A 128078-nucleotide genomic window follows, 5' to 3' on the forward strand; every position below is an offset into this window, starting at 1 on the left:
TCTTCCTCATTGCAGATCAGCGATGTGCAATGACCATTCAGCGTCAATCAAACTTGGAAGAAATATGTGATTTCATTTTTAATTTTTCATAAAAGAACAAATCACTAAATTCGAATTTCATGAAGAATATTACGCAAATTAGATTAAACCTGGTTTTACTACAGGGCTGGAGCGGTGGGCATGATAACCGGAGAGAAAAGAGATGTAATACACATGGAAGGCGCCTTAGCTTAGTAGTATAGCGCTTGTCTTGTAAACAAGAGGTCGTGGGTTCAATTCCCACAGGTGCCAAGCTTACTTTTTGCACTTTTTCTCCTTTTGCATTGGTTCCATTTATGTAATTGATTTTGTATAGTGCATATAAATAAGGAGTGTGCAAATTTTAAATTATTCCCACATAATTAGGTGAAAAGTTGACAAAATTTTAGTTTTCAGTGCATAGTTGCGTGTTATTTTGCATGTAAATTCTGCCTCTACATAGTCGGAAACACTCAAGTGTCAATGACATATAGCTGTATTACTTTTGTAAATTTCAACTTAGCAATTTTTGATTAATTTTACCGAAAAGCCAGATAAATTTCAATTCAAAAACAATTTTTAGTGTTAAAAATTTCCTCCTCCTGCGTCAATGCCACGCTAACGACGAGGCGGCCACTCCTCGATGGAATTAAGCACCGATTCCAGGGACATTTTGTGGCATTCCGGGGTCAGAAATTTTTTCCAAGCCTCGGCACTTCTACGGGGCTTAGAACACACCTTTGCCCCTAACTTTGACCATTTTTCATATTCCGGTGGTTCAAATCCATCAAGGATGATGACCAATTCTGATTGGAGATAAAGACAGGAATTTCTTTTTTTTAGCTACGCTTGGGTCATTTTTTGCACTATAAATTCGTGCTGAGTCCTGGTAAGAGGTCCCATCGATTCCACTGAATTGGATCTCACTTAGGGGATGTACCACGGATTCAAAAACATATTTTAAGAAATTTTATTCCCCCACCTCCCCCCAATTTTCAGCAAAATGTAGAGAAATTACCCCAATTATCTCCCACCTGCCAAAATCATCAAAAAACCTGGAAAATGTGACTTTCTGACCTTTTGTCTATATCGGGGGATGTCTTTGACCAATTTTGCGTAGATTAGGACAACTCGCTTGTTAAAAGATTTTTCCGATGTGAAAATCTCCTCATTCGTAAAAATAATCCTGCTCCCTTTTTTGGAGCGTACCGCTTGAGGTGACTCCTGCATTCATTTAATCTGGCTTTCCTTTGGGGTACGATCAGGATGTGGCAAGTACCACATTTCAAAGCCTTAAGCCTAAGCTTCAATTTGAGCACTCATTGGATAATTTTCATCGACACTGTCAGCAGTGAGCCCGGTTTCGGTTAGAATTTCGTGAATTTCTTTGGATTCCAGGCTTGAGAGGCTAAACGATGAGTGTGGTCCTTGGAGGCTTTCAAAAAATTCTTCTTCGACTGTTCTTAGTCAGTCTGGTCCTCATGAACGTTTCTATAGTCCGTTGGGCTAAATTAAAGTGCAACTTTGACTTTTTCAGCACATGTCAAATTCACTGTTTTTCTTCGATTTTTTTTTGTGAAAAACTATCGCCGCCCGCTTCTCTTCAATTTCCTATATATTTATCCAGATGTTCAAAAATTACAAAGTCTATAGTGAATCATAATGTAAATCGCATGGCGAATCTAATGCACTTATCAGATTTTTATTTTGCAGCGTAGTTTTTTAGCAATCAGCTGTTTACACGTTGAGTGTTGCACGGCGCTCATCTGAAATTGCAGTTTAGTAGTGTTCATTTACAAAAAATCCGAAATTTATAGTGGATTTTATTCGACTATTTAAAACTCCATCTTCTTGTCAATTACCATGTCAGGCCTTTATCCTAGACTCTACAATGCCTGGAAGTTGGCAAATCCACTTTCGTCAGGTTCGTGACAAATTAATAATCATACGCTCAGCACTTACTAAAAAAATTGTAAAATTGTTTCAGGAGCAAAAGTTCAGTCAGAGGTCAACGCGTATTGGAAGGAAAACAAAACCAATCCTGCTGAAGTTGAAAAAACCATCCTAAAGTTGAAAGAAAGATCTCTCAGGAAACAGCCCACCATAACTTCAGCGCTGGCAAATCTTCCAATTAAAAAAGTTGATGAAGCGAGCTCTAACTTATTAGGTATTTTAAATAAAACACGCGTAAAAAATTGAAACTAGAAACCTAACGTTCCGTTTATACTTCACTTACTTGTACATACGTGTGCCAATGTTATATTTGAACTATAACCCAAGCTACAAACGGTGAAGTATAAACCTGATCCCTGTTTTTGCTATAAATAGTGTTATAATGATTTTAGTATATTTCAACTTTCATGATTTAGGGAACGAATGTAACACAATTTCTCATGCTACAAGTCAGCCAGTAATCGACAATAATCCCGTTCCTGAGGACGCGGATGTACAAACTGGACAACATCGGGTAGCCCCAACTCAAGAAAAAATATTAGAAATAATTACAAGTAATTCTGCGAAGATAGTTGCACTTCAGCAGATAAAGGACACAGGCCTTGCAACATCGGATCAACTGGATGAAGTCTCTGAAGGTAATCACAGTCAACCAGCAGAAAAAATTGGATCAGCTTAAACGACATGCTCAATCCTCTCAAAAATCCCGAGATGGCAAGAAGAATAAGATCGACTGTTTGATGGAGAAGCACCCAGAATTAATGGAAGAATTGTCAACTCTAATACCTAAACCAATTGGTAGACCTAGTCTAGAAGCTGAGCAGCCACTTCTTCTCAAAACAATAGTTGACATAATATGTCCACACGCGTCAGCAGAAGCACGCCGGCGATCAGAATTACTCCGCAGCTGTGTGACACTTAATGACTTGCATAATGAATTGAAAAATGAAGGTCACCTAAAATAGTAATTAAATTACCTTTATCGATACTTAAAAACTAAATTGATAATTAAATTTCCAGGGTACAACTTGTCAAGATCTGGACTGTACCTAAGATTGCTCCCAAAAAATTCTACAACAATCGAAGGAAGACGCCACGTAACAACTGTGCCTGTTAGACTTATCCGTCCTGAAAACAATGAAAGAAAAAATAATCCAGACGGACACTTTGCGTCAGCTACTGTAAAATATGTAAAGGATCTGGCTTCTCTATTTGGTAGCGGCTGTGTTTTTGTTTGCAGTCAAGATGACAAGGCGAGAATTCCACTGGGTCTGCCAGCTGCAAATAAACAAGCCCCAATCTTGATGCATCTAAGCTACAAAGTCAAGCTACCGGACCATGATTGGGTTGTGGCATCCAAACATAAGCTCATTCCATCGGTATATGCAGCTTTATCAATTGATGACAAATTGAAGACGATCACTTACTCCGGACCGACGTACGTGGCAATTCGAAGTGGGAAGCACGACAAGAGTACCGCTGAATCTCATGGAAAGGATTTTCGAAGATTAATGGAACTTGAAAATTATGCAAATTTCGTCAAATCTCCAGGTGCAAATACAATGAAGCCAATTGTATGCATTTTATCCGATGGCGGCCCAGATGAAAATCCACGCTACCCCAAAGTCCTCACCCAAGCAGCTCACAATTTTAAGCTTTTTGATCTCGACTGCATTATTGTAGCAACAAATGCCGCTGGCCTTTCTGCGTTTAATCCAGTGGAGCTCAGGATGGCGCCGCTTTCAAGAGATTTATCGGGACTAATACTTCCACATGATCATTTTGGAACGCATTTAGATGACCAATGTCGAACCAACGACATTAACTTGGAGAAGAAGAACTTTCAAAAAGCTGGCGAAATTTTGTCGGAAGTGTGGAGCGAAAATAAAATTGATGGATACGATGTATTTGCAGAATACATTTCCCCCGCGGATGGAACTGAAGAGGGGTCCAAAGTTTTACCCCTTTCAGAAGAGTGGAAATGCATCCATGTGCGGCAATCTCACTACTTCCTTCAAATTGTGAAATGCGATAATCGGAATTGCTGTAAGGATTGGAGATCAAATTACCCTTTAATCATAAAAAACAGGTTCCTACCTCCCCCACTCCTGTTTCATAAATCAGAGAATGGAATTCGCTTATGTGAACCGACCTGCACTATGGATCATGCGCATTCGTTCCAAGATTTGCCAACTAGATTGATTTTAACATCATTGGAACCATCCTGCCCAAAGTTCCGGATCCTCCCATTTGACGCCTACTGTCCATCACAGATTCCGTATCTTGAAGAACGTGTGTGTCCGACGTGCAACATTTCCTTGGCGACTAAAACTGCGAAAGCTGCACACAAGAAAGTACACGGACGTAAGAAATAATCCTGGCGGAAACTGATTCTGACACACAATCCGATGTGTCGGATATCGAAAATTCAGACCACATTCATGGGGTTGAGGCAATTCAACCAGACACAATGGATGGAGACAGACTTGAAATAATTGAGGACCTGCAAAGTTGGATGGACAATAATTTTGAACAAATTTTCTGATCATATTTTTGGTTCATTATTATTTTAGACAATAAGCATATGCGTTTTCCTGTGAGACGTGAAGCATATAAAAATTAAACAAAACCCATCAAAACGTTTTGATTAAATAGCCTTAATGTCAGTAACGATTGTAAGAACCCTGGAATAATATTATTTTCCGGACACCATGATTTATTAGCATCATTTGGTCTCCTGTCACGTGACCGGAGGGGGGGGGGTTACGAATTTATCACCAACGGTCACCAAGGGGGGGGAGGGGGTCAAAATTCTCCAAAAATCGATCACGTGATTTATGGACGCTCCCAAAATGAAGGTGATTAAATGGACAGACAGACGACTCCCTTAAAGTATCCACACTTGCACAGACTTATCCTTAGCTGCATACTTAGTGTACATATGCCTACACTTATTTACATACATGCTTAATAATTTTAATAAAAAATCAGTGAAATTTAATTTATTCATTCAAGTATAGAGTTGTATTCGCAGAGAATTGAAAGTACAAATATAATGCAGACTATTATCATTTTACATTCATTGATTCGAAAAAGCTAAACGTCCAGCGTAATAATTTTACTTATGTGCATATGTACTTAGGTCCCCCATTTGTAAATACGCATGGTAAGTTCAAGAAAACAAACACAATCTTTGGGTGTTTTTTGCAATCTTATTTACGAAATGCCAACATTTGCTTGACACAAGTAGGATAGATAGATAGATAGATACATACATGCATACAGTGTGTATGTAGATCAAATTCTCTTTCATGACATTTGTATCTGCATATTTACTTAATGGTGTGTTGACACCAAAACCAGAATCAATTATGAATTGAACCAGGAAGCGACAGTCTGAACAAAATTTTCCAGTGAAAGGTTGAAATCTCAATATAAGAAGAACCATTTACAAATTGTCCATAATTTCTCTGTGAATAATTTTAAAAATGAACAATTTAATTGTGACTGTCATCATCCTGACTCTTTTAGGGACTCTCTTTGCACGTCGAATATCTGGTAATTTAAATAATTCAAAAGAATCTACCACCTTATAGGCACCCACATACATAATTGCAAAACTAATGTGTACATAGATATTTACTAGATATACATGTATTTAATAGATTAAAGTACAAATATGTGTATAGGATGCATATATGCAATATGCATCCTTTACAAGAACTTTAGGCGACTATAGTCGCCTAAGGATTTTACTAAAAGATTTCAACTTACAGCATAAATATCCACTGCAATGTCTTATTCAATTCATAACTTGATGAAAAAGGTGTTGATCACTAAACATTTCGAGATTTTTGAAAATTATGCCTAAATTTTGTTGGGGTATGGTATGATAAAATTTAGGAGCCTTGTTTTTTTTCCCGTAAAATTAGTATACTTAATAAATTGGTATTTTTTATTGCTTATAACAATTACTATGGAATTTCATGCAAATTATTGTCTCTTTTAAGGTCCAGAAATTGAGAATGTGGCATGTACAACAGTCTTGAATAGTCAAGGTACATGCGTTGCCAGTCTGGTGAATTGTGTTCCAGGGGTAGCACTTCCATTAGGATGCTCTAACGGCTCGGAACGATTCTGCTGTCCAAATGACAAATTGTTGTAATGCAACCTGTCGCCTCATACATAATGCACAGATATGATCTAATGAAGTTAAATATGTATCATTACATTTGTTTTTATTAAATAAATTTTATTAAATAAATAATTTTGATAAATTAAACCCTGACTGATGCAAATTATCCAAAGATCTACTTCTCCGATGGCATATACTTATTAGTCGTATTTTTGTCAATACATGCATGGAGTATTGATCTTATAATACACATGTCAGACATGTTTCTTACAGATCTTATTCAAACAGCACTAAAATATTAAGGAATTAAACACAAACAACGGTTGGTATGGTACTTGAGCACTTCTGCAGAATTCGCGAAATGGCGAAGGTTGTAAGTTGGCAAAAATGCACATTTTCATCATGCGAAATTATACGGAGTTCACCTCTCGGATTTCCGATTTTCTCCTGCGCTTTACTTCACCAGCTCATCGGTTTTTGTCTTTCGTTCAAAATTGAGTTTATTAATTTCCCAACCAAGTTCTCATCTGATTTTTCATCTGTGGTTCTTAAATAAACCGTCGTAAACGCACATAAGAAAGTAGCTTCAGACCACTTCACCCCAACCACTCCCACGACATCGCGAAAACACGCTATTTCACTCTATTTCACCTATAGATTCAATTTTTGTAAAAATCTCATTTTGCCCCGACCACACCCCCTGGCGACGAGGGGGTGTGGGACAACTCGGGAACACTTAATTTTACTCTATTTCACCTATAGATTAAATTGCACTAAAAATCTCAATTTACCCCGACCACACCCCTTGGCGCCAAGGGGTGTGGTCCGATTGACCCCAAAAGTTGATAGGATCCTCCCCCTGGGGTTTTATGTATGATGGCGAAAACCGATTTCGATTACCTTCATCCGTTCTCCCGTTATCCTGCTGACAGACAGAGAGACAGACGGACAAAGTCTTCGCATAAAGTAGCTGAAGCTACTTAATAGGTTTTTAACCTTTTTTAATATTTTGAATGAATTCAATTAACTTTGTATCAGTGGGAATTTAAAAAAATTGTTGAAAAATATAGAAAAGTGAGAAAGTTAGAGTGAAGGACACCACCTCCTAGAAGATGGCAAAGAAAGGTGTTAAGTCCTACCGTGCTTAGGAAAATTGACCTAGGGACCTTAAAAGACGATCCACCGACCCAAAAGGAAATTTCTCGTAAGGTTGGGGTGTCTAAGCGTTCAGTGGAATTAATATTTTGAAGAAACAACGTCGTCGGAAATCACAAAAGCATATAGAAAGTGCATATATGCTTTTGTATAAGTATTTCAATTCTTTTAATTTCGCCGCGGTCGCTACTTTAGGCCTCGAACCATTTGTGGCGAAAAATTCTTGTGGGTTTCAAAAAAAACCGTAGACGGTCGTACGATAGCTCATTTTCTTCGTAAGGCCTTGTAGTTTCTAATAAAAAATATTAGAAAGTCCAGAAAAATTATCCATGGACTTTTATTTTTGGGCTCTCATTTTGAAGTGTTAAAAAAATTGTGACCTTTGACCTGTAGGTTACCTTACAAATCGTCGACGCGGAAATACTCGCCAATGAGTTGATGCAGCTGTGTGCGGAGTTTCCGTGATCGAAGTGCACAGTATCATATCCAAATTACAAATACGCAAATAACCTATACTTTTATATACCGTGAATTACCGTGTGTATATATGATGAACTAGCGAATACATATGTACATCCTCATTTTTACCATGAAACAGAAAATCCTCGATGCCATTGCATTGTAATGCTATTAGCAATGAGAGTACATAATGGACGACGTTATGAAGTGATCAACGCTTTATATTTAAAAAAACATACATACATATATGTAGAAGTAATAATACATAATGGCTACATATATATGTACATATATGTGCCCCACCAATTGTAAGATCAATTAAATTAATCTATATATACCGTCTGAGTTGATGTTTTTTTGCAGTTAATCTACTCCTTTCGAAAATTTGGTACATAATTTCAACAATTACGCTAATTGCGAGACCCCCCATCCAGACTAAAAATACGTTTTGCATCCCTTCACTTGTTTTCCCACGTGCTATCTGCTGACTTACACCGTTAAGTTCTGTCTTATTTATATCTACGCTCACGTTGTTCTTCCCGACATGATTATATTTCTCAAACCAAAGTAATTCGTTGTAAATTCCAAAATCCAAAAAATTCTTAAAGCCTCGTACAAATGTATGGCTCTGGTCGATCGGGAAATTCCATCCCGTGATTGCAACACGAATACTATCTCGACTAATGTGAAATCTTTTGGCAGTGGGATATTTCTTTTTGAAGTAATCCTTGTATGATTCTGTATCCTGTTTGGTTCCAACGTACACTGATTTTTCACAAAGGAGTAGCTCATCCTCAATCGCGGGCCAAATTTCTTTATGTGGAATTACCACTTTATTAATTACCTCATTATTGAAGGTTTTCTTCAGGAATGGGATAAATTTCTTAGGAAATGGCAGTTGTCTCGGATCAAGTAGGCGTTTTAATAAAGGCAAATCAGAGGATTTGCTTCCCCATGCGGAATAACTGATGCCTGCGAAAAAAAAATAGACAGAATACCTTTCTATGGAGAGGTAGTCCGCACTTGAGATATTGTTTGGAGTTGAAAGTGTGCTGTAGCAGGATGAATTGCTGAGGATAGATCTTCGGTATTCAGTGATGTTCGGGTAAAGATCTTCAAATACTTTCACTTGTTGGAAGTACAGCGGGTGGGAGATATCATAGACTAGAACATACGTATTTACATGAAACACTCATTTAAGAGCTTGTCGGGAAATGGAAATATTCATCTTCAGTTGAACTTCGTGACTTACATATGAGTAGTAATCGATTCAACAGCGAGATCCACTAGTAATTTTAGAATTTGGAATCAAGTATTAAACTCCGAATTTTAAACTTAAAATTCGGGAAAGCCCCAAAAATATCCAAAATTAGAAAATTCTGAACATTTTTTATGTCGATTTTACAAGGGACGGAGGTATTTGAATAAAGATTATAGCAAAAAAAAAAATTGTACTTCCATCCACCCGTTCCGGTGAAATCCGCTTTCCTGTGTACAAATGTTATAAGTCCATAACGCCCCCCAGGCTAATTGACCCGCCAAAAAACTTTGGTTTTATCATCATACACTCTCCATAGCAAGAATTTAAAATACTTGATTCCAAATTTTAAAATTAGTGGTGGATCTCGTTGTTAATCGAATAATTCTTACTCATATATTTACTGGACTCCAACCAGTACACAGTAGGATCGATTTGTGTTTTTTTCTGTGAACGGGGGAAGAAAACTCCAGAAAATTCCCATAAGGACGGTATCAAAAGGGGGTGTGGCCTCAATTTTCTCAGCAACCGCGTTCGCACATTCATACCACAAATTGAACACACGTAGAAATCCAATAATTGGAGTTCTACCAAGAATTGAATAGGTTATTTTTTACCACCGCTGGGAATTACTGCTAAGTGGATGCGTATGGACTCAAACGGTTCGAACCGTTTTTAAAATGGCATCTATTTGATGGCTCGGTTATTCAGCACTAAATATCAGAACCAAGAATTGTGCAGTGGTGTGTGTCTGTGTGTTACCAGTTGAACTTGGCGCTTGATTATGATTAAATTACACACGTGTCTCACATTGTCCAATCTAATGTCACCTAGCGGCAATTTGGGCACAATGTTGCATTTTTTGTTTCTAGAGGGCGTTTTTCGCTAAAGTGCCAAAACGTTTCCAAAACGTTGACGAACACTAGAACAACGAAACACACCCTTTAGATCTCCCGAGACTTGATCAAATGAACGGGCTCACCCCCTAGAGTTGACATAAGTGCCATGCGCACACCCCCTAAAGTTGACATTTGACCTGTGACCTGGGCACACTCACTAGACTTGACATTTGACCTGTGACCTGGGCACACCCACTAGACTAGACATTTGACCTGTGACCTGGGCACACCCACTAGACTGGACATTTGACCTGTGACCTGGGCACATCCACTAGACTGGACATTTGACCTGTGACCTGGGCACACCCACTATACTTGACACTTGACCTGTGACCTGGGCACACCCACTACACGTGACCTGTGACCTGGGCACACCCACTACACTTGACCTATGACCTGGGCACATGTACTATATTCGACACTTGACCTGTGACCTGGACACACCCACTACACTTGACCTATGACCTGGGCACATGTACTATATTCGACACTTGACCTATGACCTGGGTACACGCACTATACTTGACATTTGACCTGTGACCTGGGCACACCCACTATACTTGACACTTGACCTGTGACCTGGGCACACCCACTACACTTGACCTATGACCTGGGCACATGTACTATATTCGACACTTGACCTATGACCTGGGTACACGCACTATACTTGACATTTGACCTGTGACCTGGGCACACCCACTATACTTGACACTTGACCTGTGACCTGGGCACACCCACTACACTTGACCTATGACCTGGGCACAAATACTATATTTGACACTTGACCTGTGACCTAGGTACACGCACTATACTTGACATTTGACCTGTGACCTGGGCACACTCACTAGACTTGACATTTGACCTGTGACCTGGGCACACCCACTAGACAAGACATTTGACCTGTGACCTGGGCACACCCACTATACTTGACACTTGACCTGTGACCTGGGCACATCCACTACACTTGACCTATGACCTGGGCACATATACTATATTTGACACTTGACCTGTGACCTGGTCACACGTACTATACTTGACACTTGACTGTGACCTCTGTGGCACACGGTGTAGTTTACACTTGACCTGTACCTAACTAATTTTAATTACCTGCCAGCGCCACCTATCGTATGTTGGCTATTTTTCAGCGCTAGAGGGCTTTTGACTTTAGTGCCTAAACGTTTTCAAAACGTTAGAACAATGGCACACTTTAGAGTCGTGACCGAACGTTTTTCGTGGTCACACCCTTCAGTGTTGTGACTCAACGTTTTTCGTGGCCAAACCCTTTAGAGTCGTGACTGAACGTGTTTGGTGGACACACCCAGTTAGAGTCGTGACTGAACGTTTTTCTTGGTCACACCCATAGAGTCGTGACTGAACGTTTTTGCGTGGTCACACCCATAGAGTCGTGACTAAACGTTTTTCGTGGTCACACCCTTTAGAGTAGTGACAGAACGTTTTTTGTGGTCACACCCTTTAGATTAGTGACTGAACGTTTTTCGTGGCCACACCCTTTAGAGTTGTGACTGAACGTGTTTGGTGGACACACCCAGTTAGAATCGTGACTGAACGTTTTTCTTGGTCACACCCATAGAGTCGTGACTGAACGTGTTTGGTGGACGCACCCAGTTAGAGTCGTGACTAAACGTTTTTCGTGGTCACACCCTTTAGAGTCGTGACTAAACGTTTTTCGTGGTCACACCCTTTAGCGTCGTGACAGAACGTTTTTCGTGGTCACAAACTTTAGAGTCGTGACTGAACGTTTTTCTTGGTCACATCCTTTAGAATCGTGACTGAACGTTTTCCATGGTCACACAAGTTAGAATCGTGACGTGACGAACTCTATTATTAAACGTCGTGCTGTACAACGTGACAATCAAGTCCTTTACTCTGTGTGAATGTAAACGTGTAACACTTATTCAGCAGATATTTGTATCGCTGACTAAATAAAATCGTTTTGCTTAGAGCCCGCAATGCGGGCTTCAGAGACTAGTTATATCAGAACCAAGAATTGTGCAGTGGTGTGTGTTACCAGTTGAACTTGGCGCTTGATTACACACGTGTCTCACATTGTCCAAGCTAACGTCACCTAGCGGCAGTTTGGGCACTATGTTGCATTTTTCGTTTCTAGAGGGCGTTTTTCGCTAAAGTGTCAAAACGTTTAAAACGTTGACGAACACGATAACAACGAAACACACCCTTTAGATCTGCCGAGACTTGATCAAATGAACGGGAACACCCCCTAAACTTGACACTTTACCTGTGACCTGGGCACACCCACTAGACTTAACATTTGACCTGTTACCTGGGCACACCCACGCTACTTGAACTGTGACCTGGGCACACCAACTACACTTGACCTGTGACCTGGGCACACCCACTATACTTGAACTGTGACCTGGGCACACCCACTACACTTGACCTGTGACCTGGGCACACCCACTACACTTGACCTGTGACCTGGGCACACCCACTACACTTGACCTGTGACCTGGGCAGACCCGCTACACTTGACCTGTGACCTGGGCACAGCGCTAAACTAAATAAAATTGTTTTGTTTAGAGCCCGCATTGTGGGCTTAAGAGACTAGTATGTAAATAATGTAAATATATGTATGGCAATTTGATTTAGCTGGAGGATTTAATTGAAGTTTCCCGCTGTGTAGTTTTACATAAAAAACGTGCTTCAGCTCAGCGTGTGCTGAGTAGTTAACATTTGTGTATATCTTCTAAACATATGTAGATGTTTAGAGGATCAAATGAAAAATTTTTAAATTTGTATTTCGACCACTTTGTTACCACGTAAACTCCAATAAAAATGATTGAATAAACAAGCCCAAAAAGGACCTCTTATCCTTTATTAGGTGAGACTGATCATGAGCAAATACAAGTTTAAAATAAATTTTCCTCTGTCCCAATCCCTTACAAAGCTTGTTAAAAATGAGTGTTTCGAGTAAATATTCTACTATATCTCTGTGTCTCAGGTGGAAAAGTAATAGGGAATGGTGGAAGGGGTCCAGCCTGGCAAGAGATTTCCTACGGTAAAAAATACATATTTATGTTACTCTATCGAAGAGGATATTATAACGAACATTACTGACATATGTACATATTCCAACGAACGTGTATGAGAAATTTACATTCTGAGGATTTTTTGCCCTTCAAGATTATCAAGTTTATCTTCGACAGCGACGAACCCACCCAGCCATGTCAACAACGAAATTTTCAAAAGGCATAATCTGCCAATTTTTAGGTTTGGCAGAGATATTTTCATCTGAAGCAAAGAAGCCCAGAAGTAAACTTATAGTTAGAAGGTGTAAAATTTGTGACCTTCTGAGCGCATTTTCTACATAGGATCCAAATATCTCTGCTAAACCTGAGCATTGGCAGATGCTGCCTTTCGCAAATTTAATATCAATTAAATTTGTGATCGATTGTTATATTACCGATTGTTAATATTGTTATACCAGTTTTATCAAAACCTATCAGCATGCGGAGACCTTCATATACATGGATAAAAGTAAAAGTAATCCTTTGACAATGCATTGTCAAAGGATTACTTTTACTCGAACATTCAATCTCACCTCAAATGTGTCGGGAAAAATGAGTTCCAACGGTGCATTTAAACTCGTGATGACCAAACTTCTATACCCATTCGTGATCACGGTACAGGCCAAGATCCAAACTCCGATGAGGACTCTGATTGCAGAAAAACGATCTATTTTCCCACCCACTGTTTCGATTTGTTCGAATAAAGTGCCAATTACCCAATAGAGTAAGGTAAACGTATGCAGCCTGTTGCAAGATTTTGCCTTCCCGTTCAACTTGGCTTGTTCAAAACTCATCAATTTAAGACTTGCCGTCACCACTATCGCTGATAACCCCACGCCTGCCCAAGTTACCCCATCAAACGGTTTTACATAAAGATTGAAGCTACCTTCCGTCTTTGAGTTGCAGGTCAAGAAGTGGACGTTCTTTGATCCAGTAACCACGATTGAAGAATACCAAATTGACTGTTCCCAATTATGTGTCGTCTGATCTGCCCACACCTCTGATATTTTGCATTCGTACTTATCTTGGTCACTGAAGCAATATTCTTTCAGTGTGATGTTAAGTGATTGGCCCAACGCAATCAGGAGTATGTACATATCCCCCGCCTGGATTTGGTTTAACCGTTTGACACCAAGTGCCTTTTCCCGGCTGTCTGGAGAAAAGCCAGGAAAACTGAAACTTATTTTGAATAAATTTCGTGGTTCGGTCGCTCTCATTCGATTCATTATATGACCGCCTTGTTCTTTCCAACATTGTAGATTGGAATACACCGGTTTAGACATTTCTGGAGAGTGTGTACATATTCTTGCCGGAGACACATCCTTGGGTAGCATGAGGACCCCGAAATGTTGTATTACTGACAAGGTGTAAGAATTTGGAAAACGTCCGAATTTTTTAAGATAAAATGCGTATAATTTATTCTCCTTGGATACATTTTTGGACATATTGGTCACCAAAAGGGCGTAACAGTTTGGGGTTAGAAACGTGTCATAGTATCTTAATGTCATCTTAGTATTCTCGAATGAGTAGAAGAGCAAAATGTGAAAACGCAAGAGATGTCCGAGGCTGTCGGGGTCAAAGGGTGGGTTTGAGTAGAAGAGGAAAAAGTGGCAGAAGGATTGGTGATGAAGGGTGTGGCGGACGTGGTTATGTTTCTTGGTCGTATTTACGAGATGATTGAACTCTTCCGGCCAGGAGAGGGTGGGTGGGGTTGGAACTGTGACGATGGGATGGACAACTTTGGCTTGGTCGTAGTGATGGAAATCCAGGTTGTGATGGACAATGTGGGTGATGCAGGGGTGCGTTTGGGAGATTATGTTGGTGAGATGGGGTTGCCCAAAAGTGCCATAATTCGTGGTGCCCATGGCTTTTGAAAAATGGGAAAGTATAATAAGAAATATTGGAAAATTTCTAAATTTCCGGTTTATTATTGGCGTCATTTTTCCAGTCAATGGGAATGAACTTTGGGTAGAAAGGGAAAGTAAGTGGGTGTGAATTTCACTGGTCGAGGAACTATTTCACAATGCTGACAAAACTACAAACAACAAAATATACACTGGATGATACGGATACTTAAATTGTTCTGGATTGCTCGGAAGGGCTGGGAATAACTGTCTGCGTATTTGAATCGATTCAAATACGCAGACGTATTTCCTATATGAAAGTACAGAGAAGTTTTAGATGTCTGAATCTAGATTAGTAATCTCGATTGTGCAATTTCTATTTGAACTAAATGCGAATTGTGTACATATTTTTTTACAATGTTCATGTAATTGTTTTATCTGATATTGCCAGAAAAAAAAAACTTTTAGAATTAATTTCTACTTACTCCTTAAAATAGTCGTGAAGTATTGATGTATATGCATTGTTACACTCATCAAACTTTTCGTACAATCTTGCTTCCGCCAAAAATACGAAAATAATCTTAGGATAGCGAATTGAATGAATGATTAGGATAGAGAGAGTGAAATATGTAAGATTGTAGAAGATGATATGTATTTAAATACATATTTAGACTTTCAGGTGCATAACCTGTTATATTAAACCATATAACTAGAATTTTATTTTTTATTTTCAATTCGGTACCAAGATTCCATTACGGGTGACCAGACTACGCTGAGAAACGAAATGGAAAAATGACGAGTGTTCCAAGGCAAAAAGATAACCGAAGGTCATAATCCTAACAGAAGGTGAGCTATTTATGTTCATGTTATTGAGCAAGGAAAATATTTACGTTAAATGTGAAAGTTTCATACGACTACGAGTCTTAATGGAATAATTATGTAAAATTATATACATCGTTCGAGCAAAGTGATAAAGTTCATCTGCACTGAAAATGTTAAATTATTCAGGGCACGTGGATTAAATGGCTTGATTGCTTATCCAGTTAGAATACCTACTAATAATACGAGACTGTATGTATATAGATTAATGGTAGTGCATGTATGTACATGTATCTGTATGTAACCAGAATAATATTAAACAACTTACAATTTTCGGGAGAGGAACGATATTCATGTTAGAATTTGATAATAAAGCTATGTAAATGATTATGTGTGATTAAATAAGTACAAATATTGATCAATATTTTTCGGCTTATTATAGAATGGAATGGCACTATGGTTCAACAGGTCATCTCATTGCATAAATCTTATAATGTTAATTTCCAACAATGCATAATAATTAATAAGCCAGTCTCCCATGCGTACATAAGTATGTATTCACTGACATGAAAATAAAATCCTCACTTAAATTTGAGGCAGGCAGGAAAAAAGGCGAAAACAACTTGGTATATGTATGTATACATGACTATGTATGTATGTAAATATTTACATAGACAAACACAAGGGACTGAAAAAATATACTGTATGCATAAAAATGCAAGAAAGCCTGAGAAAAAAAGTAAATTTGAAATTTAGCAATTATTTGGCAAAGATGATGAGAGAATATTGCTTGTACTTTGTTGCCTCTCGCCACACTTTGCACTTTACATAAGCAAACTGTCAACAGTGCGAAACCAATAATTCAAATCCAACCACATGTGAAAATCTTTCAACTGCTGATTTGTCCAAGTCATTGTTTTGTTGCAAATTGCAAATTACAATACATAGTACCTGTTTTGTATACGATAAAGTGAAAGAAATTGACCGGTGTGGTTGTCTTACGTCTTACCACAATACAGATAAAGGTAAATATGCATATCGAACACGGTGCAGGGCGAACGCTGGTGTACTCTTTCAATTAAATATAAAAATCCAATTCTAATAATTCTGTAGTTTAAATTTAGAATTAGTTTCCGTGAAACGAGTTCCTTCTTACATATACGAATAGGAAGAAGGGTACAGTCCCCTTCACAGCTTTTCAATCCCAGCCTGCGTAATCCTTTCCATTGTTGAGTGTCTTGCCCATGTACCATGTTCAATGTTATACATACATCTGTAAAACTGGTCGACTAACTGAAGGGGTATTATTATTTTGTATTTTGTACAGGTTCCCTTTCTTCTCTGATCCCTTAATCCCTTCCTTGCCAAAGGGTCGTGTCAAGTTGTGGTCGCTGGCTAAATATCCACATTCACAATTCTCTTCTCCGACGGACAGAGTAAAATTCACTATCAAGAGTCGTGTTGCTAACTAATCAGGTTTCGTCATGGAGCAATTAGATTTAAGTAAGTTTTGTCAATTGTAATTGCTAATCAAACTCTGACCCAGTTAATAATTAATTTTAAATATTTTCTCCACAAGGCGGGCCCTCATCCGTACAAGTTGGCGAGAATGACGACGAGACGACGACACCAGTTCGTCGTACGAGCGCCCGAATCGCCACGGCTGAAAGTGCGAAGTTCAAAGTTCAAGTTAACCAAGAAGATAAAAAATTCCCCCCAGGAAAACGAAAATCGACGCAACAAGTCAAGGCAAAGGCACGTCTTGATAAACAACCGCCCAAGAAAAAGGTGAAGAAAACTGTAAAACAAAGTTTCAAACCAGTCAAAAAAATGGCAAAGAAAAACAAGGGCACGGCGACGACTGCTGGAGACGTTTTGGAACAAGTAAGTTAACCGGAGATGATTTTAATTCTTTACTCGTGATTTAACTGTTAGGGCGCCCCTCACGATAATAGTGCTGACCAATTAAAGAAAGCCTGCGACCTAGTCCTGGCCGACTTTCCCCTCCAGGATCGCGAATGGTTTGACGAGGCCTCACGGATCTGTAAAATTTGTAGAACAATGTACAAAACGTGTCAACAGGGTGAGCGGAAGAGAAACCTTGTTAAATTTATGAAGGCTACGAACTAAATAATAATTATATGAATTTATTTACATGTCAAGCTTCCCTCTGCGTGACGAATAAACACGGTCAACTTCGGTGCTACTTATGCTTTGACCATCTTCGCAACACGGAAGCCCTCTTTGACCACTACCGAGCCGACCATACACCCTCCGGGAGGGAGAACGTTCTCATTTGCAATTACTGCTCAAACTCCGTGCCATTTAAGAGCGTTTCGAGCCACGTGATTTCGATGCACTTATCTGAAAAGGCGACCGGGCGGAGGGAGCGGGCGGGGGTATATCACGCTCGAACGCAGGCCTTGATGAGATGGGGACGATAATTATCCAATATGAAATTTTCATTGAAATTAAATTTGTCGTGAATTTTTACACGGTAGTTTTTATATAATTCGTTTCGCAATTTATGTATTAAACATTACTAGTAAATATTTATGTAAGGTAAAGTACATATGAAATATTCCAAAATATGGTTAAATTGCGTTAATAAATTGAAATATTGTAAAACAATATTAATAAAGCAGTAAATTCTGATAATCGCTTATCTTTTATGTCGCAAACGGACAGGCTCGCTAGGTTTGGAAGGTTTTTTAAACTTTTTGTCACACTTTGTACATCATATTTTTTAAATTTTGTTCAAATGTCAACGTTACCGTAACCTTTCGTCGTGGCGAAAGATGAACCACACGATTTTGTGTGAAATTTAAGATTCCTACCCAGTCCGTACCATGAATGAGAACCAAGGTTTCTGAAAGAGAAAAATGTGACAAATTTTCGCAAAAACTTGGGGGTCATAAGGTGCATACAATTTTACGCACAGTTTTACGACTTTTGGAAGTTTGGACATTTCATTGAATGACCCTTTATAATAATCCGTGTAACTTTGGCAATTTTGAATGTCCTTTTTTAAGTTTGAGACGTCTTTACTATAATTGTTCTGGCTTATTTTCAAGGTGACATGAAAACCCAAACGTGTGGGTGTGTTTATGTATATCTTTATTGTGTGTTACAGTTTCTTGGACTTGTAATTATTCCTCGCTTTGTCCACTTCTTCTATACCAGCCGGGTTGCGGAGATTGGGCGAATTTTACCCAACCGTTGTGTGATCCTCTTTATTAGTAATAAAGAGGATCATAGTATGATTTGCATAATTAATAAACTCTGTATAATTTTGGAATTGCAGTTAGGTCTTTTTCCCCGTTTTTCTTGTGCACTTAGGTGGATTTAGAATTAACTATTGACTGCACTTCGGTGGATTTAGAATTAACTACTTACTGTACATAGGTGGATTTCGAATTAAGAAGCGAATGCACTTACGTGGTTTTAGAGTTAGTCCGACGATATATGTATATTATTCATATCTTTGTTTCGTAGCAAAGCTCAACATACATGACATACATACATAAGTTTGTTGTTGAGTAAATTGTCCATACGCACGTAACATTGATTGGCCCAACTGCACAGAATATAGATTCTACCAGAAGAATCGATCTTATGTATTCGAGTGACGCTTATGGAAGAACGGGGAGAGCCAACCAAATAACTCGGTGTACATTTGGCCCACCTGGGGGATGGCACCTCCGCATCATCATCGTCACCACATCTCCTGGCATCAAGAAATGATGATGAAAGCACATAGGTGGCGGTGGCACCCCCATTTGTGCACCAGAACACACCCTCGTAGAGCATCAAATTTGTGGAGACGCAGCTCAGAAATTCTGAGCTGAGTCAGAATTGTGTGTTCTGGTGCACAAATCGGGGTGCCACCGCCACCTATGTGCTTTCATCATCATTTTTTGATGCCAGGAGATGTGGTGACGATGATGATGCGGAGGTGCCATCCCCCAGGTGGGCCAAATGTACACCGAGTTATTTGGTTGGCTCTCCCCGTTCTTCCATAAGCCTCACTCGAATACATAAGATCGATTCTTCTGGTAGAATCTATATTCTGTGGCCCAACTGCTACTGCCATCATCTGCGCATGAAAACAGAGGAGCTTTTTGCACACAAGGCTCCACTAAAAATATCTATGTAATTTTGCAGACAACGTTTCCACTCTAAATCCTGTGCTTGCATTACAATTTGTTCACTTTTTCAAAGAGGTTTTAAACTGGCAATCCAGAATTTAATTTCTTAAATTTAGACAAGTATTAGTATATTTATTTATAAAGAAGACAAATGTCAGAATCCAGTGACGAGTACGGTGTGGGATTTATTTCTCCAAGAAAAATTACTTTTGGCCCAAAATTGGGAGAGGGTTCGTTCGGTGAGGTGTTTAAGGGTGAGATTTTCATAATATATTTATTTTACCATACATAATTATTTGTATTTCAGGATGAAATTTTCATCGTTTTCTTATTTATGTATGTAGGAGAATGGAAACGGTATCAAAATGGGGCTCCGTATTATACGGACATCGCCATTAAAATTGTCCGTGATCAAACCCTCATCGACAATGCTTGGGATGAAGCTCACAAAATGAATGAGTTGGACCACCAAAATATTTTGATGATCTATGGCGTTTGTAATCACCGTGAGTGAAAAACTTATATTTTTTCCAAAGTCAATGTAGAAATTACGAGCCTAGATTTAGTTTACTTTTTAAAATTAGTAATTAATTACGTGTCGTAATTTTGATAATTTCAAGTTTCATTTCATATTTACGATGTTGGTTCGATTTTAAGTTGTTAAGTACGTCTTTCAAAATTTCAAAATTACTGAAGAGAGTGCTTTCAAATTTTACAGCCGATGATGCTGCCCCTTGGATGATTATGGAATATATGCCGTGCGGTGATTTGTGGAATTATTTATATAATAGGCCACAAGGTTGCCCTTCCGTAAGTTGTATTAAATTTTATATTTACAATTTTTTAGTATAAAAATCACAATGTAAATGAATTTCCCATTTTTGACAGGACTGGATGTGGTCCATTGCTCAAGGCATTGCCTCCGGGATGGATTATCTTCACAATGATGCTAATCAAATTCATGGCGATCTTGCGGCCCGAAACTGTCTTCTTGGCCATAATGACTCCGTCAAGATTGGGGACTTTGGTAAATTTAATGACAATTATTCCAACGACTATTGTTATGGCGCAGGAGGGGTAAGTCAAATCATGAACGTTGTCAAGCATGCTGAAGGTGACTATTTGCTAATTTGATTTAATTGTTTAGGGGGGAAATTTACCCTTCCCGATGCGCTGGATGCCCCCTGAAAATGTTGCGCCTGCTTTTACATATCCTTACAAACCAAAGTTCAGTAAGGCCGGTGATGTCTGGGCGTATGGCGTCGTGCTCTTTGAGATCTGGACGAGGGCAACCACCCCATACGACGATCTGACGGATGACCAGGTCAATAATTTATTAAATATTTTGGCACTGTCATATTTTTTATTATTAATAGAATAATTACAAATTTAGGTCCGTGCTACGCTCGCTGCGGGGAACAATCCTTACCATTTTACGAATGTGCTGGCCTGCAACTTCATCAGAGGTCTTATGGATCACTGCTGGACACGAAATGTCAACGATCGAACAGATTTTGCAGAAATTGTGGAAAGATTTGGAAATTAGGATTTCGTTATATATATATTTGATCTGCATACATACGTATATGTATGTATGAGAATAAGAGACTAATTTGATATCATTTTTGCATTTGAGTTACTTTTCATTTTTAAGATAATAATTAAAATTCAATTTTTACTGTAAATATGTAAATATGTATTATGTAAAATCTGGTGAATTACTAGCTGTTCAGAGAAATTTATGATTTTGTGACGACGTTGAAAACATTCATAATATTTAAATGTGTATTCTTATGTCATATGTATGTATGTATGTAAGTATGTAAGCTTTAAGAAGAGAGTGGGTACTTATGGCTTCAATCAATGTGTACGAAAAAAAATAATTTGAAACATGTTTCGATCAACATTACTAATTACATTACTAACAAATTTATTAATTAATTAAACAAATCCATTAAAATCTATTATTTCAGTATTAAGAATTAATTAAAGTTTTAGCAACAATCGATAACAATGAAGCATAACATTTTTATCATTTTGTGATTTTCACCCAAAATTTTAAAGTATTCACAACTATTCTAACCAATAAATAATTATGCATCTATCTAACTGAATGGATCTTCGCCAATAAATGCCTCAAAGCTTTCTTCCTCACTGTCGCTACACTCGCCATCCTCTTTTTCTAAATCTTTCACAACGGGTGACAATTTTGGAGGCAATACCACAATTGGTTCATATTTAATTGAAGATGGCGTGCTTGGCTTGTAATCGTAATGAATCTTTGTCTCAGAAATGGGGGCGCATTTGTAGTCCATGTTACTGTTATCATCCCAAGAATATGTTGGCTCTTCTTTCACAGAAGGATATCTTGGATAAGCGTTTGTTGGAGGGTAGGCATTGTAGTTTCTATTACCACCACCGAGAGGTGAATCGTATCCAGAAAATTGGGAGAATTGTTGACCAACGCGATACTGTTTTCGTTCCGGTTTCCTTTGGTAATGCGGAAGTTCATAAAGGTTGACGTCGTTTTGCAGTCGTTCGTCGACTTGGTAGACGGGTTCATATCTGGATTAATTAATCATAATAATATTACAAGCTTATTAAACTGGTTCATTTAATATTTTTGCAATGTTTTCTGCAAATTTGTATGCCTGCTTACTTTTGTGGATAGCGTGGTTCAGGTGGCAAGATCACGTTGTGTTTTGGCATCGCAACAGATTCGTATACCGATTCGTATCTGTAATATTTAATGGAAATGTAATTTTTCCAAAATTTCCTCTCCAGTTATCAAAATCATATTATTTACCTTCCATGCCGTGCTTGATACGATATCGGTTCTGGTTTTGATGGCTCCTCAGTTTCCATATTGTCATCGCGTCTTTAAAAATAAAACCATTGCAATTTCATCAAACGAAAGATACTTTTTTTTTTATTATTTACGAAATTTATGCCATGCAAAAAAAATATCTACCCTTTCGCCTCTGCATCCCAATCTTCTGCCGCTTCGCCCCAACAATTTTCCTGGTTTCCGTTGTCATACATGACGTGCTTATCGCGCCTGGATTTTTTCGAGGGTCGCGTCTCAACCCTTCCGACCACCTGACCGTGACCGTAATCTTTGAACACGGATCGGTTGCTGCCATAAGTGTCATCTCCTTCAGGGGAAAGGTCAACGCGATGCTTGTGGCCATCTTTTTTGTGATGATGGCGACGCTTTTCAACGCCATGGTCCCCCCTTTCACGATCGTGATGTTTGTGTTTTTTACTGTTTTTTTCGCGGCGAGGTTTATATCGGTCGTTATCTTGCTCAACTGATTTGTATTAAAATTAACTTAATTAATGAAGTGAATTGAATTTCGACCGAACCAAAGGTAATAAGTGATAATGAAAGAAATTGTATTTTTGTTGTGAGCGGTTTTGGAATTTTGATAAATTGGTGGGACTTCTTACCTGATGAGTCGCGAGTATTCATCATAATGGCGGATGAGCACTTAATTTGATAACTGTGAAAAGTGGGGGTCTTTCGGAGTAAGTTAAATATTTATAGTGTGTAATTTTACTAATGAGAAAACACTGTTTTTGCGAGAAGTCAGGAGTTAAAATGGAGACTGTGGAGTGGACTTGATTTGATTTACAGGGCAAGCAAGCAAAAATGAATGCTGAACCTCGTTGTGTAGAATTTGAGGAGAAAGGGAGCTGAATGAGCTGAAGAAGGGTCTCATCCTCAGTCACACATGACAAGGGATAGGATCGAATGATGGGTGAAAAACAAGTACCTATTTTGTTTGAAGGCCAATTATTTAGACTGGTGAAGGGATGAATGTGTGCCCTTATGTACAAGGGATACACATATGTATTGAAGACCTTTTTTGAATGCACGCGATGAGGGCATGGAAATCTAGAGTGATGCATGCAGATAATACAAGAAATAGTATGCATTTCTTAAAAACCTACTCCCACAGAATATAGATTCTGCGTATGTAGAATCTATATTCTGTGACCTACTCCAAGCAACTTTGCGGGGCCTTTTAAGATGGCATTAATGTCATCTTGGTAGTTAATGGCAACACATTTGGGTGGAAAAGACCCCCACTGGCCAACTACTTGGTCGATCATGCCCATCTCCGAACTCATCCTTACTTTTTACCCTAAGATCAAGTGTGCAAAATTTCAAGTCGATAGCTTGTGTTTAAAGAGAGTTATCGTGCGCACAGACGGACGCACAGACGGACGGACAGACAGACATCATGGTAAATCTATAAGGCCATCTTAAAAGGCCTAAAACCTGGAGTAATTTTAGAACACATACATATGCACATAGGCAAACCTACAACTTAGTAAACTGGAAGTTCGGCAATTTTTTTTTTGATATTCCGAAAATAAATTGACTTCGCTAGCTAATTCGCCTACTTTTTATGAACACAAAGAACGCATATTTAATTTTTCAGGTATTTTTTCATGAATTTTTAAATCAATCTATTTGTATTTTTCTCATATAAGGCGCAAGCAGTAATCCTGAATCCTGATAACATGAAAGTTCTTGCGATCATGCGGACTTTCATGAACTGCTTGGAAATGAATGATAACTTTTCGTGTGTTCTACTAAAAGATGATTGAGAAATGAGATGAGTTTTGCAAATTGCAATGCGAAATTTTCCATGCAAAATTTGCATTGAAGCATTGATGAATGAACTTTGTTTCGTAGGGATTTTGAGATTTCTCTTTTGGCACGAATTTGAGTCCATATGCTCAACTTTGTAAAAGTGAACAAAACAAACTTCAACTTACAACAGCCGATTGAAAGTTTGGAACTTTAAACTTTAAGGCTAAAACGCAAATATTTAATTGGTGCTCTCAAACGTAGGTATTTTTAATTGAATTATTTATATGTATAAGCTTGGATACATGCATTACATAACGTACAAATTTCAATTAATCATGTTGTACATTTTTCTAAATATCTAGATTTAATCAACATGTCCAACCAACTTTGCCTTTTGTGTTTACAAGTTATCAATAAAGTCACCACAGCAAAATCCTCACAAAAAATCAGAATCGAAACCGTGTGTAAACTTCTAACACAACGTCATCCTAATTACAAATCTTCTCATTTATCCGAATTTAATGAGGACGAAATGTGCGATTTTTGTGAGGATTGTTATCCTCTCTTCGCCACAATGGAAGAAATTAAGAACCAAATTTCTTTGTTGGAGGAACAAATTGGAAAGCAAATTCAACAAATTCGGGACATAATTTTGGATGGTTCTTCTCAATTAGGAAGTAATGGGGATGATGGAAGGGAGAAAATTAGGCAAATTCGTGACATGATTCTCAGCGTGACAGGTTTGACATTTTTTAACTCATTAATTACTGGCTATTTGAAATTATTTATTGTCTGAATAAGGAGACAATGCAGAGCAACAAGATGAAAATTTTGTATCGGACGAGGTTCAAGTCAAAGTGGAACATGATGATGCTAATCCCCTCGGTGATGTGGATGACCAATTCTGTGACGATAACTATAATTCCCACTCCCACCAGCCAAGTGTCGGCAAAACAAACGAGGAAGAGACGGATGATTTACTTCACGACGAGGAGGATGATGACGCGGCTTTTTGTATTACTCCTTCTAACCAAAAGAAGTCAAGGAGAAGATGTAAATCAACGAATAAAAAGCCACCGCTAAGGTATAGAATAATTTTGAGTTTTTTATATGCTCGAAGTACTCGTAGATATGCTCATGTCAATCTATGAGATAATTTGTTAAATTTGTTTAAATTCGTTTTGAAAAAATTCGTAAAACATATCAAGTTTATTATCTTTATGTTTAGGTTACGGTTAATATTAATAATTATCAGGTTACGGCTCTGTTTTACGAATGATTCTTTTTTTACTATTCATTAAAAAATTTATGCATTTTTAAAGGAAACGAAAAATAGAGGATTCTCTCGCAGAAAGTAGCCAAAAATCAAAAATAGTTTCGAAACGGATAAAATCGGAGTCTTCTGTACCAGCCAGCCTGCGAGCGACACGATCCTCCCCCCGCGTCACGAAACAAAGCGTCCCTCCACCCAGCGGTGTCAAAACTCTGGTAGTTTCACTGAAAAGAATTAACTCCGCAAGTAAAAAGTCCACTGCAAGATCTAAACCTACTTCATCGTCAGACAAGGATGGGGTTCCAAAGACTGAAAATGATAGCAAACCCACACCCAAAATTAAAATAAAGCGTAAAAATGATGCCACTCTCTCCCCCACGAATATCCCTTGTCTCATGCCGTCATGCACCGCCACGTTTCGCACCCTTCAGACAAGGGACGCTCACTTAAAACATTCCCACGACGGATTCTCCCCTTATCAATGTCAAATATGCAAGAAAAAGTGTCGTAATCAAAACAGGCTCGCCGCCCATATGGTAATTAAACATGAAAAAGGTGAGAAGAAATTCCCTTGTATCAAATGTGGCAAGAGTTTCTGCCTCGAGGAAAACTTGGAGAGGCATTTGAAATTGCATGAAGTCGAGGAGATCAAACCGATCGTTTGTGACGTGTGCGACTCGCGGTTTGAAAACGAGGAGAAACTGAACGTTCATTCAGAGACACACATTGTCAAGTTTCGATTTCGGTGCCAATATTGCGGAAAGACATGCCAGGAGAGGAAAGAGTTGGAAAGGTGACTGTGACTGGTTAATTTCACCTTTGTCTATTTTAGCAGCTACCTATTTAGCGTTAACTAATTATTTATTATTTTTTTAGGCATGAGCGTTCCCACACCAAAGAGAAACCGGAGAAATGCTCCCACTGCGAAATCAGATTTGCCGACAAGGTCACTCTACAGCGTCACGTGATCCGAGACCATTCATCAGCACCCGCAGCAAATATTTGTCACGTTTGTGGAAAAGGGTTCTATCTTCCCGCCGACCTCAAGATGCACCTTGACCGACACGACGGCAAATATAAGTCCAAGTGCGACAAGTGTGGCGAAACGTTCGTAAACTCCAATTCATGTCAATCTCATCGTGTCAAGGTTCACGGCGAAGACCCTTTCGTTTGTGATGAATGGTAATTTGTTTATTTTTTATTTTTGGAAAGTAACATTGGTAAAATTTTTAACAATTTTGATTTTTGATAAAGTGGTAGCAGTTTTACATCGCTGCCAGGATTAAGATTGCATAAAAAGTGCTCCCATGAAGGAGTTAAAAAGCACAAATGTCAGGTAAGCCCACAAATTCCAAATTATTAAAAACCTCGCGTTTTAACGCTGGTAATTTTTTAGTAGATTTTAATCAGAGATTTCTGACTTTGCTAAACTCTTATTGACATTAATTATTGTACTCATTTTTAGAAATTAATTATAAAACATTTTTTTATTTACGTACAGACTTGTGGTGCCTGCTTTGTCCGGGCGGACGTATTTAAGCGTCACACACAAATACACAAAACAGAGCGACCATACTCCTGTCCCCACTGCCCACAAGCCTTCAAGGTGAAGAGAAGTTTGACCGATCACCTGCAGCGTATCCACACTCCAGGCTATGTCATCCCCACCCCTTACAAATGCCCCCATTGCGACAAAGGATTCCCATTTCCTTTCCATCTGGCGGGTCACATCCGTCAAGCCCACACAGGAGAGCGGCCCTTCAGTTGTGACCAGTGCGGTAAGGGGTTCGCCATAAAGTCAGCGCTAACTCTACATTTGAAAGGAGCCCATGGCGTCGTTTTGGAGGTGAAAGATAGGCTACCAAGGTCGAAAAAAGATGTGTTCCAAGAAGAGGACGCCAACACTTAAATCTTACATAGAAATTGTTAAATAGATTTTTTACAATGTCAAAAGCCTAGGTCATAAAAAGCGTTATTGAAGTATTCAAAAAGTTTATTTCCAAATTACAATTTGTAATGCTTGAATCAGATTAAAAAATGGTAATAAAGTACCATAGCTATGTAAAATAGATAGACACAATTTCTTAAAAAAACACATTTCTTGAAAAATATGCTGCAAAGTGTCCACTTTTAATTCGACTATAAAAACGTCAAGACATAATTTAAAATAACAAGTTATAATTTTTTAAGTCAACATAAGTTTGTCTAAAATTTCAACAAAAAAATTGTTTTTAAATTAGCATGCGGAGCCTCACGGCGTTTTTCGACCAGTTTCAAGCGCTAGCCGGACATCCTATTGTTGGTTATATACATATTTACATGCAATTTGTGTCTCCTCAAACGGACAATTTTTGAGGAAACATAACCAACAAGGTGACAATGTAGGTGCACCCAATACTGAACATTGTCAATGGAGCTTTCCTATCAATGGAATATATCCCCAAAATTTTTACTGCAAAATATTTAATTGACGCCTGCAGCTTGAAATCTTCCCTCGTCCGCCGGCGCGTGCTAAATTTTCGTGACAATATGTATTTTTCTGCGCCAACCTCTATACTGGAGGCGGCAATTCCAATGCCTAACAGCATGTTGGCTCCAAACAGGGCGACGACGGCTGTAAGATAACCAATATTGAGGCATTTCACGCATGATAACATTATAAATTCATAAATTCCTTAAACTTACAAAATTTTACAAATATTTGAAAGGAAAATTAGCTTGCATGTTTGTGAACAAACTCAGATCCAGGGCGTCCTTTTACCGATATTTTGTAAAAGTTTATAAAGCTACAACTACGATGACTACGTATGTAAATTGCCGCAGGTTTAGCAAAATAGCAAAATTACTAAATGAACCGAAATGATCTATCTGATCATTTTATGATTTTTTTGGGGAATTGTGGGACCAATTTTTATTTAGTTTAAATTATAGCCAAACAGATAAGCATACCTAAAGTTCCAAGACACACGGGGGGTCCAACGCCTTCTAGTTTTATTAAACCCGTCATGCATAAAATGTACGAAGCGCCACACGTCACTTTCAAAAATGGGATTAAAGAATTTGCGAAACATTCGTTAAACCGACTGTTCAGAATTTGGAGTTGGAAGTAAATTCTTATCTCGTCACGAATTGATAGCCAACATTTAGGAGTAAGGTCTCTCCTAAAATTTAATATCACAAAAAGATTTAAGTAAGAAATTTCCTACCAAATTATGGAAATTTTGAAATATATATATTTTTGTTTTAATTTTAATTTTTTTACAATTCCTAGTTTGCACCAACCTTAAGAATTTCAAGGAAACTGTGACCGTGTGCACAAATACGATGATGACCCAGACCTGTAGACCAAATGCGGCTAGGTGCACCGCAATTGACCAGTAGTCGTACAGGGCATAGAGAATTGTAGAGATTCCACAATAATTCAGACTTTTTGGTAGAAATCGGTAGTAATACCAAGGCTTATTTTTCAAAAGGAGAAACAGGAATGCCGAAAATCCAGGGATTACTTGCATATAAATTGCGATAAGGATTTCAATCATGTTGCAAAGTTTCCAGCCGCGATCAAATTCATTTTGGCCAAGCTTTTCTGTTGCGATTTTTATCAAAATTTTCTGCCTTGTTTGATTCATAAAAGTTTTTCAACACTAAAAACAATGTGGTAATAAGGTTAGATTGTCACCGATACCATGCATGCGGCTCTGCTAACAAGCGATGTAAATAATTTGGTAGTAAATACTTAACTGTTAGAGATCTGCTACATATATTCAGGTATTGATTTCTGATAAAATTGGTATAGCAAATTTTTATACCGAGCTATTATGTGCTACACGGTATGAGCTATCAATATCACTTTGGTAGAGGTATATGTATATGAATACCGCTTGATATTATTTTCATACCCGATTTCTAAGAGTATAGTAAGGATAATCTTGGCTACCGGGTAAGAAATCGTTACCAACGCGGTTGAGCTGCATACAAGTTCTCAACGCTCGGTAACAATCTTCTTATTACATTACGTACATATTTAAATACGCATAATGTGTTCAGTTCAATTACCTGAAAGCTTTCTGTTCAAGATTAAAGTTTGATTATAAAATGGTGCCAAGTTTGAAGTCGCACACCGTAAATGATGCTGAATTGCGGAACCATTGCCCCACGCAAAGGCCCACATGAAGTGAAACGCGAGGTCGAAAAACGCATCTTTTTCTAGATATGACTTCGCATTGAGGACGAGTGTGGTCCAGATGAAGATGTAATAGAAAACTAAGATTAATTGGATAATTGGAAATATTACTCTCCCAACGACATCTTTTCTATAGTAGAGAAGACCGGGGGGTGACGAATCGGTGAAATTGAACTTAAAGGGGTAGCACCTCCAAAAACTTTCATACCAGGCAAACAATTTGGTGGAAGTTTTTAGAAATTTTAGGTAGTCATGGTTACACGAGGATTGAGACATGATTGAAAGATGTTGAGTCCAGGAAGTGAGAAGAACTAATGTGCTCAATGTGATGGAGTATATAGATTAGGAAAATGTGCATGTATTCAATAAATCATCAATTATCGAGCTATTTATTTAGTTTGGTTCGAAAATATTTAGCAGTAATTTTGGGTCTAATCGTTTCTGAATTTGTGAGACGTGGCCTGTAAATTGTGCGGATATGGCAAATTAAATGCGCATACATATTTCTCAATTTGTTTGCTCTATTATAAGTTCAATGATTTTCAGAATAATTGGCACGAGGATGAATTAACTACTCGAAAGGTAAACAATAACTGTTTATACTTGAAGGCATTCGTAATTGGAAATGACAACGTTCTTTGTAACAAAATAATTTCCGCTAAACGAATAACAAACGGGAGTATTAAAGATAATAACTTGTTCTTGCACAATGGTTTCAAAACGATGATAAATATTTTATTTTAGTACTATCTATTTGTTCACATGCAATAAGACCTACAGTATGTACCCACAAAACGCATGTACATATACACGTATTTACACACACAAGTACAAATGTTAAATGTACAGATCTAATCCTAACTTATTTTTCTATTTCGTATTGAAAATGTCTGAGAGCTAATTTCTAAACATACTGATAAGTACATACCTACTCTAAAGTTTTTGTTAAAGAAATAAATATGTATGTCTGTAAGTTAAGTTAAGTTTGGTAATTATTAATTATATTGATTCGTAAATATTATAGTTTTTTGGGGTAATGCGAAATAAATGAGAATAAAATTGTATAGAATTGATACTGGATGTTGGATGCATATTTATGTATTATAAAAGAGATTATCTTTTATTTTTAAATGAGGTAGAATAAAACGGCTAAGCATATGACTGTCTGCAGTTAATTTGTAAATTGGAGAAATGAAATTTGGGAGAAATCAGATAACATTTTTTGGCAGATAAGCCATCTTTAATAAGGAGAGATCCATTCAATTCATATTTAATAAAGCTTGTTAGTCTCTTATCTAATTAATTCCATTCATTGGTTATGTTTTTGTTCACATTTCCTGTCTCCTCCGTCTGAATAAAATACCATTTATACATATATGTACATACTTCGGTTTCATCCATTTCATGGTTCATTTCGTGGGGGGGGGAATGCAATATTTTGAGCTGCGGAGTTCTTCCCAAAATTTGGTTTTCCAGGAGTGTTACGCCCACAAAAAGACGAAAATCTGCATGCAGAATGCATAAGTCGCACAAAAATACAAGTTTTGTCAAGAAATTATTATTTTATCGTTGTCAAAATACATTGTTATCGCGATTTTTTAAATGAATAAAGTATTTTGATCGAGTTAAATAGTTAATTTCTTCAGAAAACACTTATTTTCGTGTGACTGTTGTCTTCTCCACGCAAATTCTGGTGTTTTGTGGGTGTAACAGCCCTGGAAGTTCAAACCCTGGGAAGAACGGAGCTACGTTATTTTACCCACGTCTGCATTTCTGTGCGTGAATTTAGTCTGAAAACTAACTGGCGACGATGATGATAAGCACAAATCAGTATAAAACATGACGCTTATGTATGGATTTGTATTGTAAATATTTTTAGAATAAGGAGTAGATTGAAGAGATGAAAGGACAGACGAAGAATGTGATAACGATTTGTTGGAGCCAATTCTTAGCCAGTATTCGAGACGGGAAATGCGGATGCACGATTCAAGCGATGAATACGACCTATCAGTCTTGTTGTTACCTGAGAAATAAATTCAATTCATTGCATTGGTTTAGGCTCACATTTCCATCTTCTGCGTCTCAATCTCATGATAAGATTCCCATCTCTGTGGTACATATGTATGTACATACACATGTACATAAGAATCTATTTATGTATATGCTTGCATACAGACGATAGGATTTTATATCATGGTCAATTATTTTCCTTCTTCGGGAATCCAATCCAACTTCCCGTCAACATTGTTCCTCCGAATGGATGAAAATTGTCTCCATAATAAAAGGACGCTAAAGGATAAAAGGACATCTCAACCTTTTCAGCGAGTCAGTCTAATTCTGGACGCGATTGAATCCTTTTCAGAACACTGTGAAGAAGAATTATTCAAAAATCTTTTTCTGAAATTGCTAAAAGTGTGTGAAATTGCTTCTCCCTCATAAAAAATGTAAGTAAATAAAAAATATTTTTCATACTCATGTACCTAGAATTTCGTGTTTTAAATAAGATTTGATGACGCATCACCGAAATCGTCAAAATTACCACATTTTTAATCATTTCTCCTCTTTGGGAATTTATTTTAAAATTCTGAACGACAAATTTATACTTACTGAATTGATTGATAGAACAGCGCGAGTTTTTTCACCAAGATTCGACGAGTTGCAATTTTTCTGAAGGCTTCTTAAACTTGAAATCTCCTCCGCCAAAAAATCTGGATTGTACTTTTTTTTTTAATTGGCAACGACCTGCTGTACAAATTTGTCTTCCAGAATTTTAAAATAGCTTCTCGGAGAAATGTGCTGTCTTACAATTATTAAGCGTCAAGTCTAACATTTAAAAAAAATGTTTTTTTTTTACTCCAGATCATCGAGATGGCCTTAGCAAGTGAGGCGAATCTTCTCTATTTGGAGTTGGAGAAATACCGGCAAATCTTGATTACGTCGCGGACCGCCTCCTGCAGCTTTTCTGACCAGATGAATCGTCTCGCTCATGCCGTAAACTGTTTGTATTGGGAGGCGAGGAACCTGGACGAGGCGATTCGCCAGGTCGGATCGCGCTGCGTCGTGTATAATCAGAGCGCCTGGAGCGTGAGTCACCGAACGAACCAGCTCCGCTACCAGATCCGCTTCGCCAAGAAGCAGTTGGGTATTTGGGTGAATCGTAAGTCGTCAAAGTACTTATTGTAATGTTAAACAGAGGGTGGATATATATTTATTTTCAATTTTTTATTTATTTAATAACAAACTTTGTCCGAGTGTTGCCTAACTCGCATAGATCACAAAAATTTCAAAATGTTTCCACATATTTCTAGGATTTCAGAGATATGTAGTTATAATAATTTCGGATATTGTTTAAAAAATGTGTAAATTTTCTAAATATTTTTTTTCAAAAATAGATATGTTTTATGAATACTTCAAACATACAAGATTTTTTTTGCTCAAAGAAATTCGACTATAAAAAAATAAATATTCAGAAATACAATTTTGCGAAAATTGTTGTTTTTATGATTTTTTTTGCACACATTTCGTAAATATTTTAGCGTTTTTTCTCTCAAATATTAAATACATATTTCAGCGGTGTTTCTTAAATACATATCCGCTCTCTGATGATGATGAATGTGTCCATAAACTTTTTGCCTTTAACTAATTGTCTGGTTATAATTTTTGATTGTTGCAGTGGAAAAAAATCCGCCCAAGTCTACAATTTTCTCCTCCCCGTCCCACAGCGAGTCATCTGGAGGTCATGGCCAATCTGTATATTGGTGGAGTCCTCAGCGAAAGCAGGCGTCGCAGGAGAAAGTGGCTTACAAATAATTTGTATTTAACTTTGCACTCGTAAAAACGAGCTAATATTTTGAATAATTATAGATAAAAATTAGGATTTCCAGTCTCATATGAATTTCATGTTTCATATTGCTTACTTATATAATTTTCTTTTCATATTTCTGATAAAGTGTCAAATTAAATAAATCAATTTCAAGTAAATAAATCGATACCGGGGTGTAACATTTTTGATGATTCATTTTCGATGACCAATTTCACGCTATTTATCTAGTTCTTTTAGCACTAGTTTCATCATCATCATCATCATCATTATTATTAATTATTATGGCAATTATATAAGTAGCAGGATTTATCATCACACACTAATCAATAGTAACAATCATTATAAGATAACCGTCTATAAATATGGCTAAATTAAGTTAGTTCATTTTTTAGTGAACACGACATCATCGGTAGGACGCTCATGTTCACCATTTTATTTTCTTCTCACAAATTTCTAAAAAATAATACGAATGAATTGCACACGGGGTTTGGGTATACATACATATGTAGTTTTTATGAAAACTAAATCGAGGTGCACAACCTTTGTTCAAATGATAACAACACAAATAAGATCTAAATTCTATCTGAGCATAGAAGCATATAGAAATTTCGTAGTAAATTTGAGCAAAGGAAACATCTGGACCTGCAGCATTTTATAGACGCCACGCCGATAAGGCTGCCATTAACGGCAGCATGTGTAATGCCTAATACGTTGGAATGTACGTACATACATATATTTACAAGTCACGCTGAAAAATTTAATATTCACCTTCCTAATTAATTATTTTATTGGTACCAATATGCAATTTTATTTTATGGTTTAATTTTACATATGCCTACTACATTCAACATTCATAAATCAGTACGCATGCAATATAAACATGCATGTACATGAGAATATGCATATATACATGTACGATATGTTGGGTACACTTACATAAATATTTACATATTTACTTACACATGTTTCATTTAACTTATAAGAATTACATATACATATTCCTGATATTCCATATAATTTAAGTATTTAATTTATGCTTAATGCTTATTTCCCATTGTCAGCAAAGCACGGAACGTTCCTTTCACAATTGCTTGAAGGAATATTATCGCTCGTTTTCTCGTAAATATGAAGACCCCTTCCATCCCAATGACCAGCGGTGTCTGGCACTTTCGAAATTTTGAGAAATATTTTTGGTCATATTTATCCCGGTATATTTTCTGTTTCCAAGACTTGATCACCTCTCCGGAAAGCATATGCAATCTCCCACAGACTTCGAGCACCATGGCCCAAAACGTTTGGAAGGATATTGACCACAGTATTAGGAGAACCTGTAGGAATGCAAAATCACAAAAATTTATGGAAATTTAGAAAATTGCTGCTGCTGGTAATAAAATCGTTACCGCTTGTAATAATAAATATTTGCCTACATAAAGCAACGATAATTTGTGAGAGACTCAAAATTGCACCACATCTTTATCGATTACCACTTAACTATCCGGAAGGTATCAAATTTGGGTTGCGCAAAAAATTATTGTTACCATTCGGTGATAGATTTAGTAGAGCCACATATTTGCGGTAATGATTTTTTACCAGCTTATTTTAACTCTAAAATTACAAGTAGCAAACCTTTGTCGATGTGCTTATCGTATCCCACTTTGTAAGAGCGGTATAGTTGCAGTACAAGCTGAGATCGGAGACAATTCCATGCAAAAAGACGAACGTAAGCCCAGTGCATTCCATCGATCCTTGATGAATAATTCGCACCATGGTGAATTCTCGTGAGAGATTGGTCGCATTCCTCAATCTTTTGCTAGTCATGTGTGTGGCCTTTGGCGCCGTGGAAAATTCAGACATCACAATCAAAATGAAAGCTGGAATGAATTAAGGTACACGGTAATAAATAAAGCTGGTCTGGTAATGTCACATCCCAGATAGAAGTCAACGTTATCACAACGTTATTTTCTTGTCTTTAACGTTAGATTTGTGTTAGTGTTGGCTGAATGTTACGAACTCGAAATTTCAAACATTAAACCAACATTTTTTTCAAATGTTATTACAACAGTGTTGAAATTATGTTAAAATAACGCTCTGTAAGTTTTTATTTAGTTCAGAACGTTATGAATATGTTATTGCACCGTTTACGTTTTACATTCTATAAACCAACCGACAACGTTAATCCACTGTTAGAATAACGTTATTTTAGTGTCATCCTTCTCAAAACCTCGCACTGCATGCAGCCATTCTTGTGCTCACTTCCACTCCAAAATTGCATCATTCACTCAGTATCATCAGTTCTGCCCACCACGTTACTTCCCATTCCACTTTCTTTTAATTTTATCGACAAGAATGAATAATTATAATGTCGTCGAGTTCCCTGAAGAAGAAACTGTCGAAGTTGTTCCCAGTTCTTGGATAGATTTTGCCAGCAATACCTGTAAATTTCCGATAGTTTCTGGGCTCGGTGAGCTGGCAAAATTGATTAAAAATTTCGCTCATCCATCAGATATTTGGCCAAGTTTTCCATGTCGCATAATTGGATCGAGTTATGGTAAGTATATCACCTGTCTAGTTTGTGAAATATTATTAAAATGAACGTAAACGAGTTATTAATTTCTACAGAAAATCTTTTAATTGCCCGTGAGAAAGCCAACAGAGCCACCGTGACCTCATCAATTGACTCGGACGTGTCACCAGGTCGTTCATCTGACGGGCGATCACGCAGAAAAAGAAAACAAGACGACACTGTTTTACAAAAAGTTGTTATCACGGAAAAGGATTCTTGGGGCGTGCAAACTCCCGTCAAAAAGGCATCAAAAGTGTATAAAAGTTTCTCTGCACTTATTCCATCTTCGTCGTTGAGTCCAATTGCAGAACATTCATTTCATGATGTATACCCTTTGAATGAAGGTAATAGTTTGTGTTTAGCTTAATTTTAAATTTGCAATAACACTATAATGTTTCTAATCCCATTTTCTTTTTGAATTTAAAAGGTCAGTCTATCAACTCGGAGTAAGAATCTGAAGAAGAGACTCCCATGATTGTTGCTCCTCCAAGTTTTCAGTTGGCCGAAGGAAGTGGGACTCGTATAAGAAATCAAGAAAACAAATTAGTCCCAACTGCTGACAATAACAAATTGGATATTAATGTGTCTACTTTTGAACCAAATGAAGACCAATTCGTAGTTTTAGTTGACAATGCAGACCCGCGTGATTCACCATCAGCTGTCGTAGATGTAAACCTGGCTGAGTTTGCAACAAAAGCAGATTTGAATGGTAAACAAGTTTGATAAATGTTAATTTTATGATTATAATTTTAATGCAATTTAATGAATAACAAGTGAGTTCTTTTCGTTGTTTCAGTTTTCAAAGGGATTATGCTGCGACAATTATTAAAAATACAGAGAAACCAGACAGATATTCTAGACCAGTTGACCAGATTGGGGGCAAATTCGCAACCTACAAATGCAATTGATTACTCGACCCTTCCTACATTCCCATTGAATTCAATTGTCGAAATAAGAGGATTTGAATCTTTTCTTCAACTTGATACCGACTATGCTTTAGCGGTGAACATCTTTTTTACAAATATTTTCATAAACTTACAACCACATCAATCTCACTAATTAAAAATTAATTAAAGGTCTCCTATCTCGCGTTAATTGGTGGATTTACGAAAGAAGAGGTGGTTCGGGGAATACTACGTCGCATTTTCAGCCAACCATTTGCTTGTCAAATCAGTTATTCTGGAAAGGGAAACAATAAGCTTGCTTTTAAAGACTTCCCTCAAATTCACAAATTAGTATTCGGTAAATTGGTTGTTTTACAAATACATAAATTAAATATTTAAATTTGTGCAGTTTAAATGTTTAGTTTAAACGTTTAAACATTTTATTGTAATATTTCAGATTCTGTACGGAGACACAACAAGTTCAGTAGAATTACAGATGCGGAAATAAAGAAAATAGCGCAAGACTTTTTCCGCTTTGCACCAAGTCAGAATAAGCCGAAGGAGCAAAGGGCATCAAGCAATTAGTGTTTAAGATCTCAACAATGTCCTCCGACAGAACGAAAAGGCGGAAGCTGAAGAAAGAGTTGGAAAATCTTTTAAACGAATCAAATGTTGTTAATGGTAATGATAGTTTAAGTAATACTTTAGAAATAAGTAATGATAATTCATATTGTTTCGATGATATTGATGGGTTGGTAGATACCGACGGTTATTTAAGCAATGATCCGTTATCTTCTAGTGATGACGATGAGTTTCTCCCTGAGTTTAACTTAAAATTCTCGTTAGCTGAATGGGCTATTAAAAATAATATTACGTCTGTAGCTGTAGATCAACTGTTAGAAATATTAAGGAAGTCAAATCCAAGTTCAGGGCTCCCTAGTACCTCAAAAACTCTCCTTAAAACCCCTGTAGCTTATCAAATTCAAAGTTTTGTAAATGGCCAATATTATCATTTTGGTATTAAGAGGAAACTTAACGATTTGACCCATAAGTCGTTAGATTCTCAATGCACAAATAATAATACGATAAGTATTAGCTTAGGTATTGATGGTCTTCCAATTTCTCGTAGTTCAAAAAAATCATTTTGGCCAATTTTGGGTAGAATTGAACAAGCCTGTGATAAAACCCCATTTTTAGTTGGTCTGTGGTTCGGAGAAGGGAAACCAGCAAATTGCGATGAGTATTTAACACCGACTGTTAATGAACTTTTAGATTTATTTAAAAAAACGTTAGCATTAATGGAAAGAATTTTTCTGTTGTCGTTAGAAGTATAATCGCCGACGCACCGGCACGAAGTTATGTCAAACGAATAATAGGTCACAATGGTTTTTTTGGTTGTGAGAGATGTACAACTAAGGGAATTTATGACCGAACGGTAACTTTTCCCGAGATTAATGCACCCTAAAGGACAAATGAAAGTTTTAGAAGTAGAGAACAACCAGAGCACCACCAAGGTTTCTCTAAATTGTTAGATTTAGGAATTGGAATGATAACACAATTTCCATTAGATTATCTTCATCTGATTTGTCTTGGTATTACAAAAAAAATCATTCACATTTGGTGTAAAGGTCAAATTCCATATAAAGAAAGTAAGCAGCATGTTGATTACTTTTCTGGAAAATTGTCAAGCTATAATAGTTGTTTCCCTGTGGAGTTTAATAGAAAACCCAGAGGAATTGGTGAGTTAGAGTATTGGAAAGGGACCGAATATCGCACCTTTTTACTGTATAGTGGTCCTGTAGCTTTAAAAAATATTTTAAGTGTAGAAAAGTATAACCACTTTATGTTGTTGTCTGTTGGCGTGCGAATGTTGTTAAACAAAAATAACAGTCAGTGGATTCCATTAGCTAGAAAGTGTCTCGAGGAGTTCGTAGCAGGTGTGACAGAGTTTTATTCTAGCCGTGTTATTACATATAATATGCACTCATTGATTTATCTTGCCGACGATGCAGAAAAATTTGGATCAATTGAATCGGTCAGTGCATTCCCTTTCGAAAACTATATGCAAGATTTAAAACATATGTTAAGGGGACAATCTAATTGTTTAGCTCAGGTAATTAGAAGGGTGTTTGAACGTGAATCTGTAACCACTTTGTTTAATCAGGAGAAAGAGAACGACATTACAAAATGTAAATTTTCCAACAAGAAGGGGGATAATTGTGTTCTATTAAAAAATGGTCAAGTATGTTTAGTAAAAAATCACACGGCTGATATTGCAGAGGTCAGAACTTTTTCATTCAAGCAGCCGTTCTTTCATTATCCAATTGAGAGTCAGACTTTGAACATATTCTTGCTCCGTAATTTAGGCTCTACTATTAGATTTGTCAATATCACTGATATTGTCACAAAATGTGTCTTAATTCTGTCTCATGTAGAAAACCAATTTGTTTCATTACCTTTAATAAACTGGTTATAATTTATAAAATAGGTTAATGTGTTTACGATGTTATTTAGTTAATAATTCTAAATTTTTGTAAGTAATAAATAAAAATATAAAATTGTTATATTTATGTTGTTAGTTTAAATTTGTTACCAATATATAACCCAAAAGCAACCACTACCCAGCATTTCAATTATATTCATTTACATTCATATAACATTAGAGCAACATTAGTTATTGGTAACGTCACTATCGCAAATTACACTTATCCAACACAAAAATAACGTTCAAGCAACGTTAGCGATTTACGTTATTCCAATGCAAAAAAAGCGGCCAAAGTTTACAGTTATCCAACAGGGTTGGATTTGCGTTAAAACTACTGAAAATTTCTAGTTGGGATAGGTATTGATATTTAAATTTGCTACCGTTTGGTATTAAAATTGCACCGGACCATACCTTTAATAACGATCTATTACTACTACATGCTATTACTTACCAATAGCACTGTGGTGGAGTCATAAATGAATACCGCTTGGTATTATTTTAATACCGCATTTCTAATACTAACAATGAAGGTCTCCCAACGTATGCTCACAGATTTGGACCAAATTAGCGTCCATCGATCACGAATATAATTAGTATGAAGTTTGAAAATGGCACTATCTGCCAATGCTCAAGTTTAGCGGAGATATTTGCATTAAAAGATGAGAAAACGTATACCTCCAAGCAGGGTTGCAGAAATCTCATCTCACCTTCACAAATCTCATCTCACTGAGATATAATGAGAAATAGTGAGACATGAGAAATACGAGATATAGTGAGATTTATGAGCCATGCACTAGCGCCACCTAGCGGACGGAGTCATGAACTACAAGTTTATCTCATTATTTCTCATATTTCTCACTCAGCCCCAAGTGAGAAGATTGATATATATCATTAAATCTCACTAAATCTCACTCAGTGATATATATCACTTGTAACCCTGCCTCCAAGGCTGGCAAATTTTTTATTTTCCAAATTTGCTGCCCATTTTTTTCTGCTTTGGATGCAAATATTTTCGCCAAACCTGCGCATTGGCAGATAGTTCCATTTGCAGATTTCATTCTAATTATATTTGTAATCAATTGACGCTAGTTTGGTCCAAATTTGTGAGCATACGTTGGGAGACCTCCATTGTAAGAGTGTATTAACTTGGTTATCTAATTTTGCTATAGGTATGTACTCGCGCTGAAATCGCATATGAATTGTAATTTCGTTTCGTACCGATATAAGTCGTTCCCATGATCCCCAACATTAACATGGCGTACCAACCGACACAGGCGATCCACGTTTCAAACACCACCGACGCCACGATTACCACAAAATTGTCCTTCAGCCAGGAATAGCGATCTGGAATCAGTTGCTTCGGATTGATAGGGACGTCTGGCGTAAGCGCGAAGAACACTGTGTGCGAAATTGGAACGGTCAATGCAAAAATGAGTATCATTAGGATTACGGCATTCAGAGTTTTTGTATATTTCCGAAATTTGCGCCTGTTCTTAGGTAAAATCCATTGTTCTGTAAGTACAGAGTTGCATCGTTGTGAGTGGATAATTTGTAAAAAAACGTAGGAAATTGATGCATGAATTATGAAACGAATAATTTCAGCAAAATGTATCATTAAAATAGTGCAAAAATTCCTTGCAATTTTTTTCGCAAAGGAGGTATTCATTACGAGTTCGTAGTTTCGCTTCAGACATAATTTTTTTTAGTTGCGAATTAAATCCTAGCCTTGGAGATGCGCAGGTTCGCAAATGAATTTTCAAATCAATTTTTTTGCGAACTTGTGAACCTTATTTTTTTCTAACTTTGGTAGCGATGTGAACTCGTAATGAGTATCCCTATTTTACGAATATAAATATATTTATTAACCTGGGAAGCTATGGAAATAATTCATTGCAAGATTCTGAATGTGGATAAATTGGTCATGATGCCAATTGTAGTTAAACATAACTCCAACAACGAGAAGGGTTGCTAAGCAAAATCCGTATGATACGTGAAAATGCCTTTTCTCATTGTCCCCAGGGTACATCCGCAAGATCCAGGTCTGGCGCCAGCAGAAAAGAAGATACGCAGTCATTACTGACATTGCTATTCGGAATCTCTTCTTCGACTTTGGTGTAGCGTAGAGAAGTTTCGTTTTTCGATCGTAATACGCGCTGAATGAGCCAACACTCGTTTCTGCTAGCGTGGATATCTCAATCATTCGGCTTAAAAAGGTGGAATTCATTTTTAACAATATTTTCGTAATTCCAGCAGTCCTCGTGTAATCAGTGATAAGAAAAAGTCGAATGAGACTCAACTATGTAGTATATGTAGATATTTATGTATACAAAAGTAATAAGCGTTCCCTTTCGGTGCCACAAATTAACCTAATTTCATGAGAATACGGTTGTTATTAAATAGTTATTGGATGGTTGCAGACAAGGTTGTGATGACTTGAATGTCAAGGAAGTAAAAAGAAGTAATTAATATTTTAATATTTAGTGGTACATACTTGAGACCAATGACGCTAATCCTAAGACCTGTACGAGTAGAAATATATGTTCATCATAGGTACAAACTGCCCTAATTATTATTTAACTGGTTTGAAAATACCTACATATGTAAATAAGTATTTGCATGTTTTTCGATGGTTTAACGACGTAGGTATATATGTTCTTGAATGCCAAATAAAGGACCTGAGTGATTTGGATGTGGTCAACTTTAATTAAAAGTTATTATTTAGCTTGTCATGGTTTGTTCAAAATTAATAGACTATCGGTCAAAGTTTTTAAGCTTTACTCTACCATCACTACTCATAAAGAGCCAGCGTATTCCCTGCCTGCCTGACTCTGTGATCGAGTCCAAGTTACCCCGTAGAGAAGACAAAGAAGGACGCGGAGTGAATTGCATGCATGAAAATGCTGCTCCCTACTGCATGAGTCTGAACTTCACGTGACTTTCACGTACGTACACTTGCCATCAATCTCAAATTAAATGCCTTTGTATATAAACACAGCGTGCAAGTAAATTGAGTGAGTGAGCAGTATACATAACTCATCAATAGTGGTTATCATGATAAGTGATCTTGATAAACACTATTAATTAATTATTTTAGTTTGAGAAACTCCACCCACAGCGAGTGGCATATCAATTCGAATGTATTTTTGACGCTGAATCCAACGCCGTCAATAGCTTGGCGTTAATTGTAGAAGTTAACGGGGTTTATGGAACTTAACGGGAGCGTGAAGCGTGGGAATTTAAATAGTTAGATATGCAGTTACTCCCACGCGACGGGAAGGTAAGTAATTAGCTATTCAACTACTCCCACAGGGGGAAATCAAATTGCAGTTTGACCAGGTTAATTAAAATGCAGTATGACTTGGGAAAACGCTCACTCTGAATCTGATGCATGTATGTAGTACATACTATGTACTATGACAAAGTCTCCACTGGGAATTATTTAAAGTATAGTATGCCGGATTTTTCGCTTTGGGCACACCCCCCACTGGAACTCTAGAACCCGGCCTTGGCCGGGCTATACGCTAGTTATATATAAATACATAGAATGCAATGTTAACCCCTAATTTATTACTGCGTTAAATTATGGGAAACAAAACTCAAAACTTTGTTCAGTCACTCGAATCTTAGAGGGTGGTGATATGCATACATATGTATGCTCATGTAAAGATCCCACCAAGGATGCGTATATTCTGATCTATAATTCTTGACACTTGTCCAACCGCATATGCAGAATTTGAAATTTTCACGGAAAGCCCAGCCATTTGCTGGGCGTAACATTTGGCAGATCGTTCATTAATTCTGAACAAACCATAACCTGGATGTCCAGATATTCTGCGCTGAGTGACTAACGCTTGCTGCTGCCACTGGTACAGCAAAATCAACTAAATATTTTGTAGGAATATATGTAGACATCATTTTGCTATGGATGGAGGTTATTTTTCAATTTCACTGAATATATAGATAGCTTCTTGTACCTCGTAAGTATAATGCGTCATTACTTGACCCAATTACCTACCTGTTACCTACATGTGATAAAAATTATTGCTAGGATTAGTAAAGGTGGATGTCATGGACACTCTGGGATGGATTGGTTAGCAGCCAAGGATTATTTATGTTTAATGAAGTTTTCATTAGGATGTCGAGGACCTTGAACGAAAAAATCTGGAGGATTTGTGACTTTTATTTAGGTCATAAGTTATAAACAAGAATTAACGAAAACTAATTTTAAAATGACAGAGTAAACAAACCATTTCAGGGCCATAACAGGAAAATATTGGTAATAAATAAATAAGTGTTTTGTTAATGAAATACTGAAAAGCATACCTACATAAATATGTACATACATTCATATATTTTTCTGCTAACGTTGCTATTTCCAACGATGCGAAATCTTCATAAATACTCTCAATTTCATTAGAAGCAGCTTTGCTTTAACTATCGCACGGAGGGAAAGAGATCACGAAAAAATTATCCACCAAATGGGCATGTTTTAATTTCTCAAAGTTATTTCTCAAACTCATCCTTACCATCACCGGCGAGAGAAATTACCACAGTTTGGGAAACACCATCAAAATACATGAGAATACATGATGAAATACATGGGAAACACCATGAAAATACATGATTTGTGAGATTTGCGAAGTCGTATTCCAGTAAAATGACTGGCTTCTACACGTATACATATCCACACGTATACATTTGCAGGTAATAGTTGTATTCATATAATAATGGATAATAATGCAGATATAATAATGCATATAATAATGGATAAGTTTCATATTATGATTTTCGCAATGTCATATAAATATGTTTAACATGCAATAATTTTCATGCATAACGAACGCTACTGTTCATACACATTTGTTGCACAGAGCAGACGAGAACTGAATCTATAAGCATGTATACAGGTGAATGTTATTTTCCAAATAAACTCTAAACCAGGTTAGACCAAAGGAAGTGGTCAATCCCGATTCCAGTTGACCATCGTCTATTAAATGTAACCTGTGTACATACGTATGTCAAATAAGCTATCTGATATTGTGATTAAAAAATAAATTTGTAACTTGCCTACAAATAAGTCCATATTGTAACAAAATTCTAGTTCATTCCTCTTCGTGTCGTTTCCTGTTGGGCATGCAAAATTCGCAAAAGTGGGAACTTCCAGCAACCACGTTTGTGGTACATACAGTCTAGACGTCGACGGAGGGGACCCAGTAGTTTTATGGGCACTCCCATCCCTAAGCAGACGGAAATGCCCATCCCTCGTAGTGAGCGCGCCCATCCCTCGAATCGAGTTACTGCTAAATTGGCAATTCTCCTCCAAGAGGGAAAAGCTAGCACGCGCGCATAGGTGGTCAATTTTAAGTGTTCTCCAAAAAATTAGTCCAGTAATTATGCAGCTAATTGCATGCTAATTACGAACTTATTACAACTTCGATAAATTTTTTGCAATTTGAAATTAACGTTTTTCTGATTTGTAAATCAGAAACATTTAATATCTCCAACTCTGTAGATGCATCGGTATAACAAGGTGCAAAATTACAAAATTTAATATAATATGATGCAAATGTAAGTAAAATATAATATAGATAATGGGAAATATTTAGTCGTTTTATTCCTCGCGGTCATCGCTGTCATCTTCGTTTTCCTCCTCACTTGACTCCTGATTGTTAATGTCGTAAAACCAAAAATAAATATCTTCACGAATGCTTAATATTTTATCTGTGAACAATGTCGAAAAGAATAGGCAAAGACACAATGCGCCACAGCTACAGTCATATTGGTTATAACCTTTCTGCCCAAAAAGTCCTGTTTTGATAGGAATCGAGCGTGCACGCGCTCTTCCCAACTTTTGCACGAAATTTTAAACTTTGTCCTAGAGATGCGAAATTTGGCATGCACATGCACCAACATATGCTACATCATTATATAACATCAATTCCCGTTCCGTTCGCTATAAATTTTTCAGGAAAAATCAAAAACCAAATTGAATACGGGTGACATTTGGTTTTTGATTTTTCCTGAAAAATTTATAGCGAACGGAACGGGAATTGATGTTATATTATGATGTAGCATATGTTGGTGCATGTGCATGCCAAATTTCGCATCTCTAGGACAAAGTTTAAAATTTCGTGCAAAAGTTGGGAAGAGCGCGTGCACGCTCGATTCCTATTAAAACAGGACTTTTTGGGCAGAAAGGTTATAAGCAATATGACTGTAATTTAAATAAAAGCAGGTGAAAGTTCTTTAACAGTTGCCCACAAAGTTAGATCAACAGATACGTCATAATTTTGTTGAATGGTAATGTTAGGGAAAACCTAACCAATTGTATTTGCAAGTAATCCCATTCTTTTTACGCTTGCGGCATATTCAAGACTGGTTTTAAAATGCAAAGTGACGAAGCTTATGCCATTTATAAAGTTCACAACTTTGTGAACAACAATCGGTTCGAGTTCGGACTTGACTAATGCAATATACGCACTACGAAGACCAGTGTGCATATCGTAGATAGTTTTTAGTATAAAAAGCACTTTTAATTGATTTGTCGACGTCACATGTTCCACCAATTTGCACTAAATTCTGACTGTCAATGTCTGGAAATCTTACCACCGCTATGTGGTGAACAACGCTAGAGCAAATTGGTGGGGTCGGGTTTGTGCTTGCCATTATTTTTTATATTTATCCGGCGAACTAAATGATGCTTATCTTATGTATGACCCGTTGGTTTTTGACACGTGTTGGCTATTTGTATTTGCTGGTAGTACTTGAGGGTCTCTCATTGGGGGTACTTAACATAGCAAAATCGTGGAATTTGTTGCAATAAGAGAATGAAATTGTAAATTTACATTAATACGCATGTTTCGTGTTGCTAAAAAATGATTCCAAGAGATTTGAAGGTGACTTCCAATAATGTGTTGAATTTAGCATATATACACATATATATAACCACCCCCTGGTTGGAGGTGACATATTACGCTTAAAGTGCTGCGTTTCACGTAGTTCGTGGGCATGCATGCATTCCCATTCGCGGTGAGGTAGGCGTCAGCAACCAATTATAACAAGATAACTTTTTTTCGCAGCGGGGAATATTTTTTTTAAATTTTTATAAAATTAAGTGTAGAATTATGAATTTTTTGCCCCGGTGCGCTTTTTTAAATTTTGAAATTTCACGAAAAAATCAGCAGAAAACGTACATTTTCAAAAAACCAGGGACGTATATGCCCATTCCTCTCACTGAAAAGGAATGGGTCTTCCCATCCAAGATTTTATTTTATTTATTTTCAAGTGAGGGACGTATATGCCCATTCCCCTCGCTCAAAATGAATGGGCCTTTCCGTCTTTTTAGGGATGGGAGTGCTCATAAAACTACTGGGTCCCCTCCGTCGACGTCTAGACTGACATACGTCCTTCTATTTACAGTGATGCATTGATCAAAACGGAAGGTTTGGCAATTGATTCATCGTCGCGAATTTATCGATTGTAAGGAACGCCATTGGTGGATGATTAGTTGTCTTAAAAAAATGTTTTGTAATTAGTCTGCAGACTACATGGTAGCGAGAAAATCTATAAACTTGTTTCACCGCGATGGTACTCAGATAGTACGATATATCACTAATATCACTGTCAACTGTTAGTTGGTCGATTATATTTACATATTTTCTTAAAAACGACCAGCCCGAAAGACTCTTGTTCTAAGAGGAAAGTAAACTTTCCTCTTAAGTGGTAAAGTAAGTGGTCACACGTCCTTGAATTTGCTAATGCAGGTTTTGCGAATGTCTATTTCTTGTCAATAAGATTCATAGAAAGCTTTTTTATTGGTCTGGGAGTGTGATTTGATGCTGAGAACAATGTGTTTGTCATATTACAAATTACATCGCAGCCATAGAAATAAGGATTGAATTGAACTGAATTATATAAGAGGAAACGAGCTGGTTATTACGTACCTATACAGGTACGTACATATTTAGGATATTACGTATGTACCTATTACGTACATAGTCAGTTTTATAAAAAAGTTTTCTAGTTAGTTTTGTGTATTTATGTGACACATTTGATACGCAGCATATGTAAATTTTTACTTGCTCGTCTCCGAATTAATTGATTTGCATTTTTGAGATGAGGTAGTTGTCAAGGTATATTTACATACGGGATATATTATTGAAATATTGGTTACATTATTTGTAATTTTACTTATCAAGAGATAGATATTTAATTTAATAGTACTTAATATTTTATTTTTTATTTTAGGAATTAAAATTAGACTTATATATCTATTAAATCACGATTGTATTATCAATAATTCATATGATTTTATATGTATCTAATCTAGTGTAAAAGAATCACTACGATGAGTCGTCTTTCATTTGGTGACAAATCTCCAGTGTGGATATGGAAGACGACAATCCCATGGCTTTTAGTTTTTGGTGGAATAATCTTCGTGAATTGCCATCATGATGGTAAGTTATATATGATATTTACACATGATATTTACTACTTATGATTAGGCGTACTTAAGCTAGTAAATATTGAAAATTAAACATGTCAACTAAACTCAGGAAGTTCTCTGGAATTTTGCAGATTGTGCAAATTGTTTTTTAGTAAAAAAAACATCCGAATTTGCTAGATTTACCTGACAAACACGCCGTACACGTTTGGTAGATAAATGGGTTACGAGTTTCGATTCGAAATAAAACATTATCATTAATACGTCAAGTATTGAATTTTAGTTCAAAATCGGCTACAAGTTGTTACTAACAACTTGTTAGTAAGCACTGGTTTCTGCACATTTATTGAACACTAAATAAATTTAAGGAATATTAACATTTGCAACATCGTACTTAACTTTGAAAATTTCAATATGATGTGATTTATTAAATTAAAATTTTACATCAAAAGTCAGATTATGTATTTACAAAAGTTAAATGTACAATTGATCAATATTTTTAAACTACTAAAAACTACTATTCTTAAATCCAATAAACTGAATTATGTATTAAAGGCGAAGGTGGAAAACAGCACTACCAAAGCGCTACTGGATTTTCGAAAGCGCGTCGGATTACGGGTCGAGTACTGCGAGAAGTTATGGCAGATCGGGACCCTAACGTCGTTGCTGATCCTATGTCTGTTTTTCCTCAGGTGCATCGAACATGGCGTCATGTCCCTGTCGAAAATTCTGCTCACCCCGTGAGTGAAAAATTGGCAGGATAATTCTTGAATTTGGAAATTTATTATTTATTTGTATTGCCAACTTATTTAGAACTGGAGAGACGGTCACTTAGAAAAGCTGAGACTGGAGCTTCCCTTAAATGAGTCGGACCCAATGCATCACACAGTTCTGCACCTGACCTTAAACAGGGGTCTACTCTCGTCCGGCTATTTCGAAAAGTTTCAAAAATCTGGGAACTACGTTGTGAATGTGCCGTCGTATGAGGTGAGAACCGAGGAGAAGAATGTTTTGACTAAAGAATGGACGATCTCACATAAACTTTTATGTACACATGTCACAAATTAAGAATATCAACATAATTTGCGAAATATTACGAAATTTGCAACATTTATAAATTTTTTGGGATAAATCGTGCAATTTTTATTCTCAAGCTAAAAAAAAATATTACGTGTAAACACCTACTTACTAATAGTATGTATGTGAAAAGTAGGCTGCAATACGAAATTGGTTTTGTATGTATGTACTCCGATATAAATACTATATAAATCGATTTTGTAGGAGGCAGAACTGTGCCATTATCAGGGCGTCGTGGAGGGTCGGCCGACTTCGCAGGTGGCCATTTCAACGTGTCATGGCGGAATTAGGTAATATTTACCGTGATTTAAAGGCTTACAAATTGTTCTAAGTTTATGAGATGATTTTCAAACATATGTACGAACTCAATTCAGAGGCGTCATATTTGATGAGGATGAACTCCACCATCTTGAACCTGTCGTGGCAGACAATAAATTGCAACCGGGCAGTAGTCACTCTTGGGATATGATCCATTACAAAGGGATCGACTTCAGAGGAAGATTATCGCCTGGTATGTATGTACATTTAGCTTACAACGCATTGTTTTAATTAATTATAGCACTCCGGTTTTGTTTTTTTTACATTTTTTTATGTTTTCATGCTAAAAATTTACAACTTAACTTAGCTATTTTGGTAGAATTTCAATACTACTGTTTCGCCCTTCTGATTACATTTTTTTCGAACGACAGTTTATGCCACTCTTAATCCTTCTACCTCGCCGAAAAATGTCTCCACGTCACCATCTCGTATAAAACGTCTTGCATCTGCCTCATCCAAATCTAACTTCCCCCCGGGTAACCCCCGATACGTTGAACTCGTCATGGTCGTCGATTTCGCCACGCACCGCCATCTCGGTGGGGACGAGAAAGCTTCCGTTCAACGGTGTAAAGACGTTGTCAACATTGTCAACGCGTTGTATAAACCGTTCAACATTTATGTCGCGTTGGTCGGCGTGGTCGTGTGGAATGAGAAGGACGAGATCCCCATTTCCCCCGATGGTGATGAGACCCTCTCGCAATTTCTTCTGTATCGACGAGAACACTTGGTCAAAGACCATCCCAACGACAATGTGCAATTGCTAACGTAATTTAAAATTATCTAGTTGTACATATAATTTTTGCAATATTTATGCATTTTTGATTTATTAGTGGGGTGGAGTTACAAGATGGCCAAATAGGAAAAGCCATGCTGAGCACGATGTGTACCTATAAATATTCCGGTGGCGTTAGTTCTGACCGCGGTATAAATTTGGTGGGGACCGTAGCCACGAGGGTGGCTCACATGATAGGTCATAACTTTGGACTGTCGCATGACCAGAAGGACTGTGACTGTCCGGCGGAAGATGAGAAATGCATAATGGACCCTTCAGCAAGGTCTTAAAAATACTTATCATCAGTTGTGTATGTAAATATATGTAAAGTTTCTCATCAAATTTGAAAATTTCAGCCCAATTTCAACCTCACATTGGAGTTCGTGCAGCATAATGGAGATGGCGAACGCGTTCGAGCACGGGATTGACCATTGTCTCAGAAATAAGCCGACCAGGTAAAATCTATTTCCACATCGGGAAATTTTCCGTAGACTGTATGATCATGTTCAACAACAGGTTATTAAATATATATGTATGTAGTCTATACAATGGTCCCACGTGCGGAAATGGCGTCACTGAACCGGGCGAAGAGTGTGATTGTGGACTTCCGGAATATTGTGACAATCCTTGTTGTGAAGCGTCCACTTGTCTATTTGCTGAAAATGCAACCTGTGCATCTGGATCTTGCTGTGATACGCTGGTGAGAGCGATAAAAATTTAGTGACAGCTAGGATAATACGCAACTCACGACATTTCGCTGAGATCCGAGGAGAGGGATAGTTCAATGTGTCATATGAGGGTGGTCAGACTACTCATTACGTAATAGAGACAGCTAGATCAGTGGAGGAAGCACATTAAAGGCTAATTGCAGACCTAAATATTTTAGTGTACATTAAATCATTACTATAAAACTGGCTAAGAAAAGAATACTCTACAGGGAAATTACTTTAATTCCTTCGAACCTCATTTCCAGACATGTAGCGTTAAAACGGGTGGAACACCTTGTCGCAAAACAAACGGGCGTTGCGATCTTCCCGAGTTTTGTACAGGAACATCGGAGTTTTGTCCGGAGGATGTAAAAATATTGGATGGGTTAGAGTGCGAGACGCCGAATGGAAAGGTACATACCTACATATACATACATGATACTAAGAAATACCGATGAGATAGCGATGCCATGATGTCAAACAAATTCGTCATTATTAATCGTAGGCGTTCTGCTACTCGGGCGAATGTCGGACTCATACCGACCAGTGTAAATTATTGTGGGGTCCGTCCGGCAATAAATCAAGCGACCTCTGCTACCAAAGGAACAGCAATGGGTCAAGGCTCGCTCATTGTGGGTACGACCAAGTCACGAAAACATATGCTAAATGCGCGACAGAGTGAGTGCCAAGGATTGCGAGAAATCTAATACATACACAAATTTTGCTCACATTTCTCAATGATTTCCCTCTTCAGGAACTCAAAATGTGGCATCCTCCATTGTCTAATGGACACTGACAGATTGGAATATAGTTACGAATCTGCCGCCATACTGGCCTCATTTTTTGTCAACGCAGGTGGAAGGATTTATCCGTGTCGCAGCGTCATTGTTGACGTCGGCCTGAGCGATATTTCTCCCGGAATGGTGCCGGATGGCGCATCTTGTGGACCAGGAAAGATGTGCGTGTCGCAAAAGTGTGTCGAGTCCAAGGTCGTGATGGGAGTGTTGGGGGACCTTTGTGGTGGTGGAGACTGTTCCGGTCATGGCGTCTGCGATTCGAACGGGCTCTGCCATTGTGATGATGGATATGAGGGAACATTATGCGAAGAGGGGGGTCATCCAACTTGACGGATAAATTGCCTATTTTTGCAATATTTAGTTACATATTATTAACACATTTATATATGTAAATAAATATAACAAATATACACATGTGTATATTTAAAAATACAACTCATATATGTATGCATGTATTCATACTGTAATGCAAATGTACATGAATGCATATATGTATGTACATAAGACACCAGTACAATTATGTAAGATGAAACATTATTCAACGACAAATGGGTATTGGACATTGATAGATTTTTTAATATGAAGGCTGCATCATTATACTTATGTACATACATACATACAATGTGTTTATGTATCAATTGAATTGGGTCCTTCCGAGAAAAATTTATGTCAATATGCATGATATGACGTTGTGTACATGGTGCTTATTTAGAAATGTATCTAACCTTTTAAGAACAAGGTGGAACGAAATAATTTGGTTCCAGAAAGTAATTATGTAGCACATGGACATTGATGCTATAAAATCAATAGTCTGTTAATCAGTCGGTTGGCCCTACCTACTTACATAATAAAGTCTAATCCTAATCCTAAAATTAATGGGCATACATATATGTACATAAATAAGTCAGTATGTTCGTATGCAGTTATGGATCCAATCAGGACCCAATGAACTTATCCCGACGAGCCAAGAACTGAAAGTTTTGTAGACAATGGGTAATCAAATATCTGTACACTTTAAGTCCAGATATGGCAAATTTTGTGGTGCTCAATTGGTAGAAAATATTTGTGCAGACACGGTACAGACAAACTAACGAAAATCTGCAGTATGCATGCAGCAGTATTAGATCTTTACATTATTTTCTTTGCACATCACATACAGATCTGATAACAACAGATCTGTACATGCGAACTAGCAAACATATTATGCAGACCAACATACACAAAAATGTTACTCGTCTATTGGTAAAGAATTTATTACACAATTTCTTTATTTATACTTCAAATACTAAATACTTTATACAAAATTTAAAATTAAATCATACACATGAGTAATTTCAACATATTATGAATTACACAAAACAATAGAATAAAAATACTGATCACTGTTATCAATTGGTAACAAAATACATTTTTTTTCTAAAGAGTCACTAGAAATATAACAATCCGAACCCAAATGAGAAACAAAGGAAATTCCAAGTTTTCTACTTGAACAAGGATAGAGTTTAACATCTTGAGGAGTTTTAAAGTAAAACCCTTTAAAATTTCCTGACTGTTGTTTACCGTCAGACAAAAGACAAATTCGGTTATCTTTTGTCATAAAACAGCGGTCAGCAATTCTTGACCCCACAGACCAACGTGGGCTAGGTTTCGGAATTGTTTGAGACAGAAATTGCTCTGATTCTCCTACTCGTTTGACAACTTGACTAAGGTGCTTTGATTTGGATCGTAACATGCTTTTAAGGGGCTGCATGAAATTTTCAAATTGAAAAGCACTAAAATTATCCAAAGGTCCATGCAGTTTGACCTCATCTGCCAAATGTAGTAAACTGTGTGTGTTGTACACCAAAAATTCAGCATAATACAGTTTAGGAAGGAGTTGTACAAACTTATTAATTAGTTCTTTTGCATATGAAACCCACTCTGGCTTATCCGAACAATTCGATACTAATATGTGCATGGCTGCATGGAAAAGCAAAAAATGTTCATACTTGTCTGTTGGAAGTACTTTTTTAAGCACGACAGGCCCTACGTATAGTAAAAATAGTCTAAACTCTGTGGCCTTCCAGTGTTTCAGTTCATAAATACTGCGACATTTTCTAGAAAATTCTGAAGGAATTCTGCATCTCAATCTCATTAATTGTTTTGTGACTAATTGCTTTTGAAGACTTGAAAATTTATGGGGTTTTTTTCCTTCAGTCCAAACAAGTAAAAGTTTCTTCATAGTCCCGAGCAAACACAAATGCATATAATCGAGAGGTATCTGGGAAATCATACCAAGGTTTAATAATTCCAAAGGGGAAGGGGGACCCTGCTTATGATGGCTTTCATACCATCGTTCTTTGAACGACTCGTCCGTGTAAGAATCACAAGCTGGCTTGATTGGATAAAGAATTCTGGAATATTTATAAGTTCCTCGACGATAGCATCGTTCACATCCGTAGTAGCCATTATGTCCGTTTATACGTTTAATAAAGCTACGGGCTGGTGCATCCGCTACAATACACCGCGTCCTGACCGAATAATTTACACCACGGGCACAAATTCCTTGGTGCTCTAAATCAACCATGTCTCGTACAAATGGACCTAAATAAGATTCTAGATTTTGTGGTTTCTGAGATCCGTAAAAAAGACTTATAATAAATACCCTACGAAGTAAATCCTGATCTACTGTTCCCAAAATGGGCCAAAATTGTTTGTTGGAGCTTTTTGAGATTGGCAAGCCATCTATTCCAATTTTAAGGCTTAAAAGATTAGGCACGTTTTGAAGTTGGGGCAAAGGAGAATGCGCAGAAAGCCTGATTCTATTATTCTCAATTGCTTTTAAAATATGGCTGCGAATACCAAAATGATAAAAGGAACCTCCTTCTATTTCTTGGATTTTTATCTTCCTTTTCGTTTTTAGCAGAGTTCGAGGATCTTTTGGGAATCCTTCATGTGGAAGCCAATTTCTTACTAAACTTAAAAGACTTTTCAAAGCGTCATGATTGATATTGAATTGGGTAGCCCAGTGGCCTAACTGAACTAATTTATTGGGTGTACCACTCAATTCATCAACTACTTTTGGCATGTTGTGATTTTCTACATATATAGTTAGCTGGACTGGGCTTTGGAAATTGCAATCACCATTTAAAATGAAATCTTCCGCTGAATCACATTCCAGATTTGCAGGTTGGATCGATGCATTTAGTTCAGTTCCCCGGATTCTCTTCAGCGCCGCCTGCACCCGCTTCTCCACTCGTCGCTTCTGTGTCCGGCGCGGTGTTAATTTCATTTTTCTTTTTTCGGGATTTGTCTCGTTCGGCTGACTGACGTAGCCAAGCTCCAATGTGATTGTTTATTTTAGAATCAGTAGCGTCGTCGTCGTCCTCGTTCCCACGTTTGACGGAATCTGAAAAATGGTAAGCAGAGTGATGGAGTCAGTAACACTAAAATGAAAAATGTAAATTACAAATGGAATTTAAAATATGAAAACACAAACCTCGGATTAATTTGGCAATCAATTTGTCTCCGAATGAGATTTTCCCGCTTTTGTTGGTTAAGCGAAGAGTAAGAGCAAGTTCATGAGATATCATCCACTGCAGCGTATTGTATACGCACTTTGTCACAGTTGCTCCTCCAATTTTTGATAAAACGGACACCTAAATTGTGTAGTCACATGAGTATTATGCTACAATTAGTGTTAATGTAAATAGAGTTTTTACCTCGTGGTTGTAGTTGGTCGGATCCCGCAACCAAACTTCCACTGATATTAGCTCGCCTTCGTCTTTGATTGGCCAACTCCAAGTATTTTTAGCGGAACAGGCTGCTCCTTGCTGTGAGTTTAGAGAATTCAGTACAATTTTCTCCAATTGGTGAATACGTTCAAGTAAAAGTTCTTGGTTTCGCAGAGATTCAACTTGAAATTCTAAAATGAGAATCATCATCAAATACTGCCATTAGTTTACTATAAATACGCAAATTACTTACTTCGAAATTCATTCAGTAATTCTGTGAGTCGTGGATCCGGTTCCACCTGCAGACAGTGGTACTCAAGATTGGTGGTGACCGAATTATTTTCTGCATTGGTGTCCACAAGATGATCAATTCCGGGATTAATTTCATCAACAGAAGGGTTAATTTCAGTTTGTACTAGTTTAAAAAACATATTTAATTCATATTTATTACATGCGAGTTTTTTATTCAAATGTTTGTGGTCATACCCCCAAATATTGGCTGAGCGGGGGCCAATGGCGCTGCGGCAATATTGAAATTTGTGGACGACGATCGCCCACGTTTAACTCCCTCTGCGTCGCTGGAGTCAATTGGCTTATTTTCCAGTAGCCTTTTTAGTTTCGCCACAGTTTCCTTCGAAAGTTTCTGCGGGAGTGTTAAAATAACTTTATAGACCTTTCTTGAACTCGCCAAAGCATTGCAACTGAATCTTGAAAATTGAAGAATTAAGTTGGGATAACTTACTCGAAGTTTTGACGCAAGTCACTTCCAGATTAGTCCACCCGTCCTTTGGAAGAGAATCTTTATTTGATTGTAGCTTATAAAAATCCTTTGGCGGTGGATCAGGATAGGGACACAAATCAATTCCGCCAATGCTAGAAATCCAATTGGTGGGGACTACACTTAGACCCAAATCAATCTTGAATTCAACCACGGTAAAAATTTTCTTATTAATTGACATTGCAGAAATTGATTGGACGACGGGAGGAAGTAGAGAGAAAACGCATTGCTGTTCAGTTGGCACAAGCCAGACGAGTGATGTGGGTATCGTGTTACAAATGGCGGTTGGTTCGCAAATCTGAGGGTGCAAATGAGACACAGATTGGGCACTCTGTGATCTGTGTTACACACTGAAAGTTTATCTGTACAAAATTTGCACCAATTGGACAAATGCAATTAGACAGACTCTGGTAAAATAACATTGACACTAAATGTTTAACTATTTGATACACGTATATCTGTGTTCGATTGGTAGTCCGTGTTGGGAGCAGATACGTTACAGATTCCGAGCAGATCTTTTTTTGATGTCATTTGGGTAAAAGTTGCCTACACTATGGTTACAGACTAGCTGTTGCGGTGAAATGTGCACAAAATCTGCAAAAACTTTCAGTCGGATCTGCAGAAGATCTGCATAGAGGCTCGTCGGGATGTAAGTATGCACTTGCATGTCTGACATTATATAATTGCCAATTACTGGAAACAATTTAGCGAACACTTTTCGTCTAGACGGCATTACCAAACGTATTTATTATTCCGCCCCATTTTCAGCATTGCATTACCCTACATATATGTATACATATTGCAGTAAATTGGTTTCTGTTAGTTAATATTTATAACATATCCATTAATTATTAAAAACTTACAAATTAAAGCACACACCACAATTATGTTGCAAAACATGCGTATGTATGTACATATATTTTATTTTTCTGCAACGATCCCTATTAATATTTCCCATGGAAAAACGTACTTTTGCAAGCACTCCTCATTACCCACATAAAAATTACCACCACAATTATTAAAAATCGAATTGTAACATGATCAACAAATATGTGGAAATAACCGAGAAAAACGTTAACATTGTGGATTTCCTAATTATGAAGAAATCTCCACACTTCACCCCAAACGGGACGCACGAGGCAAGTCGGAACTTTAACAACTTAAAGTATTTCTTATTACTCGTCACCTCCGTGAGGAACAAATCCTCCTGCGAGTAGGCCATCCCTGCCGTCCAAGACTCGATGAAAACGATCGACTTATCATAAACGGATCCCATCCCGGGAAAAAGCCGACACAGAATGATAATCCAAGTCACAAAGATAAAAATATACATCAACAAGCTAAGTTTCGGTACGACCGTCCAATACTGCAGGGGCGTATAGGCAATTATACACCCGAGAAATAAATACCCTCCAAACTGCGAAAACACAATCCATGCAAACATTTCATTATCGGCGTCCATTAATTTGCTCAATTTTTCAAAGTATCTCAAACTTTTGTCCAATTCGGAGAGAAATTGTTGATTCGAGTACATTTTTGGGGCACCGTGAAACGAAATTATGTCGAGACATCCGTCCAACACCCGGGAGAAGTTGAGCGATCCAATGATTAGGTGGACCGCGTAGCCCCACGCGTACATGTGCAGGATGATTTGGACGATGAAGGAAATGACGAGCATGTCGACACGATCGGTCCCTTCGGGCATAAGGTTGTAGATAAAGGCGGGGAATCTGGGCTCGTCGATTTGCTTCAGGGTCATCACGATGATGCCGATGATGGTGAGGATGATGACGAGGCGGGTGCGTTCGGCGAATTTTTGACGGTGATTTAAACTCGTGGTGATAACGTGGGCGTCAAAGTTGTAGGATTCTGGGGATGAAATGAATCATTTAAATTTTGACAAAGTAATGACCATAATTTGTGATTTGATGAAATTTTCAGTGTTTCGTTTCTCGAGGGTTTGCTACATTTATTGGATTGTAGAGCAAGAAACGCAGGAAATGCAAGTGCAAGAAAGTGCAGGAAATATGTGCCATCTAGCGACGCGTCCTGAGAACTATTGTGGTGCGAAGTAGTTTCTTGCCCTTGCATTTCATTCAGGTCAAAATAGCTCCAATTTCGGCTCCAAACAGAATTTCTTTCAAGTGAGTCGAAATTCTGAATGTGATATTGTAGAATTCTATATAATCCTGCCACCATTAAAAATTTGATTAACACCACTCACCATAAATTTCTGCCTCCAAATCGTTCGCGTTGGTAATTTGAGCACAAATCTTTTCCCCGTGAAACCAGTATTTCACACCAATAATCAGCCCAAGCACTGACGTTCCTGGCCACAACATGAGACTAAACAGCATAACCGGGGACGAATGCAAAATCCAATATCGTATGAATTGACCCGACTGAAAAATTGTCCGAATTATCCACAAAATCAGAACCATTTTGTTCAAAAAGACGAAAGGTCCACCCTTCTCGGTTCCAACCTCGGCCAAAATCTTTTCCTCCCCCGGGGGAGAATTTTCTCCAGGAATGTGAAACTTTAAAGCGTACGGATAAATTCCCACGTATTTCAAAAATTTTAAAAATGGCACATTCGTCGCGTACGAGGTCGGATAATATGGCGCTTTCGTCATGGTATCTTTCACCTTCATGATGGAAATGGATAAATGGAATGTAGGCTACGATGCGAGCATGGTGACACTAATGAGGCGAGTGATGCTGATTAATTGAATGTGCACTCCAATTGGACCTGGACTTGACCCGGTTGGACTTTGCTACAAGTGGGACTAATTAATTGTGAGGTGGATAAGTACATACATAAGTCGGGATGATTGGCAGATCAATATTTGGCTAAAGTAGAAAGAAATAGAACACGCGACACAAAAGTGGAGAAAGAGTTGTGTAAGAAGATTTCAGTTGGATGGGGGCACAAATGAGACACTAATTAAGACTGGGTCCATATGTATGTACACATCAGTGGAGAAAGTGATGGAAGGATTTTTATTTGAGGAGGATTCCAAGTGTAAATAAACCGTAGTAACGTTAGAAGTAGCTCACCCTGGAATAATGATAAGGAGTTAGTTTTGCACCAAAGGTGCAAAATAAGCGGATAAAATGGATGAATAATTTTCATATAATTTTGCACCAATGGTACAGAATAAACGAGGAATAACAGAAATTTGAGAAAATGTTGCACCAATGGTGCAGCCGAAATGGTTAAAATTGGGACTAAATTTTGACACTATTTCAAGGTTAAGTTAAGTCAGCCAAAGCTAACTAAAACTTTCAGTTAATCCTAACCATTGGTGCGGAATACATCGATTCCTCCAATTATTTCGCACCATTTTGCGTTAACGATTGTTTGATACCAATTGTGCTACAAATTAGAGTTAAAATGGTTGTGGGACTTATTAATTAGCATCAATTGATTCAAAAAACTCGTGAACAGACAGACAGACGGACAGACAGACGGACAGACGGACAAGAGGAATTCAATACGGCATTTATAAAACCACTCCCACCCCCACCCAAATCCACCCCCACCCCCACCCCTTTATTTATTGTTTGATGATCCAACATTCCGAAATACGTCAGTAACTTACACAACACAAAATTTGACCAAGCTAAGGTTGCTTGGGAATTCCAAGTTGGGATGCAAAAGCCAAATATAAATGTCCTAAGAAGTAGTAACGCAATTTCGGGTATAAGGAAAAACTGTATTATCGTTTCTTAAACCTGTAGTGGGTATACATAAATTCTGCCAATTCCATCTTTGCAAAATGACATAGTTATTAATAGTGTCCCGATTTGATGCTGGAATTTATTTTACACAGACTAGCTAAATAAGTACATAATATCTCACATCAAATGCCGACCGGATCCTGCATCCTCGCCTTGAACGAATATGCTTCGCTGTATCAAAGCATTGGGAAGACACCGATCATGTGGAACGTACAGAAGAAGAAATTCATTTACCGAATTAATCACAGAGAATTACGGTTGTGGTATTTACACAGAATATAGATTCTACCAGAAGAATCGATCTTATGTATTCGAGTGACGCTTATGGAAGAACGGGGAGAGCCAACCAAATAACTCGGTGTACATTTGGCCCACCTGGGGGATGGCACCTCCGCATCATCATCATCACCACATTTCCTGGCATCAAGAAATGATGATGAAAGCACATAGGTGGCGGTGGCACCCCCATTTGTGCACCAGAACACACCCTCGTAGAGCATCAAATTTGTGGAGACGCAGCTCAGAATGGTGTGTTCTGGTGCACAAATGGGGGTGCCAACGCCACCTATGTGCTTTCATCATCATTGTTTGATGCCAGGAGATGTGGTGATGATGATGATGCGGAGGTGCCATCCCCCAGGTGGGCCAAATGTACACCGAGTTATTTGGTTGGCTCCCCCCGTTCTTCCATAAGCCTCATTCGAATACATAAGATCGATTCTTCTAGTAGAATCTATATTCTGTGTGGTATTTAAATATGTCAGTCATACTGCTTGGAGCTCTGTGTTGTTGTTTCACTTGTCTGAGGGAGATTTTCGTAAAAGTGACCAATATCCCGGCGTATGTTTTAGTCATCCAGATATTCTTGGGAATAATTGGCGTGCTGGGCTGCGGGGCCGGGCTGAAGATTTTCATGTACGGACAGGATGGAGTTACGGCATGGGAAAATTTGAGCATTATAGAATCGGTCATACTCCAAGGTACATAAATTTCGTATAACTTGCCCCTTATTAAGTAATGCCTAATCGTAAGCTCATGACTCATTTATTACATACATTTACATATGTACATTAATCTCTTTTTCATACATAAATATGTGTATGCATATTTATTTTTTTCTTTACGTGTAACAACTTAAGCAGATGAGTGTTCCTTACATATATATATATGTTTATTTCTATTGTTGTACATTTTGGTAATTTTTTAAAAATAAAAACACAATTCAGTAATTTTTATCAAATTTTAAATACCTTTAATTTTAATTAAATTTTCTATCATGGAAATTGTTGTCGCCTTATCGATTATCCATATACCTATAAACACTTATATATGGATAAATATATATCTAACGATGTTTTCTCGGAGTTACACCCTCTACATAAATATCCAACTCTGTGACTCCTATACCTAAATAAATTTTGGACATACAATTTTTAATCTGCATGATCTAAATGAAACTCATTAATTTCATTGCAGCATCGAGGGTGGAGACGAAGAAACCCGATTTGTTGGAGGTTTTCACGCGTATTTCTGTCTTGGTCATCAGAGTTCTTCCCATTTGTGGCGTCTTCACTTGTTTCTTAGGAACCCGCTTCGATTTGGATGCTTACTTTTACGCTCTTAAAGCGTTAATGCCGGACAAAATGTTTCAAAACCATTCATTCAAGATTTTCACCCTGCGCAGTATTTTCTGCACGATTTGCGTCCTTTAGTTTCTCAGAATCGGAACCCTCATGTTCGTTTGGGTCAATGCTATTGTGCATTTCATATTTTTTCTTATGGGACAACTGCGATATGGAAAACTCTCCTTCGGATTGAAGTGGCGAGTTTATCAAATGTTACACATTTTGCATGCATCTGTTCATGAGATAAGTGATATCGCCGTTAGTGCTTTGCTAACATCGCTAATGGGGTTGGCCATTATCACGTTCTACTTGTCCTTTTCAGCCTACGCCTTAATTCCGATTGCAGTATATTGTATATTTCCTTCCTTAGCATTGGGCATTGTCAGTGTGCTGCAAGTTCTCGTAACGCCTTTCATCTACCAGTACGAGGAGTCGGCTGAGATCATTCAAAAATTGAAAATTGTCCCCGTAAAAATCCGTCATTATCGCAATCTAAGGAGGTTTGTGAGAATGAGGATAAACGTAATGCGTCCATTTACCCTTTACGCAGGAGCTTTCGATTATCGGTTCATCATATTGAGAAAATGTACTAAAATTACGATTATTGAGAAGATCGCTTATTTTACGATTACGGCACTCTTAGCGCACCGATAATTAATACGTACAGAGGGTGAGCATTAAAGAACAGTATTGTTAGGTGAGATTTCGAATTAGGTATGCATACATAAATAATTACTTAAACATGTACCTATGTATGCTAGTCAGGTCATATCACTGACATATATGGGCAGCATGTGGTTATTACGTGGGAAAATTTGAACATTATGGAAAAGGCCATAGTCCAAGGTGCGTACATACACTAGTAATATGAACTCAGTTTTTCTTTTCCATCCCGCGCTGGTATCCTTCCCATACTATTAGCATGGTAGGGATACGAAGCGGGAATCAAATTTTTGGTGAAATAATTCTGAGTAAGTAGTACTTATGTATACTTTCCCATAAATATGTTACATTTTAATAAGGTTCTTAGGGAAATATTTAGTTTAATATTTAATTTTCCTTAAGTATAGAAATTTAAATAGTTGATCGTTTCTTACATACAAACATATATGTATATATGTACATGTGTAGTTTCCTAAACGTACAGATACATATACTACTAGCGTATAGCCCGTCCAAGGACGGGTCCTAGGATGTATCTATATACATAAAACGTCTTTGCTGTCGGTATTATTTCATAAGTAATTTTTGCAGAAGCGTTTGCAGGATATCATATCCTCCCAGGGCAGGGGACGTGGACCCCCTTCTGCGTGCTGCCCCACAGGCTTTCTTTGTTTTATTAAGAAAGCACGGACGGTACATTTGTCTGAGCCACCGCTAGCTCAAATTGACTTGAATTATTGACAATCCGGGTCTAATTGCTTTGCAAATATATCTTCATACACCACATTTTTGGTAAAAACTCTATCCGAGCCCTCAATTAATTTTCCCTGTTCTGGACCGTCTATTATCTTAATTTTTGCATCTGCAAAGCGTCGCACTCTTGATAAGGCAACATATAATTGACTATGGCTAAAAACTGGTTCAGGGAGATATACTCCGACCTTCTCCAAAGTTTGCCCTTGAGATTTATTAATTGTCATTGCAAACGGCAATTTAATTGGGAACTGCCTTCTTCGTAAAACGAATGGAAAATCTGCGTTTGCAGTGGACAAATCAATTCTTGGAATGAATACAATTTGTTGCTGTGCAGACCCTGTAAGCACCTTTGCAATTATTAAATTGGGCTTCAAGTCTTCAACAATTAGACGGGTGCCATTACACAGTCCTCGCTTCGTATTTAAGTTTCTAAGAAGCATAATATTGCTGCCCTTTTTAAGATTTAACTTGTGGACAGGCATTCCAGATGGCGTTAAACCATTTAGGAATTCAACAGGATAATGTTGTCTATCCTCTGCATTTTCATCATCCACGGAATCAGTACTGAAATAAGTCACCGAATTTCCTTCAAGAATATTTAAAACATCGTCATTTATTTTGTCAACGGCCGTATTTTTTTGACACAAAATTGCCATTTTTGAAAAGTTGGCAACATTGGCAACCGTAAGACGTTCTCCGTATATTTCATAAATTATTGACTCCCGACAAATAAGTTGTTCTGGGATTTCAATTGTATCTTTAGGGAGGCCGAGAGGAGTTTCTAATGTTCAATTTCCCAATTTTAGTAGCCAATCACTATAGCTTTTGTCTACAGACCTTACATTACTAAGTAAGTGTAGAATTTTGACTTTTCGCCATAAGCTGTTAAATTTCAAACTCGCTTCTACAATGGCAGATCTACTTGCATGAGGAACTACAGGTAACGTTTGTCTAAAATCTCCTCCTAATAGTAAGACTTTACCGCCAAGTGGCTTTTGATTATCCATCACTTCTTTAAGAAATTTATCCACTGCTACTAATGCAAGACTTGGAGCCATTGTAGCTTCATCCCAGATGAACAATTTTGCTTGTCTAAATAGCTCAGCATCTGCTGATTTCGATCGAATTGGCGATGTTGTTGTGTCATCTATAGGAATGCGGAATTTAAACTGCGAATGGTAAGTGCGTCCACCATCAAGCAAATTGGCTGCAATTCCGGTTGATGCCATAGGTAATGCAATATTTCCTTCGCCACCCACTGTGGAAAGTATGGTCTTGTACACGTGTGTTTTCCCACTTCCACCAACTCCATCCATAAAGAATATTCTGTGTGGAAGGTTAGCATTTTCGGCAGCATTTAATACTGTCTCGAAAGCATTTCGTTGCTCACAGTTAAGAGTACGTGGGTGTTTTATTATTGATTTTCAAAATGTATGTTCCGCACTGTTTCTGACCAAAATTTAGATGAAATAACAAACTTCAAATACATTTAGGAAGTCGTGATTTTTTTCAGCTAAATCGGTTAAAAGGAACACCCACAATAAATCATCCAAATTTACCTCGAAAATATGCAAAAATTTACGACTTGATTCCATTATCATCCCAAAATCGTTTCCCCTTGATGCTTTTCTTCAACGTTTGAAATAGATAATAATCACTAAGGGTCAAGCCTGGACTGTACAGTAGGTGGTTTATAACGGCGAAGCAATTGTCGTCTACAGCAGCCCTCACAAAATGCCAGGTATGAAGTGGTGCGTGCAAAAAATGCACCACCTCTATTTTTTGACCCCACGTTTCTTTTCAACCGCAGCACACAGCGCCTTCGGGGTTCCCGCATACGCAGTCTCATTTATCGCAGTATTTCTAGCAATAAATTTGATAATCAGAGGACCTTTTGTATCTTTGAAACTGGTCATCCTCAATTTTTTGGCAGATTTTTGCACTTTTGCTTTCATGGGCGGTGGCGACACCCCATACTTCCAGTGCATGAATTATTGTTTGGTCTCCGGGTCATAATAGTAAACCCAAGTATCATACCTAACTACTAAAATATGAAGCAGGTTCCACCTTTCATTCAAAAGGTCAAAATTAGCATTACAAAGTCGATTTCGATCTTTTTTTGAGATGCCGAAAGCAATTTTGGTACGTAACGGACGGAAACCATTTTCATACCTAAATGTTCAGTTAAAATGGGACAAATTGTTGGTTTTGGAACACCCGTCTCATCTGCTAAATAGGACAGTTTCAACCGCGGATCTCTCATTATTCGTTCCTCTAGTTTCCGGAGCCTTTCTATGGAAGAAACAGATTTTGGGCGCCCTAGCGGCTTTTTGTCCGAGACCTCTTTTCGCCATCATTTGAAATTATTGACCCAATTGAGTTTATGTTTTGTGTTTAGCAGTTTTTATCGTAAACTTTAAGCATTCGATCATAAGTCTGCGACACGTATTGCCCCTCCACCATTAAAAATTAAATCACACTACGGTATTTAATTTGCAAATCTGACATTTTTTTCGAGGTAAAGTTTGCTGATTTATTGCTAGTGTTTATGTTAACCGATTTAACTGAAAAAAATCACGACTTCCTAAATGTATTTGAAGTTTGTTATTTCATCTAAATTTTGGTCAGAAACAGTGCAGAACATACCTTTTGAAAATCAATAATAAAACACCTACGTATCTTTCAATGCGTCACCTTTCTGTTTCTCTGCAAGTACATCAAAATACTCTTCTGCAGCAGCACGCATGTTGGCTGGTGGAGACGGCAAGCCAAAGTCTTCGCATTTCTTGTAGCTCAAGATAAGAATTGCTTGAATTTCTACTAAAGCAAGATTTGTACAATGCGGGCAATTATCTGTGTGATTGTGCCTTGACTCTCTTGCAAAATCTTCATACAAATCAGCTTTGTATTTTTCGAAAAGTTCCAAAGCGTTAGGAGGAACTGCAAACACGCAGATATACGCAAATAAGTCTCTCATTTGCCGAGGCATTTTCCAAATTGCTGCATCGGTTAATGCAAAGTCCCAAGTAGCATCATCACTAAATATGCCACTTCTTTGGGCTGCTTCTTTGAAGGTTGGATAGATTACATCTTCTACAGTTCTAAGATCTTCAAAGGAAGTAGCCCCTCGCTTATGAAGCAATAGTAGTCTAAGGCAATATTTTTCTGCGTCGGTAGATAAATTAACAGGATACATTCTACCGATTGTATTATTTGTCTCTCTTTGACGTGGTTTCCAGACTCCACTTACTTTATTAAAGACATAATGTTCGGGGATATCGGCATATAAGTGAGGCCTTGCACCTTCATCTGTATCGTTTAATTTAAACCAAGCCGTCAGCATTGTCTTTTGATCCGGCTCTTTCGGCCGCAGCTTGCACATCATTTGGTTTGAAATACACATTTTGTTCATTCGGAAGATGTACTGGCAGTCTATAGATTGTATGTGACTGCTCATGCATAGAATTGCCAAACAGTCGCCAAGCAGCTTCTGGAGCACTTATGTACCTTGAGTCCATAAAAGTTTTAATTTCATCATGATTAAGGACATCTTGTTCAGAGATAGCAATATTTGCACAGTCATGTCCTTTATACACGTATTTAAAAAGGTACTTGACACTTTTTACAGATGCACAGCTTTCTACATTAATGTGACAATTATATTTCAAGCTCAAGTATGGATTATAAGGGACAATCCAAGAGTTGTCAATCTGTCTGCCATTTATATCATTTTGGCCAGTATTTCGTCTGCGATATTTGGGATAACCATACATGGTGAGTTTAGATTTGCCGAACCACATGGGCCGTGTACCATATGCTTTGTTACAACTGCATGTAACCGAGGATATTCATTAATATCTGGTATTTCAGCGGATATAAGCTGATTAAGTTTTTCGGCATCCACAGGACCGTCATTTTTAACCATTAAAAGAATGTGGGCATGCGGAAGTCCCCTCTTTTGAAATTCAATTACATGGACTTTTGCTGTTAAAATGCCCAGTATTTGTTTTTTGGAAATATCATCCAACAATTCTTTTAGCTTTAGGTTTAAGACCCGAGTTACTAAATCGGGTCTAAATTCAGCTTTCTGGCCATATTGAAGGTTATCTGTAATTTCGGGCCATTTTTGATTACATGTCATAGTTACAAAAAAGTCGGGCTTTCCAAATTTCCTGACAATTGCCATAGCGTCTTGGTAATTTTGTGCCATATTTCTTGGGCTTCCTATGAAAGAAGAAGGCAATATAACCGCTCTTCCAGGTATTAGCACTTGGTCATTGGCTGCAGTTTGTATATAATCGATTAGGCCAGCATATTATTCAGCCCGTAAAGTGCCCTGGTTTTGTCGGCAGAAATTTAATCTGTTTGCCTCAGTTTTTACGTAGGCATCTACAAAGTATTGCTGAGTCAGCTTTCCTGCACACAGAAATGGGTTTAGCTCGTCACGAATTGATAGACGGTACCCATAATACTGCATTTGAGTAATTCGTGTTCTTGGATTAGCAAAGGGTTGTCTCATATTTGCCAATGATGGGGGCCGATTTAGCTTCAGATCAATTCCCCAACTTTGATCCCCATATGGAAATAATAATGGATATACCATTGGTTCCAAATTGGGATCCAATATATTTATCCTTTCTGTTCTCTTAGGATTTAAATCATTTTCATTGGGTCTACAATGGATGAGAATGTCTCTTTCAAGTGGAGGTTCGCCATCAGCGTTTTGGAATAGTACTGCAACTTCATTTACTAGTGGTGCATTATAACGTCTTTGATCAGAATTACGATCTTGAACAATAGCCATAGCTACAGTCGCTGGTTCTACTCCATTAAGTGTAGCTTCTGCTAAACACTCTTTTTCAACTTCGTAAAGCATTTTAAATGCTTTAGCAAAAGGATTATTTTGAGCCATGAAAGAGCTCAACTCTCGCATAATTTCAGCATTACAATGCGCATTTTCACGAATCATCATTCTTTGATCACATGCCTCATCCGGGTCAAGAATATAAAGTTGGGCACATTTTCTTTGGTCCCCATTTGTTGGATGAAGGGATCCAGTTCTGTGGTAAATTTGACCAGGGGCGATGTTTGCTCCCATTGAGGCAAAAGCCAATGCACTGTTTATTGAACGAATGTTCTCAAAAAAATTATTTGAATATTCATGCTCTTTTTCATTAATTTTTCTATATTCGGGGCTAATTTAATAGGAGGAAGAACAACCTTTCCTTTTTGACAGCATTGTGTAAATTTTTTGTCTTGTGGCCGTTCCTTTAAAAAATGTTTTGCACCACAGAAAGAACATGGAACATTTAATTCGCCACAGGTGTGCTGCTGTATGTCGGCTTCATTAAACCTATTAATTGATGCCGCATGAATGGTCTGATTTAGATTTCTAAGCCTCGTTGCGGCTCTTGAAGTTGATGCAGCCGCAACATTTGCACGCCTTTGTTCAATACGTTGAGGGGTTGCCATATTTGCAGCTCTATGTCTTTTGTTCTTTGAGTTCCGTTGCAGTTCAACGGAACGTTGTTCTTCAGAGAGACTTGCAACTCGGTTTCGCTCAATTTCTGCATGTCTTACTCGTTCAAGGGAACGTTGTTCTTCAGAGAGACTTGCAACTCGATTTCGTTCAATTTCTGCATGCCTTTCTCGCTCAATGGAACACTGTTCTTCAGAGCGACTTGCAACTCGGTTTCGTTCAATTTCTGCACGTCTTTCTCGTTCAATGGAACGTTTTTCTTCGGAGAGATTTGCAACTCGATTTCGTTCAATCTCTGCATGTCTTTCTCGTTCAAGGGAACGCTGTTCTTCAGAGAGACTTGCAACTCGGTTTCGTTCAATTTCTGCACGTCTTTCTCGTTCAATGGAACGTTCTTCCGCAGAGAGATTTGCAATTCGGTTTCTCTTATTTTCTGCATTTCTTTCGCGTTCTTCTAAACGTTGTTCTTCAGAACGGTTTGCACGGCGCATGCGCATATTTTCAGCATGTTGCCTTTTTCTTTCAGCATCTCCTTCGGCAGTCCTTTGTCTCTTTGGGGGCATTATTCAGTTTAATATAATTTGTCGCAGCACGCTGTTGTTTATGACGGCACACTACGCTATGCTTTGTTACGGTACCCTGCACTGTGGCCTATATTACGGCACTTTGGCCTTTATTACGGCACTTTGGCCTTTATTACGGCACTTTGGCCTTTATTACGGCACTTTGGCCTTTATTACGGCACTTTGGCCTTTAATACGGCACTTTGGCCTTTAATACGGCACTTTGGACGTTAATACGGCACTTTGGCCTTTAATACGGCACTTTGGCCTTTAATACGGCACTTTGGCCTTTAATACGGCACTTTGGCCTTTGATACGGCGCTTTGGCCTTTATCCGCGTGAAAGATACTACCCCGTAGGATAATGTAGTTGTATATTGTGTATGTAAATATGTCTATGTATGTATGTATGTATGTATGTATGTATGTAGTAAATATGTACGTTTGTTTACGTACGTACGTGCGCAATGTAATGTATGTGTAATATGTAATTATTTATATTGTTATGGGTGGTGGTTTTAAGTGGGAGGAGGAGGTGAAACTTGGAGGATTTGTGGAAAAATGTGTTGTTGTCGGTCTGCTCATCAGATCCGACTGAGCGAGAAGAAGAGAGTATCGCGGTGGATACAGTCAATAGTGAGACGGAGTGAGAGTGGGGCAGCTTGCATCGCATCACTCCTCGGTCAGTCAGGCAGGCAGCGACTTAACACTAACGCTTTATGGAAGTTAGATAGGCGTGTCACCTCATTTGCATAAATCTCACTATGCGCATTTTCGGCGATACGGGTTTCCCATGTTAAATAAAATCTATGCCTCTTGCGACTGCGTCAAAATATGCGAATGAGGTGACCAGCTACGTATGTATATATGTACATTAGACGGGACACATACATAAATTTCTGTCACGTTGCACTTTTTAATCTGATTGTTCGGAATTATATAAATAAAATCATTACATTTAATTTCATTGCAGAATTGAAGGTGGAAACCAAGAAACCCGCTTTGTTTGAGGTTTTCACCCGCATTTTTGTCTTGATCATTCATTACGCATCTTCCCACTTGGGTTATTCCCATATGTTTCCTAGCAACTTCTTCAAGTTGGATCCTTATTTATACGTTCTTCCAGTGTTTATACAGCCACAAATTTTGTGAAACCATTCATTCAAGATTTTCACACTGCGCTATATTTTTACCATAATCGGCGTTCTTGAAATGACCAAAATCGGAGCTTTCATGATCGTTTGGGTCAACGCTATGGTGGATTTCATCTTTTTCCTGATGGGTCAACTGAGACATGGAAAACTCTCTTTCGGATTGACGTGGCGACTTTACGACATGCTACACATTCTGCTTGCATCTGTTCATGAGATAAGTGACATCGCCGTTGGTGCTATACTAACATCGTTAATGGGGTCGGCCATTATCACGTTCTACTTGTCACTTTCAGCCTACGCCTTAATTCCGATTGCAGTGTATTGGATATTTCCTTTCTTTGCAATTGGCATTGTTTGCGTGCTACAAATTCTCGTAACGCCCTTCATCTATCAGTACGAGGAGTCGGCCGAGATCATTCAGAAATTGAAAATGGTCCCCGTAAAAATCCGTCATTATCGCAATCTAAGGAGGTTTATGAGAATGAGGATAAACGTAATGCGTCCGTTCACCCTTTACGCAGGGGCTTTTGATTATCGGTTCGTCAAATTGAGGAAATGTACTAAAATTACGATCACTGAAAAATGTCAAAACTTGTCAAAGGCATGTACATCAAACTGAAATAACCAATAAAAATGACCCAAATTCATTCTGCCAATGTTACGAAAACTTTTCTTTCCATAACAAGCAAACATTAAAGTTGAAATTGTGAATTTGACAATGATACATATGTAAATTGTATAAATAAGGGATGTTGAAGAATTAAAAATGTTGAAGAATTTTTCATTCCAAAAAGAGCAAGACAAATTATTAATTAAGGAAACTGTGATGTTTTGTATTGGCTGAAGCCGTTCCCTTTAAATATTTATGCATGAGTTTGGAGTCGCTGTATATGCATGTAAATATATATCCGTTTAGAATTATATAAACGAAATACATGTTTATATATACTTCAAATTCATAACTATACGAAATACGAAAGCTAAAGAACCAATTACTTATGTAAATCATATTAGCATAATCTGTTTAAAATTATTCGATTCCCTTATTTTTGCTCTATTTATGTAAGTTACATTTAAGTGACGAATGTGGACTACGGAACTATTTTTAGCGGACATCGATTTTCCATAAGAAATCTACTAAAAATTTTCTTAAGTTCCCAGTGACCCCAACTTTGGGGATGTGCTAAAAGATAGTTTCCAAAGGCTGGTTTCATAATCCGAAAAAAATGCACATACAGGTAAGAACATACCGACGAAACATTGAAGATTTACGGGTATGTTGACATTAAACAATGGTCTAACATATTTCCCACACTGAGGAGGAACTCAGGAGGTCACTATACTTAATGCGTTAAATTTATTGTGCCATGGAGACAATTATTTATGTACGTACTTTGGAAGATAATTGTGAAATTATTTCCAGCCTTATCACGAAGCTTGTGACATTTCGATATCAACCTTATCTTACATTTAACACGGGTCCAAAGTATTACTCCATAAGATCAGGTGTGTCACACCACACCTGGTCGACATACCACAAAGTACTTGACTTGTCCCTTTTAAGACTCGACTGTGTAAAGGAATTTATTTATTTGCGATTTATCTTCCAACGAATGAACATTGCTTGGTGAACGAGATGTATTCCTGGAAAGCAGTTATCGTCCTTGTGCTCCCCTTCATTTCGGGGGGACATTGTCAAGCGAGAGGTACATACTTTCATAAGTTTATGAGAACTTGGTACTCGGGGAAAAAATGAGTTTTGAATATTTTTTTGATTGTTTTATTATTTTATTATATTTTCCAATGTTCCTAAAAAACACGTCAGCTACGAATGAGATATCGTAACTATTAAACAACGATTTAGACCATTACTTGAGATTCTAAGTCTTCTTTCGTACTACCGATTTCTTTTATACAATGGGTCTTGGGTACGATGTTGTTTTCATAATTTCACAACGAATTAAAGTTTTCATAATTTCTTATGCACAATTTAAATCACATATTTAGAGGCAATTCACGTCATCCTTCGAATATCTGGAACCACGTAAACTACGAATCAAAAACTTGCCTACTATCTTGGTAAGGTTTTGTATGTTTGAAAGGAAAAATTGTAAAAATGCTCATAAGCTTCGTCAAACATTCGTAACTTTCGTAGGTTTACGTGGTTACGGACTTATTGTAAAGTAACTGGCTGGATAGGATAGACTTAAATTCAAAATCTGGCCGCCTTCAAGTTTATTACGGGTGAATATGAGATTTTCAGAGCAGCGCCGTAGCCCACGTTATCACAAATAAAATGTATTAGAAGTCAAGGTGTCGCACGATGAAAACCAGCCGGAAAGGGGCGCCGTTACATTAGCCGAATGAGCCGAACTATCCTATTATTTTACACTCGTTTATTTTATTTTGGCGTTTAAATTATTCAATTCTGGTCAAGAATTTGGGTAATTGAATGACTTTCACGCCAAAATAAAATAAACTGGTGTTAAATAATAGGATAATTCGGTTTACCGGCTAATGTAATCGAAATAAATATTTTATTTTGGCGTAAAAATCATTCAATTACCCAAATTCTTGACCAGAATTGAATAATTTAAACGCCAAATAAAAAAAAACGAGCGTAAAATAATAGGATAATTCAGTTCATTACGGCGCTGGTTTCTCGGTTCTGTCATGTGATCAGCAGGTCGAGTAAAGCGGAAGATTTTTTATCCTATTCAGCCAGTTATTCTGCAATACCAAGGCTGACGCCTTATAGTAGTAAACTAGTCTCTTAAGCCCGCAGTGCGGGCTCTAAGCAAAACGATTTTATTATTTTATTACGAAAAACGTTCACTCACGACCCCATGGGCGTGACCACGAAAAACGTTGTCACGACTGTAATTGAGTGTGACCACGAAAAACGTTTAGTCACGACTCTAAAGGGGGTGGCCACGAAAAACGTTCAGTCACGACACTAAATGGGGGTGGCCACGAAAAACATTCAGTCACGACTCTAAAGGGGGTGGCCACGAAAAACGTTCAGTCACGACTCTAAAGGGGGTGGCCACGAAAAACGTTCAGTCACGACTCTAAAGGGGGTGGCCACGAAAAACGTTCTTCACGACTCTAAAGGGGGTGGCCACGAAAAACGTTCAGTCACGACTCTAAAGGTGGTGGCCACGAAAAACGTTCAGTCACGACTCTAAAGGGGGTGGCCACGAAAAACGTTCAGTCACGACTCTAAAGGGGGTGGCCACGAAAAACGTTCTTCACGACTCTAAAGGGGGTGGCCACGAAAAACGTTCAGTCTCGACTCTAAAGGGGGTGGCCACGAAAAATGTTCAGTCACGACTCTAAAGGGGGTGGCCACGAAAAACGTTCAGTCTCGACTCTAAAGGGGGATGACCTCGAAAAACGTTAGGTCACGACTCTAAAGGGGGTGACCACGAAAAACGTTCAGTTACGATTCTAAAGGGGGCGTCCACGAAAAATGTTAGGTCACGACTCTAAAGGGGGTGACCTCGAAAAACGTTAGGTCACGACTCTAAAGGGGGTTACCACGAAAAACGTTAGGTCACAACTCTGAAGTATGGCATTGTTCTAACGTTTTTTAGTACGTTTAGGCACTTAAACCAAAAGCCCGCCCTCTAGCGCTGAAAAACAGCCAACATCCGATAGGTGGCGCTGGTAGGTAATTAAAATTAGTAAGGCACAGGTCAAGTGTCAACTTTACCGTGGGGCACAGAGGTCACAGGTCAAGTATAGTGGATGTGCCCAGGTCACAGGTGAAATGTCAAATCTAGTGGGTGTGCCCAGGTCACAGGTGAAATGTCAAATCTAGTGGGTGTGCCCAGGTCACAGGTCAAGTGTAGCGGGTGTGCCGAGGTTACAGGTCAAGTGTAGCGGGTGTGCCCAGGTCACAGGTCAAGTGTAGCGGGTGTGCCGACGTCACAGGTCAAGTGTAATGGGTGTGCCCAGGTCACAGGTCAAGTGTCAACTCTGTAAAGTGTCAACTTTATGGGTTGTACGCAGGTCGCAGGTCAAATGTCAAGTCCAGGGGTGTGTGCCAAGGTCACAGGTCAAATGTCAAATCTAGTGGGTGTGCCAAGGTCACAGGTCAAATGTCAAATCTAGTGGGTGTGCCAAGGTCACAGGTCAAATGTGAAGTCTGGTGGGTGTGCCCAGGTCACAGGTCAAATGTCAAGTTTAGGGGGTGTGCCCGTTCATTTGATCAAGTCTCGGCAGATCTAAAGGGTGTGTTTCGTTGTTATCGTGTTCGTCAACGTTTTGGACACGTTTTGACACTTTAGCGAAAAACGCCCTCTAGAAACGAAAAATGTAACATAGTGCCCCACCTGCCGCTAGGTGACATTAGCTTGGACAATGTGAGACACGTGTGTAATCAAGCGCCAAGTTCAACTGGTAACACACACCACTGCACAATTCTTGGTTCTGATTGCCTAATAGTTTTTATGGTGAGATCGTATACTCATCTTCGTTCTCATGAGATTTGCCATGGGTTAATATTGATTTTTAAATTGAAAGAACGTGTCCTGCCCAACCTCCCGTATGGCCCAGATGCGGAGCAACTTTTGGACTTGCACTTGCCCTCGGATGACACCATAAGGTGGACGAAGGTCATCGTCGTCCTGCACGGGGGCGCCTGGGGCATGGGGAAAAAGGAGGATGTGAATCCAGACGTGGCAAGTTTGAGGGCTCGTCTTCCAGATTATGTCATTGCAAATATGGACTATAGACTGGGTGAGTATAAGGTTCGAAACAAGAATGTTGTTTCGGACCGTATTTTAAGAAATAGTGGGTTCAAACGCTATAAATTTACGTTCAATTAATTTTAGAGGTCCCCCAAAATTGTGTTGTGGTATAAAATAGATAGTTTGTGAAGTTTAATTATAATCGATTTTGCTAAGTTTGAAATGACCAAGCTTACGTATGACCCACCTTGAATGATAAAAAACCGGTGCTAAATGCTTTAATTTTTACCCTTGAATTAGGTACCCGCGAAAGTCCAGGGTTCCCAAAACAGCTGGATGATATCCAGCTGGCCTTAACCTTCCTGAAGGCATCCTTCCCCTCGACAACTTTATCATTCACGTTCTTCGGAGTGTCTGCCGGCGCCCACCTTGCAATGCTCTACTCGTACGCGTGGGATCGGGGAATTGGCGACGCAAAAGTTGTCGTGAGTTATGTTGGCCCAGTCGACTTCACAGATCCCGCCTATTGTGGCGTCATCTTATATCGCCCCATCATCGAACCCCTCCTCGGATCGGAGAACAACTGCCAGGAATACCCCGACACGTGGAACGTAACCAGTCCTTTAACCTACGCTTCAACAGAATCCCCCCCGACCATCGGGTTCTATGGAAATCTCGACATTTTGGTGCCGAACAGTCAGATGGTGAGGTTTGAGGAGAAGATGTTCGAGTTAGGGGTGCCACATGAGTTTACCAGGTACCCCGGGGGACATGGGGACTGGGGGGAGATAAATATGAACGATATGTGGACGAAAATTGCGGCATTTGCGGAGTTGTATTCATAATGTGTGGCACATGTCTATAGTATAATTTATTTATGTAAATGTGGCCCAAAATGAAGAGATTTGTGAATTATTGTAATATATTAATAAAATCCTTGCAAAAATTAGGGAGCGATATGCACATAAATGAGCAAGTTGTCATCAGAAATGCGAATTCAATAATTTTTCCATAAATATATTAATGAAAAATGTATCCATTCTTGAAAAACATTTTGTGTGGATAAATTCCTTTACTTGCACGGTTCTATGCAATCCTACATATTATGCTTCATAATTTATGAACTCTGTAACAGAATTAAGATCTAAAAATACGCTTTACTTACCTATTACGAATGTGGTGCTGCGAATTCTGATTAACATGTTCGAACTTAATTCTTAATTTAGCTCAAAATCCAAATTACTGTAAAACAAGTAAGTTAATACGCACTGCACATGAACATTACTATGAGTACCCAATTTGCCATGATTACACTGATCTGTCTGCATTTATGAAAATATTTGTTGACCTTTACTCGGACAAGGTAAAAATTTATACATTGTCATCGATACAATTTATTTCATACAAAGTTGTATGTTTGAGTCATGCGGGTTTGACCACACACACATATGTATGTATTTGGATGTAAAAAATATTTGTCACCGTATGGACATGTTTGCACACTTGTAAATCGTGGAACGACATCCGCTCCTTCTTGATAAGCCAACATATATTGCTCATGAACTTGTTTTGTCGTACATACATACATACATACATATGTACATAGAGTGACTAACCCAGATTCATGGAACCGAGAACCTGAACCACTCGCAACGTTTTACGTGAATTGATGAAAAATGCGCAACAGGGTGAACGACGCATAAGATGAAGAGATTTTTTCTTATGTATTATGGAAATTATCTTTTTGCATAATACAATACTGTGAGGCACAAACTCTGCCAGTGAGAAATAGACAGGAAGCGAAGAAAAGAAGGGTCTGTGGGGTACCACTAAAAAAAAACTTCGTCAGAATTAGTGTTGCCGGTGAGGTGAGGATAACTCACCTCAACTCACATGAGTTGTGGGCAGTCCAGAAAACCAAGCTGGCTCATACGCCTCCTTGCTACATACCTTCAATGTATTAGACTTTCGGGCCGGTTAAAATTCTAGATGCCCATAGGGACTTAAGGGAGCGTCCATAAATCACGTGATAGATTTTTGGACAATTTTGACCCCCTCCCCCCTTGGTGACCGGTGGTGATAATTTCTCTACCCCACCCCCCACCGGTCACGTGACAGGATATGATGCTCAAATTAAATCTTGTTGTCCGGAATAACAATATTTTTTAAATCATTAATCAAATTCGAGCTACACTACACACATGTGTAAAAATAACTATTTAATACGCCAGTCAGACATAAGAATTTAAGTCGAAGCAGGTTTCTAAATATGCAAAATGAAAATGAAATTTATATAACGTGCGTGTGGTATGACAAGAGACTTTATATATAACTCTCATGACATTTATTGGCATATACAAAAGTTAGAAAAACTTTACTCAAGTGACATCTGACCATCTACGCCCCCCCCCCCCCCGTGATAATTGGTGACAAATTTCAGACCCCCTCCCCCCGTCTAATCGATCACGTGATTTATGGAGGCTCCCTAACTTATTTTTTACGGTATTTGGGCTAAAATTCAAAATTTAAGCCTTTTTGACGTTGCTATGCATTACAAAACGTCGAATGTCGAAAAAACTGAGTTTTTTTATACAAAGGAAGGGCAGAAATTCTTAAATTTTGCATTTTAGCCCAATCGACCAACTCTAAGTGGGGCGGCCTTAGCATGGCGAAACACAGGTCAAATGTCGAAAAAACTTGTTTTGTCATGCATAGGAAGGTAAAAAATGCTTAAATTTTGAATTTTAGCCCAATACCGTAAACAATAAATTAAGTCCCTATGGGCATCTAGAATTTTAACCGGCCCGAAAGTCTAATACATTGAAGGTATGTAGCAAGGAGGCGTATGAGCCAGCTTGGTATTCTGGACTGGTTGTGGGTTTGAGGTGAGGTGAGTTGGGCCAATCCTCACCTCACTTGTAAATGAGTTAGCTCAGATTGTGGTGAGGTGAGGTGAGTTGTGAGGCAACTCACGAGTTGAAGCGTGTGTAGTGAGCATATGGGTTGGGGTTGATTGAGATCACCCAAACTCACAACTCGCCTCACCTCACCTCACTTAATGTGAGGATGAGGTGAGTTGAGGCGAGTTTTGTGACAACCCAACTCACACGATGAGGTATGTACAAATAGATTGACCAGCTCATGGCCATGAGCCACCATGCATGGTGGTGGCTCTGAAATGTGCAGGAAACGCATTTCGAGCACGTTTGCATGCTTGTCTCCCATTTATTATTTGACACGAGCTATTTTTATTTTGGCGTTTAAATTATTCAATTTGGTATGATTTTTACGCCAAAATAAAAATAACAGTTGTTAAGCTCCGTTTTACGCTATATGAGTTCATCGCATGGAGTACATTACCCGAATGAGCCGAATTATTTTAATTATTTTATTTTGGCGTTTAAATCATACGAAATTGAACAATTTAAACGCCAAAATAAAAATAAGTGGTGTTGAATAATAAGATAATTCGGCTCGTTCGGCTAATGTACTCCATATGATGAATTCATGCATTTGGGGCAGAGGTTTAAAAAATCACCGGGGGACGACGTGCTCAGGTGCTAAGTGTTGGTGCTAAGTGTTGCTAAGTGTTGCTAAGCGCTCACCGCCCCATTTCGAGGCAAGTTGGGCAATCTATCTATTTGTACATACCTCATCGTGTGAACCCAACTGATTTGCGGACGTAAGCCACCCACCATAAGCCACCCACCAAAAGCCACTCAACAAAAGCCACTCCCCATAAGCCACCCCAGGAAAAAGCCACGCACCAAAAGCCACCTTCCATAAGCCACCGTAGGAATTATGCCACTTCTAGAAAAAGCTACTCTTATCATCATCATCTTTATTAATAAACCGGGGGTTGGACTACGCTTAGTCCTTGTGTTTACCACACAAGCTGGAAATTTAATATTTAAATTCTTAGGAACTCGATAGAGTAACCTACGCAAATTTCTGAAATATGTTGTACGCAGCTAAAATTTGGTATGACCTGCCTGAGACCTCGAAGCACCGAAATTGACGTAGATTTTCAAATATTTTCAACCTCAGCTAAAATTTGGGATGTGAGTGTACAGTTTGAGAAATCTGGTACATATAAGTCACACCAGATCATGAAAAATCATCAGTAATTGATTTCTCGGTATTAAAATTACTACCTCTTGGTATTAAAATTATCCCCGTCCGTAAAAATTTGATACCAATATATTAAAACTTTAATACTGTTGAGACACAAAGCGATCTTATCCAACTACCCGTCGGGAAAGCGTCTCGCTATTAATGGGCCCTTTTCTGATGATAAGTTATAAGGAGATGATACACACACTCGAAAGACACATTGGCATTACTTTTAACAATTTATTGCAATCTCTTCAATTATCAACAATTACAAAAATGAGAATTGCACACACAAGAAAAAGACTACCTCTCTACTCGAGTTCCAACGGACGACGACTTCTTTTCTCTCTTACTCACACAAAGAAGGAAGCGAGGGTAAAATATGAAGGGAAATACAAACCATAGGGGCAAACTAATAATCATATAATAATGTATAATCCAACATCCTCCCACCTCTTTCGAGAGTAAAACGAACAAAAGAATTAATCTACATTTACACACATATAATTCCAATGATCATAACGCGACGGCTTCTTTACTTGTCTCCCGGCTCGCGTCTTGACAATCACATCTTGTTTCGAATCAGCACGGTCCATCTCTTGAATCCTTTCGCTGATTGGCAACTCATCTGACGAAGACAATTCCATGGGGTATAGACGTTGAAAGGGTCTCGTCAACACGTGTCCTTTCTTCACCTTGGTGACTTGCAACGTACCAAACTTTCCAATCTTCATCTCGTAGTCATGTGCGGTTTGAACCTTCGCCACTCGGATGATTCCATCTCCACCAGGGATGACCTCTATGACCTTTCCAACAGGCCACTCATATCTCTTCTTGTTGTCGCATCCAATGAGTACGACGTCTCCAACCTTTAGAACTGGACTCTTCCTTTCCAGCCCCCTCTGCACAAGTTGGGATAAATATTCACTTCGGAATCTTTGCTGTAGTTGACTCTGGACTGACTTCATCCTTCGATAGGACTTTTCAAATCCACGTTGGTTGATCATTTCTCCTTCAGGGAAATGAGCACTTCGGGTTGGATGTAGGAACATGGCTGGGGTGAGTGGAATCAGGTCCCCATCATCTTCCGTCATAACTGTCAAGGGTCGATCATTGATTGTCGACTGGACTGCAGAGAGACTGGTTCGTAGCTCCTCATTGGTCAACTTCGCCTTGCCAAGCATCCTGCGCAATTGATTCTTCATTGAGCGGACCAGTCGCTCCCACCATCCTCCCCACCATGGCGCTGCAGGAGGATTAAACGTCCACTTTATTGGTTCCACATCAAAGTTCTCTCCAAGTTCCATGGTATCCAAAGTTTTCATTAGGTTCGCCACTCTCACAAAATTTGTACCATTGTCGCTGAAAATCGTGCGGGGGCGACCATGCACATTGATAAATCTTTGCAGGGCTCCCATAAACGCTTCCGCACTTAATGACTGTACGACGTCCAACGACACACAACGATACACGGCACACGTAAATAGCACAATCCATGCTTTACTTCCATCTTTCAGAGTGACAGGTCCTGCTAGGTCGACTCCAGTCGTCTCAAAAACTTCAGTAGGAGTTACACGTTTCGCTGGGAGGCTTGCAGGTTCAACTGCCAGCGGCTTCGAATCGTAACGTCGACATCTTGGACATTCTCGGATGATGGACTTGATAGATTTTCTCCCTCCCAACATCCAAAACCGTTCTCTCAATTTGCATAATAAGAACTGCACTCCAGGGTGACTGTATATTTGGTGTAGTTCTCTCACCATCATCTTCACAATTGGGTGCTTGCTTGGCAGAATTACTGGACAACGGAAATGATCTGTGTCTTCTTTGTTGAGTAGACGGGTCTTCACACAAAGTAGACCATCATTCTTGACAATTGCCAGCTTCCTGTTAATATTTCTGATATCCGGAATAAGACACTCTTCTTGAACACATTGAAAGAGACGATGTTCTGCTATTTTCATCTCTTGCAGACTCAGCCGATCTTCTTTCTGGTGAACGCCGAGTTTTTTACAATTGGTAATGAATCGAATTATCCACCCCATTACTTTCACATTCTTCCTGAACGATGAGAATTTGCACTGGAACCAAGCATTCTCTCGTGAAACTTGAAGAATTGATCTCTTGTCTTTCTTCCGTTCAGTCTTGATCTCATCTTCGTCCACAACACTGGACGTGGTTGGCCATTTATCCTCTGGACCACGAAGCCACTCCATCCCCTCCCACCATTTCGACGACAACAAATGACTCGACGAACAACCACGGGAAGGTAGATCTGCGGGGTTCATCACTCCAGGGACGTGCCTCCAATTTTCAATACTTGTCAGCTTCCTAATTTCTGCGACTCTATTTGCCACGAACGTGCCCCACTCCTCACTACGTTGTATCCATGCGAGGGCAGTTGACGAATCAGTCCAATGATAGACTTTCTCGATCTCGAAATCCAACGACTCTTGCACCAACTTCAGCAGACGAACTCCAATAAGGCAACCCATTAGCTCCAGTCTTGGTATTGTTCCACCTCGAAGCGGTGCGACACGAGATTTGGCTTGTACGAGATTGATTCTCACTTCTTGTCCTTTCTTACTCCGCACATAGATTACTGCGGCGTAAGCATATTTACTTGCATCAGTGAACAAATGCAATTGCATTTCACTTTGATCATGACTAAACAGCATTTGTCTTGGGATCTTGATAAACGACACGAGATAGAGCTCCTCACACCATTTTCTGAATTTTGTAGACTCATTTTCTTCCAAGTCGTCATCCCACCCCTTCTTTGCTGTCCACATTTCTTGCAGCATGAGCTTAGGTTCCAGGGTCACAGGGCATGTAAACCCGATGGGGTCAAATACTCCGGCCACCACTGACAGAATCTTCCTCTTTGTCAACGGTCCTTGTATCACAACTGGCTGTACTTCACATGACAATGTGTCCTCCGACCGATCCCACGCTAGTCCCAAAACATTAGTTTTCTTCTTCTTGACAACATCCACTTTGCTGCACTCCCACTCACGAAGATCCATCTTGGCGTCGGCTAAAATCTTGGTTGACACGGCACGGAAGTCTTCATACTCTTGGGTAGTATCAAACGAAGTGATGCTATTGTCCACGTACATTGATTTAAGGAGTTTCTTCGCTATTATTTTCATGTACTCCTCAACTTGTGATAAGTGCAGCTCTAACACGCCTCCAAGCAGGAATGGACTGCACGTTTCTCCAAAGACGACTCGAGCGTGACGTAATTCCTTGATGGTTTCCATATTCTCGTCCCACCACAGGAATCTCTGATAATCTCGATCTTCTTCACGCACCTCGATCATCTGGAACGCTTTTCTTATGTCGGAGACAACTCCAATTTTCCGTTGTCGAAAACGATGCAAAACAGCAGGGATCAGTTCAATCAGATTGGGACCCTTATACAAACAATCATTAAGTGATGGCTGTCCCTTTACCTTACAGCTTGCATCAAACACAGGACGGACGGGTGTGGTTTGGCTCTCCGGCTTGAACACGGGATGGTGAGGTAAATAGTGACTTTCTCCTGGACTCTTGACATTGACAGGTTCCACTATCCCTTCTTTCTCCCACCCTCGAAATATTTCACTATATTGATTGACAGCAACATTATCCTTGAGTTTCTTTGTTGTTGACTGCAACCTTTTCTCAGCAATTGTTCGGTTTGAGGGAAGGTCAGGTTTCTCGCTTATCCAGGGCAAACCAACACAATAGCGACCGTCTTCCTTCCTCGTCACGTTTTCTATGAAGTGCTTCTTGGCTTCTTCATCTTCTTGAGATTTTGACTTCACTTGAATGGAATCTGTTATTCCCAGAGTATCCAACGACCACAAATCTTGCAAACTAAATTGTCGATGGCACAAAGCAATGGCGACATTAGAGTGGCACGGAACAGGAACTGGTCCACCCAACGCCCAACCAAAAATCGTCTCCTCCGCAAACAAGTCCCCACCCAAGTCGATATTCCTACCCGTCATCACTTGCCCCCTCAAATCGGAACCAATTAGGATTTCAATATCCAAATCTTCTACGCGGGTTGTTGCGAGATCGGAGATATTTATCTTCTTCTTCTTCAGCGTTTCCAGCCATGGTCCAACTGGAACTCTCGGAAGAGAAGTACACACAATGGATTTTTCTCGTAAAATCCAGTTCTTCTTTATGGTGCCGGCTAGATTTTCAATTTCCACTTCTCTTAAATGTTCTTCATGGAGATCTGTCACGTATCCGCCGAGCAGCATATTTCTGACATGTTCGACACCAGTCGACTTTGAGCCGGTAACCTTCACTGTCTTCGTTCCGACGTAGCTGACTTGACTTCCTTCGTCAATCAACATTCTCACAGTTCGAGATCCTCTTGCGCCCATCGCCCGCACCACCACAACTTTCAGGAGCACATCGTTGCTTCTTGCAAAATTATTATGACGGACGACGGAGCTATCTGGTTGCTCAGGCTGACGTTCAGTCTTGTCACCTCCACGACACATGATGAGATGATGCCTATTCCCACAACCACCACATTTCACAGTTGCACTACATTTCTTTGAAATATGTCCAGATTTCAAGCACCGGAAACAGACTTTCTTCTCTTTGAGCTTATCATTTCTCTGCTCCATGGTCATGGTCCGTGCCTTGAAACAATCTTGACTCATGTGATTAATCTTGTCGCAGAATACGCATCCAATTTTACTTGTTGACGATAGACCAGCAGCGGTAGCGACGTCCTCTTGGTGCGCATCTCCGTACAGTGAATCCTTTTTCTTGAAGTCCTTGCTTCTGTCCTTCTGCCCGTAAACCATCTTCAGTTTTCCTTCTCGCTCGACTTCTTGACGGAGGAACTGCATCAGATTATCCAACTTGGTTTTCGGAGGATCAGAAGTAGATAAATCTTCATCATACAATGTTGAGCGGTACCAAGCTGTCAAGATTTCTTTCGGAACACACGTCTCGATCATGGGTCGCAAGAACAATGTGTCCCTCTCTGACCTAACTCCCAACGATGCCAAGGCCTGTAACTGTGTCTGCAGACTGTCATACAATTTTGATAATGGTAACTTCTCTCGCTTTGTTAAGATATCCACTAACTCTCTTGCATACAAATCCACCAGCAAGTCTTCTTTGCCAAAGCGCTCCCTGAGAGCATCCACAGCATTTTGGTAATTCTCTTCAGTTTTTGGATAACTCTTCACAACATCGGCAGCACGAGTCCCACTCACCATTGATTGGGTCAGATAGTGAAACTTGTCTGTGGTGTGTAAGTCCGAATCCACATGAATTTTCTCGAATTGTGCCCACCACTCAAGCCAATTTTTTAGTTCACCATCGAATTTGATCAGCTCTATCTTTGGTAACTTGTAATTCTTCTTGTGGTTGTCACTTGAATCCGAACTGCGCGTGGATGGACTGAGGCTTGAGGGGAAAATGATCTTGTTCACTTTATGCCGAATAACTAACACTTTGTCGTAGTAATCTTCTACTGTGGTAAGTTCCGCTGCATATTCTTTGTCGTCAAGATTCCCGTCCAGATGTTGATCTTTCATCTTCTGGTCTAGCTCCTCCACCTCCTCCACTAGCTTATTCAATTTGATTAATTTGATTTCGAGCGTATCTTTGTCCGGTGCGGCCTTGGTCCTCTCTGCGTCCAGCTCGTTCACTACCTTCGTGATGCTTGCTCTGACGGGAGTACGCGCCTTCCTGATCCGGTCCATTGTACCTCGAAATCAATAAATCCAACAAACGAAATCGATTAGAAAATGTTCCCAACAATAATACTCTGGAACAATCTCCACCTCAATCACTCCTGTATGCACAGGATGGGGCCCTCGAAGAGGCTATACGAACACTTGTGATAATTCTGCTTCCCTCCTTCACGGACGTGGCACCCACGGCTCTCTCCAAGGAAAGGACAACACGAACAAAATAATTGAAATGGTATCACCTAGTACACCCCCGAATACTCAGGGTGGGGTCCTCGAAGAGGCAAAGTAGGTTGGTGATTCCTCTGGTCCCTCGCCGGCTTGACAAATCTCGGTCCGGTCACAAGGGTCTTGGCAACAATGACTTATTCTCCCTCGCCGATTCAGCTTTGCTCTCCTCGGGCACAAGGGCTAGTCTTCTGTCGTCGACACGCTTCTCCTTATCGCGATAACACCAGTAAAAGTGCCCCACGTTGGGCGCCAAATGTTGAGACACAAAGCGATCTTATCCAACTACCCGTCGGGAACGCGTCTCGCTATTAATGGGCCCTTTTCTGATGATAAGTTATAAGGAGATGATACACACACTCGAAAGACACATTGGCATTACTTTTAACAATTTATTGCAATCTCTTCAATTATCAACAATTACAAAAATGAGAATTGCACACACAAGAAAAAGACTACCTCTCTACTCGAGTTCCAACGGACGACGACTTCTTTTCTCTCTTACTCACACAAAGAAGGAAGCGAGGGTAAAATATGAAGGGAAATACAAACCATAGGGGCAAACTAATAATCATATAATAATGTATAATCCAACAAATACCGAGCTATTATTACTGCACGGTATTATCTACGTACCAATACCACTTTAGTTGAGTTATGTATATATGATGACCGCTTGGTATAATTTTAATATTGGATCTCTAAGAGTGGTTTAGGGTATACATAAGTTGAAGATATTCAAGGAGAATGACCTCAGCAGAATTCAACATCAATTTAAAATTTTAAAGGCACCGAAAGGGATCGGAACGCTTATAACCCATTGCCCTAACCGTTCTCACATTCCTAAAATTTGTAATGTTAAATAGCTGATTTGATATTTAACAATCTCAATACAGTCTCTCGATTGTTTTTTTACCCACGTTTTCTGTGACTACCAATAATATATCACGAAATTATATTACGGGTGTCACACCCGTAATATAATTTCGATAGTATAATGTGATAGTGTTTCAGTGAATAATGCGATCTTAAAAGGACTCGCAAAGTTGTTTGAACTAGGTTTTATCAATGAAGATGATAAGAGTAGCTTTTTCTAGAAGTGGCATATTTCCTACGGTGGCTTATGGAAGGTGGCTTTTGGTGCGTGGCTTTTTCCTGGGGTGGCTTATTTCCTAGTGTGGCTTATGGGGAGTGGCTTTTGTTGAGTGGCTTTTGGTGGGTGGCTTATACCGACCTCCTCTTCTGCTGCTCTGGCACTCGTTTATCGGACAGATAACAGACTAAAAATGTTTTTCATGATTGTTTCCATTGTCGGGTTTCTGGCTCCCTTCATAATTCCCACGATTTTTCAGATATCCGGGTCAAATCCGTATCATGTTACGTTATGTGCTTCTATCGCTGATTTTTTGCACCCAAAGGTCACCTGGTCGCTAAATTGTGCTTTATTTCTGCTCGGAAGTGCCACTCTTTTCATAGTAATTTTCGAAATTGCCCGTCTCTGGTCTCAAGTATCGATTTTTGGCATGTTAGCATTTTCCAATTTTTCTAATGCATTATCCACCTGTTTTGATGTCAATTGTGGAATGCTACGCGTCCGAAATTTGAAATTATACCGGGAATTAGTAATCCTGGTGGAACATTGGTGTTTCGAATTTCTGCTGAATTCACTACTCTTTTATGTCGTTGCAACATTGAGATTTACAATTTCTTGTAATTTCATCGTGTTAAGGGTTCGACCTCTCCTACCGATTTACACGTGGATCGTGTTTATCGCTTTCGCGGTGCCGACGTACCTCACGATTGTCGGGATCACGCCGAGGTTCTCTAGAATTGGGGAGGATTCTGAAGAATGGTTACGAAAATGGAGAATTTTTGCCAGAAAGGGGACACTTCTTAAGAAAATGGTGGCAAGTTTGAAGCCCATCGTGCTACATGGAGGATTCGGCAGGAATAAAATGATTGTTTTTGACAAAGAGATGAAATGTGGGTATTACAAGGCAATTTTGGAAAATACGATTATGGCTTCGTTATCGATTAATGTCTAAGAGCAATAAGCACATGACTCCAGGGAGAGAACACAGGTGTGAAGAAGTTGTTATAATATTTTTCATGTCTCACCTTAGAAAAACTTTGGATGCAAATATATCTAAATGGTGTAAACCAAATGAGCTAGTTATACACAGATAAAACCAAAAATGAACTAGAGTTTTGGCTCTATCTGTTTGTTAAGGAATTGACAATGAAGTAATTATCCCTCCCTTTCATTTGTCTCACCGTCTGGCCTAGCGTGCAGTACCGGAGTCGCAGATTTAGAGCTACATAGCTGTAATAATTAACAATTTTCTAATAAAATTGCCTCTTGCATAAACCCAGGGATGATAATATGTATGTATGTATTGCTCATGACCTTAAGTTCATGAGATCTCAAACCTATGTATGGATGTACATACATTCGTTAATTAAGCTTTATTGTTAATTATTATTTTTAATTCATTATACTAAATTTTGACGTGACATGTACATATAGAAATTGCAAATGAGAATGCATGACATTCCGTGACAGAAGGACGAAAGTGGGCGAATCCGTTGAAATTGGTAGAATTTAAATACACAGTTTGTCTCAGTTTCTAATTAATTACTTTTACACCTTCAGCCCTACATGGTTCATCGATAAGTAGGAAAATTTTGAAAAAAATGATTTTCCACATGATTTTAATTTTATTCTTCGGTGTTCTCACGACTATTTGTGCTACTACATTTTCTGGAATACTCGCCTACTTAAAAGGTATTTAGCATACCTACGTGTGTATGTACATTTCTAAATTGAGGGATAACTACTAAATTTTCAACCTGACCAATAGCACGTGACGGCATGTCTCAAATTGACACCTACTTGAATATCACACTACGCCAAAACAATTTGACGCATTGGATGGAAACATCGTCTCCAAGCTTTTCCCGAGATGAACTGGACTCAATAAATATCCCAAATCTGGTTAAAATCGACCTTTATAACAAATTATTTTCGCTCCAAGTGGACCTTGAGTATGGATAAACGTTCAAATAAGAGGCTGTCAATTTGCATATTTACATATGTATGTATATTATTAACCAATCCAACCATTGTTTTTAGAAATTCAAATCTGACAAATGTCTCAGCTAACGTTAAGCCGGATTGCATCTATTCGGATTTGGAAAATGGTCACATTTCGGTTCGGTTCGTCGCAGAGAATGTCAAACTTTCAGGTGATTGAAATATCTGTCTTAATGAAAAATCTCGCGTCATGCTCGCCATAAGCTTTGCATGCAAAAAATCGAACATCTGAACTTCCACCATTAAATTTTTAAGCACCCATGTAATTTCTCCTATTTATGTATAGGATTGTACCGTGCGAACGGATCCCTCATGAACGCCACGACTACGTTTCACTCCGACGGAAATTGGACAATAGATTTTGACATGACATGTACATTCCGAGCAAATTTAACTTACATGAATGCATCGCATGTCAGATTGGCTGATGACTATGAATTTTCCTGTGGTAACATTCCACCCAGTTTTTCGCACAAGTTATCAAATAAAATAATTTTCTTCTGCAAAATAAATACGTTTATCGATGATACAAATAAATAGGTGAGACTTATTCTGATGGAATAATTACTCCATGCAACCTACCTGGAAAACTTCGTACGCACATTGTTAAGTCAAGGTTACTAATTTATGCTAATTATGTACACATGTTTCAGCTTGATATTTAAATTGTGGTAAATTTTTTTGCCAAGATTTGTCGGTCTTTTAGCGAAAGTGGACACATCGGAGGGAAATGGCACGGAGAACTGGGCTGGGAGAGGGATAGAAGAATACCTGGAGAACAAATTAGGCAGCTATGTTCATAAGTGTGGCACAGTGAGAGATATTGTTTCACCCAAATTTGGACAATTAGTGCACAAGTATTTGTCACAGATCTTTCAGGTATTTTACTTGATGTATTGGTGCATAAATCTTGATCTTATTAAGTGTCTGGCTTCATGGTGTAGTAATTTTATTCTAGAAGAAATCACTGTTCGACATGATGGATTTTGAAATGATTCTACGATATGACTGCTGGATAGGGGATGAAAATTGTGATTTTTGGTTGGACTGATTTTATGAATGTTGTGAAGTAAATAATTTAAAATTACTAGTATTTACATACATAGATCCTGTAATTTCTAATTCCCTGATTATGACTTAGATATTCATGTTATGAAAAGTTTATGGAATGTGACGAGTACGATGTAAATACGAGTATTTTGCAAAAATAAATATGATTATTAATTTGCTCCGATTAATTCTAATTATCTATGTATGTAGCCTCGAACGTACAGGTGCTTACGAAATTTTACAATCCGGTATCATCTAGTTTTTTTCATAACTCTCATTATGCATATTTTCGACGATTCCATGGACACGCACAAATAATTCCAAAGTGTCTGCTTTTACGTGCAACCTAATTTCAGCATAAAAAATTATTTCAACTAATTGGATACAATTAAAATATGTAAATGCAATCAAAATTACTGCATCATTTATAAATATTTGCTGGAATCTCTAAATATTATGATGCTCAAAGCTCTAATTTAATAATCTGCTTTTGATTTTAAAGATAAATATTTCCAATCATAAATAATTCCGTTAATACAGATTAATGTACTAATTACTCCAGGATGAGGCGTATGTCAAAATGGTACCGAGAAACTCAGTTGAAGCACCAGCACTGTCCATTTCTGAACTCGCATCGGCTGTACCGGTCATCACAGTGGAGATTTTGGCACTGTTGTGGGAACAAAAAATAATTCAGAAATATATTTCCATGAAATTTTTTAGACATTTTCTTACCGGGTGTTGACATTGCCATAAGACGCCATTGTCTCCAAAGGCCGACGCAGACGAAGCGGGACGCCCCTCATCGGAAACAGCGACCCCAACAACGACGAAAAACGCGAAGAGAGCGACAATCCTGCAATAAGGAGGAACAATTTAGTAATTATTTTCATAATTTGTGGGGAAATTATAAATATTTCAGAAACCTACATTTTCAGGGGAGACATCTTTACAAAGTTTTCGCTGGTTGAGAAGAACTTGAAGTTTTGAATGTATGAATATGTTTTGGATGGCGTTCACTGAAATGACCCTACCTTTTATACCCATCGATCCCGCAGATAATTGCTTATTTTTTCAATTTAATTGCCAATTTTTTTCATGGTAATATTACTTTGTGGTTTTTCTTCTAAAAAATATCTGCACAAATAATGGCGTGATGTGCTATGCAGATAACTATTAAATTAATTGATTTCGGTCTACAATAAATATAAGCAGACAGATTGGAAATAATATTTTTCGAACATAATGATGTAAATGTGTTCCTACTTCCTAGAATTGTTTTACATACTCAACAACTTTATTCGTTAATTAATATAACCACTTGAAAATATTTATTTATTTGTCTTGATGCTGATTAAGTTTAACCAATGGACATATCTAATGTGTTAGATAGATGCTAATTAGCAACAATTTCATAAATGCGATCCACGTGTGACTAAAGTAAACCGCACATAGATAAAATGAGTAGTTACTTGGAAAATGACGAAGTTTGTACAAGCTGGCTGGAAAAATTTAGTAATCCCGAGTGGCATGATTAATGGTTTCTACCATGCACGAATTTGCAAGACCATGTACAGAAGTACATAAATAGGTATGTATTTATCAGAGGAATGTAATCTGCAAAATCTTGCAAATAAAAATTTTTATATCATCGTCGAGGAAGATAACAAGCGAGAATTTTTTCAATTCCAGAATACTTACATTGAAGCTTCATAAACTCTAATATGAAGTTATCTGTTTTTAATCCTTAAACTAAACGAATCTCACTAATCTACCCTTGGTTCTTCAACAACGTTACATACGTATTAAGTATTAGATGTTTTAAAATTAATTCTAATAACGTTGAACGTGCAAACCAAGAATATTTCAAAAAGCTAATGTATAAAAAACTTCGTAATTTTTGAGCAAAACAATATATACATAATTTAATTTAACTTTCATAAAAATTCTTAACTCATAAATCAATTCGAAATGCCTAAAATGCCCTTTCAGAATGCAATACGGCATGTCCTAAAAATACTTTTGCATAGATTGCCGAAAAATAATAAATTAGATCATCTAAAAATGGTTATTTACTGTAGAACTCATTTTATCTATGTACGTATAAATGAAACAATAGGTAATTGTTTTATGGGTATTTGGAGCTACTAAATACGCCTACATAGGTATCTGCAGGTATGTATGCATATCTATCTGTCTAGACAGGGCATGTCATAAATGTCAAAATGCCCTAGGCACGGGTATGGGTACAAATCTAACACTATCCAGGAAATAAATAATTTACATCCATCGTCGCATTCGAAATATAAAATTTTCATCCAGGATCATTCTTTCAGTAACAAAACTACTGCACACTCGACGGACATATGTACGTGTTGAAGTAAAGCACTAACACTCTTAATGATATTGTTAACACTACAAATCAGGGTTGCAGAAATCTCATCTCACCCTCGTAAATCTCATCTCTCTGAGATATAATGAGAAATAGTGAGACATGAGAAATATGAGATTTAGTGAGATTTATGAGCCATGCACTAGCGCCACCTAGCGGACGGGGTCATTAACTACATGTTTATCTCATTATTTCTCATATTTCTCACTCAGCCCCAAGTGAGATAAATGATATAAATCATTAAATCTCACTAAATCTCACTCAGTGATATATATCACTTGTAACCCTGCTACAAATATATGATTCTGGTAAAGAATTTTACATATTATATACACTTAAATTTCCAAGAAAACTTTATCAAAAATTTGTTAATTCCTACCTTGTGCATGTTTTTAAGCAGGATTTAATTGAGGAAAATACTCGTACTAAGATTTCATGTCTTATGGACCCCATTTAATTTAAATACTAATAAGTAATTTGCTGATTTTCCATCAACATTTTGTTATGAAACTTATTTAGTGTGCGACTTTCCTAAATACATAGTATAATTAATGTATGTGCTTACAAACAGATTAGTATGTACATAATAAAATAAGCTTGTGCGATTAAAAATAAATAAGTTGACATCTGAAGATAGTGCACATTAAACTATCCGCCCGACCCTTTTCATGTCATTAAATTATTCAGCTGGTGCTGCAATGCACTCTTAGATAAGAATTTTTACGACTGGTGACTGGGTATTGATGTACCTAATCTCAATTATTTACATTAACTAGCTAATTCTGTCTTCTTTTACTGAAATAGTAATAAGAAATTCTCCTCAATAAATGATTTCCCCCCAAAAGAATTATTTACTCTGATCGATCTTTCTTCTGGGTGCTACGTACCCGAGTGCAATACCGACTTATGAAATGTTGTCAGAAATCCTGCTCCCATTTTTGAAAAGAACTTTCTCCCTTGCCGACCGATTTTGCTGGTTGTCCTTCACTTTTGACGAAGATAAGCAACTCGTGACCTGCAGAAGGGGACCTGGGGCATTGTTGGACCGTATTAGTTTCGTGGCATATGTGATTTACGTCGTACTACAAACGTACGGAATTTTGTGGCACAATAACACGTCGAACCATGTAACGAAGCTAAATTCTGCGTTATTCAGCCTATCATATATATCAAATCTGCTAATCATTCTGTATTGGAAAGCTGACAAGGGAATCCCGCAGTTGTTGAATGTCATCTCCAAACGGACTATTGACCCCGAAAGGAAAAGCGGTAAGATTTCAGACTCCCGCCCAAAAACTGTATACCCGCTTAAAATAAATTGTTACTAATATTATAATCTCGCGCCAAGGTTCCTCTCACCAGGCGAGACGAAACGTGCTAAAAATATCCCGCCTCCTCCTTCTCATTGTGAACATTGGGTATTTCGCCTTTCCCGCTGCGGTCGCTATTCTTGTTTTCTTTCACCCATGCAAACAACCATTTCTGGGTTCAATCTTTCTCTCACCGAGTTCCTGTCAGGCTCCATGCTCAATTGTTCTCCTATTCTTAGCCATGCTTGAATCTGGCGCTATACACTATGTGACCTTGACTGCGGGCTTCTTTACAGGATGTCTCCTCTACTCGGGAATGATCCACTTGTGGTTCGAGTCCTCCAAGCTGTTTGACTCCACACGTGTCAAGTTTATGCAAAAATATAGGGAGCTTCATGTTTTTGAGAAATTATTCAATTCCTGCATCCAGGCCCGCATTTTCCCCGTGATCGTGGGAATTTTTCCCATCCTTGAAATTTTGGGAGGATTTGCATGCATCCGTCTGTATCGAAGAATGAACCCCTTGGAATTTGCTGTCGTCGCAGTGGAAACCCTGGCCGTGACAGGATTCATTCTGGTGTTTTTTTCCGGAGCTGGCATGATTCATGAAAGGAGCGTGAAGTGGCTAAAGGAATGTCAGAAGAGAGAAAATCGTGTAGATCGAAAAATTTTAGCTTCCTTGGCACCACTGAAGGTAAGCTTTTGGCAAAATTTTGTGGATGGACTCAGTCCACTAATTATACAAGACTTTTGTATCAACCAAATGGCTAATTTACTCTTGTTGTTTTAAGTAAATGTCTGCTGTTGAATGTTTGAATAGAATTGAATTGTGTATGAAATGATTTTTGGGAAAAGGTGTGCAATTATTTAATTGCTCCATTTTGTACACTAATATTTGCAGCGTTATGATTAATTACCTAATTTTGTTATGCAACTTATTAAGTGTGTGTCTTGTATACAAAGTAAGTAAATATGTAAAATGGTGATCATTATTTCTACTATGCATATTGTACGTACATAAATTGAGTTTGTATGATTAACGATAAATAAATTATACAACGTTATATACAGTGGCAGCAAGATAACCTTACCCCGCCGAATCTCAAGGCCATAAGCGCACAACGACAGGCTCGATCCCGCACAAATCGCCTAAAAAACAGGGTCTCGTTTTTACACTCTAGTCACCTTAATATTTGACCTTTTGAGGTCAAACTTGGCACACACATTGCCAATCATATTCCCCAGGGTGGTTTTCAAGGATTTTGACCTAGGTCACTTCAGTGACCTTCAAGAAATCACCAAACTTATTGCATGATATTTGGCTTTTACACTCTAGTGACCGTAATAGTTGACCTTTTGAGGTCAAACTTGGCACACACACTCACAACCATATTCCCCAGGGTGGTTCTCAAGGATTTTGACCTAGGTCCCTTGAGTGACCTTCCATAAATTACCAAAGTTGTTGCATGATATTTGGTTTTTACACTCTAGTGACCGTAATACTTGACCTTTTGAGGTCAAACTTGGCACACACATTGCCAATCATATTCCCCAGGGTGGTTCTCAAGGATTTTGACCTAGGTCCCTTGAGTGACCTTCCAGAAATTACCAAACTTTTTGCATGATATTTGGTTTTTACACTCTAGTAACCGTACTTTTTGACCTCTTGAGGTCTAATTTGGCACACGGACTCGCAACCATATTCCCTAGGGACTCAAGAGACCTAGGTCAAAATCCCTGAGAACCACCCTAGGGAATATGGTTTTGAGTGTGTGTGCCAAGTTTGACCTTAAAAGGTCAAATATTAAGGTCACTAAAGTGTAAAAACTAAATATCATACAAAAAGTTTGGTAATTTCTGGAAGGTCACTCAAGGGACCTAGGTCGAAATCATTGAAAACCACCCTGGGGAATATGATTGGAAATGTGTATGCCAAGTTTGACCTGAAAAGGTCAACTATTTCGGTCACTAGAGTGTAAAAACGAATATTATGCTAAAAGTTTGGTAATTTCTGGAAGGTCACGTACGTGACCTAGGTCAAAATCCTTGAAAACCACCCTGGGGAATATGATTGGCAATGTGTGTGCCAAGTTTGACCTCAAAAGGTCAACTATTGCGGTCACTAGAGTGTAAAAACCAAATATTATGCAAAAAGTTTGGTGATTTCTGGAAGGTCACGTAGGTAACCTAGGTCAAAATCCTTGAAAACCACCCTGGGGAACATGAGTGGCAATGTGTGTGCCAAGTTTGACCTCAAAAGGTCAAATATTAAGGTGACTAGAGTGTAAAAACGAGACCCTGTTTTTTAGGCGATTTGTGCGGGATCGAGCCTGTCGTTGTGCGCGCATGGCCTTGAGATTCGGCGGGGTAAGGTTATCTTGCTGCCACTGTACATCCAAAAACTACCCGCCCTGCCCTTTTCATGTCATTAAATGCAATAATTAATTATTTAGCATGTGCTGTAATAATGCACCCTAAGATAAGAATTTATTTATGACTGAGTATTTATACTATCATCTAATCTTAAGTGTGTGCATTAACTGAATATAGACAAACTGTATAAAAAAGACATATGACATAAGAACGTTCCCGTCGACAGCTTGAAATATGTAAGTGGATGATTTTTATTATTCTCGTAGACTAATAAAAGTACCCTTTTTAACATCTCTTCAATAGAAAAAATATTGATAACAAAAGGTTAGGATTGCTTACAAGTTATATTTGATTAATTTGGCATTCAAAGTATGGTTTATTTGCATGATGGATAGTATTTAAGTAACATATTCAGTTTTCTGTGACTTAAACAATATGTAACAATTGTCCTTGATAGATGATTTCCCTCTAAAAGAAATATTTCTTCTGAGCGATCTTTTCCCTGGGTGCGATACCGATCTCTGGAATGTTGTCAGAAATCCTGCTCCCCTTTTTAAAACGAACTTTCTCCCTTGCCGACCGATTTTGTTGGTTGTCATTCACTTTTGACAAAGATAAGCAGCTCGTGACCTGCAGAAGGGGACGTGGGGCATTGTTGGACCGTCTTAGTTTCGTGCCGTATGTGGTTTACGTCGTACTACTACCGTACGGAATATTGTGGCATAACGACACTTCAAACCCTGTAACGAAGCTAAATTCTGCGTTATTCGCGCTATCATATGTCCCCAATCTACTCATCACTCTGTATTGGGAAGCTGATAAGGGAATCCCGCACTTGCTGAATATCATCTCCAAACGGACCATTGACCCCGCAAGAAAAAATGGTAAGATTTCAGACTCCAAATTAGTACCCCTTCGTTAAAATAAATTGATATTAACTCTATCTAATTTTTTTTATGTCGACCAGATTCCTCGCACCAGTCGAGACTCATCGTGCTGAAAATATCCCGCCTCCTCTTACTCATTTTGAGCATTGGGTATTTCACATTTCCCGCTGCGATCGCTATTCTGGTTTTGTTTGACCCATGCAAACAGCCATTTCTGGGTTCAATCTTGCTCTCACCGAGTTCCTGTCAGGCTCCATGCTCAATTGTTGTCGTAACTTTGGCGATGATTGAATTTGTCGTTTTACACTATGTAACCCTGCTTGAGGGTGTCTTTACAGGGTGTCTCCTCTTCGGGGGAATGATCCACTTGTGGCTGGAATCCTCAAAGCTGTTTGACTCCACACGTGTCAAGCTTACGCGAAAATATAGAGAGCTTAACGTATTTGAGAAATTGTTCAACGCGTGCATCCAGGCCCGCATTTTCCCCGTGATCGTGGGAATTTTTCCCATCCTTGAAATTTTGGGAGGATTTGCATGCATCCGTCTGTATCGAAGAATGAACCCCTTGGAATTTGCTGTCGTCGCAGTGGAAACCCTGGCCGTGACAGGATTCATTCTGGTGTTTTTTTCCGGAGCTGGCATGATTCATGAACGGAGCGTGAAGTGGTTAAAGGAGTGTCAGACAAGAGGAAATAGCAAGATAAATAAAAAGATACTAGCATCTTTAACACTACTGAAAGTAAACTTTGGTCAGAATTTTGTTGATGGACTCACTCCACTAATCTTGCAAAGCTTTTGTATCAACCAAACGGCTAATTTACTCTTGTTGTTTTGAATTTATGAAATTTTTGTGGAAATATGCTGCATATATATAGTTACAAATAGATCTGTGAGCGAATGTATATGGTAAGTATGTTATGTAAAAATAATATTGTATTGCTTCTATTGTGCGTAGATGACATATTCCTTGTACATATTTAAATACAGTAGTATCCATTACATCTGCGCTGCCCAGGTCCAGGCTCAAAATCTCCTCAAGTAAATGCCGACGGCTTGCGAACCTTCATTTCCGCCTTCTTTAAAGAATATTCTGTATCCGTCCAATGCCACCAGATCACACCAACACCAGGTTTTCCGACATTACTGGAATTGTGGTATACGGAGTTCAGGATGCTCTATAAATCGGACAAAAAAATTGTGAAACACTTAAAACTATGCTTGTAGGAATGTATGGAATGTATATAGAAATTTACTTCAGAACAAAAATTTCCTTGCCACCATCCACCTCGATATTCAGCAGCACAATTGGTAAAGGTGTTGGCGTCGTTGTCATTATCATATGTGCTGAATTGTTCCCCAGAATTTGAGGATAAGGAATTCCCTGCAGAGTACAAGAGTAAATCTGAATTGGCGCATAACAAACTGATGGATAGGTTAATGCTAGTCGTCTCATAATTATGTACAGTTAACGTAGTTCGTAAGGTTATCAAAAAAATCGAGAACATTACTCTGCTTGGTTGAGGACACTAACCTGCCGTCCCTGTATATTCGCCTACCGTTAACTTGTACTTGTCTCGGGCACCGCCGACTTTGAAGACGCCGTACATTGCGTACTTCTTGTGACCCTCCCAGTCCTCGAGATCAACTCGTAACCGCGTATATCCCGCCATCGTGAGTTCATGAATGGTTTGTAAACCTGGAGTTAGATCGAAAGTTAACCCAAATTTGGATAATTACTAAATTTGTTTTTCAGATCGTACGCACCGAGCCAGAAATCTTGGTCCAGTGTACCAAACCCGTTCTCATAATCTTCCCAGTTTCTTTCGAAATTGGTTCTCTCGCTCCCTGGCAGGGTTGGAGCACCCCTTCGTTGAATTAGGGTCCAACCTTTATCGCAAACGAGCTAAACGTATTATAATTTAATTAGTCGTTATTGCAACCAAAATATGTACGAGATGCAAACAAATTTATTACTTGTTTATTACGGAACGTAGAATTTGTAAGCTCGGAAGCATACCCACAAGCCTTCACCTGCTCTGTGCCAATTTCATGGTATACCTGGAATCAATTTTGAACAACTAATATTTTGACTTGCTATAAATGATTAATTAAAAGAAAAGAAGTCAAGGGAATGGTTAATCATTAGGGCATCCACAATCGGAAAATTTTGAAAAACCGGTTTTCGATTTTTCCGATTTTGCCAAACTTTCGTAAAACCGGTTTTCGAGTTTTCCGGTTTTTCAAAATTTCGAAAAACCGGTTTTCGATTTTCTCCAAAACCGGTTTTTGAAACCGGGTTTCTACCAAATTTTAAAAATTTGATAAATATAAAGTGGTAAAATTTAAAGTTGAACACACTTAGGGCATTAATTTGGAAAAAAATATTTCAGAACAATTTATTTATCGACCAAAATCAAGAAATAACAAATATTTAGTGGTTCAAAAACAATTTTTATCAAAAATCGAAAACCTGTTTTCGAGTGAGGTGGGATACAAAAGGCGTTAGGTGATGGTTTTGACGAATTCGCGGGTGAATATCTCTGGCAGGGAGTAGAATTTTGAAGTGATTTTTGGTAGACTGCAAGATAATACTCTCAAAAAGGTATTTCCAAAATTTTAAGGTGATAGCTTCAAAAATGACACCTCCAGTGTCCTCAGAGTTGGAGGGTGCCGTAAAAACACTTTCCAAACTTAAGTACTCGTATAGCATAATAACCTAAGAGGTCAGAGGTGAATTATTCTTAATATTATAACCCTAGATAATCATTGCATGTAATAATAAAAGAATCTACATGAATTACATAACGTTGGCCTTCCATTGTCAATGAAATTTTTCCATGAAAAGTGATAAATCGGACCGTGCACGGGAAAATTGACCTGCTGACCTTGAATGCAGACCCACTGGGTCAAATGAAGATTGAGGGTAAAGCTGGAAGTGTCCTGAGTAATATTAAACAAAATAGTTAAGATTTTGAGTAAACAGTCTTGGAGAAGGACCCAAGCTAATCAGCTGACGGGGAATCATAAAAAACTCGTAAACTAATTTGGAAAATTAATGGTCAAATTTTGTTGAAAATAAATTTTAATAACGTTTTTGTGTCCCCTGCTACAGAACTATTTTACCTACAAGGTACAAGTGACAAAATAATAAAATTACCAAGTTTTGGTTAGTTAAATTATTTTTGAAGTTCAACCTTGATGACGACGGAAACTTTTCCAAAAATTTTATTGGGTTTGATGAAAACTCATTTCGTGGGGTGTAACCACTTATCAAAATTTAATCAAAAATATTTACAGTGCAATATACTATATGTACCTTGGATAAAAACCACGTTAGGGATTTTTAGCATCAAAGTCGTAAAATGTGGGGGCCTTAAAAGTGGAAGAGTTGCGTTAAAGAGCGCATTCCATTAAGACAAGTATGAAATTAGACTGCAAAACGGACTTAAAAGATACGCATAAGGCAAACGTGGTTTTATATAGTGAAAAGCATGCTAAGTCCCTTAAAAATAGTCGCAAAGACGATTTTTGCATCAGGACCTAAGAAAAAAATATTCAGTTCAACGCCATTTTATAAGAACACTGGTTTGGAAAACTAAAAAAGGACACCTCTCCAAATTTGACCTTGCCTCATTTCGCAGAGTACACAAAACCGGAAGCCAGACATGTTTACCTATAGTTTGAGACACGGGCTTTCACATAAAAAATGTTAGAAATCTCTACAACTAAAAACCATCCCGCAATTAAAATATGAATTCGTCAAAACCATGTCCTAACGCCTTTTGTAAAACCGGTTTTTCACAAAACCGTTTTCTGGATAATTATAAAACCGGTTTTCGGGTAAATCGAAAACCGACTTTTAACCGGTTTTAAAAAATCGGATAAACCGATTTTGGATACCCTATTAATCATAAATATATATGTACATACATGTTTCAATGTGTCTACTGCCTCCACGATGGCGCCAACACCCCGAAGCATGTTGTGGCTTGTGTTCCTTATCTCGTCCAAAACTGTGGCTTGGTCCTTCTGCACGGTTAATAGTTGCTCCACAAATTGACACGTTTGGTTAAAATTGGACTGAAAGTTAGGCTGATTTTAAAAATTCCAGATTGATTATCGTGTTTTATATAAATAAATGTCAAAATCCTTAAATCTAACACGTACGTATGTCTATTCAAGACTATTCATTATCAAATAGTTTACGTAATCATATGACAAAATAACTTTAAAAATGAGATTTATTTAGCCTGAACACAATTTATGCAATTCGCGAAATTACGTAAACACGTCGATACAAATTTTTATTATGAACGCATGCCTACCTTATGAGCCTCTGGTGTAATGCCCAATTGATAATTTGTAGCTGCGTAATCTGGCGCCTGAAGGAGTATAAATAACCTTTACCCACTATTTAACGGGTACCTGCGTGGATTTAGTTAGTATTTTAGTAGTTATATGCACACCTGAATTGACCTTCGCTTCCTCGGATTGTAAATTTCTTTTTGTACATAATTTGTACCCATTTCCATCTCCGAGTTGACAAGAGCTTCCTAATTCAGGACATCCGTTTGTAAACTATCCAATTTCTCGTGTAATCTGGTTTCCAACGCGGCGAGCTCATCCTTCGTGGGTATGTAGGTTATTTGGTCGGCCAGCTTAAAAAATGAAATATCTCCAAAAATAAAATTTGAAAGGCAAAATTTTCTTCAAAATAATTGCTAACATTTTCAAGTAGATTATTAACGGTGCGACGAAAGGCCTGTGCATCATTATGATCCGAACCTTCAACCTAAAACAAAATAAAAAAAATGATAAATTGAAAACCGACAGTTTAGTAGGATTTTCTAATTCTTATTTCAAATTTAAATCCTGCAAAAAGGTTAAGAATCAAGTACGATTTTAATATCGGACATACAATTTAGACCAAAATGAACACCAAGAAAATTTGTAAATGTACCTACCAGTTGACAAAGTTGTACTTCTCCTCCTAAAAATATTAGGAAGAAAAAATAGTACGAGAAAATCATGACCGAGGAGTATTTCTAATTTTCAATGCTGGCAGAGATCGTGTCCAAAATGTTGTAAATTAAATTATATTTATGTACATACATAATATGCACATATGTAAATATAATTTACATATTATGTAAATACATATGTACAACATATTCATGTTCCAATGGCGTAAGTTGTGAACACGTCTGAGTCGCGTGGCCAAATATTGACTTGCCAAATCGTACCTCAATTTTTTCGCAAATGCGTAAACCTGTACGGTTAACATCATCTCATGGAAATTTATTTATATAAACGTCAATGTAAACGTGCTTACATACTTAAGGGAGAAAAAGTTTCCAAACGTTTTGGTCAGTCATAAAATTGGAGATAAAATTTGGGATATTTACAGGATTATCATAACCTTTGGTATTGCTCATTGGTGACGGCGCATATGACATGCACCGTATGGAGTGTATTTATGTATGTAGATACAGATGTATTGGACGCATAAGCTCGGGACCATGGGGACAAGGTACACGCAGAAATGATTTTCCTTGCAATGTTATTCAAATTTGCTCTTCCTATTTTACAACGTAATTGCCCCCATAATGACCCCACGGTTCCGTAGTCCTCGATTGGAAGGAAGTATATATGTGCATAATATGTGCATAGTACATACATATGTACATATTTGTGCAACATGAGTATGTTACATGCAAACAGTTCAGTTGTGAAGCGAAAATACACAAAATCTGTTTCATACATAAGTAAGTCAGGGTTCGGAAAAACCCAGGGTTTTAATCAAAAAGTAACGACCCAGGGGTTTTAATGGGTTTTAATGGGTTTTTTGGGTTTTAATGGGTTTTATGGGTTTTATTGGGTTTTATTAGGTTTTACATAAGCAATACATTGAACAACAATTTTCACTACTATTGCAATCCAATTTCAGTTAATATGCAAATCCTCCTTGTCCATGTTAGAATTTGTATCCGTTTCGAAATGGTCCTATTTAACTGATCATAATCTAATACTTTATGTGACCATAATTAATTACATATATTACCTTTTTCTCGAATGCTTCCTCTCATCATAATGAAATCCAAGTTGTTTAAACTTTTTAAAATTTAATATTTCAATGCGATCTTAACGTGTATTATCAATTCTGGAAAAAATCGAGTACTTATGGAACAATGAAACTCATGGAACAACAAAAGTACGTATGTATTATGATCAGGAATATAATAAGTGATTTTTACAGACACACTTCTTTTGCTCATAATAAAGTACTTCGTTGTCCATAAGTACTCGATTTTTTCAGAGGTGATAATTAAGATCGCCTTGAAACATTTTAAAAAAACTTTATAAATTAAAAAAATACTATAGTATTTTGTTTAATTTATTCGCTGAGATGAGAGGAAGTATTCGGGAAAAAAGTATTAATTATGACAGCAAAATGTAAATTAAATGTAATTAAATTATGTATGCTCAGTTAAACATACCTCGTTCCGAAATTATTTTTTATTTATTTTTTGTCACTTGAAACCTGTAATGGCACTCGCTGATTTATTCCTGGTTTTCAAAACTTACAGTATTAATCAAATAGACTGCTAGCTGCCATAAAATAACTTCGTCTAACGTATGACAGCTGTTTTCAGCTTTTAGAATATAGTTTTAAGCTGAAACACAGTTAAAACCCATTAAAACCCGAATAAAACCCATTAAAACCCAAATAAAACCCATTTAACATGGTAAAACTCAATGGGTTTTATTCGTTAACAACCCATTAAAACCCATTAAAACCCAAAAAACCCAACCCAATAAAACCCTGGGTCGGAATACCCTGAGTAAGATTATGATGCCATACTGAGTTAATTTTACGGGGTCAAAGGGCTTAGCTGTAAATAACACACAACGGACACACTGTTGACCCAGAAATGTTTCTTTCTGGAATAAACCACTCCACTTCCTTGTGAAATCGGATGTTACGTATTTACCAGAGAGATTAGTGTAAGGGATCATGCATTTTGAATGTGTCAGATGAGATTTGTGGGTGGGGTTCGTAGTATGTAAATATGTATGGATGTAATAGGTATTTAACTTCTATCCAAAATATCAGCTAAAGGAATGGTACACGATATCCACTGGTAAGTGCGGCACTGATAACTCAACCCCCACCCAAATCCACCCCAACTCAATCGCCACTTTCACCTAAACCGAAATCGCATAAACCAAAAATGTGGGACAAAATTACCCTCTTTCACGGTCAAGCTTAGTCATTAAGTCCGGCCCTCGTAAATGCATTTCATGAATGTACTTACATATGTACATGCATGATTGTCGCATGGAGCGTCTATCTCCATTCCTGCAAGTATCTACATTTTAATATCTTTCATACTAGTATCACTTGTACATAGGTACATAAATATGTAAACCCCGTGAAACTCTGAATATTCGGTTCAGAGAAGTGGGAAATAAATTTTTATCCAATTTCGTATGGAAAATTGAAAATTGTCCGCTAATCCTAAGAATAGTCTTCAGGCCCATTGTGACTTTCATTGCGACTTAAGTATACAAAAAAGTGAAGCAAATTGTCCTCTAATAATTTTCAATAGATGGTGCTTAGATGATTTAAATAATTGATTATATACCATTGGCAATTCGTAGTTTGAAATATTTTTATCACTTATATAATTCGTAAGAAAATTGGATATTGCTTACAGATTAACTATATCTATATATGTTTATAGTCTATAACTCATAAATAAATAAATGAGACGGTTTTAGCCAGTGCAAAATATATAAATACATAGCCCACCGTTTCCTGAATTAACAACTTATCGTATTCTTTTAAGCACTCTTCAAAAATTGTGTATGTACTAATTATTTATTGCTCAACCACTTTACACACATTTATTATCGGTGTGCCAAGAGTGCCGTAATCGTAAAATAAGCAATTTTTTCAATAATCGTAATTTTAGTGCATTTCCTTAATATGATGAATCGATAATCAAAAGCTACTGCGTAAAAGGTGAATGGACGCATTACCCTTATCCTCATACTCACAAACCTCCTTGGATTGAAGGATCTGCGATAATAACGGATTTTTACGGGGACAATTTTCAATTTCTGAATGATCTCGGCCGACTCCTCATACTGATAGATGAAAGGCGTTACGAGAACTTGCAGAACACTGACAATGACAATTGCTAAGCAAGGAAAAATCAAATACACTGCAATCGGAATTAATGAATACGCAGAAAGTGACAAGTAGAGCGTGATAATGGCCGACCCCGTCAATGAAGCCAGTAAAGCACCAACGGCGGTATCACTGATCCCATGAATAGACGCAAGCAAAATGTGTAACATGTGGTAAACTCGCCACGTCAATCCGAAAGAGAGTTTTCCATATCTCAGTTGTCCCATGAGGAAAAAGATGAAATCCACTATAGAGTTTACCCCTACGAATATGAAGGCTCCGATTCTGATCCATTCAAGGACGCCAATTGTAGCAAAAATATACCAACACTTGCGACGGTATGAAGGCTTTAAGCACGTAGAATATAGGATCCAAACGGGACAAAGTTACTAAGAAACATATGAGAACAACCGAAATGGGGAGAAGTTTCATGATCAAAATAGCATGTGAAAATAGCGTGTGAAAACCTCCAACAAAGCGGGTTTCTTCATTTTAATCTTCGATTCTGCAATGAAATTAGAAGTGTTAATTTGATATTCATGCATGTACATAATTTCTAACATTTACAGTTAGATGTGTCCATATGTCACTTGCTGAAGTTGGTATACTTAACTAAAATTAAATCTTATATTTGTTATATGTATGTAAGGGGCAAGTATTTATATATTTACCTTTGAGTATGGCAACTTCTATAATGACCAAATTTTCCCATGCAAGAACCCCTTCCTGCCCGTATATGAAAAACAGTAGCCCAACCCCACAGCCCAGCACGCCTCCAAGTAATCCCCAAAATATTTGCATGACTAAAACATACGTCGGGATATTCGTCACTTTAACAAAGATCTCCCTGACACAAATAAAACAACAACCTAGCGTTCCTAATACTACGAAAGACATGTTGAAATACCACAAACGTAATTCTCTATGATTAGCTTGGTATACGAACTTTTTCTTCTGTACGTTCCAGCTGATCGGTATCGTCCCAAACCTCTGATACAACGAAGCATATTCGTTCAGGGCGTGGATACAGGATCCTGTCGGCATTTTGATTGAGGGATAAATTAGTCTGAAATTTTTAGCCTCACATTCGTGGCAGTTAAATAACTAGTATGTCATTTTGAAAACATTAGATTGGTAAATTTTATATCAACTACAGGTTTAGAAATGGTAATATATTTTTGTTATACCAATTTGCATTTATTGATGTCAATAAAATAAATTTTGTTTCTTTTTATCAAGCAAGCTTAGTTTTGCCAAGTTCTAGATACGTACTGCGAGACATTGACTTATTTCGCAGTATCGGATGATCCAGCGATAGAAGGAAAGGTTTTGAAAAAGTTGATTACACAGCATGGGAAGAATGCATGAATATTTATGAAGAAAGAAATTATTTTCTCTAATCAAATTTAATTCATCTTGAAAGCAATACCTATGTAAGCCCTGAACTTTGGGGAGTAATGTAATCCATAAAATTATTTATGAATATATGTATTTGACTGAAGGGTATCTGTATATTTACATAAAGAGGTAGGTTTTACGTAAGTATTAAAGACTATATTTAGTCCAACATTACATATTGAGTTTTGTAGTTTGTAATTTCGCAACTTAACATTTTTACATTTTGGAATACTACATATTTCAAACATACATAATGTATGTATGTACATATGAGTTATTATTATGTGTGTATGTATATATTTGCAAAGAGAACCTAGTTTCCTAGAGGGCCCAATGGCCCACAATTGTCTACTTGCCAAAACTGATATATGGTTCTCAAATAGTTCAATTTTTTAAATTATGTTTTTGGGAATTGAAGTGTGAGGTCCCAATGGGTATAAGTTACTCAACGTTCATTGAAAGTTGCACCTTTATGGTCGAACGTGACTAATTTTTGTATTTTTGTACCCATCAAGTTGGGTGTCATTTGAAAGATCTCGTCGTCAAGGCCTAGAATGTAGGTATGTATGTATGCATTTTCATCGGTAATTGGTCGTCCTGTGTAACACGAGTTACTACGTAGTAGGGTTGCCGCGGGTAACGGATCGGGTACCCCGTTACCCGCATACCCGCACGATTTTTGCGGGTACCCGTTATCTGCGGGTAGCGACAACTACCCGCACGGGTAACGGGTAGTTCAGTTTTTATTCTATTTTGGCCATAAATTGGCTAACAAACAAAGTTACAAGCTTCTCAGGCCTTAATTACAATTACAGAAGCATGATTTTATTATATATTCAGTTCAACATTCGTCATTGGCAGCAACAAGCCTTTATAGTGAGTGTCTGCTCGGAAGCGACAGAAGATACGGCAGCCTCAAATACTTTTTACGACCAGAAAATGCGGAGAAATTATTGTTTCTCAAGCAGATATAAATTGTCTGCTCTAAAATACGTGCACAAATTTTATTTGCATTTGTGCGTATTTTTGTAAAACTGAGAATATTTTAATTTGTGCAGATGAAAAACTTCAATCGGATTGAAGGCTAAAATTTTATTTGCAGAAGATTTTTCAATGAAAACTTCATTGAGATCAGAATTTCAGAAATTAAACTAACATTGGAACTGACTGATTTTTTCAAGCCACACCAAGAGTGTCTAGCGAGTTATGTCAAAACGTCAAGCTAAAAATTATGGATCACGTTATACTTTTCCTTCTGTTGACTGGTCACTTTGAAGAAAAATATTGACTGCAAGGTTAAATTTTTAGGTAAATATTTGCCATCTTTTTCTTCGGACAAAAACTTTGAACTCTTCACTCGGAGTGCAGCACTCCTCCAATAGTTTTCTTTAAACGGATCATTCAACGGAAAAATAAGTGTTATGCAATTCCTAATTTTTGGCCTAATTTTTGAATTTTTGATATAAGCGGCTAAGCAACCCTGTGTAGCTTGAAAAACGTTCCATTATAAGCCAGAAAGTTTGGTTTCAGAAACAAATACCTAGTTACACCAACATACCAAATTTTGTCATGCTTTACTTGCATAGCATTATCTCAAACTACATATCAACCAAACTGAGCAAATAATTGATTACATCAAATTTATTCTGAACGTTGGTCGGTTTTTAGCTTAATTCCCAAAACGGGTAGCGGGTAACGGGTACCCGCACGGGTACCCGTGCGGGTACGGGTAGCAGTGCTGCGGGTAGCGGGTCGGGTAACGGGTAGCATTTTCGCTACCCGCGGCAACCCTACTACGTAGATTATCAAAATGCTTTCATTTGCACGTAGTACAACTCTCCCGCTTTCAAGAAAACCATATATGCAAAACTGGAAAATAAATCTTGCCCAAGCCCAAAAGTAAGCCGTAAGCCCAATAAGCCCAAGTATCCCGTTCCGCCTATAAACGGATCAAATGCAATTAACATGGAGAGAACAACGTTCCCAAATATTGTAATCGAGAAATTTCAGTACAAAATTTGAACTTATTTCACCACATGTGGTCAAAAATCTCAAAAAAGATAACCAAAAACAGTGGCGCAGCACTAATTGGGAGCGCCAGACAAAACCTTCTCCAAATTGGGAGGAAGGAGATGTATAGACCATTAGAAGCAAAAAATAGTTAGCTTTAACCTTTGTCCCTTTCTGACCAAAATTTCGCCTAAACAAATTCATTGGTTTAGTTTTTATGTGCATTTGACCAAAGTTGCATTACTTCCGTAACACCCTCTATTCTGTATTTTTAAGTATGTCTACCCTTTGACTTCATCAACCAAGAAGATATGTAGATATGCCAAAAATTAAAATTTCATCGTCCCTCCTCACAGAATATAGATTCTACCAGAAGAATCGATCTTATGTATTCGAGTGACGCTTATGGAAGAACGGGGAGAGCCAACCAAATAACTCGGTGTACATTTGGCCCACCTGGGGGACGGCACCTCCGCATCATCATCATCACCACATCTCCTGGCATCAAAAAATGATGATGAAAGCACATAGGTGGCGGTGGCACCCCCATTTGTGCACCAGAACACACCCTCGTAGAGCATCAAATTTGTGGAGACGCAGCTCAGAAATTCTGAGCTGAGTCAGAATTGTGTGTTCTGGTGCACAAATCGGGGTGCCACCGCCACCTATGCGCTTTCATCATCATTTTTTGATGCCAGGAGATGTGGTGATGATGATGATGCGGAGGTGCCATCCCCCAGGTGGGCCAAATGTACACCGAGTTATTTGGTTGGCTCTCCCCGTTCTTCCATAAGCGTCACTCGAATACATAAGATCGATTCTTCTGGTAGAATCTATATTCTGTGGTCCCTCCTCAGCAGCCATATGGCTGCTGAGTATACATGTAATATTACATGCATACTCAGCTAGGTATATACATATATACGTACATATGTATGTATCAGTTATATAGCAACATTAGCAACCTTATAATGAGAAAAGGCAAGGAATACTAGATGAGTTTTAAATCGACATATTTATTGATCTAATTTAAATAATTAAGTATTTACTGTATAAAATTCTAATCATGAATTGCCCCCATTTATTGTGTTTCTTCTTGTTAGTTGAATTACCTATGACTTATAATCTATAAGTATGCATACCAAAAGTTATTTACACATAAATATACTCAAAAATACATAAACATGAACCAACCTTATTCCCGAAATAAACTTTATTTTATTTTAATTCCAATTGGGGAATAAGCTGCTTTTCTCATTATACGTATATACTATTACACGTGCATGTAATTATGATCAAAGTGACATATGCAGATGTGCTTATATGTACATACATATCTATAAGTATGGGTTATATGTATATACAATGTATATACATATAAAGTTAGGTTACTACAGTGGGTCTATCCCATCCCTTATCCTACATATTTACAAGCATAAATACATATGTACATATAAGCGGTCCATGAATGTTGCTGCTTACTCTCCCATGTTATTTCTTGGTGGTATACAAAATATTAAACTAGATACTTATGCTCATCGTCGCATTTGAACTATAAAATATTCATCTATGTAGATAGGATCCTTCTTTCTGTGACATAACCACGCACTGCATAATCGATAGGCTTGCACGCAAACACATTTATTTAAGGACAGCACATACATATGTACACGAAAATGCGGGTCAGTTTCAAAAACGTCTGTAATTTTATTAACAATTCATTACTTCATGCAATAATGTTTGCCAGCAAGAAATACATATTATAAGTACTAATATTTCACATTTAAATGAACCCCACTTAGGAGCATACCTGTTCACATTCGTTCACTAAAGTGAGTTTGAATATTGAATATGTACGAATTATTCAAAATCTTTGAATTTTGAAGGAATAATTATGCCCCATTCATTTATTGAATGAATATTGAATGAATAAATATGTCCCGGACATTTATTTAATGAATAATGAATGAATGAATAAAATTTTGAACTGAATGAATTGAATAAGGGATGGCTGAATGTAATAAATGAATTGTGAATAAATTTGGCTCTCATTCACTTCACGTTGAAGTGAATGAGCCTGTGATGTCTCATTCATTCTTTATGATTGTGGTCGAAATTCTCATGCTTTATGTGCATCATCATTGCGTGCCGGGAACTTCGGTCGGAGCATGGTGGGAGCCAGTTCAATATTCCAACACATTTTACATTAAAACCCGTGTTCCCAAATTTAAAAAAAATCTTTCGAAAACTTTATACGGAGGGATTTAATTTTACAAGTTAACAATTGCAAACTAGAGTAGTTATGACATCACAAGTTAACCCTGGCGATGGCGAAGCTGTCCACACGGATCAAGAAATCGTCGACCTTGAGCATGACTCTGAGGGAGGTTCCAAGGAACCTAAACTCGTAAAACAACCAGGTTTTGAAAAGTTGTCGAAGTTCCGTTTCTTCTTTGAGAAGCAGTTCAGCTACCTTGGACATTCAATTGAGTCCCAGAAGTTCTTTTCAACTTGTAAAAAGTGCACCGAAACTGGCAAAAAAAGCCGTGTTTACTCATTTGGTGCGAGCAACTTTAACGTAAACGGAAATCGTCATTATAGAGTACGTATAATAACTTTATATTCCTCCGTGCAATTTATTAAGTAGTAATTAAATTCGTTAATTGTATCGACTATTTTTTGCAGAACTCACACAAAGATGTGTCTTTGGAAATTGAAATCCCACGAGAAAATCATAAGGTGAACGAGTTTTTTCACTCAAATCAAAACAAATATAATAAAAACGACCCAATACAATCAAAATTCAACTCGAATCTGCAAGATTTGGTCTCTGTTGATGGACTCCCTTTCAGTTTTGTTAATTGGCTAGGATTCAGGAACTTAGTATCTGACCTTAATCCACGAGTTATAGTTCCTGACCGAGTGACCTTGGCAAGAAAATTAGCAAACACGGTCAACAAGATTCTATGTAATTTTGACTTACTCAAATACACATAAAACTATAATAAAACCTTTATATATGCAATTTTCCCGCTTGTGCGAATTCCAGGTAAAACCTAAAATTCACTCAACCACGTTCAGGATTACAATGTTCACATATCATCAGACATATGGACAAGTAGACAGGGTGACGGAATTATGGGACTTAAATACCATTATACTCAAAAAGATACGCAGAACCGAACATGGAAATTGGTGTCAAACGTCCTCTCAGCCGTGCAATTTAATGATCGCCACACCGGAGAAAATATAAAGCAAAAATTCCAGCAATCTATGGATCCATTAGGAATTAGCACGACCAAGGTGAATAGTAAGAATAAACATTCAATTTTGTTAATGATAAATAAATAATGCAATACTTTTAAACTCAGATCGGTTATCTTGTGACTGATGGTGCTAGCAATATGGTTTGCGGCTTTAGGAATTGTCAATTGCTAAGTATGGAATTCATCTAAACAATAAAACAAAATGGTACTAATTCGCTCAAAAAATTAGATAACAAGTACATACCGTATATATTTGTAATACAAATTTACGTGCAAGTTCTATTTGACAATTATGTTAATTAATAAATATTAGAGTGGATATTACCGATTTTAGACATAAATATTTCAAAAAGCCTCTACCTCTAAGAATCTTGGAAATGTTTTGACTCAAATGCTTTCGTCATTACCTTGAAATTTATATTAAATTTAAAGTTGGAGTTCGCCCGCGTAACGCGGCAGATGCATATTACATAATAATTTGAACTCAAATTGTGGATGGACTACCATGCGCAAATTGTGAATACAAAAATAATTGACTAAACCGTCGCAAACATATGTAGCTAAAGGGTGAAATAAGTGTCATACATACGGCAAAATGAATATCATATTGTGTTTGCCAGTCGAAAATCCGTTAAAATGGGGGGTGGTTGCATATAATTCAAAAATACCTATAGTATATTGATCTTTCTACCCAACAATAAATTAAGGATTTTTTATGTGAAATTCGGTGAAATCGACGCGAATAGACCTTGCGCTTTTGGCTCATTTTGTACCTTGAATGTATTTCATCCGTAGCTTCAATTTCTGAAAAAATCTCATTTTACCCCGACCACACCCCCTGGCCGAAGGGGGTGGTCATATTGGTCCCACAAGTTGATAGGATCCACCTCGGGTCCTATGCGTAATGTCGAAAACCGATGTCGATTATCTCGATCCGTTCTCTTGTTATCCTGTCTTCGCATAAAGTAGCTGAAGCTACTTAATAAATGAACGAATATTTGAATGAATAAATGAATATTTGAATGAATAAATAAATATTTGAATAAATGAGTGAATATTTTAGTGAATGAATAAATATGTTAATGAATGAATGAATATTTGAATGAATATTCCCTATTGTCAATGAATGAATATTTGAATGAATATTCCCTATTGTTAATGAATGAATATTTGAATGAATGTTGCCTGCACTTCATGACAATGAATGAATATTTGAGTGAACAATTTTTTGTTGAACACGTCTGCTTAGGAGTAGAAGGTCACTACTTGTCGGGCCCCGATTTCGATCTCCTTTGGATATGTTGTAGTACTACATGAGTGTAGAAAAAGTGAAGGAGGGTTATACTCCATGAGCCCATTTACGCCCGCCATACCCCCTCAAAGGCGCCCAAACCCCCAGAGTTGCCGCACTAAAATCCTCGCCAAAAATCGAGTTTTGGTCAGATTCTCAAGAAATTTACATTTTTGTGATCCCAGATAGTTGCTCTATCATATCCAATAGCAGACTCAACTTTTTTGAAATTTTCAATATTTTCGAAGATTTTCTGACCAAGGGTATGTATTGAAAAAATTCGAAATTTCAAAAAAGTTGAGTTTGCTATTGGATATGATAGAGCAACTATCTGGGATCACAAAAATGTAAATTTCTTGAAAATCTGACCAAAACTCGATTTTTGGCGAGGATTTTAGTGCGGCAACTCTGGGGGTTTGGGCGCCTTTGAGGGGGTGTGGCGGGCGTAAATGGGCTCATGGAGTCTAACCCTCCTTCACTTTTTCTAGACTCATGTAGTACTACAACATATCCAAAGGAGATCGAAATCGGGGCCCGACAAGTAGTGACCTTCTACTCCTTAATTTACTTAATTTGTTGATTTTCCATCTGTATTTTGTTATGAAATTTCATTTAGTGTGGGTCCCTAAAATATAGTATAAATATTCATGCAAATACATACATGCATATGTAAATACATGCATAAATTGACCTTGTGCGACTAACGATATACATATGTAACTATTTCAGCATAGTGTAAACTATCGGCCTGACCCTTTTCATGTCATTGAATGCAATAATTAATTATTTGGCAGGTGCTGTAATGCACTCCTAAATATATGGATAAGATCTTTTACGACCGGGTATTTAATAGTATTTATGTGTATGATCATCTAATCTGAAGCGTCCACATTAACTATATAAACAGTATCAAAAAGATAAGTGCGTTCCCGTGAAAACCTGACATACTTGAGTGCACATGACTTTTTATTCATATAAACCCATAAAAATACCCTTGTTTTCACATCTTTTGTGGAAAAAAGTTTTTATAACAAAAGTTTAGGATTGATTAAAAGTTTATGTTCGATAAATTACACATCCAAAACTTATCAGTAGTTTTTGTGCAAGTCGAACTTTACAGCTTTCAGTAACTGAAAACTAATAAAAATTGTCGTTTAAAAAATAATTCCTCTCCAAAAAATTGAGTTAATTTTAGGGTGTGACGTACCCGAGTGCAATACCAATCTCTGGAATGTTGCCAGAAATCCTGCTCCCCTTTTTAAAACGAACTTTGTCCCTTGCCGATCGATTTTGCTGGTTGTCGTTCACTTTTGACAACGAAAAGCAGCTCGTGACCTGCAGAAGGGGGCGTGGGGCATTGTTGGACCGGTTTAGTTCCTTTGCTTATCTGATTTACGTCGTACTGCTAACGTACGGAATTTTGTGGCACAATGACACTTCGAACCTTCTAACGAAGCTGAATTCTGCATTATTCGCCCTACCCCACGTCGCCAATCTAGTCATTACTTTGTATTGGGAGGCTGATAAAGGAATCCCTAAGTTGCTGAATGTCATTATCAAGCGCACCATTGACGCTGATGGGAGTGAAGGTAATATTTCAAACTTCCGCCCAACCAATTAGCACCTCTTTGTTAAAAAATAAAAATAATTCCACCATAAGCTTTTATATTGGTAATAGGTCAGCCTAAACGCGTGGTGCTAAAAATAGCTCGCCTCCTCTTTCTTGCCGTAAAAATTGGATATTTCGAATTTCCCATTGCGATCGCTTGCCTTGTTTTCTTTAACCCATGCCAACAGCCATTCCTGGGTTCAATTCTGCTCTCGTCGATTTCCTGTCAGGATCCATGTGCAATTGTTCGCCTAATCTTGGCGATCTTGGAATTCACCGTTTTACACTATGTAGCCCTGCTTGAGGGTGTCTTTACAGGGTGTCTGCTCTTCGGGGGAATGATCCACCTGTGACTCGAAACGTGTCAAACTTACGCGAAAATATAGAGAGCTTCATGTTTTTGAGAAATTGTTCAACGCCTGCGTACAGAGTCGCATTTCCCCCGTGATCGTGTCTACTTTTCCCATCTTTGAAATACTGGGAGGATTTGCGTGCATCCGCCTTCGCAAGGATATGAACTTCTTGGCATTTGATTTCATCGGGATGGAAACCCTGATCGTCATATAGTGTTCAATCTGATCTTCTTTTCCGGAGCGGGCAAGATTTATACGGGGAGCGTGAAATGGCTGCGAGATTGCAAGGCGAGAGAAACTATGCGCATAAATAGAAAGAGATTAGGTCCTCTCAAAGCTCTAAAAAAGATCAGATTTTTCTGCTCATCGCTCATTCTGATCTTTTCTGCTCGGCTGTGCGCATGCGATTTCGCTCAAAATCAGATTTTCTTGCTCAAGAAAAAAATCGAGTTTTGGGTTGATTTTTTCTCTCATAATCCTGCTCATTCTGCTCCACATCAGCACATCAGCTGTTTGTTTACTTAAATTTTCCATTTAAAAATTAAGCAAAGTTTTCTACAACATATTCTTTATCATTATGGGTCCCAAGACCAAGGTTAAGAGTACCAGTGTCGAAAAAGTTGCAAATTAATTTGTCGTATAAAACGTAGCGTTGCAGAGGTAGACGGCAGAAAAACTTTTCGCTGGACACCACAGATAAAAATTGAAATGGCACATTATGTCGTCGACAATTACACCGCGTTTAAGGTAAATGATGGTTTGTTATCAACATGTAATTTTGTATAACCATATCCTTATCGCAAAAAATGTTTGAGCAGGTGACCAAACGCACGGAATTTCTTCGTCGTCTACAAGATGCTTTGGCCCTTAACTGCGAAGAAAGTCAAATAAAAAATGATTTCTTAAAACGTACACAGAGACTAAAGAGAAGTTAACGGGTTTTGGGATTGACCCGTTCAAGGTTTGAGCAGAAAAATCTGATTTTTTATTTTTCTGCTCATTGCTCATTTCGCTCATTTTTTGAGTCTTGAGAGCTCCTAGCATCCCTAACACCACTGAAAGTAAGGTTTGGTCAGAATTTTGTGGATGGGCTCACTCCACTAATTTTGCAGGAGTTTTGCACCTCTCAAATTGTCAATTTGCTGTTGATTTAAAGTTATGAAATGTTTGTCGAAGCAATCTGTATTTGGTGAGGGGTGCCGTTCTTTTCGACATTAAGGGTCTATAAAGTCCATATGATGAAAATACTTGCAAATTACAATGATTTTGGTTATTTTTTAAGTATGTAGGTAAATATGTGAGTCTGCATGCAAAGAAGGAAATAAACTCTACATTATTGTGTTTATCGTAATCTGCAAACTTGTGACGGTCAAAGCTAGAATTTAATAAGTATGTAATCTGCTTTTAAGTTTAAAGATTAATATTTCCAATCATAATTCCGTTAATGCATATGTATTTAGACACTAATTATTCCAGGATGAGCGCTCATACGTCAAAATTGTATCGAAAACTTAGTTGAAGCACCAGCACTGTCCATTTCTGAACTCGCATCGGCTGTACCGGTCATCACAGTGAAGATTTTGGCACTGTTGTAAGAACAAAAAATAATTCAGAAATATATTTCCATGAAATTTCCAGACTTTTCCTTACCGGGTGTTGACATTGCCACAAGACGACATTGTCCCCAAAGGCCGACGCGGACGAAGCGGGACGACCCTCATCGGAAACAGCGACCCCAACAACGGCGAAAAACGCGAAGAGAGCGACAATCCTGCAATAAGGAGGAACAATTTAGTAATTATTTTCATAGTTTGTGGGGAAAATTTAAATATTTCAGAAACTTACATTTTCAAGGGAGACATCTTTCTAAAGTTTTCGCTGGTTAAGAAGTGCTAGAAGTTCTGGATATGTGTATATATGTTTTGAATATCATTCATTGAAATGATGTTGCTCTTTATACCCATCGATCCTGCAGATAATTGCTCATTATTTCAATTTAATTTTCAATTTGTTTCTGCGTGATACACATTAACTTGCGGTTGATCTTCTCGGAATGTTTACACGAAGCAATAACTTATCTAATTCATTCGGGGTACTATGTATGTTTGTACATAAATAAGTGCGAATAATACGTTGAAAGCAATGTTTTTTCAGTTAATGGCTTTATGCATATCTCCTGCAAGCAATTTTTCTGTCAAGAGCTTAATTAATTAACCACATGCACGTTTAAATATTTATGTATGTACATACATGCATACGTAAATACGTATGTACTGTATCCATATTCACATGGGAAATATCTACCAGTTCTAAGATCCATCATAATGATCAACTGTAATAACTCGATTGAGATAAATAATAATTTACTTATGGCCCAGATGGAAGGGTACTTTTAAATACAAATAAAAACAATTCGGTGGAAATGGACCACGCTGATTAAGTGACAGTGGAAAAATTTATCAATTGTGATAAAAAGTTCTTGACTACATGTGCATATGATTTACATATATGTACATACAACATATGTACATGTATTCAAAAGTAAGAAGGTATGCATGTATTTATACTGGAAGCGGACGTTAGTCGAGTAAAAACTTTACATGATTTGTAATACTTTTCAAAAATATTCACCAATTGCTTACTGCAACTTGACCGTATATAAGTAAATTGGATTAATAATGGTTGATGGTTGGATGCTAAAAAAATTCTAGATTCTTGACAATTAAAAAAAGTATTTAGGAAAGGGTACGTTTTTAATCCAATGCAATATTTTCGATCCCCATTCTCTATATTTACTAAAATAGAACCTTTATGTTGAACAAATTTGCCAGGTACATACATATTTGGTTGCATCATGACCAAGTAAAAAATTTATACTTGGTCATGGTATAACTGGCCTAAACAAAGAATATATGTAACTACATGGCACATACTAAATGACGGCTTAAACGTTTGCTGAATTTACGTATGTGCTTAAATATATGTACATATATGCTTACATACATGGTACATATATAAATATACGTTTAGGCTTGCCGTACGTATGTACATATGTACATGGCAAGCGTTTATACAAATTGAGAAATACATAAATGGTGTATGTATCTGACGATGTACTTATTACATATTTATAGCATGTATTATTTTCCAGTTCACTATAGTGAACATTCCAAAGATATGTATATCAATGTTTGTAATAATGACGTTTGTTTCTAATGCTACCAAAAATTATTCCACCTAAATGAAGGACAAAAAATTAGGAACAATTTTGCTGACGTACATCTAATGTTTTTTTGGACCAGGAGTCTGCTAAACTTCGAGTTTGAAATTTTACTCGGAGATTAGTTTCTTCTAAATTTTCTAAGTTTCTTTAAAATTCGATTCAAATCGATTCGAACATAATCCCGAGCTTTCTTCAAAGTTTTCATGAAATGTGGAAGTTATTTAAAAAATTGTTATGTTTGAGATCGTCTCCACTAGCAAAAAAAATTTCGAACCAACCATTTTCAAACTTTTACTTTCTAACATTTGGCCGCGTTTGCCGACTTGGGATTTTATTCGGCGTGGCACCCATTTCTTGGAGTAATAACCACCTGACAACCAAAGTTAGTTGGTCCCATTGCCTCGAATTTAAATGTTTCTGCACATTTGGAGTGTTTATTCTGTATGCAATTTTCTTAATACGACAATTAGTGACATGCACAAACTTGTGCCCTATGCAAGATATCATCATTGTCACTATCTTCCTGAGTTTCATTACATATGTGTTGCTGTTAATGACTTTGGCCGTCTTACAACCGAAGGAGACCTCTTTCACAGTCAATAAATTGCGCAACTATTTGAGAAGTTACTATGGTAAGTACTGCTAATTATGTAGTTATGAATTTGATAATATGAAGAAGCCTCGAAAAAGTTTTTAGAAGTGAAACAAGTTCCATAATAAATTTAATCTTTTATTACAAGAAAACACCTTTAACCGAATTTTGGATGTATTTGTATTTAGTCATAAGTTGAGATCGGTTTCGCAATTAGAGATCCCGTACTATATAGTGATGGAGAACTTTGACCTAAAAATGGTAAAAAAATGATTCTAGAAATCTCAAATTTTGCTCAGGCGACCTTTTGTGAGAATTAATCGATAATTTGTGTGTACAATGTAATATTTGTTATGTATTTCTTTCGTGGTGGGTACAAGACTATGGTTCATCTATTAAAAATGCGTTATTTTTTTCAACAAAATTATTTGGTACATGTTGTATCTAATTCTTATGAATTTTAAGTTTGAGCGGTTCTTGAAATGCTTCACATATTTTCAAAACTAATAACGTGTTGAAAACTTTGAACCGTTGACACGCACCAGTCTCGTTGATAGGAAAATCAATAAAATATGTTGAATATATTTATTAAAAAATGACGCATTTTTATTAGACGAACCATAAGAACAATGTTTCCACGGAAATTAATAATTTTATCCGGTGCTTTGTAAATATGTGTTTGTGATTTGCGGATGATGCCACCCGATCAATCGCACCCCATCAATCCCACCCCGGCTAACGCACCCCGCCATTGCCACCCCTAGGATGATGCCACCCCTGAGCATTCGCACCCGAGCAATCGCACCTCTGTAGATGCCACCCCTTATCAATCGCACCCCTAGGAGTATCCCACCCCGGATTTTGTGAGATTTTGACAAGTTTTCTGGCACAAATAAATGAGTGTAAATATGCGATATGTTGCTGAATTTATTAGGGTTATAAAACAATGCTAGGATTATCTCATGAGTGAGATTTTGAGTTACCGTCATCGTTTTTAAATAATGGACACAATCCTAAGAAATGAAGGATTTACACATTAATCCTATTACTAGTAAAAATAAAGCTGAACTGATTAATTCGTAGACCTAATTGTTTATATTTTGACGATATTTGAATTTTTACTGAGATTTATTTTCGTTGATATTGACTTATGTGTTTCAATTTTTACGGAGATTTAATTTTTTATAGATTTTTTGTCGAAATATGAATTTAATTTATTAAGCCTGATGATATTTCAATAAATTACACGCCTTAGGGAAGCATTAAGAAAGTAATATGTACATACATACGTACACGTTTGCTTTATTTTGACTAGTAGCAGGATTAATGCGTAAATCCTTCATTAGGATTGTGTCCATTATGGGGCATACCGGTACAAAATCGGCACTGGCAATGTGCTAGTAGGGCGGTAACTCAAAATCTCACTCATGAGATAATCCTAGCATTGTTTTGTAACCCCAATAAATTCAGCAACATATCGCATATTTACACTCATTTATTTATGCCCGAAAATTTGCCAAAATCTCACAAAATCGGGGGTGGGATACTCCTAGGGGTGCGATTGATAAGGGGTGGCATCTACAGGGTGCGATTGCTCGGGTGCGAATGATCGGGGGTGGCATCATCCTAGGGGTGGCAATGGTGGAGTGCGTTAGCCGGGGTGCGATTGATCGGGTGGCATCATCCGCACACCTGTGTTTGTATTTAATAAAATGAAAGCACCTGGAAATTAAGGTTTAAGAAGTGAAAATACATATGTCTAAAGCAAATTTATTGTTCTGAAACAGGTAACTGGCCCATGCCGACAAAAAATGTGGGATCCTTATTAGACAAACTCCTTCTAGTTCTTGGATTCTCGTCGGTTATCATCCCCTTAACACTTTCCATGTACGCGGCTTCAAACCCAGATTCCCCGATGAATATGTTATCCTGCGTTCCGCATCGCTGGAGGTATCACATTGTTATCTAGGCTCTCACAGGCGCTTTGTATTGGACGATAGCCACCCAATCATGGATATTGTTCAGTTTACATCTTCAAATTGCATTAACAGTGATGTTGTTTACGACACAGATAATGTGCAAAGATCTGCACGCTGGGGGAGCAAATAATCGACCCTGGTCTGACCTTGGAAATCTGACGCATGAGTATAGAAGTTTTGAAATTATGCATTTCATTGTTATGAATTATTATGGAAAGTTGGTATTACCTTTCCACATGTTAATTTATGTACTGATAATATTTCCATCCGCGCTCATAATACAACATTGGACAGAAATTAGTGGCCAAACAATTTTGATTATTTCCTACATCATAGTTGGGTTTGGTGCCTTTTGGGGATCACTGCTGTATTTTGGCGGCTACTTCTTTGCTGAAAACCTGAAAACGTTGAGATCCTGGAAAACGTTGGATTTGAGCGAGGAAGATAAAAAGTATATGAAAAAGTTTGTGAGATCTTGTAGACCTTTGCAAAATGTTAAAATGTTAAAATGACAGTTTTACATCGCCAGGACTCAGATTTCTCTGCTTTTCAGCCTCAGATGGCGACTTTTTGCCATAATTTCGTAGCAAGTTGTCTCATCCCCACAGAGAACGGACTCTGCTAGGGGCTGTACACAGTGACATTGCCATTCCGTATGGCTGGGCTCACCCTGTCACGAGACAGCACCTACCCCGTACTAACACCGAGCCGAGTAGGATTAGCAATAGCTTCCCGGCCAGAGGAATCGAACGTGTGACTGCGTGGTGACAATCCTACCCTCGTACCTCTGAGCCATAGGGCCTTGCTTATAGGGGACCAATCTCACTTTAAGTTTAATACGGTGACCATCTTATTTTTCATTAGGGGTATTTCGAGGGGGATTGTTAGGGTTTTATTAACCTCGAGTTAGGGATTTAAAGTTCCTATTTGCACCGGTAATGTGCTTGCCATGTGATTATGCAAAGATAAATATTATGTCTTATAAAGCAAACGTGTCAGCTATCCATAAATTTAAGCAGACGATTCTCTGGTGGTAAGCTATCTAATTAAATACGGTATATATTTATATATGTCTGATGATAGTATTGTGGGCAGTTTTAGATAAGCTGTAATAAAAATGTCTGTACAAGATTCTGTTGATTTTCAGAAAAGAAGAAATTTAAATGTGCGAGATTTTGCAGATTTTCACAATTCGCAAAAAAGGTGCAAATATTTGCATCACTTTTTCGTGATCAGCATGAAATTACGCGAACAAGTATTTAGTTTATCAATATTCTATAAAGTTCATTTCATAATTGCAAAGGCAGGCTGTTGGCAGTGTTGGCTAAAGTATTTTAAAGGCATTGAGGAAATGGTACAGAATGGCAAGTTCTGGAGCAACTCTCGCCAAATATTACGAGAAAACGTGATTATGGACCGCATTTCTATGACAAAGTTTAAGTAGCGTTAAATTACTTATCTATCAATTAATCCTAATTAAGACTTCGGAAATGCACGCATGCATGTATGTACCTATATGCATTTGTATTTACACAGCGGATATTATGTAGCCTGATAAAACCTTTTGCATAATTTTACAATAATTTTCAAAAATCTTCATCAATTGCTTACCTTCGGATTTCTAAATTAGATGGATGGGCGGTAAGAAATATATATTAATCGTACGTGCTTAACAATTTTAATAAAACCTTTAAATACAAGTAGGATCGTATGTACTTTGGTTTTTAATCCAACATTACATATTTTGGAGGATCACCATTCTCTATAATTACTAAAATAGAACAATCAGAACAAATTTGCTGGATACATATTTAGTTACATCGTAACCAAGTAATTTCTACTTTATAGAAGTGACCAACTTAAATTAAGCATATTCATATCCACTTGATGACGTCTTATTTGCCAGCTTACATTTACATATGTACATATGTAAATGCATATGTGTATACTTTTGCATGTAAATACATAAAAGCAATTACATACCCATATGGCAAGCGTCCATATATGTATGTAAATTGAGCAATATCAACTACAAATATTTAAATGGTGTAGCTGAGGCAAATGTATTATTTTCCAATGCACTATGCATGCTTGGAATAACTGACCTTTGTTTTAATGATACCCAACTTAAATTGCATATTTCTCGATAATTTGAACCTAGTTTACTTTTTCGAATATGTAAAAACTCAAAACTAACAAATACATAGATACTGCAGACACTCTGTTGCAAGAGTTGCCGTAAATTTCTGGTTTTAAATCTTAGTTTGTATTAGAAAACTTCTCTCTTACTAACTCCTTGCATATATAATATTGACATTGTCGATTCAAATATAATCTCGAGCTTTACATATTTACAGCTGGAATGTGGAAGTTTATTAGAAAATTGTCATACTTGAATTCTTTTCAACCTACAGGAAAAATGTCGACCGGGCCATTTTCAGATTTTTACATCCAAATATTTGGTCACATTTGTCGCCTTGGGATTTTATTCGGTGTGGCGCCCCTTTCTTGGAGTACTGACCATCTGACAACTAAAGTTAGTTGGTCGCGTTGGCTTGCATTCCGATGTACCTGCTCATCTGGAGTATTTATTTTGTATGGAATTTTCTTAACACGACAAGTACTTATATGCACAAACTTGTGCCCTATGCAAGATATCATCATTGTCCTTATCTTTCTGAGTTTTGTGGCATATGTGTTATTGTTAATGACGTTGGCCGTCTTACAACCCAACGAGATGTCATTCGCGGTCAATCAATTGCTCAACTATCTGAGAAATTACTATAGTAGGTATTCTAATTACGAGGGTATTCATTATTTCTTCGTATCCTTTACATTCTTCGTATCGTTAAATAACTATTAGTATTACGAGGTTTTGTAAGCTTTGTAAAATTTCGTCATCGAAAATCAAGTTGCTACGGTTACAATCTTTACGAAGCTTGACCCCTTGTTTTTTCTTCGTTAATTAGATATTTTACGATATCTAAGGATACGAAGGAATAATGAATGCCCTCAATGTAATTACATATGCAATTGTGAATTTGATACGAAAATAGTTATGCATAAAATAAATTCTCCGTTTTTTTTAAACGAATGTCAGGTAAATGGCCCATGCCGACAAAAAACCAGGGGTCCTTACTAGACAAACTTCTTCTAGTTTTGCGACTCCCGTTGGTTATCGTCCCCTTGACAGTTTCCATGTACGCAGTTTCGCACCCAGATTCGCCGATGAATATCTTGTCCTGTGTTCCGTATCGATGGAGGTATCACATTGTTAGCCAGGCTTTTACGGGTGCCTGGTATTGGACGATATCCACCCAATCTTGGATATTGTTCAGTTTACATCTTCAAATCGGGCTAACGGTGATGTTGTTTACGACACAGATAATGTGCAAAGATCTGCTCGCTGGAGGAACAAATAATAGACCCAGGTCTGACCTTGGAAATCTGACGCATGAGTATAGAAGCTTTGAAATCATGCATTTGATAGAAATGGATTATTATGGAAAATGGGTATTGCCATCTCACATGGTAGTGTATGTACTGATAATATTTCCGTCCGCGCTTATAATACAGCATGGGTCGCATATTAGTGGCCAAACAGTTTTGATGATTTCGTACTACATCTTTGGGTTTGGTATGTTTTGGGGGACAGTGTTGCATTTTGGGGGCTACTATTTTGCTGAAAATTTGAAAACGTTGAGATCCTGGAAAACACTGGATTTAAGCAAGGAAGATAAAAAGTATATGCAAAAGTTTGTAAGATCTTGTAGACCTTTGCAAATAGGGGACCAATCTCGCTTTAAGTTTAATAAGGTGACCATCTTATTTTTTCTTAGGGGCATTTCGAGGGGGGTTGTTAGAGTTTTGCTAACGTCAAAGTAGCGATGGGAAGTTTTTATTTGGGTATAAAGGCTTAATAATTTTAATAAAGCATTTAAATACAAATTAAGAACTTGTATTTTGGTGTTTATTCCAACAATTGTTGTTTTATTTAAATACATTTTTCGCATTTTATATAGTTTCGAGATCGAGGGTCGCATTTCGCTACAATTACTGAAATGGAATGATTAGAACGAATTGATTAACATCAGAATGCATTAATTTGTTTGGCATTTTATTACATCATGACCAAAGTAATTTCTATCTTTTAGGAGTAATTACCTTAAATTAGGCATATTTATGTGTCTCTATACTTAATGGGGACTTACATATTTGCAAAGTTTACATCTATGAATATACATATTATATGCATACATACATACATATGTACGAGGAGATACATGAATATATGCAAGCTACTATGTCAATTGAGTAATATTAACTACGAGTACTTATATCATAAATGCGGTATCCGAGTCAAATTCTCATACATATGTTTTGAATAAGCGACCTTTGTTTTAATGATACCCAACTTAAATTGCATTTTTTCTCGACCATTTCCCGCTATTCTAATATGTAAAAACTAAATATCAGTAAAAAGATATTGCGTCATATTCTGTTCCAAGAGTTCTCTTAAACTTCTAGTTCAAAATTTTAGTCTGTATTCTAAATTTTGTTTTTACAAGTTCTTTGCTTATATAAAAATAGTCAATACAATCTCGAGCATTATATATTCCCAGTTGGAATGTGGAAGTTAGTTAGAAAATCGTTATTCTTGAGATCGTCTCTACCAAAAAGAACAATTTCAACCCAGCCATTCTCAGACCTTTACTTTGAAATATTTCGACATGTTTGCCGCCTTGGGAATTTATTCGGCGTGGCGCCCCTTTCTTGGAGTAATGAACATCTGAAAACTAAAGTTATTTGGTCGCGTTGGCTTGCATTCAAATGTTCTTGCACATTCGGAGTGTTTATTTTGTATGCAATTTTCTTAATACAACAAATAGTGGCATGTCAAAGCTTCTGTACAATGAAAGATGTCATAATTGTCATAATCTTTCTGAGTTTTATGATATTCGTATTATTGTTAATGACTTTAACGATCTTGCAATCCGACGAGACATCTTTCCTGGTCAATAAATTGGTCAACTATCTGAGAAATTACTATGGTAAGTGCTAAGGAAGTAGATTACGCCTGCTTATGAATCCTTATTGTGGTATTGTAACTTATGAATTTTCTTTAATAATTTATGAATAAGTTTTGTGAATTTGATAAAATGAAAAAATGAGCACCCATGAGAAATTTCACGTCAGCCTTCGTATATAAGTACACAACCACGTATGTAAGGTAACACAAATCAGCTTATTAACCAAACACATGCCGGTTATGTTTTTGCAAATTTGTTTTTGAGAATTTCGTCCATAAATTTATTTAGTGGTTTCAGACTTGCAAAGGCTATCGTGAAATGCCTTCATATTTCTATAATATATTTCTTCTCTTTATTCTGAAACGACTGACAGGTAAATGGCCCTTGTCGACAAAAAACCTGGGGTCCTTACTAGACAAAATCCTTCTAGTTCCGTGCTTCTTGTCGGCTATTGTCCCCGTGACATATTCCATGTACGAAGTTTCGCACCCAGATTCGCCGATGAATATCTTATCCTGTGTTCCGTATCGCTGGAGGTATCACATTGTTAGCCAGGCTTTTACGGGTGCCTGGTATTGGACGATATCCACCCAATCATGGATATTATTCAGTTTACACCTACAAATCTCATTAACAGTGATGTTGTTTACGACGCAGATAATGTGGAAAGATCTTCGCGCTGGGGGAGCAAATAATCGACCCCGGTCTGACCTTGGAAATCTGACGCATGAGTATAGAAGTTTTGAAATCATGCATTTCATACTAATGGATCATTATGGAAAGTTAATTCTACCTTTCCACATGTTAATTTATGTACTGATAATCTTTCCATCTGCGCTTATAATACAGCATGGGTCGCATATTAGTGGCCAAACAATTTTAATTATTTCCTACTATATCTTTGGGTTTGGTATCTTTTGGGGAATACTGCTACACTTTGGGGGCTACTACTTTGCTCAAACCTTGAAAACGTTGAGATCATGGAAAAGTCTTGATTTGAACGAGGATGACAAAAGGTATGTGCAAAAGTTTGTGAGATCTTGCAGACCTTTGCAAATAGGGGACCAGTCTCACTTTAAGTTTAATAAGGTGACCATCTTATTTTTTATTAGGGGTATTTCGAGGGGGGTCGTTAGGGTTTTGCTGACATCAAAATAAGCGTGAAAAGTTCTTATTTGCACTGGTAATGTGCTTGCTGTGTGCTTTTGTAAAGATAAATATCATGTTTTATAAAGCAAACTTGTCAGCTAACTGTACATTTAAGCCGACGGTGGTCTGATGGTAGGTTATCCAACTATGTGTATGTATGTATGAATACGGTATGTATTTATACATGTGTGATGAAACTACTGTGAGCAGTTTTAAACAAGCTGTAATAAAAACGTCCGCACAAGATTTTGTTGATTTTCAAAAAATAGGAAATCCAATTGTCCGAGATTTTGCAGATTTTAACAATTTGGAAAACAATTCAGATGTTTGCATCACTTTTTTTTAGATCAGGATGAAATTACGCGAACAAGTACGTACACTCTAAATAAAGTTGAGTAAAACTAGTTGAGTAAAATGAAGTTGGTCAAATTGTGTACAAAATTGGACAAAGTTTAAACTTCATGAGAGTAAAATTTACACAACAAAGTTGAATAAAGCAGGTTTTAGCCAACCTTGAGCAAAATTTGACTTTTTTGTTGATTAAGTATAAAACTAATCAATGTTGGGTGAAAAATGCCAAAGAGTTGAGAATTTATCAACTCTTTGGCATTTTTATTTTCATGCATTTGTATTTATATACACAGCGGATATTAGTATGATAAAACCTTTCGTGTAATTTTATAAGACTTTACAATAATCTTCATCAACTGTTTACCTTCGGATTACGTAAATTGGATGGCTGGATGGTAAGAAATATTAATCTGAAATGTTTAACAATTTTAATAAAGTATACAAATAGGATGTACTTTGGTTTTTAGTCCAACCATTTTTTTTAATACATATTTTTCTTATTTTATATACTTTCGAGGATCACCATTATTCTCTATAATTACTAAAATAGAATCATTAGAACAAATTTTCTAGGTATTTACATATTTAGTTGCATCATGGCCAAATAATTTCTACTTGGTAGAGGTACAGCAAATCTTATATGAACCCGATCACTTGGAAATTTATCCTCAAAATGGTCAAAAATGATTTTTAAAATCTCAAATTTTTGGTGGTTATTATAAACATTACTGATATTAGGTATCCGTGAAGAAAGGAGACCTTAATCAATTACTCACTTCGTATTTAGTCTTTTTCATCGCGCCCGCCATTAATTCTTTTCCGGAAGACTTTGCAACTTCATTGTTAATTTTCTCCCTCCGTAACAAAAATTTTCTTTAAGTATCGACTGTTTCACAAGGCTGGGAATATGTCTTCTCACATATAGCCCAAATTTGTTTAATTGAGCGAAGATAATGGATGTATGTGGGATTTTAATTTTCCAGCATCAAAATGATTTTTTTCTCGATTTTTTCCTTGATAGTTATTGCATTGTGGATTAGCCCAAGTTCGGTCCAAAAAATTTGCATTTTGTATTTTATGATACACCTTGATGAAAGGAATCAGACGGTCTATCACACATTTCCGAAAACAAACCTGTGCGTCCTCATAGCCCATATGGATTGCATGTCAAATTGACCCAGTCACATTGACCCACGACACATTGACCCGCTCATATTGACCCAGCGACAGATTGACCCAATACCATATTGACCCAGCGACAGATTGACCCGGCACCATATTGACCCAGCGACAGATTGACCCAGCACCATATTGACCCAACGACAAATTGACCCAGCACCATATTGACCCACGTCATATTGACCCCATGCTATACCTGGACATAATGTATTTTTCATACAAAAAAACTTAATTTTATTTCATATTTCATTTCTGGTCAAATATTCCAATCAAAAATTGAATTGTTCTAATAATTATTGGTCGTCTTTTTCTTATGTGAGGCTAATTTAAAGTATTGATGAAAGACACAACCCTCCGATACAATTTCAAAAACATAAAATATATTCTGTAATTTCTTTAATACGTTATAATTTATAACTTATAAACGACAAGAAACCGGGTGCCGTCGTCAAAAATCGAGCAAAGAGA

General features: G+C 37.7%; 14 protein-coding genes, 4 long non-coding RNA genes and 1 other non-coding gene across 29 annotated transcripts; 10 read left to right on the forward strand and 9 right to left on the reverse strand.

Annotated features, from left to right (window-relative positions):
- Positions 1-219: 219 nt before the first annotated feature.
- On the forward strand, positions 220-291 carry Trnat-ugu. The gene has a single exon. It is a non-coding gene; the product is annotated as a tRNA-Thr (tRNA).
- A 5036-nt stretch (positions 292-5327) lies between these two features.
- LOC118439432 lies at positions 5328-6269 on the forward strand. The gene is made up of 2 exons (XR_004837421.1): positions 5328-5529; positions 5982-6269. It is a non-coding gene; the product is annotated as an uncharacterized LOC118439432 (long non-coding RNA).
- A 10170-nt stretch (positions 6270-16439) lies between these two features.
- LOC110863461 lies at positions 16440-18252 on the forward strand. Of its 3 annotated transcripts, none has more exons than XM_022112775.2 (5): positions 16440-16612; positions 16915-17090; positions 17167-17471; positions 17523-17670; positions 17751-18252. In XM_022112775.2, exons 2-5 carry the CDS (start codon positions 17072-17074, stop codon positions 18029-18031), a joined length of 753 nt encoding a protein of 250 aa, XP_021968467.1. In that variant the 5' UTR covers positions 16440-16612; positions 16915-17071; the 3' UTR covers positions 18032-18252. The 3 variants fall into 3 exon arrangements, with proteins under 3 accessions (XP_021968467.1, XP_021968468.1, XP_021968469.1); XM_022112776.2 differs by having other exon boundaries at positions 16441-16612; positions 17559-17670; XM_022112777.2 differs by having other exon boundaries at positions 16441-16612; positions 17167-17375.
- A 1422-nt stretch (positions 18253-19674) lies between these two features.
- LOC110847327 (tyrosine-protein kinase Tec) lies at positions 19675-21891 on the forward strand. The gene is made up of 6 exons (XM_022094293.2): positions 19675-19989; positions 20080-20241; positions 20454-20545; positions 20624-20812; positions 20883-21059; positions 21129-21891. The coding sequence occupies exons 1-6, from the start codon at positions 19887-19889 to the stop codon at positions 21279-21281; spliced, it is 876 nt and encodes a 291-aa protein (XP_021949985.1). The 5' UTR covers positions 19675-19886; the 3' UTR covers positions 21282-21891.
- On the reverse strand, positions 21649-23439 carry LOC110863321. Its single transcript, XM_022112596.2, has 5 exons — positions 23186-23439; positions 22707-23046; positions 22542-22613; positions 22395-22472; positions 21649-22300 (listed from the first exon to the last, which is right to left on the reverse strand). Exons 1-5 carry the CDS (start codon positions 23208-23210, stop codon positions 21841-21843), a joined length of 975 nt encoding a protein of 324 aa, XP_021968288.1. The 5' UTR covers positions 23211-23439; the 3' UTR covers positions 21649-21840.
- A 999-nt stretch (positions 23440-24438) lies between these two features.
- On the forward strand, positions 24439-27680 carry LOC110855377 (zinc finger protein 425). Of its 3 annotated transcripts, none has more exons than XM_022103813.2 (7): positions 24439-24595; positions 24701-25078; positions 25140-25422; positions 25661-26404; positions 26488-26793; positions 26866-26947; positions 27113-27680. In XM_022103813.2, the coding sequence occupies exons 2-7, from the start codon at positions 24712-24714 to the stop codon at positions 27518-27520; spliced, it is 2190 nt and encodes a 729-aa protein (XP_021959505.1). In that variant the 5' UTR covers positions 24439-24595; positions 24701-24711; the 3' UTR covers positions 27521-27680. The 3 variants fall into 3 exon arrangements, with proteins under 3 accessions (XP_021959505.1, XP_035715382.1, XP_021959499.1); XM_035859489.1 differs by having other exon boundaries at positions 25143-25422; XM_022103807.2 differs by having other exon boundaries at positions 24475-24599.
- LOC118438767 lies at positions 27394-29720 on the reverse strand. Its single transcript, XR_004837051.1, has 2 exons — positions 28561-29720; positions 27394-28225 (listed from the first exon to the last, which is right to left on the reverse strand). It is a non-coding gene; the product is annotated as an uncharacterized LOC118438767 (long non-coding RNA).
- A 2337-nt stretch (positions 29721-32057) lies between these two features.
- On the forward strand, positions 32058-33783 carry LOC110841989. Its single transcript, XM_022087695.2, has 3 exons — positions 32058-32238; positions 32654-32951; positions 33468-33783. The coding sequence occupies exons 2-3, from the start codon at positions 32663-32665 to the stop codon at positions 33602-33604; spliced, it is 426 nt and encodes a 141-aa protein (XP_021943387.1). The 5' UTR covers positions 32058-32238; positions 32654-32662; the 3' UTR covers positions 33605-33783.
- A 761-nt stretch (positions 33784-34544) lies between these two features.
- On the reverse strand, positions 34545-35560 carry LOC118433994. Its single transcript, XM_035846578.1, has 2 exons — positions 35244-35560; positions 34545-34945 (listed from the first exon to the last, which is right to left on the reverse strand). The coding sequence occupies exons 1-2, from the start codon at positions 35469-35471 to the stop codon at positions 34655-34657; spliced, it is 519 nt and encodes a 172-aa protein (XP_035702471.1). The 5' UTR covers positions 35472-35560; the 3' UTR covers positions 34545-34654.
- Positions 35561-47227: 11667 nt separating this feature from the next.
- LOC110847426 (zinc metalloproteinase-disintegrin-like brevilysin H2b) lies at positions 47228-52307 on the forward strand. 5 transcript variants are annotated; one of them, XM_035846023.1, is made up of 14 exons: positions 47352-47500; positions 47879-48005; positions 48548-48615; positions 48685-48732; positions 48806-48979; positions 49274-49359; positions 49444-49580; positions 49759-50152; positions 50218-50442; positions 50516-50614; positions 50700-50859; positions 51133-51279; positions 51372-51544; positions 51621-52307. In XM_035846023.1, the coding sequence occupies exons 2-14, from the start codon at positions 47897-47899 to the stop codon at positions 51991-51993; spliced, it is 2193 nt and encodes a 730-aa protein (XP_035701916.1). In that variant the 5' UTR covers positions 47352-47500; positions 47879-47896; the 3' UTR covers positions 51994-52307. The 5 variants fall into 5 exon arrangements, with proteins under 5 accessions (XP_035701914.1, XP_035701916.1, XP_035701912.1 ...); XM_035846021.1 differs by lacking the exon at positions 47352-47500 and adding an exon at positions 47228-47276 and having other exon boundaries at positions 48548-48732; XM_035846019.1 differs by having other exon boundaries at positions 48548-48732.
- Positions 52308-62917: 10610 nt separating this feature from the next.
- LOC110847773 (ATP-dependent DNA helicase PIF1-like) lies at positions 62918-64255 on the reverse strand. Its single transcript, XM_035846708.1, has 2 exons — positions 63838-64255; positions 62918-63720 (listed from the first exon to the last, which is right to left on the reverse strand). Exons 1-2 carry the CDS (start codon positions 64253-64255, stop codon positions 62918-62920), a joined length of 1221 nt encoding a protein of 406 aa, XP_035702601.1.
- Positions 64256-67254: 2999 nt separating this feature from the next.
- On the reverse strand, positions 67255-68981 carry LOC110847857. Its single transcript, XM_022094922.1, has 2 exons — positions 68293-68981; positions 67255-68056 (listed from the first exon to the last, which is right to left on the reverse strand). The coding sequence occupies exons 1-2, from the start codon at positions 68979-68981 to the stop codon at positions 67255-67257; spliced, it is 1491 nt and encodes a 496-aa protein (XP_021950614.1).
- Positions 68982-71643: 2662 nt separating this feature from the next.
- On the forward strand, positions 71644-75777 carry LOC110841859 (esterase LipQ). The gene is made up of 3 exons (XM_022087558.2): positions 71644-71840; positions 74662-74877; positions 75129-75777. Exons 1-3 carry the CDS (start codon positions 71771-71773, stop codon positions 75671-75673), a joined length of 831 nt encoding a protein of 276 aa, XP_021943250.1. The 5' UTR covers positions 71644-71770; the 3' UTR covers positions 75674-75777.
- Positions 75778-79423: 3646 nt separating this feature from the next.
- On the reverse strand, positions 79424-84664 carry LOC110847948. Its single transcript, XM_022095040.1, has one exon. It carries the CDS (start codon positions 84662-84664, stop codon positions 79424-79426), a length of 5241 nt encoding a protein of 1746 aa, XP_021950732.1.
- Positions 84665-88373: 3709 nt separating this feature from the next.
- On the forward strand, positions 88374-89099 carry LOC118434042. The gene is made up of 4 exons (XM_035846722.1): positions 88374-88422; positions 88515-88590; positions 88664-88853; positions 88933-89099. Exons 1-4 carry the CDS (start codon positions 88374-88376, stop codon positions 89023-89025), a joined length of 408 nt encoding a protein of 135 aa, XP_035702615.1. The 3' UTR covers positions 89026-89099.
- A 357-nt stretch (positions 89100-89456) lies between these two features.
- Positions 89457-90087, reverse strand: LOC110853344. The gene is made up of 3 exons (XR_002548194.2): positions 89955-90087; positions 89760-89880; positions 89457-89694 (listed from the first exon to the last, which is right to left on the reverse strand). It is a non-coding gene; the product is annotated as an uncharacterized LOC110853344 (long non-coding RNA).
- A 6801-nt stretch (positions 90088-96888) lies between these two features.
- On the reverse strand, positions 96889-101068 carry LOC110853351 (fibrinogen-like protein 1). 2 transcript variants are annotated; one of them, XM_035846014.1, is made up of 10 exons: positions 100951-101068; positions 100713-100778; positions 100453-100644; positions 100312-100368; positions 99917-100066; positions 97961-98044; positions 97751-97889; positions 97518-97682; positions 97240-97367; positions 96889-97161 (listed from the first exon to the last, which is right to left on the reverse strand). In XM_035846014.1, exons 3-10 carry the CDS (start codon positions 100516-100518, stop codon positions 97021-97023), a joined length of 930 nt encoding a protein of 309 aa, XP_035701907.1. In that variant the 5' UTR covers positions 100519-100644; positions 100713-100778; positions 100951-101068; the 3' UTR covers positions 96889-97020. The 2 variants fall into 2 exon arrangements, with proteins under 2 accessions (XP_035701907.1, XP_021957311.1); XM_022101619.2 differs by having other exon boundaries at positions 99917-100078.
- Positions 101069-109480: 8412 nt separating this feature from the next.
- On the forward strand, positions 109481-110874 carry LOC118433787. 2 transcript variants are annotated; one of them, XM_035846016.1, is made up of 3 exons: positions 109481-110190; positions 110274-110556; positions 110638-110874. In XM_035846016.1, the coding sequence occupies exons 1-3, from the start codon at positions 109891-109893 to the stop codon at positions 110646-110648; spliced, it is 594 nt and encodes a 197-aa protein (XP_035701909.1). In that variant the 5' UTR covers positions 109481-109890; the 3' UTR covers positions 110649-110874. The 2 variants fall into 2 exon arrangements, with proteins under 2 accessions (XP_035701909.1, XP_035701908.1); XM_035846015.1 differs by having other exon boundaries at positions 110274-110873.
- Positions 110875-115455: 4581 nt separating this feature from the next.
- On the reverse strand, positions 115456-116107 carry LOC110853362. The gene is made up of 3 exons (XR_002548196.2): positions 115953-116107; positions 115758-115878; positions 115456-115693 (listed from the first exon to the last, which is right to left on the reverse strand). It is a non-coding gene; the product is annotated as an uncharacterized LOC110853362 (long non-coding RNA).
- Positions 116108-128078: the final 11971 nt, after the last annotated feature.

The sequence above is a fragment of the Folsomia candida genome, unplaced genomic scaffold, assembly GCF_002217175.1.
Source record: "Folsomia candida strain VU population unplaced genomic scaffold, ASM221717v1 Fcan01_Sc001, whole genome shotgun sequence".
Taxonomy (NCBI): Eukaryota; Metazoa; Arthropoda; class Collembola; order Entomobryomorpha; family Isotomidae; genus Folsomia; species Folsomia candida.

Bases quoted from the DNA above. Each gene is read 5' to 3' on its own strand.
- LOC110863461 (XM_022112775.2), top strand. The intron at 17,472-17,522 runs GTAAGTTAACCG...TTTAACTGTTAG, and splicing joins CTGGAGACGTTTTGGAACAA to GGCGCCCCTCACGATAATAG. The intron at 17,671-17,750 runs GTGAGCGGAAGA...TTACATGTCAAG, and splicing joins GTACAAAACGTGTCAACAGG to CTTCCCTCTGCGTGACGAAT.
- LOC110847327 (XM_022094293.2), top strand. From the start codon at position 19,887: ATGTCAGAATCCAGTGACGAGTACGGTGTGGGATTTATTTCTCCAAGA. The intron at 20,546-20,623 runs GTAAGTTGTATT...CATTTTTGACAG, and splicing joins GGCCACAAGGTTGCCCTTCC to GACTGGATGTGGTCCATTGC. The intron at 21,060-21,128 runs GTCAATAATTTA...TTACAAATTTAG, and splicing joins ACGATCTGACGGATGACCAG to GTCCGTGCTACGCTCGCTGC.
- LOC110863321 (XM_022112596.2), bottom strand. From the start codon at position 23,210: ATGATGAATACTCGCGACTCATCAG. The intron at 22,614-22,706 runs GTAGATATTTTT...TTATTTTTAAAG, and splicing joins TGGGATGCAGAGGCGAAAGG to ACGCGATGACAATATGGAAA. The intron at 22,301-22,394 runs GTAAGCAGGCAT...TAATTAATCCAG, and splicing joins GAACCACGCTATCCACAAAA to ATATGAACCCGTCTACCAAG.
- LOC110855377 (XM_022103813.2), top strand. From the start codon at position 24,712: ATGTCCAACCAACTTTGCCTTTTGTGTTTACAAGTTATCAATAAAGTC. The intron at 25,423-25,660 runs GTATAGAATAAT...GCATTTTTAAAG, and splicing joins AATAAAAAGCCACCGCTAAG to GAAACGAAAAATAGAGGATT. The intron at 26,794-26,865 runs GTAATTTGTTTA...TTTTTGATAAAG, and splicing joins CCTTTCGTTTGTGATGAATG to TGGTAGCAGTTTTACATCGC.
- LOC110841989 (XM_022087695.2), top strand. From the start codon at position 32,663: ATGGCCTTAGCAAGTGAGGCGAATCTTCTCTATTTGGAGTTGGAGAAA. The intron at 32,952-33,467 runs GTAAGTCGTCAA...TGATTGTTGCAG, and splicing joins GTTGGGTATTTGGGTGAATC to TGGAAAAAAATCCGCCCAAG.
- LOC118433994 (XM_035846578.1), bottom strand. From the start codon at position 35,471: ATGTCTGAATTTTCCACGGCGCCAAAGGCCACACACATGACTAGCAAA. The intron at 34,946-35,243 runs GTTTGCTACTTG...GCATTCCTACAG, and splicing joins CGATAAGCACATCGACAAAG to GTTCTCCTAATACTGTGGTC.
- LOC110847426 (XM_035846021.1), top strand. From the start codon at position 47,897: ATGAGTCGTCTTTCATTTGGTGACAAATCTCCAGTGTGGATATGGAAG. The intron at 51,280-51,371 runs GTACATACCTAC...TATTAATCGTAG, and splicing joins GCGAGACGCCGAATGGAAAG to GCGTTCTGCTACTCGGGCGA. The intron at 51,545-51,620 runs GTGAGTGCCAAG...TTCCCTCTTCAG, and splicing joins TATGCTAAATGCGCGACAGA to GAACTCAAAATGTGGCATCC.
- LOC110847773 (XM_035846708.1), bottom strand. From the start codon at position 64,255: ATGGATGGAGTTGGTGGAAGTGGGAAAACACACGTGTACAAGACCATA. The intron at 63,721-63,837 runs GTTTGAAATTTA...ATTGAACATTAG, and splicing joins ATCTGCCATTGTAGAAGCGA to AAACTCCTCTCGGCCTCCCT.
- LOC110847857 (XM_022094922.1), bottom strand. From the start codon at position 68,981: ATGCCCCCAAAGAGACAAAGGACTGCCGAAGGAGATGCTGAAAGAAAA. The intron at 68,057-68,292 runs GTTTAATGAAGC...TTCAATAAACAG, and splicing joins CATGCGGCATCAATTAATAG to TGCATTGGCTTTTGCCTCAA.
- LOC110841859 (XM_022087558.2), top strand. From the start codon at position 71,771: ATGTATTCCTGGAAAGCAGTTATCGTCCTTGTGCTCCCCTTCATTTCG. The intron at 71,841-74,661 runs GTACATACTTTC...TTAAATTGAAAG, and splicing joins GGGACATTGTCAAGCGAGAG to AACGTGTCCTGCCCAACCTC. The intron at 74,878-75,128 runs GTGAGTATAAGG...CCCTTGAATTAG, and splicing joins AAATATGGACTATAGACTGG to GTACCCGCGAAAGTCCAGGG.
- LOC110847948 (XM_022095040.1), bottom strand. From the start codon at position 84,664: ATGGACCGGATCAGGAAGGCGCGTACTCCCGTCAGAGCAAGCATCACG.
- LOC118434042 (XM_035846722.1), top strand. From the start codon at position 88,374: ATGAATGCATCGCATGTCAGATTGGCTGATGACTATGAATTTTCCTGT. The intron at 88,591-88,663 runs GTTACTAATTTA...TTTTTTGCCAAG, and splicing joins ACGCACATTGTTAAGTCAAG to ATTTGTCGGTCTTTTAGCGA. The intron at 88,854-88,932 runs GTATTTTACTTG...ATTTTATTCTAG, and splicing joins ATTTGTCACAGATCTTTCAG to AAGAAATCACTGTTCGACAT.
- LOC110853351 (XM_022101619.2), bottom strand. From the start codon at position 100,518: ATGGAAATGGGTACAAATTATGTACAAAAAGAAATTTACAATCCGAGG. The intron at 98,045-99,916 runs GTATGTACATAT...AATTGATTCCAG, and splicing joins CAGTAGACACATTGAAACAT to GTATACCATGAAATTGGCAC. The intron at 97,890-97,960 runs GTAATAAATTTG...TAATACGTTTAG, and splicing joins CTACGTTCCGTAATAAACAA to CTCGTTTGCGATAAAGGTTG.
- LOC118433787 (XM_035846015.1), top strand. From the start codon at position 109,891: ATGACATCACAAGTTAACCCTGGCGATGGCGAAGCTGTCCACACGGAT. The intron at 110,191-110,273 runs GTACGTATAATA...TATTTTTTGCAG, and splicing joins ACGGAAATCGTCATTATAGA to AACTCACACAAAGATGTGTC.